The 144,179-nt window shown below is 39.0% G+C and overlaps 2 protein-coding genes, 1 long non-coding RNA gene and 1 pseudogene across 3 annotated transcripts in view; 1 reads left to right on the top strand and 3 right to left on the bottom strand.

The window, feature by feature from the left end:
* LOC128928579 (uncharacterized) overlaps positions 1–8,114 on the bottom strand; it is an 18,869-nt gene extending 10,755 nt beyond the window's left edge. The window contains exon 1 of the long non-coding RNA XR_008473871.2: positions 7,987–8,114. This is a non-coding gene — a long non-coding RNA (uncharacterized LOC128928579). The remainder of the gene's footprint in view (positions 1–7,986) is intronic.
* Positions 8,115–29,660: 21,546 nt separating this feature from the next.
* On the top strand, positions 29,661–31,551 carry LOC100412387 (melanoma inhibitory activity protein 2-like; annotated as a pseudogene).
* Positions 31,552–43,601: 12,050 nt separating this feature from the next.
* Positions 43,602–91,423, bottom strand: YEATS4 (YEATS domain containing 4). The gene is made up of 7 exons (XM_002752747.6): positions 91,115–91,423; positions 87,779–87,898; positions 82,990–83,056; positions 82,806–82,900; positions 77,490–77,582; positions 77,314–77,401; positions 43,602–44,210 (listed from the first exon to the last, which is right to left on the bottom strand). The coding sequence occupies exons 1-7, from the start codon at positions 91,163–91,165 to the stop codon at positions 44,041–44,043; spliced, it is 684 nt and encodes a 227-aa protein (XP_002752793.1). The 5' UTR covers positions 91,166–91,423; the 3' UTR covers positions 43,602–44,040.
* A 5,119-nt stretch (positions 91,424–96,542) lies between these two features.
* Positions 96,543–102,361, bottom strand: LYZ (lysozyme). Its single transcript, XM_002752746.5, has 4 exons — positions 102,198–102,361; positions 100,490–100,654; positions 98,475–98,553; positions 96,543–97,314 (listed from the first exon to the last, which is right to left on the bottom strand). The coding sequence occupies exons 1-4, from the start codon at positions 102,331–102,333 to the stop codon at positions 97,248–97,250; spliced, it is 447 nt and encodes a 148-aa protein (XP_002752792.1). The 5' UTR covers positions 102,334–102,361; the 3' UTR covers positions 96,543–97,247.
* Positions 102,362–144,179: the final 41,818 nt, after the last annotated feature.

Genomic DNA, 144,179 nt, shown 5'->3' with positions numbered 1-144,179 from the left:
CAATTGTTACACACTGATCTGAGGGAAGTAGCCTGTCATACATGGCTTGTCATCGCGAACCCCAACCCTGGTGAAGCAAGTCCAGGTTACCTACTGGCGTGGGAGGGCTGCAGGGAGATGGGCAGGAATGTGACCCACATGCTTCTTGGACTGCCCTTTGAACCGCATCCAGGGAACGCTGTTCCTACTGGTGATAAATGCCTCTGCACACTGATAAGCACCATTTGGAAACACCATTCTGATAACCATCACCAGGCCACTCTGAGTGCTGAGTTGTTGAGTTCTGGATTTTTCCCTGGGATCAGTTGCTTTGCCTATTGGGCAAATCCCAGTTCCATAGCTGGAGGACTGTAAATTGCATAGAATTTGGGAGAATATCTTTTTCTTTTTTTTTTTTAATTTTTTTTAATTTTTTTATTATTATTTTTTTATATATATTTTTTATTTTTTTATTTTTAATATCTTTTTCTTTTTCTTGCTTGCTAGATAACAAACTAAACACATCAGAGGACTGGAAAGGCTCTAAGTTGTTTGTTGTTTTATGGGGAGGAGAACAATGGATTCACCAGGCTGAATTCTTAGAGCCTGTTTGCTCTTTGAAGCACTCTGCAGGTGAGCGATGGTGGCAGTGGCACATACAGAGAACTGAAGCTGGGACGCACAGCGTTTCCCACTCATCCCCCACTGAGGTGGGACCACGGGCCTGGGAGATGCCAGGCCTGAAAGCTCCAGCTGCCTCTGGTTTCCAAGGCTGGTGTAATGGCTCAGTTCTCACAGAAGTGCTGACAGAACATGACAAATAGAAAACAGATGTGAACTGACCTTCCAAAAATGTATTGCAAGGCTTCTTAATTTTCACAGGAATTCTTCAGAGTGAGAGATGCCACCTTCAGGCAGCAATGCTCATGGCATCTTAAAAGGTTGATGTTTCTGCCTGTGATTCCCTGGCCAGTTGGCCACAACTGTTCTCACCCACCGCCCTCTCAGACATCTTTCTCTCAGCATCCATGTGTGAAATGGATGGATCCCTGACAGGCAGGGATCCCTTTCCCTCACCTGTCCCTACACACAGTCTTGGCTTTCGTAGTTACAGCCATGTTTTCCTATGCATTGAGGCTGTTCCTCTCCCATCTTTGCCTTTGGATCTCTACTTGCTTTGAAATTGTTACTGTCACTGGGTCCACTGCTTGCTCCAAATACCTTTTTGTTTGTTTGTTTGTTTTTGAGACAGGATCTTGCTCTGTTGCCCAGGCTGCAGTGCAGGGGAACGATCTCAGCTCACTGCAGCCTCTACCTCCCAGGTTCAAGAGATTCTCTCACCTTAGCCTCCCAAGTAGCTGGGACTACAGGCATGTGCCACCACACCCAGCAAATTTTTGTATTTTTAGTAGAGATGGGGTTTTACCATGTTGCCCAGGCTGGTCTTGAACTCCTGACCTCAGGTGATCCGCCCACCTCAGCCTCCTAAAGTACTGGGATTACATGCTTGAGCCACCGCACCTGGCTTCAAACACCTTTTTGACACTAAATGTTGATTTGAAGCTACTGAGTACACTGGACTTTTGCCCACTGAACAACGTAAGTTAGAGTTACTGAGTAGATAGGTGGAAAGGGCAACAGGGGAATCAACATCCCCTGTTTCTTTCTATCTTACTGCCTTCCCGGTCCCTGGCTTCTAGGTCAAAGTGCTGCTCCTTATGTAGCTGAGTGTGCCACACTCAGCATGCATGATTCTGTGGCTTTTTGAATTGCTCAGTTTATGTTCTTTGCGAACACCTGCAAGCATCCTGCAGGAATTTAGGTGGCATTTCTCAGATTTTTTGCCCCTCAATCACTATAATACATTGATGGAAACCTTCTTTCTTGCCAAGTTGTTGATATCCCCAAAAGAACTGACGGCAACATTTCCTCTGAGAAAGAAAGCCACATAAGTACAAGGCAGGGCGAATTCATTCCCAGTGCCACTGATGAGCAATCAACTACATCACCCCAGTTAATCTCAAATCCATCTGGCTTCAAAGTCTGGGCATATCTCAGTGGGCCAAGCCAGGTCTCACTTTGGAAGTCAGGGGATTCTGTGCTTAAGAAGTCAGTGCATTGTCCTACCTTCAGGCATTCATTATATGCCCAGGAAGTCCCATCTTATTCTGAAGCAAAGTCAACAAAATGTTCTGGACAGAAGTGGATAGAGTTTGTGGAATCTGAATTTTTTCCTATTCCTGTATCACTTAAGACTAAATAATTTTTCCAATTTTGGGGGCAATAAGAAATGTACTCTTGGGTCCCGGCATGGTGGCTCACGTCTGTAATCCCAGGAGGGTGGATCACAGGGTCAAGAGATTGAGACCATCCTTGGTCAACATGGTGAAACCCTGTCACTACAAAAAATACAAAAATTAGCTGGGCATGGTAGGGCACCCCTGTAGTCCCAGCTGTTTGGGAGGCTGAGGCAGGGGAATTGCTTGAACTGGGAGGTGGAGTTTGCAGTGAGCCAAGATTGCATCACTGCACTCCAGCCTGGCGACAGAGTGAGATGGTTTAAAAAAAAGAAAAAGAAAGAAATGTACTCTTTGGGTATGGTGACTCATACCTGCTATTCCAGGGCTTTGGGAGGCTAAGATGGGAGATTCACTTGAGGCCAGGAGTTTCAGACTAGCCTGGGCAACAAAGTGAGACCCCATATCTACAAAAACATTTTAACATTAGCCAGTCACAGTAGCATGTTCCTATAGTCCCAGCTACTGGGGAGGCTGAGGAAGTAGGATCACTTGAGCCCAGGAACTTGAGGCTACAATGAACTGTGATCATGCCACTGCACTATAGCCTGGGTGACCCTATCTCTTTAAAAAAAGTTTAAAATTAAAATGTTCTCTCTTTCAGAACAAGCAATCATTGTTTGGATACTTGAGTTCTGCAAATGAATAAAAAGTATCCAATATGCAATTTGTATGCATTAGCTCAGTAGATTTTTGGTCAATAGATTTAATTAACCCAAACTTCTACTCTTTGCCAGTGTTTCTGGTTCATTCTGTGTCACCACCCCTAGCACACTTAGGATCCAACAACATCTGTTTCTTTTTCTCTGTCTTTCTGATGTCCTGCTTTCTTACTTCTAGGTCTTTCTTTGCACATGCTGTTCCTTCCCCCTTCCACCGCTGCACTCTCTCCTCCCTATATCCACTCTTCTTCTGGCTAACTCCTATAAAGCCTCAGCTTCAACATCACCTCCTCCAGGTGGCCCTCCTGCTCTCCCTCCCATCATCCTGTTATAACCCTCATCACACCCGCCATCTTCAGGGAGGGCACTCTGTAGCCCAAGCCTGTGCACTTGAATCTTGACGTGCCCGATTGCATGACTTTGGGCTGCCAACTCTCTCAGTGTTTGACTTTCCCCACCATTAAATGAGGACAATAGTGGCACCTGAGCCCTTGAGATAGAGTTCAGGTTCACTGAGAGAATACTTTTCAAGTGCTTAGAGCCAGCCTGACCTGCAGGGAACCTTCCATCCATGTCAACTCCTCCGTTGTGAGAGACTGTGACCAGGTTGATGGCCACAGCACCACAGCACATGGCATAGTGGCTATGCGTATTTGCTAGATAAATGAATCTAGTTGCACAAACATATTAAGTGTACTGCTCCCAACCCTCATCACCTCGTGTCTGGACTCCGAAATGGGCTCCTGTCCCTCAGCCCTGATTCTACCCTTGCTCCTTTCTGAACCAGCCAGAGGGATCTTTTCCTAACTGAAGTCAGATCATGTTGCTCTTTGACTTTCTTGTCTCACTTGGAATAAAAACCAAAGTCCTTGCAATGAATCCCGAACCCCTCCATGGCTTGGTTCCCCAGTATCCACCATTACCTCATCTGCTACCTTCCCTTTGCTCACTCGGCTTTGGCCACATTGGCCTCTGCGGTGCTCCCCAAACACACCAGGAATGCTTTTGCTTCAGAGACTTTGCCCTGGAAGTTCCTTCTGCCTGGATCATTATTTCCAGAGAAAATTGCCTAAGCCCTCCTTTACCTCCTTCATGTCTTGTTCGGATGCCACCTTCTCAATAAGGCCTGCATAGGGCACTCCATTTAAAGTTGCAGCCCTGTCCACACTCCCCTTCAGCACTTCTCACTCTCTTCCCCTGTTCAAATTTTCTTTTTCCCATATCCTGTAACACCTTCTAACTTAACACTGTAATTAACTAACTTGTTATTATACTTTTGCTTATTTTTTGACTTTCCCTTCTAAAATGTTAGCACTACAATGTAGGGACATTTGCTTATTCACAGCACTTATAACAGTACCTGGGACTGGCATGGTGGCTCACGCCTGTAATCCCAGCACTTAGGGAGGTTGAGGTGGGAGGATTGCTTGAGCCCATGAGTTCGAGACTAGCCTGGGCAACACGGTGAAACCCCACCTCTACAAAAACTACAAAAATTAGCCAGACATGGTGGCATTGGCCTGCAGTCCCAGCTACTCAGGAGGTTGAGGTGGGAGGATCACCTGAGACAGAGAGATCAAGCCTGCAGTGAGATGTGACTGCACTATTGCACTTCAGATTGGGTGACACAGTGAGACTCTGTCACGAAAACAAACAACAAAAAACAGTACTTGGCACACACAGGTGCTTAATACATATTGTTAAATGGTTTCTTATAGATATACACATACATGCATATGCACAGCTACACATAAGTTCTTTCTTTTTTTTGAGATAGAGTCTCACTCTTGTTGCATGGGCTGGAGTGCAATGGCATGAGCTCAGCTCACTGCAACCTTCGCCTCCCGGGTTCAAGATATTCTGTTGCCTCAGCCTCTCAAGTAGCTGGGATTACAGGCGCGCACCACCACGCCCGGCTAATTTTTTGTACTTTTAGTAGAGACAGGGCTTCTCTATGTTGATCAGGCTGGTCTCGAACTCCCAACCTCAGGTGATCCACCCGCCTCAGGCTCCCAAAGTGCTGGGATTACAGGCGTGAGCCACCACGCCTGGCCAATAGCTATACATAATTTTTGTTTGTAGTTACTTTGGTTTAATAGGGGCAGTTCTTCCACGTGAGAAAAGCAGATTTTTCCAGTTGCAGTTTTGACATAATGTCCTAGATAGATTTCATTTAAATAGATTTTTTTCAATGAAAGGGGCATTGCACAAAGTCCCTTTTTTGTGCAGCCTCAACGTTTTCTTTGGCGGTTTGGATGCTCTGCCATTTACACTGTGACCCTGTGCATGTGGTCTTGATGGAATGTCCCAATTAGTTATGAGATGTGCTCAAGCAGCCCGGGGGAATAGCTTGTCAGTTCAAGTCTCACGAAGGAAGGTTTCTCATTAGCAGTTCTCTTGAAATTCTTCTTGGGCTGTTTCTATCCTCTGGCAACTCAAAATAGCATGCTCGCTTATAGTTTCTTTTGTCAATCTTTTTCCTTATCAATTGCTAAAAATAAATGGTTATTTCTTAAAATTATAATGACAATGGTCATTTTGACTGAATATTTCGATCCTTACTCCAACAATTATGTGGCACATATAATAATTTTTGCCTGACTTCTGCTACAAATAAACTATGATAAGAATATGTTAACTGTGTAGAATAAGTTACAGGGCAGTAGATTTGGGCTCATTATTATAAGTTTTAATAAGAAGCTGAGAAGGATATAGAATGAGCTGACTCTCAACATGTAGAATTTCCTAATCATTGGAGATTATTTATATGAAAAGCCCAGAAAAGGCAAATCTATGGAGGCACAAAGAAGGTGAGTGGTTGCCTGGTGCTGAAAGTGGGAGTAGGGAGTGACTGCAAATGGCAAAAAGGCTTCTTTAGAGGTGATGAAAATACTCTAAAATCAGATTGTGGTAGTGGTTGCAGAACTCTGCAAATTTACTAAAAATCACTGACTTACATGCTAACATGGGTGAATTTTATGGCATGTGTGTTAGTTTGCTAGGTGTTAGTTTCCACCATAACAAAGTTTCACAGACTGGGTGGCTTCAACAGGAGAAATGTATTTTCTTGCAGTTCTGGAGGCTGAAAGTCAAGGTGTTAGTCTGCAGAGTTGGTTTTGTCTGAAGGCTGGGAGAGAAGGATCTGTTCCAGGCCTGTGTCCTTGGCTTATAGATGGCTGTCTTCTCCCTTTGTCTTCACATCATATTCCTCCTGTACGTGGCTGTGCTCAAATTTCTTCTTTTTGTAAGGATGCCAGTCATACTGGATTAGAGCCCAACTTAATGACCTCATTTCAGTTTAATTACATATAGATATACACATGCATGCTAAAGATGTTTAGATATTATCTCCAAACACTTAACATTCTGAGACACTAGGGTTTAGGACTTCAACATATATGTTTTGGAGGGAACACAATTCAATCCATAACAGCATATAAATTATACCTCAGTAAGGCTGTTAAAAATAGCATATATATGTTTTTGTTTTGTTTTCTAAGACAGAGTCTTACTTCGTTGCCCAGGCTGGAGTGCAGTGGCACAATTTTGGTACACTGCACCCCCTCCTCCCAGGTTCAAGAGATTCTCCTGCCTCAGCCTCCCAAGTAGCTGGGACTACAGGTGTGCACCATCATGCCTGGCTGATATTTGTATTTTTGGTAGAGATGGGGTTTCATGATGTTGGCCAGGCTGGTCTCGAACTCCTGGCCTCAAGAGGTCCATCCACCTCAGCTTCCCAAAGTGCTGGGATTATAGGCATGAGCCACCATGTCTGGACAAATAGAACTTATATTAATTGAACACTTACTAGGTTCTAAGTCCTGCCAACATGTATCAAAAACTTTAAACACATACATGCACACACACACATGCACACACATACAGACACACACCTCCTTTATTTCTCAATAATTTCTCATCTACGAATTTATAAGTGTTAACCCCTCCCATTTAGCAAGGGACACTCAACTTACAGGAAGCAAAGCATTTATACCATTACAACCTCTCTCCTGTCATGTCACCCACCCTGAATTCACTCATCTACAAAATGAGAAATTAGTATCAAATCTGAAGAAATATGTTACTAGGACTAGATCAACACTCTCCTTAGTCTCAACTTTCCAAGGGTCACTAGTAAGTTTGAAGGATCTACGAAAACTCCGATGACCTTGTAATGCCCAACAGCATCTCCCAGGTGTAGTCTTCCCAGAAGACTGTGACACCCAAGATCCTCTCCACATTAAGACACCCTTGATAGTTATCTTCTGATTCACTATGCCACCCCAGTGGTTATCATAACAATCTGTAACTCATAATAATCAGTGAGAGCCACTGTTAAGACAAAAAGTAGCCAGGTGCTGTGTGGCTCATGCCTATAATCCCAGCACTTTGGGAGGCCAAGGTGAGCAGGTCACCTGAGGTCGGGAGTTCGAGACGAGCCTGACCAACATGGGGAACCCCTGTCTCTACTAAAAATACAAAACTAGCTGGGTATGGTGGTTCATGCCTGGAATCCCAGCTACTCGGGAGGCTGAGGCAGGAGAATTGCTTGAACCCAGGAGGCGAGGGTTGCGGTGAGCCAAGATCATGCCATTGCACTCCAGCCTGGGCAACAAGAGCCAAACTCCATCTCAAAGAAAAAAAAAAAAAAAACACAAAAATTATTTTACTTAGAATACAGCACTGGGCCACTGGTATTGGAAGCCTCCATCTGCATCATGACATTCCCGGTCAATGGTTCCCAATATCCCAATGGTCAAGAGTTTTCTGGGCCCTTCACAAGTCCAGTTAGAAAATGACAACAATGCAGGACTCCACAGTGGCTATCCAGAAAATAGGATATGACAAACACTTCCCAGCCTCAGTATATGCTAATCCTGAAAAACCAACAAAAGAATTCCAGATCAAAAGTATCTTTCAAAATGTTTTTCATAAAATACATGCCCATTTTTCATTTATCATGTACCAGGGACTGTGCAAACTACTTTACATGCAGTTTCTCATTTAGTCCTCAGAGAAGGAAATGGAAACTTAGAGAAGTTACTCACCCTGCAGGTAGGTCTCTCTGATGATAAAACCTTTGCTCTTAAAGGGAATTCCTAGCTATTCATGACTTGCTTGTGAACATCCTGAGCCGTTCCTGTTCTCAATCATCCTTGCTGCCAGAGGAAAAAAAAGAATGTATAAATGTTAAGAGAAATTGGGCCAGGTATGTTGGCTCATACCTGTAATCCCTGGACTTTGAGAGGGCAAGGTGGGAGGATCACCTGAGGCCAGAAGTTCAAGACCAGCCTTGATAATACGGCAAGACCCTGTCTCTACAAAAAATACAAAGATTAGCCAGGTGTGGTGGTGCGTGCCTGTAGTCCCAGCTACTTGGGAGGCTAAGGTGACAGGATCATTTGAGCTGGGGAGTTCGAGGCTGCAGTGAGCTGTGATCATGTCACTGCACACCAGCCTGGGTGACAGAGCAAGACCCTGTCTCAATAAAAGAAGAAAAGAGAAAAGAAAAATTGGAAACAATTTAAGTGTCCAATAATAAAATAATAATTACGGTATAATCATAGAATGAAATAATATGCAGTTTTTATTGATGATGTTTTTAATTATTCTAGATAAAGTTCATGACATATAATATTAAGCGAAGAAAAGCAAAAAATAAAACCAGTTACATGGCAGTTCACAGAAAAAAAATGCAGATGGACAATAAGTCTATAAAAAAATAATCTAACTCAGAATTTTTTAAAATGCAAAGCAAAACAATAAAATGCCCAGCCTAAGCAATATGGTGAATCTTATCTCTACAAAAAATTTAAAAATTAGCCAGGCATAGTGGCACACATCTGTGGTTCCAGCTACTCAGGAGGCTGACATAGGAGAATCACTTGAAACCAGTGGGTGGAGGCTGCAGTGAAATACTTTTATGCCACTGCACTCCAGCCTGAGCCACACAGTGAGACTTTGTTTCAAAACAAATACTCAAACAAACAAAACTGACAGATTCGCAAAAAGTTGAGCAGGGTGTAGAGAAGCAGGTACTCTAATGCACAGTTGTTAAAGTATTATTTGGTACAAACTTTTGAGATAAATTTGACAATATTATCATAAATTTAAAATGCAGACTCTCTTTGACCTAGCAATTTTACTTCTAGAAATTTATCCTGTAGAAATACATACATATGCAAAGATGGTCATCATACCACTTATTGTAGTAGCAAAATAATTAGAAACAAATGTTTATCAATAGCCAAATGATTAAATAAATCATAGAACATTCATACAGTGGAACATACGCAGGTCTTAAGTGATGTAGAGTTGTATGTGCTTATTTGCAAAGACAGCTACATCAGTCAAGATCCAGCCAGGAACACAAAACTCATGTCAGCTAATTCAATAGGTAGAATTTAATACAGTGGTTCTCCCGTATTCACAGTTTTCCTTTCCATTTCAGTTTCAGTTACCTGTGGTCAACTGCAGTCCAAAAATATTCCATGGAAAATTCCAGAAAGTTTCATAAAGTTTTAAAGTGTACACTGTTCTGAGTAGCAGGATGGAATCTCTTGCAGTCCCACTCCATCCTGCCCAGGGCATGAATCATCCCTGCAACCGGCAGATCTAGGCTGTCTGCATTACCCGCCAGTTAGTCACTTAGTAGTCAGCCGTTATCAAATTCACTGTCATAGTATCATAGTGCTTGTGTTCAGGTAACCCTTATTTTATTTAATAATGGCCCCAAAGCGCAAGAGTAGTGATGCTGGCAATTTGGAAATGCCAAAGAGAAGCCGTAAAGTGCTTCCTTTAAGTGAAAAGGTAAAAGGTTTTAACTTAATAAGGAAAGAATATAAATTGTATGCTGAGGTTGTTAAAGGTCTTCCTCAGTAAGAATGAATCATCTATCCATGAAATTGTAGCAGTATATTGTTATAATGGGTCTACTTTATTATTGTTGTCATTAATGTCTTACTGTGCCTAATTTATAAATTAAACTTTATCATAGACATGTATGTTTGGGAAAAACCATAGTGCTTACAGAGTTTAGTTCTATCTGAAGTTTCAGGCATCCACTGGGGGTCTAGGAATGCAGCCCCTACAGATAAGGGTGGGGACTACTGCATAGGAATCAGTTACAAAGGTTTAGGGGCAAACCTTTTTGTATCCAGCAGGTGGTAACCAGGGACAAGGGCTGCCCTGCAGGCTTTGACACAGGCAGGTGGTGAGTGAAGCAAGCAGGGCCAAGATTACTCTATCCAAGGCCACATCTTCCTCTCTCTGCTTCTTTCTGTGTATCAACTTCATTCTCTCTCTGTACACCTGCTTTCTGCTCTTCTCCATGCACACAACTGTACCAGCTCTAGTTCAAGAATTAGCAATGGCTGAAGATAATCCCAGGAGACAGTCTGATTAATCTAGGTTGGGTTAAGCACCCACCCAAGTCCAATCAAAGCAAGGGGAAGGGTCACATAATATAAACATGGCCTTTGTAAGTAGGGGGTTGCAGTTCTTACCAGAGGATCCTAGAATGGAGAGAGCCTATCTACTACTGATAATGTGGGTGTCTTAGTTCATTTTCAACTGCTAAAACAGAATAACACAGACTGGGCAATTTACAAAGAAAAGGCATGTATTTGGCTTATGGTTCTGGAGGTTGGGAAGTCCAAGTGTATGGTACTGGCAACTGCTTGGCCATTTGATGAGGGTCTTTTTGTTCCATCATCTCATGGATGAAAGCAGAAAGGCAAGTGAGGGCATGAGACAGAGAGAAAATGAGGGCCAAACTCATCTTTCATCAGTCCACTCCCACAATAACTAACACATCCCTGAGGTAACAACTTTAATCCATTCATGAGGCTCTGCTCCCAAACATCTCACCCAACACTGTCACAATGCAACCAAATTTCAACATGAGTTCTGGAGGGGACATTTAAACCATAACAATGAGCAACTGCATTGGTACTAATGCCACCTAACAGAGTAAAAAACTCATGATAAGGAGAAGATTGAACTAGAAGATGATAACTTAAGCTTGGAGCATTCTCGATTGAGGTACCAGCCTGCAAAACATACAAATATATCATTTAGAAAGTAACAGAATGGAGAGTCTAGGGTGCAGCATGGGAATTTGGGCTAGAAATCTAGACTTGTGACAATTAGCATAAAACAGTGTTTGAAACCATGGGTAAGTAAGAAGAAAAGAAGATGGTTCAGAATAGAACCTTAGAGAATGAAACACATTTATAGAAAAAGCAGAGGAAGAGGAAATGCTGAAAGAGACTGAGAAGAATTGGCCAAAAGGACTGGAGGAAAAAAAAGAAACAAAAAAGTCATGGTGAATGGAAGAGAGAGAAGAAAGAGAAAGGAAGTTTCAAGTAAAAGAAAGTGGTCAATTTTGTAAAACGCTTCTGAGAGGTCATATAAAATAAGCCCTGAAAACTGCTTGTTTGGATGTGGCCCCAAGATGTCTGATGATTTGGGAATCAAAGTGAAGGAAGAAGCCAAATTGCAATGCACTTAGGAAATGAATTCCTCATGATTTAATTCCTTTGCCACATTCATGAAACAGGTAGATGACAAGCTTTGTATAACATTAAATAGAAGAAATAAGCCAGTGTGCTTGTACATCATGGTTCTTCCTCAAATTCCGCCCCGTTTTTTTTTCTTTTTTGAGACAGAGTCTTGCTCTGTCACCTAGGCTGGAGTGCAGTGGCACAGTTTTGGCTCACTGCAACCTCCACCTCCTGGGTTCAAGGGATTCTGCTCCTTATCCTCCAAAGTAGCTGGGATTACAGGCATGCATTACCATGCCTGGCTAATTTTGGTATTTTCAGTAGGGATGGGGTTTCGCCATGTTGGCCAGACTGGTCTTAAATTCCTGACCTCAGGTGATCTGCCTGCCTACGCCTCCCAAAGTGCTGAGATTACAGGTGTGAGCAACTGCGCCTGGATGCAAATCCCTTTTTATAGGGTAACTTGGACTAATCTCATCAGTTCAGAACATTTACAAAGGCCAAATCTCAGGTTTTTACTCTGAATTCACAGAACAAATCACAGAGGTTCCCTTGGGGTTGGTGATTCTTGTATACTCCCAGTCTAGAGAAATATCAGATAAGGGACCAGGCCAGCTACAGTCTTTAGGCTGTATCTGGCCTGCCACGGGTTTTGTATGGTTTGTGAATAAAGAATATTTTTTACATTTTTTCAATGTTTGATAAAATATCAAATGAAGGGAAATACTTTGTGACACATGAAATTCTATGGGATTCCAATTTCAGTGTTTTGGGAACACAGCACTCCAGTTTTCCTGGAACTCAGCTCTCAGCTATGTCTGACTGCTTTCATGCTCTAATAGCTGAGTTCAGTATCTACAACAGAGACCATAAAACGCTTACTCTCTGGCCCTTTTCAGAAAAAGCCTGTGGATCCCAACTCTATAAGATAGGACAGGGCAGTTCTGGGCCTTTAGGTTGTCCTCTGAAGATATAAAAATAGCTTAGTTATGGTCACCAAATTTCAACAAAAAGCATACTATATATTTGTCTAATCTCCTAACATTTTAGGTATAGGAACAACGCTAGCATAACTAGGCCACATGAATGGCCCCATTTTAGGCCAAATCTAGGGGTTTTCACTGATAACATGTAGTGAGCTATGTACTTATTTGTGATGTCTTGGAACACAGCCAGACAAGACCCTGTGCCTGGCATTGGGACAGGCTAGAATACAGAGAGGAAGAACCAGGATCTGTAACTAGACTCATGCCTTGGTATGGAACAGTCCCAGGACAGGCCCTGGAAGTTAAGTGGCAGGGAATAACAAAATGCTGTGGAGCACTTTCTAGATGTGAGGCTTCCCAAGGGCTTTACACGTCCTTATCAGGATAAACAAGATGAATCCTTCTCTTTCACCAAGAAGCTTACCATCTGAAGAATGGGAATATAAATCTAGGGTTAAAATCCTAGGTTCACAGCTGGACCTGGGAGATCACCCATTTTCACCGTAGAACAGAGGCAAGCAAGATGATAAGGTAGTTTAGAGGAGGGTGAGCTTACTGGCAGGCAGGCAGGCAATTTCAGCCTGGAAGGATGGAAATATTTTAACAAGAGAATGGGGAGTGTGAGAGACAAGAAAGTTCAGCGTACATTTAAGGAACAGCATGAAGATCCTACTGGCTGAGATGGAGGGTGCCTATGAACTAATTTTTAACTTACAAATTTAGTTTCAATTTCCAGCTATGCCCAACAGGAGGTCTTTTAAGGTTCAACTGAACGTGGACTCACAATCTAGACCACACTTGGATGCTGCAACGGATACTCCAAAGGAAGCACAGATTGGCACTGGGGCATGGGAACGTCCTCCTGGGACTCTGCAGCAGTCCACCATCCATGCAGCTTAGGAACCCGCAGCAAGATCCTTGTCAACCACCAAAGGTCGAGTTCTCATGCAGAAAGGGAAACCGTTTTACTAGCCCTTTACTCATGCTCCCCAACACCAGCTCCAGTTTCACTACTTTCCCCAGAATAACTCCTGGTAATATTTTTCTGAGAATTTAATGAAATTATGTAGCTATAGGTAGACATCTGGTTTATTTCTATTTTTTCACTATTAAAACAAGCAATGAATATCCTTAGGTACACATCAAAGTATTTCCTATCAGCGAAATTACTTGATCAAATGGTAAATTTTCAATTTTTTTTTTTGAGATACAGAGTCTCACTATGTTGCCCAGGCTGGAGTGCAGTGTCTGTCTATTCACAGGTATGATCCCACTATTCATCAGCATGATAGTTTTGACCTGCTTAATTTCTGACCTGGGCTGGCTCACCCCTCTTTAGGTAACCTGGTGTTCCCCTGCTCCCAGGAGGTCACCATATTAATGCTAAACTTAGTGTGGACACCAGAGCAGCATAGTGCACTACAGCCCAGAATTCCTACACTCAATCGATCCTCCTGCCTCAACCTCCTGAATAGTAGGGACTACAGGCACGCACCACCGCACTCAGCAAATTTTAAATTCTGATAGGTAATATTAAGTGGCTATTAATTTTACTGCACACCAACAATGTATGAGTACCAATTTTCCTTCACTCTCTGTGGTTGAATATTAGACATCTTTAAATTTTGTCTTTAGAATGAACCAACAATTGTCTTGTGTTAATTTGCATTTCCCTGATTACTATTAAGTTCATACACCCTTTTTTTTCATGTTCTAAATTAGAGACAGGGGTCTTGCTATGTTGCCTAGGCTGTTCTCAAACTCCTGGACTCATGTGCTCTTCACGCCTTGGCCTCCCAAAGTGCTGGATTACAGGCGTGAGCCACCATGCCTGGCCATATACCTTTTCAAATGATTATTAAATCACCATTTGGATTTTTTTGTGTGTGTGAATTACTTGATCATACTTTTTCCCATTTTTCTATTATTTACTTTTTTCATTAATTTGTAGGATATATATATATATTTATATATATGGCATACATATTAATGTATTGTTTATATACACACAATCAATATTTTTATTTTATTGAGCATTATTAGGTATGTAATGGAAACTATTAAAAACTTTCCATCAGTACAGCTTGGTGGCTTCGTGAATATTAGGGCTTTGGAGTTAGACTTGTATCTCAGCTCTATGGCTTCCTAGTATGTGACCTTGGGCAAAGCACTTAATCTTCCTGAACCTGTTTTGCTAAGTGGGGATAATAAGATGTACTCACTGGCTTGTCTTTAGTTGAGTATGGGACACATAAAATAATCAGTAAATGGTAACACTCAGCATTGTTTTTTAAACTGAGATGTAATTCACATACCATAAAGTGTACAAGTCAGTAGTTTTTTAGTATATTCACAAGGTTGTGCAGCCATAACTATCTAATTCAAGAACTTTCCCATCAACCCCACCTAAAAAAAACCTGTCCCCAGTCACTTACCATCCTCCCTACCCCACCCATCTCCTGGCAACCACTAATCACTTTCTGTCTCTACTGATTTACCTATTCTGGAAGCTTCATATAAGTGGGGTCATACAATAGGTGGCCTTTGTGTCTGGCATCTTTCATTTGGCATGTTTATAAGTTTCATTCTGCATGTTTAGCACATCATTCATTTTTACTACTGAGTAATATAATAATCCATTGTATTGATACACCACATTTGATTTATTAATTCATCAGTTGATGGACATTGGGATTGTTTCTGATTTTGGCTATGCTACCATAAATATTCATGTACAGGTTTTTGTGTGGACATGTTTTCCATTCTCCTGGGTATATATCTAAAAGAATTTTGAGGTTATATGGTAACTCTATGTTTAACATTTTAAGGATCTCTGAAACTTTTTCTACAGCAGCTGCATCTTTTTACATTTTTACCAGAAATATATGAGAGTTTCAATTTCTCCACATCCTCATCAACACTTGTTATTGTCTGTCTCTTTTATTACAACCATTCCAGTGGGTATGAAGTGTTATCATCAGTTTGATTTGCATTTCCAAATGATATTATGCATCTTTTTATATGCTTGTTGGCCATTTGTATATCTTCTTTGGAGAAATATGTATTCGAATTTTTTGTCGAATTTTTAATTGTCTTTATATTGTTGAGTTGTAAGAGTTTTTTATGTATTCTGGATATGCTACTTTTGTCAGATACATGAATTGCAAATATTTTCTCCCATTCTTTGGGGGTTTTTTTCCACTTTTTTGAGAACATCCTTTGAAGCACAAAAGTTTTCAGTGATGAAAATCAATTTGTCTTTTTTCTTTTTTTTTTAGACACAGTCTCGTTCTGTTGCTCAGGCTGGAGTGCAGTGGTATAATACTGACTCACTGCAACCCCCATCTCCTGAGCTCAAGCAATCCTCCCAGTTCAGCCTCCCAAGTAGCTGGGACTGAAGGTGCACACCACCATGCCCAGTTAATTTTTGTATTTTTTTTTTTAGTAGAGACATGATTTTGCCATGTTGCCCAGGCTGGTTTCGAACTCCTGGGCTGAAGCAATCCACCCACTCTGTCTGACAAAGTGCTGGGATTACAGTTGTGAGCCACTGTGTCCAGTTTATTTATCTATTTTTTATTTGGTTGAGTGAAATTTAGGTGTTATATTCCTAAATATTTTATTGTTTTAGATGTTATTATAAATGAAATTGTTTTCTTAATTTTTATTTTCAGATTGTTCATTGCTGGAGTATGGGAATAATTAATTTTTGCAGATAACTGTTCATCCTGCAACCTTGCTGCATCTATTTATTACCTCTAATAGTTGTGTGTGTGTGTTTGTGTGTGTGTGTGTGTGTGTATTCCTTACGGTTTTCTTTGTACAAGATTATGTTATCTCAAAATAGAGATCATTTTACTTCTTCCTTTCTAATCTAGATGACTTTTATTCCTTTTGCTTGCCCTTGCTAGAACCTCCCACACAATGTTAAATAGATGTGGAAAGAGTCAACATCCTTATCTTTTTCCTAATCTTATGGGGAAAGGATCCAGTCTTTTACCAGTATGTATGATGCTTCCCACTGAGGAAGTTCTCTTATATTACTAATTTGTTGAGGTTTTTTTTAATCATAAAGGGGTCTTGGATTCTGTCAAATGCTTTTTCTGCATTTATTGAGATGATTATGTGTATTTTTTGTCCTTTGTTCTATTAGTATGTTGTACGTTAGTCTGTTAGGGCTACCATAACAAACTACCACATACGGGGTAAACAACAGAAATTTATTTTATCACAATTCTGGATGTTATAAGTCTGAGATCAAGTTGTGGGCAGGATTAGTTTCTCTTGAGGCCTCTCTCCTTGACTTGTAGATGGCTGTCTCCTTCCTGTGTCTTCACATGGTCTTCCTTCTGTGAGTGTCTGTGCTTTAGTCTCCTTTTATAAGAACATCAGTTGTATTATTTTATTTTCATTCTGCTAATAATGACATAACAAGACTGGGTAATTTATAAAGAAAAAAAGGTTTAATGGACTCACAGTTCCAAATGGCTGGGGAGGCTTCACCATCATGGTGGAAGGTGAAGAATAAGCAAAGGCATGTCTTACATGTCCTCAGGCAAGAGTGAACATGTGCAGGGGAACTGCCCTTTATAAAACCATCAGATCTCATGAGACTTATTCACTATCACAAGAACACCACAGGAAAAACCCGCACCATGATTCAATTACCTCCACTGGGTCCTTCCCACAGCAAGTGGAGATTATGAGAGCTACAATTCAAGATGAGATTTGGGTGGAGACACAGCCAAACCATATCACCAATCATATTGGATTAAGGTCCAACCTAATGATTAAAATTACCTCTTTGACACTGTATTCAAAAACAGTCACAGTCTGAGGTACTGGGGGTTAGGGCTCACTATGTGAATTGGAAGAGGGACACAATTCAGCTCATAATAGTGTATTATACTTATTGATTTGTATATGCTGAACCAACCTTGCATTCCTGAGATAAATCCTGCTTGATAATGGGACTTATTATACTTTTTATGTTGCTGGATTTGGTTTGAAAGTATTTTGTCAAGGATTTCAGCAGATGGCTAGCATTATCATCTTCTTTTTATTATTTTTATTTTTATTTATTTTTTTTTTTGAGACAGAGTTTCACTCTTGTTACCCAGGCTGGAGTGCAATGGCGCGATCTCGGCTCACCGCAACCTCCGCCTCCTGGGTTCAGGCAATTCTCCTGCCTCAGCCTCCTGAGTAGCTGCTCACCATTCAACATGCTTTTACATGTGCTATGTCATTTACTCTTAAACAGAATTCTGTGAAGCAGGCAGTATGTTCACCACAGCAAACTGAGGCTCAGAAAAGTTTATTTTCTCTTAATTATAAACTTGCCATAGTGCATAGTATAATTTGGAATTAAAATTACAGATGGGGAGAACATTTAGGGAGATGAAAGAAAGCAGGATTTGGTGAGAACAAAGAGAAACTTTGTATGGATGGAAGTTTACAGAATCAATTTGAATAGTATCAGTGATCTCAATGATGTAAGAACTGAGGTCATCTGCTGATGTGCAGAATAGGAGTAAATAGATTTGTGGTTTCAATTCATGCATGTAATTAAACCAAGCAGGAGTGACAATTCTCATTAATTTTGAGAACATGATTTAACCAGATTAACTGGTGGGAGAATAAGCCAAAATTTTAATAATAGGGATTTGACTATATCAGTAACAGTAAACCTCAGCTTACAGATTCCTTCTTTCTTGGAAACTTTGTTTCTCAGTTGATTTCCAGTTTGCACACTCTTCTCTAAACTTTAGGGGAGCTGCACCATGACTGTTCAGTCAGGAAATGCTGAATTAAAATTCTACCTCTGGCCCCAACAGATTGAGTGACTTCGAAAGACATTTAATTTCTTCATGACTTTACTTCCTTATCAAAGGAGGGAACTTAAGTGAGATGATTAGCCCTCAGCTTTATGACTCTATTCATTTAGTGAATTAATAAGCAGACTATTCAGTATATTGGAAATTATCAGACAGCCACCATGAGGAATTTACTAAGGGTAGAGTAAGGAATTACTAAAGAGCAATGAAGCCTCGTTGAGGGTAGAACAGTTAACACAGGATAGCCAGTGAAAGTGAGAGAGTAAACAGACTAGGCTGGAGATCAGGGATTGCCACCTGGAGGTGGGGACTGACAAGGGGCATATTACATAAGCCTAGTGAAACCTGGGTTGTCAATTGGTTCAAATTTATCTTAAGTAAAAACAACTAAAAATAATTAAAAAGTCAGATCAGAGAGTCCAGGCTGGGGCAGGAGATAGATGAAACCCATATGTTTAACTGCCTATTTTTACATTAGGATCATGATGTTGTTTATCCCAGTTCAGTGGACAATGCACTGAAGAGCAAGGACCTTACCCATGAGTGCCTCCAGCAGAGTTCCTGAAAGAGTCCTGCCCCTGGTCCCTTACATCATTTACAGGTCATCTTTAATTTCTTTGAACTGTCACATGACACTATCAAAGAGGCTGTGTACCGATAATCAATACTTTTTTGTCTTTTCATTTAATTTTAAAACTTTTTTTTTTTTTTTTTTTGAGACAGAGTTTCGCTCTTGTTACCCAGGCTGGAGTGCAATGGCACGATCTCGGCTTAGTGCAACCTCCACCTCCTGGGTTCAGGCAATTCTCCTGCCTCAGCCTCCTGAGTAGCTGGGATTACAGGCACGCGCCACCATGCCCAGCTAATTTGTTTGTATTTTTAGTAGAGACGGGGTTTCACCATGTTGACCAGGATGGTCTTGATCTCTTGACCTCGTGATCCACCCGCCTCGGCCTTCCAAAGTTCTGGGATTACAGGCTTGAGCCACCGTGCCCGGCCTTTAAAACTATTTTTATTCTTTCACTCAAATGAAATACATTCTTATTTTTTTTAAAAGCTAAATACTTAGACACATAATGAAGATAGTGAGTCTCTATAATTCTTCCTAAATTTGGTGATGATTCTGCCCAGTTACTTTTCTTTGCTTACTATTACTTACACAAATTGAATCATAAACACTGTTTTTCAAACTGCCTTCCCTTCACCCCAACAAACCAGCATAGATCTGCTTTATTCATTTTGACAACCACAGAGGATTCCATTGTATCATATTATAATATAATTTACACAGCTTCTATTGATAGACATTTGCCTTGCTTCCAATTTTTTTCCTATTTTTTGTAAACAATGCTGTAGTGAAAATTCTTGTGCATATCTTGAATATTTGGATAAACATTTGTAAGTAATACATTTTTTTTTCTTATTTTGTCCTTTTCCTTCTTCCTTCTGTGAAAATAAATAATACATTCCTAAAACTCTAGTTGCTTTCAATAAAAAAGTAAACAAAAGTAAATTTTTTTTTTTTTTTTTTGAGATGCAGTCTCTCACCATTGGCCGGGCTGGAGTGCAGTGGCTTGATCTCAGCTCCCTGCAACCACTGCCTCCCAGGTTCAATCGATTATCCTTGCCTCAGTCTCTCAAGTAGCTGGGATTACAGGCGCCTGCCACCATGCCCAGCTAATTTTTTTGTATTTTTAGTAAAGACAGGCTGGCCTCGAACTCCTGACCTCAAGATCCACCTGCCTCGGCCTCCCAAAGTGCTGGGATTACAGGCGTGAGCCACATGCTGAGCCACAAATGTGAATTTTAAAAGTGAAACTGTTGAGTCAAAGAGTCTTTTAGTAGATATTCCTAAATTACCCTCCAAAAACATTGAACTAATTTACAATTTACAATTGTAGGAGGGTAGCTCTTTCCTCACTCTCTTGCTATGACTATTTTTTTTGTTTTGTTTGGCTTTTTTTAATCTAAAATTTTAAAAATAGAGTTAGCAAATAAAAATACAGTATGTTTTGTTAAATTTGAATTTCAGATTAAAAAAAAATAATACTCTATCTCTGGCTAGATATGGTGGCTCACACCTATAATTCCAGCACTTTGGGAGGTCAAGATGGGTCGATTGCTTGAGCCCAGGAGTTCAAGACTAGCCTGGGCAATAATATGGTGAAATTCTATAAAATATTCAAAAATTAGCTGGGCATGGTGGTGCCTGCCTATAGACTGAGGAGTTTGAGTTGGGAGAATCACCTAAGCCAGAAAGGTCGAGGCTGCAGTGAGCTGGGATCGCACCACTGCACTCCAGCCTGGGCAACAGAGTAAGACTCTGTCTCAGACAAACAAAATTATCTCCATCTTCCAGATGGCCTGTTTCTGGTTTCTCTGTTGGTATCATCAGTGATGTCTTCTCTGTTACCAATTTATCTGTACATTTATCTCATCCTACATAGATGAGAAATATTCGCTATTTAAATTTGCGTATTTTTAAGATTTAGTGGGAGGAAGCATAAAATTGGTTATGTTTATGTCCTCTGCAGGGAACTACCTGTTTAAGTCTTTTGCTCCTTTTGCCAGTGGTTCATTTGTTTTCCTTAATGATTTATAATAATTCTTTTAATTTAAGGAATTAGGTACATATATGTCCCAGTTTTCCTTTAGACTATTTTTATTTTTTTGTCTTCTTCTAGAAGTGGTTGCATTTTTATGTAGTACAACTTGTGCAATTGTGTCACTATGACCATTTCTCAAATTACCTAGAGGCCTTGTGCAAATGCAAATTCCTGGGCTCCATTCTAGACCTAGCTAATCAAATTTCTTTATTATTGTACTCTGTACTATTAAGAAGCTCCGTAAGGGATTTTCTTTCTTCTTCCCATCTCCCTCCTTTATTTTTTTCCTCCCTCCCATCCATTCTTCAAAACTTCTATTATATTTAATGATCAGTACTAAAGAATTTGCTAGAATTGTTTTAAAAAAACATAGAAGTAAACATGCTAACCATGCAATTGGAAGCTACTGTCATCTTGTGAGACAGTGTGCTGATCCAGTAAGATCAAGATAAGATTGACTTATTCTTCATCAGTTGACTTCAGGGAGAAAAAATGATTTTCTCTGACACTATTAAAAAGCCTTATTATGAAAAATCTCAAGTGTACACAAAAGTACAGAAAATAATATAATAAATTCCCATGTACCCATTACCAAGCTTCAACAATTAGCAACAAACAGCCAATCTTGCTTCATCTGTATTTCCTATTCCTCCTACCATCCCCTCTCCCCAGATTTAGCAACTCTCAAGAAATTCCTAAACTCATTCAAATTTGAAATCTAAAGCTTTATGATTTCTGGGTTTTGCATTGTACTTTCTAACTCCAAGAAAATAATATATTTACTCTTCTTTTTTGTTTTGTTTTGTTTTTCTTTATCAATTATTGGCAGGGGCTGGATTGGGGGGAAGCAATTTAATCACGTTTTTTTCCCCCTAGTTGGTAACTGTATGATTTCATTTTCTTTCTTTCTTTTTTCCAAGAGACAAGCTCTTGATCTGTCACCAGTCTACCATACAGTGGCCCACTCATAGCTCACTGCAGCCTCAAACTCTTGGACTCAAGCAATCCTCTTGCCTCAGCCTCCTGAGCAGCCAGGACAATAGGTACATGCCACCACACCTGGCCAATTTTTCTGTTTTTTGTTTGTTTGTTTGTTTTGGTAGAAACCAGGTCTCACTATGTAACCTAGGCTGGTTTCAAACTCCTGGCCTCAAGAGATCCTCAGCCCCACAAAATGTTGGGACTACAGGTGTCAGCCACCATGCCCAGCCATTTTCTTTGGTTTCAATCTGAAGAACTTGAAATCCATTATTATTAAAAACAAAACAAAGCAAAACAAAACTGAAGACATTAGGGGTAGTGCTAAGGAACAGGTACCTGAAATGTTTTCTAAAAGAGATTTCAAATATCTATGTTTTAGTATCCTGTCCAACAGAATTAACACTAGAATTTTCTTACATGTTATTAACGGCTAGCAAGATTTTTATCTATAGTGTTTTGCATTTATGCTACCTGATGTTCATATTTCATATAGTATTAAATTACTACAATTAGTTAAAGGAAGAAGGTTTGAGAAGTATTTAGGCATGAGCAACAGACAATTAAAAATGCTAATACTCTGAACATAAGAATTAAGTATTATTGAGACAGAAAAAGCCCATAGCACATTACTCGTCTGAGTCACTGCTGGTTGACTCAACACCAAGCTATAGTTTCTAAATCTCCTATCTGTAAAATATGAGTAACAGCACCAACCACCTACATTGGTTAGAAAAAATGAGACTAATACTTTGATCTTCTTTAAAGAAGTGAGCTGCCTAATTAGCTGAGTTTCTTTAATTCTTCTTAGTTATTGTCTAGATGAAGAAATCCCTTGGGTAATAAGTATTCTCCTTCCACTTACAGAAGAATGGGAAAATCTATCATACAGATATACTGCATTTTAAGAATTCATTCATTAGTTGATGAAGATTTTGAGTTATTTCCTTTTTGGCAGTCATGCATGATGGTATGAACACTGATGTACAAGGTTTTGTGTGAACATGTTTTCATTTCTCTTTTCTTTTTTTTCTTCTTCTTTTTTTTTTTTTTTTTAAAGTGGGGTTTCACCATGATTGGCCAGCCTGGTCTTGAACTCCTGACCTCAGGTGATCCACCCACCTCGGTCTCCCAAAGTGCTAGGATTACAGGCGTGAGCCACCACGCCTGGCCATGTTTTTATTTCTCTTGGGTACATATCTAGGAGTTAAACTGCTGGGTCATTAGATAACTATGCTTAACTTTTTGAAGAATTGCCAAGCTGTTTTCCAAAGTGGCTGAACCATTTTACATTCCCACCAGCAATATATGAAGGTTCCAATTTTTCCATATCCTCACCAACTTTTTTGTGTGTTTTGTTTAAAATTATGGCCACAGTGGTGGATGTGAAGTGGTATCTCATTGCGGTTATGATTCACATTTTCCTAATGATGAATGATGCTGAGCATCTCCTCATATGTTTATTGGCCATTTCAATACCTTCCTTGGAGAAATCTCTGTCCAAATGCTTTGGCCATTAAAAAAAATTTATTGACGACGTGAGGCAAAATGTCTGATTAGGAACAGCTCTGGTGTGCAGTTCCCAGTGAGACTGACACAGAAGGCGGCGATTTTCAAATTTCCACCTGAGGTACCTGGTTCATCTCATAGGGACTGGTTGGATAGTGGGTGTAGCCCAAGGAGGGTGAGCCGAAGCAGGTTGGGGCGCCGCCCTACCCAGGAAGAGCAAGGGGCCAGGGAACTACCTCTCCTAGCCAAGGGAAGACATTAGGCAGTTTCCTGCCCTCCAGCCCAGACACTGTGCTTTTCCCATGGTCTTCGCAACCCACAGATCAGGAGATTCCCTTTGGTACCTACACAACCACCAGGGCCCTGAGTTTCCAGCACAAAACTGGGTGGCCATTTGGGCAGAAACTGAGTTAGCTGCAGCAGTTTTTTTTTTTTCATACCCCTGTGGTGCCTGGAACACCAGCAAGACAGAACTGTTCACTTGAAGCCAGGATGCCAAGTGGTCTGACTTGGTGGGTCCCACCTCCATGAAAACCAGCAAGCTAAGATCCACAAGCTTGAAATTCTTGCAGCCAGCCCAGCAGTCTGAGCTTGAACTGGGAAACTGGAGTTCAGTGCAGGGAGGGGCATCCACCATTGCTGAGACTCAAGTAGGTGGTTTCAATCTCACAGTGCAAGCAAAAAAGGCAGGAAGTTCTAACTGGGCAGAGCCCAACACAGTTCAGCAGCTGCAGGCAGACTGTCTCACTAGATGTCCTTGCTGGGCAGGGCATCTCTGAAAAAAGGCAGCAGCCCATCAGGGACTTATAAATAAAGCCCCCACCTTCCTGGGACACAGCACCTGGGAAAAGGAGCGGCTGTGGGTACAGCTTCAGCAGACCTAAACGTCCCTGCCTAGCAGCTCCTAAGAGAGCAGCAGAGCTCCCAACACAGCATTCAAGCTCTGATAAGCTCTTATAAATAAAATCACTATTGTAGAACCTAAGGTTGGTAATTTGAGATGTTTTTTCAGATTTTTGCATTCTGGTCATCAGTTGATCCTATCTGGACTCATGACTCATGACTCAACTGGTCCTGGGGCCCCCACCCAGAGGCAGACTCAGCTCAGGAGGACAGTTTTCCACACCCCTATGATTTCATTCCCAACTAATCAGCAGTACCCATTACCTAGCCCCCTGTCCACCAAACTATCTTTAAAAACCCTAGTCTCTGAGTTCTCAGAAAGATTGATTTGAGTGGTAACTCCAGTCTTTCTGCTTGGCTGCCTTGTGCTTTCGTTATTGCAATTAAAAAAAAAAAGATGAGGGCACCAGGCATGGTGTCTCATGCCTATCATTTTGGGAGGCTGAGCTGGGAGGATGACTTGAAGCCAAGAGTTTGAGACTATCCTGTGCAACAAAGTGAGGCCCCATATCTACAAAAAATAAATTAGCTGGGTGTGGTGGCATGTGTCTGTAGTCCCAGCTACTCAGAAGGCTGAGATGGGAGGATCATTTGAGCCCAGAAGTTCAAGGCTTCAGTGAGCTACGATTATACCACTGCACTCCAGCCTGGACAGCAGAGCAAGAACCTTTCTCTAAAAAAAAAAAAAAAAAAAAGTAAGCATGTTCTGATAGTATAATTAAAAATCAGAGAGTGGGCAAAAGTAGAAATAGATTTACTCTCACAGTGACATAGTGCTGATGAGGAACAATAGGACAATGGTGCATGATTTTAGAGTCACTGCTGTGTATTTTTATATTCTTCTATGGTGTGCTTTTTGACTATTCAAATAGCAGATTTTAGTGCTTTCTTCATGCCATAAAGAATTCTAGGATTCAGAAATTTATCATACATATATCACACAAATATGTATACAAATCCTTTCTAAATCTCTCAAAGCAATGCTAATCTATTTACAGTTGCACATTCAAAATAAAAGAACTACTCTGGTTTTTGATAGACGACTTGCATAACAGACAGAAAACACAGCCATAATTTCTAGAAGCTTATTAAAAAGACATACAGTTCTAAAAAACCAAAGTCTATTAATACAAAAATAAAGGAACTATTTTTAAAAGCTGCATAGTCCAAACTACAGAGTCCTTGTTTTAAACAGAGAGTGGTTGAACTGAGATACAGTCTTTAAATCTCTGAGTCTTACTGTTTAAACATCACCCTTTGGTAGTTTAGGGAAAGGATAGAATCTTGGACCTTAACAAAAATCATCTAGCTTTTCACCAACAATTTTCATGTCTCTAGCTGTATATACCAATCTTTCCATTCTACAGCATTGCAAAGTCACTTTCTTTTTTATTTTTATCAAAAATGAACAAATCCAGTTTTGCTTGGGGTACAGATCTGAGTTGGGGGAGCTAGTTTGAAGGAGGTAGATTGAGTACTGGGGGAGGTACCAGGAACGCCTGGCTTAAGATAAATATCCAGACCCCCTCAGATACATGGGAAACAGCGGACAATAGAAAGAATCATTGAGCAGAATTACTACAAGGCATTATATTCTACACGTGAAATTTCAAGAAAATGTGTCTTTAAAAATATAACAAAGTAACATAAAATAAATTTTACCTTATTGAGTAAGTTATTTCTGAGCAACAGGCTTTAAAGTTTGACAAGACTAGGTTTCAATCTTAACTGTCCATGTGTGACCGTGGACATGTTATTTAAGCTCTCTGGTGCTCACTTTCCTTATCTGTAAAAAAGATATTTAATCCTTACCTTCTAGGATTGTTATAAGGATTGCATTAGATTCATACGTAAATCACTTAATGCATCATCTGTCATGTTTATTCAATAAGTTTTCATTAAATGCCTGCTGTATATCTGGGACTCTGCCCTATTCTCAACATACAAGACTGAAGAAGACGGGTAGGTTCTTCCTCTTGCAGATCTTGGAATTCAGTAGGAACACTGTCAACTAAACAGGCTACTTCTTTGTCAGGGTTTGTGATTTTACCCTCCTTGTAAGTTAATAAGCTAGCCAGTTAAGGCTTCATAGATGCTGGCAGAAGACATGAGACTCCTGGATCAGAGACATAACTTTATTAACCATTGCACAAGTAAGTCACATGGATGTCATGTTTACTGGTTGCTCCTGCTCTCCAAGTCCTGCAGGGGCAACGTGGAGGGGCCAAGCGGATGCTGCAAATGAAGCGATTTTGCCCCACAGCTGAGAGACACTGAGCTTGGAAATTCACTGCTTTTAAAGTAAGCAGAAACAGCCTATTCTTTGTCTTAGAGGAAGATGTTGCCTCACTGCAAGGCTGCTCATGGCAAATGTAACTGTGAAAAATAGCTGTCAGAGTCTTGCATTCTTGGCATACCCAGGAAAAAACACAGGGACACTCAGGGCTCATGATGGATTGCCTCTCCCAACATTCCTCATCTGAAAACAGGGATAATAACAGCATCTAACTTATTAAAATGTTGTGAGAGTTAAATGAGAAAATCTATGCCAAAATTGGAGGAACTGAAGCTTTTAAAGAAGTCATTAGGCCGGGCATGGTTGCTCAAGCCTATAATCCCAATAATTTGGGAGGCCTAAGCAGGCAGATCACTTGAGGCCAGGAGTTCAAGACGAGCCTGGGCAACATGGTCAGACCCCGTATCTACAAAAATTTAGCCACGTGTTGTGGTACACACCTGTAGTCCCAGCTACCTGGGAGGTTGAGATGGGAGGATCACTTAAGCCTGATAGGTTAAGGCTGAAGTGAGCTGTGATCACACTACTGCACTCCAGCCTGGGCAACCCTGTCTAAAAAAAAAAAGTCAGCAATACTTGTTACAAAAAGTAATAAGTGTAAGCTATTGTTATTGACAGTTGTAACAGTAGAACTAGCAGAAGGATTAGGTGCTGTTTAAATGTTTGCTGAATTGATGAGTTGGTGTGGGGTTAAAATAAATATAAATAATAGGTGACATTCAGATTTTACCATATGAGGTGCTGTTTTAAACACTATACAAATTACCATTAATTTGCATATATTATTTCATTTACTAACGCTATAAGGTAGGTACTTTTATTTTCCAAATTTTATAGACAAGATTTTACAGATGAGAAAACTGAGGCTGAGGGGAGTAAGTGATTTGCTCATGTTTAGATAGTCATGGAATTGGGATTTGAACCAAGTATTCATTATATTGACACTTGCTAGAAGATGAATCAATCTTTGGTAGGAAAATAAAGAATCTTTTTTTTTTTTTTTTTTGCAAATGCCCTTTCCCCTCACTTTTTCTTAATGCTTCTTGAGGTTCAGATTTTCTTGACATTAGAGTGGTAATATCTATTAAGGTTTATACTTGGGTAAGAAGAGTTAGATGACCACGTGACTGCTTTCAATAAGCGTTACTTTCTTCTAAAGTCTAGGCCAATGTGTTTTTGACATTGAAATACAGTAGTCAAGTAAAGTTATCACCTCACCCACTAAGTCCCCAAAATGGAAAACACAGCATTTGGCAACATTTTTCTAAAGGTGAACTTAAAAAAAGAAAACTACCTTAATAATTATTAAAGCTCTCTCTCATACATATACACACACTCATGCAAACATATGTTAGCAAAAAGCTATAGGGAAGCACAAATAAACAGAAAGGCATCCCATGGTCATGGACTGAAAGATTTAATGTTGTTAAAAATGTCCATACTAGCCAAAGTAAACTACATATTTAATGCAATCCCTCTCAAAATCCCAATGGTATTTCTTTGCAGAAATAGAAAAAGAAATTCTAAACTTCAAATGGAATCTCAAATGACCCAAAATAATCTTGAGAAAGAACAACAAAGCTGGAGGCTTCAAGACTTTCTGACTTCAAAACATATTACAAAGCTACAAAAATAAAAACAGCCTCCCTGTCCCCTGTATCAGTACTAGATGCCAGTAGCACTCATCCTTTGTCATGGCAATAAAAAAGTGTCTCAAGATATTGCCAAATGTCTTCTGAGGGCAATACTGCCCCAGTTAAGAGCCACTGATCTAACTAATCTGCTATTGTTTGACATTTAGGTTGTATCTACTTTGTCCCAATTTAACCAGCAGCACTTATGAAGCTCCCAAAATATATATACTCAGCACATCTTCAAATTACTTCTGTAGGACAAAAACAGACAAATCAACCAGAAATTAGCCAGTCATGAAAAAACAAATATTGCATCATTCATGATTCCACTTATATTAGGAATCTAAACTAGTCAGACTCTTAGAAAGAATGGTGGTAGTCAGGATCAGTGGGGACAGGGAAAAGGTGAGTTGTTGTTCAGCAGGTAGAGTTTCAGTTTTGCAAGATTTGAAAAAGTTCTAGAGCTCTATTACACAACAGCGTGCATAGAGTTAACACAACTGCACTGTACACTTAAGTAAGTAAATTTTGTCTGTTTTATGCCACAATAATTTTAAAAATATAGGAAGGACATGATCTCAGAATAAGGGCTATCTTTTATAATGAAGAACAATTTGCAACCCAATTCCAACATGTTAAGATGTTCTCTTCTTGTTTCAATGAGAACTGCTAAAAGTCTGTGTCTCATCTAAGCAAGAGGAAGCTCACAGTACCAAGTCCCCACCCCTGATCATTTGGATGCTGGTTCTACTCATACGTATGGAGACCAAAGCCCCAGTTGGTGTTGCCTGGCCTGGTGCTCTGGACACACACATTTCAGGAGAACCTTTGATGGGTAGAGGTCAAGGATTGGAATCATAGGTCCTGACAGAACAACGACTTCACACAATCAGCACATAGTTCACATACTAGAATAAATTCCAAGTGGACTAAAAATATAAATCTGGGGGAGGGAGAGAGGGATGAATGGTGGAGCACAGAAGATCTTTGGGGCCATGAAATTATTCTGTGTGATACTGTAATGTTGGATGCATGTTATTATACATTAGTTAAAACTCATATGAAAACAGAGGGTGGGGTGGCCAGGACAGGGTGCATCGCAGGCTTGTGCAGGTTGGAGCACCTGCACTGCTCAGGATATAATGTGTAACATGGGGTCGGGGTGAGCAGAATAGGCCTGTGAGGCCTGTGAGTGCCCACGTCCCCCAGCGTCCCCAGCAGCAGTTTCCGCAGTGGTCCACTCTGGTTGCCACTTGTGGATTCCGGTTCCAGACTGAAGGCTGCATGTTCTCTGCCCTTTGTTGTGGCCCCCACAGGCCAGGGTTACTGTGGTAACTCTGAGAGCAGGCTTGGTGCTATGGAGGAGCCACAGGCTACCTCTCAGCCTTACTTGAGGCTGGTTCTCGAGGTGCTACGCAGGGTTGTGGCAGCACTGCATCAAAGTATGGGAGCACATTCTAATTCTTAGGTTTTCCATGGGAATGTGTGACATGGGCAGCTATTTTTAGATTTTTTGCTGTTCTCTTTTTTGTTTTGAGAGGTTTTATATTGGTTAGGAGTAGACTTTATGTGGGAAGAGAGAAAGGGCTTGCTAAATGCTTTCCAGACTAATTGAGGAAAAATGTAAACAACTTGAAAAATTTAGCGTTACTCAAAAACAGCATGAAGGCTATGAAGTTGAGTCATTCTTACAGGATCCCAGCTTTGAGAAGGAGGCAACAGAAGCACAAGGTTTGGAGGCAACCTGTGAAAAGCTGAGCAGGTCCAATGTGGAACTTGAGGATGAAATACTCTGTCTAGTAAAAGAGTTAAAAGAAGAGAAATCGACAGTCTGAACAAAATGAATGGATGGTGGATATTTCAAAAAGGATACAGTCTCTAGAAGATGAGTCAAAATCCCTCGAATCACAAGTAGCTGAAGCCAAAATGACCTTCAAGGCTTTATTTCAAATGAATGAAGAACCACTGAAGACAGCAATAAAAGATGCTTTGGATGAAAATTCTCAATTTCAGAAAAGCCAGAAACAACTTTTGTAAGAAGCTGAAGTATGGAAAGAACAAGGGAGTGAACTTAATAAACAGAAAATAACATTGGAAGACTCCAAAGTACACACAGAACAAGTTCTCAGTGATAAAGACAATCACATCAAGACTCTGACTGAATGCCTGCTGAAGACGGTGAAAGACTGGGCTGCTATGCTTGGAAGACAGAAGGGATGGTGATAACTTGGAGTTAGAAATGAACAGTGAATCGGAAAATGGTTCGCCAAAAGGAGCTATGAAGAAACTGATTCATGCTGCTAAGTTCAATGCTTCTTTCAAAACCTTAGAAGGAGAAAGAAACCAAATTTATATTCAGTTATCGGAAGTTGATAAAATGAAGGAAGAGCTTACAGAGCATATTAAAAATCTTGAGACTGAACAAACATTTTTGTAGTCAGAAAACGCACATGTTGAAGTTAGAATCAGAAGTTTCAACAGAAACTTAAAGTAATGACTGAACTATATCAAGAAAATGAAATGAAATGAAATGAAACAGGAAACTAACAACAGAGGAAAATTACCACGTAGAGACAGAAGAGAAACTTTCTAAAGTAGACAAAAGGATCGGCCATGCCACTTCAAAGCTGGAGACCTACAGAAAGCGAGCCAAAGATCTTGAAGAAGAATTGGAGAAAAAGATGCATTTTTATTAAGGGCGCACTATTTCCTATGAGAACAAAGCACAGGATAATTGGTTCACAGATAGAACTGCTGAAAGACGTCTCAATGATTTAAGGAAAGAAAATGCTCGCAACAGACTAAAATTAACTGAAATAGAGTTTAAATTTGAACTTTTCGAAAAAGATCCGTATGTACTGCATGTTCCAAATACACCACTTGGCAGAGAGCATTCCCCATATGGTCCCTCACCATTGGGTCGGCTTCATCTGAAATGAGAGCTCTTCTGTCTCCTCCAGCTTCACTGGAGAGTCCACTCAGACTGTCACCTTTGCTTCCAAGGAGAGGAGGAAGAGGCTCAAGAGGCCAGGGAATCTTCTGGACCACCAAATTACCAATGAAAGAGGAAAATCAAGCTCTGATATGTTAGCTGATTCTCACAGGGGTCCTTTAGACACTGGGCCCCTGTCACCTCTGTGGGAAAAGGGAGCTTCTGGAGGTGATTTTCCACTAAGGGATTTCCCAGGTCCAGTATATGCTCCTTTGCAAGTATGCTCATTTAAAAAAAAAAATTTAAAGCTGAATATATGTTTTATTATTCAGAGATACTAATTTTACTATCTGTTCATGTAGTAACACAGTGGCGGAAAAAAATCTTCTATCATCCGTGAGTGTACCAATTACTATTCCGAATTGGGAAGGCAGCCAGCCATAAGTGAACTGTAATAGGTTTCAAATGGATTCATCTTAATACTATAGAATTATTTCTGTATTTTGGTAGTCAAAAAACAGTTGACTTTCTGCAGGTCTTATAAAACCAAAATTATCTGTATCTTATTGGTAGCAACTGGTTATTTGGTGAAAATTATATTACATGAAAATGTTTTTTGAGAAGGACTTTGATAATGAAAGAAAAATACTATTGTTATAGTAAGTTTTAGATATTCTGAAATAATTCCTCTTTTTTAAAAAACAGGTGTTAAGATAGGACAAAAATTACATTAAAAGTTAATGAGAGTTCCTTTAATCATCTGTATTTGAAGAGGTACATTTTTCTCAGTGTTGTAAAAATTAATTTGTTAGATCGAGTAATTATTCTGGTGTCAATTCTCAAATAAAAGAATAGGTAATGGAAGTTATAAAATAAATGATTTATTAGGGCACAGAACAGGTTCTCTTTGTTATAAAATGTCTTTTACCAATCTCTTAAACAGTGAGCAATGTCTATCCACCGAGACCTGGATTTTTCCTCCCACCTCCACACTGTGAAGGCAGAAGTGAGTTCCTTCAGGGTTGATTCCGCCTTCAAATGAGCCTGCTTCTGAACATCCAGAACCACAGCAAGAAAACTGACAAGATTTTTTCTCTCTTTAAAAGTGATTTTGACTGATCTCATTTTCAATTTAAAGTAACTGCTGTTACTGTATAACTGCTATTTATACTTAATTTACTTATACTTTTGCTAGAATATAGATGTAAATAAAGATGATTTAAATATGAATCTTATGAGTAAATTTCTATTTTATTTTATTCTAGATAGTATAACTATTTTAATTTGATTAACTAATCCACTATTACATAAACAATAGTGGGAGTTTTATATATGTAATCTTGCAGGTGGGGAGGCTTTAAATTCTAAAGGCTGTGTCTTTATGTCAAGAACTGTTATTTCCTGTGGTGGTAGACAAAGGTGAAAGGAACTTTATGCTTAATTAAACACATTTTAGTTGATTTAAAGACTTGTTTGACATAGATAATAATAAAATCAGCTAGTTTTTCTATTTAAAAACCTCAGAGCATATGTAATGCGAACTATGAGTTTAGTTGATAATAATGTATCAGCATTGGCTCCTCAATTGTAACAGATATGCCACACTAATGCCAGATGTTACTAATAGGGGAAACTGTGTATGTGGGTGGGGCCAGAAAAGGGTATATGGGAATTCTATACTTTCTGTTCAATTTTTCTGCAAACCTCAAACTGCTCTAAAAATTCATTGAAAAAATGAGAGGTAAGAAGAAAAAGTAAATGAAAAAATAAAAATACCTATAAAAGAACCTATAAATTAATATATAATTTAAGAACAAACTTGGTAGGAATATATCAAAAAACATGAATCAAGAAGGAAAAGACTAATACACCACTGGAACAATGAGAAAAAAATATTAATAGACTTTTTTTAAAAATAAGAACAATAAATGTTCAATAAGACCGTGAGAGAAATGTTCAGTCACACTAATACAAAAACTTAAAGTTATGAGATTTCATTTTTATCTATAAAATTGGCAAACATTTTAAAAAGAGATAATAGTAATCACGAGGGGCCAAACAGGCCCTTTCACATGTGACCAGCGAGAACTGTAAATTGGGATGACCTTGGTCAGAAAAAAATTTCCAAAACTTGGAAGGCAAAATATGATTGCATAATTTGTTTTCATGTGAGGGCATTGCCTAACTAGCCCATCTCAGTTGACTTGAATCCTGATTTGTTATTGATTTGCACATTTTAGAACTGTAAATTCAGATGTTAGCTAGTAGAAAATTGGTAAGATGTTAATATTTTTTTTTTTTGAGACAGAGTTTCGCTCTTTTTACCCAGGCTGGAGTGCAATGGCGTGATCTCGGCTCACTGCAACCTCTGCCTCCTGGGTTCAAGCAATCCTCCCACAGGCCTCCTGAGTAGCTGGGACTACAGGCGTGTGCCACCATGCCCCCTCCCTATAAGAATGGTTGTTTCCAGGTACATAAAATTTGTAAGTTTAAAGTTTTTTTTTTTATCTTGTTCATATTTTCTTGTGACACTTTCAAAAGAATAAAGTTCGTAAGTCACGAAGTCTAATTCTACTGTTCTCATTCTTGTTGACATCTATTGAGGTGCTTAGTCCCTGACGACAGTTTTTCCCTCTGTCCCAATTCCTGCTACTATCTTAGGAAATTCAGAGCCCTTAAACAGAACTGATCCAACACTCTGGCTTTTTCATTCCTGAATTTCCCGTTTCCAGTGATCTTTACCTCCTCTACACTTTTGTAATTCACTCTAGGACATGTTGATCCTGTTTTCATTCAGAATTAATCATTGGTCCTCTCTAACACTTTTGTGCTTTTTTCTCTGCTTAGCTTTTAGATGAAAATGCTTTTGTTGTTTTTCCACTTTAAAAAAGAATGCATGTTTACTGGGAAAACTTTTCAGAAAATACAGAAAGATTTAAAAAATTAAAACATTGCAGCTTGTGGATTAGCACTCAGCATGTTGGTCACCTTAGAAACATATTGCTAGGAATAGTTTTTTGTCTGTTTCATCTAAATGAGCTCTTACTATTCATTTTACTTTCATTATCTGCTTTTTGCCACTAAACAATTTATCTTTCCAAGTCAGTAAATACAGATCTATATTGAAATTATTATGGCTGAAGAATAATTAATTGTACAGCTATCATATTCTTTATATTCTAGGGTGTCTCCACTTCAGCACTATTGACATTTTGGCCTGGATAATTCCTTGTTGTGGGAGGCTGTGTTGTGCACTGAAGGATATTTAATAGCCTCCCTGTCCTCTGTATCAGTACTAGATGCCGGTAGCTCCCATCCCTAGTTATGACCATCAAAAATGTCTCCAGATATTGCCAAATGTTTGCTGCGGGCAATACAGCCTCAAGTTGAGAACCACTGATCTAACCAATCTGCTATTGTTTGACATTTAGGTTTTATCTACTTTGTCACAATTTAAAGCAGCAGCACTTGTGAAGCTCCTAACATAAACGAATTCAGAACATCTTTAAATTACTTCTACAGCACAAATTTCTAGCAAGGAATGGCACACTTAAAATGTTGATGTCTATTCCCAGATTTCCCTCCAGAAAAATTGTATTAATTTAGAATACCATTAAAACAGCATAAATGTCATTTCCTGAGATCCTATCTACTTCCAGGTATTGTCAACCTTTTTCATCTTGCTTTGTGAAAGAGAAAACAAAATATTACTTTACCCTTTTAACTTGTAATTCTTTGATTGCTTACCCGGTTGGTAACCTTTACTATGTTTATTAGCTATTTGTGTTACTGCTTTTATGAACAGCTTATTAATGTCCTTTGCTCATCCTTGATTTTGTAAGAGCTATTAATTCCTTCTTCCAATTTGTAATTTTTCTTATAACCTGATTTAAACCTTTTTTCTGAAAACTGTATAAGGTTTCCTGTACAGAAGTCATATATTTTTATGTTTTTAAATTATCAGCCTTTTAATTATGGTATTATGTTTAATTGTGTCATACTTAGAAAGATCACCTCTAGAGCCAGGCCCAGTGGCTCACACCTGTAGCACTTTGGGAGGCCGAGGTGGGCAGATAACTTGCGGTCAGAAGTTTGAGACCAGCCTGGCCAACATGGTGAAACCCTGTCTCTACTAAAAATACAAAAATTAGCGAAGCATAGTGACAGGCCTGTAATCCCACGTACTCAGGAGGCTGAGGCAGGAGAACTGCTTGAAACTGGGAGGCAGAGGCTGCAGTGAGCTAAAATCACACCCACTGCACTCCAGCCTGGACAACAGAGCAAGGCTCCATTTCAACAAAGAAAGAAAGAAAATAAAGAAGGAAGGAAGGAAGGAATGAAAAAACAAGATCACCTCTAAAATATTAAACTTCAGTATTTTGCTCTATTAGGCTAATATTTTATTTTGCTGATATCTTTCATACTCTAAATCTTTTTCTCTCTAGACCAGTGCACCTTAAACTTGAAAGTACATATACATCTGGAAATCTTATTAAAATGTGTGTTCTGATTTGTTAGATTTGGTGTGGGATGAGAGATTCTGTATTTCAAACAAGCTCCAGGTAATGCCAGTGCTGCCCGTGGCCACACTTGGAGTTACTAAACCTTCAGAGCTCAGTCCTCTGTACCCTCCATTTTCTGACTCCTTCCTGAAGTTGCTTCCTTTCCCACCCAGTGTGAACCCCAGTGGCAGCAATTTCAACAACAGCTCGTCTCTTTGTTCTTCTGGAACAACAGTCCTGGCAATCTCCATTCCAGTATTGATGAAGCCACCATTTCTTCTAGTCTCCAGCCACAGCACCCCTGCAGGATATCACTTTTATTAAAAACATGTGATTTCTCAAATACATCAGCAAGGCTTCACTTTGTTCCCTTTCCCATTCCTAGAGTAACTTTCCCCAAATGTAATCGCCTCAAGCTCCAGTCCCCCTCCTCTCACACCTCTTAGTCAATGAACAGCAATGAAAGGAGAATTTCTTTAAGCCATTCAGTGGAAATAATATTTAGCATAGTGACTACCACACAATTTAAAAAAACAAACCTACTCAAAGACTCAACAATGTCATATTAAGATTTTCCAACACTTGAGCCAGGCGAGGTGGCTCACACATGTAATCCTAGGACTTTGGGAGGCTGAGGCAGAATGATCACTCAAGGCCAGCCTGGCCAATATTGCAAAACCTGGTCTCTATTAAAACTACAAAAGTTAGCCCGATTTGGTGATGCATACCTGTAATCCCAGCTACTCTGGAAGGCTGAAACACAAGAATTGCTTGAACCTGGGAGTGGGAAGCAGCAGTGAGCTGAGATTGCACCACTGCACTCAAGCCAGGGCGACAGAGTGACTGTGTCACAAAACAAACAAATAAATAAACAAACAAACAGCTTCTCATTAAAAAAAAAAATTCTGGCCCACTGGCAAGATGGCTGAATAGGAACAGCTCTAGTCTACAGTTCTCAGCAAGATCGACATAGACAGCAGGTGACTTCTGCATTTACAACTGAGGTATCCAGTTCATCTCACTGGGACTGGTTGAACAGTGGGTGCAGCCCATGGAGAATGAACTGAAGGAGGGTAGGGCATCGCCTCACCTAGGAAGCACAAGAGGTCAAGGCATGCCTCTTCCCTCGTCAAGGAAAACCATGAGAGACTGTACTGGGAGGAACAGTCTACTCCAGCCCAGGACTGCACTTTTCCCATGGCCTTCATAACCATCAGACCAGGAGATTCCCTCTAGTTCCTATTCTACCAGGGCCCTGGGTTTCAAGCACAAATCTGGGCAGCCATTTGGGCAGACACAAAGCTAGTGGCAGGAGTTTTTTTTTTCATACCCCAGTGGGACATGGAATGCCAGCAAGACACTGTTCACTCCCCTGGAAAGGGGGCTGAAGCCAGGGAGCCAAGTGGTCTGTGGCCAGGTGACTTGGTGGGTCCCATCCCCACAGAACCCAGCAAGCTAAGACTCACTGGCTTGAAATTCTTGCTGCCAGCATAGCAGTCTGAGGTCGACCTGGGATGCTCAAGCTTGGTGGGGGGTGGGGCAGCTGCCATTGCTGAGGCTTGAGTATGCAGTTTTACCCTCACAGTGTAAACAAAGCCCCCAGGAAGTTCAAACTGGGCAGAGCCCAGCAGACCAGCTCAGCAAGGCTATTGCTCCCAGACTGCCTCTCTGGATTCCTCCTCTCTGGGCAGGGCATCCCTCAAAAAAAGGGCAGCAGTCCCAGTCAGGGACTTATAGATAAAAACCCCATCTCCTTGGGACAGAGCACCTCAGGGAAGGGGTGGCTGTGGGTGCAGTTTCAGCAGACTGAAACATCCCTGAAGAGAACAACGGATCTCCCAGAACAGCGTTTGAGCTCTGATATGGGACAGACTGCCCCATCAAGTGTCTCCCTGACCCCCATGTATCCTGACTGGGAGATGCCTCCCAGTAGGGGCAGATAGACACTTCATACAGGAGAGTGCTGGCTGGCATCTGGTGGGTGCCCCTCTGGGATGAAGCTTCCAGAGGAAGGAACAGTCAGCAATCTTTGCTGTTCTGCAGCCTCTGCTGGTGATACCCAGGCAAAGAGGGTCTGGAGTGAACCTCCAGCAAACTCCAGCAGACCTGCAGCAGTGGGGCCTGTTAGAAGGAAAACTAACAAACAGAAAGGAACAGTATCAATGTCCACTCCTAGATCCCATCTAAACATCACCAGCATCAAAGACCACAGGTAGATAAATCCACAAAGATGGGAAGAAACCAGTACAAAAAGGCTAAAAACTCCAAAAACCAGAATGCCTCTTCTCCAAGGGATCACAAGTCCTTGTCAGCAAGGGAACAAAACTGGACAGAGAATAAGTTTGATGAACTGACAGAAGCAGGCTTCAGAAGGTGGGTAATAACAAACTTCTTCAATCTAAAGAAGCATGTTCTAACCCAATGCAAGGAAGAAAAGAACTTTGAAAAAAATTAGACAAAATGCTAACTAACTAAAACAGTTTAGAGAAGAACATAAACGACCTAATGGAACTGAAAAACACAGCACGAGAACTTCATGAAGCGTACACAAGTTTCAATAGCCACATTGATGAAACAGAAGAAAGGATATCAGAAATTGAACATCAACTCAATGAAATAAAGCAAGAAGACAAGATTAGAGAAAAAAGTGAAAAGAAATAAACAAAGCCTCTAAGAAATATGGGATTATGTCAAAAGATCAAATCTATGTTTGATCAGTGTACCCGAAAGTGAAGGGGAAAATGAAACCAAGTTGGAAAACTCTTCAGGATATTATCCTGAACTTCCCCAACCTAGCAAGGCAGGCCAACATTCAAATTCAGGAAATACAGAGAATATCACAAAGATACTCCTCGACCAGAGCAACCACAAGATACGTAATTGTCAGATTCACCAAGGTTGAAATGAAGGCAAAAAATGCTAAGGGTAGCCAGAGAGAGAGGTCGGATTACCCACAAAGGGAAGCCCAGCTGACTAACAGCGAATCTCTCAGCAGAAACCCTACATGCCAGAAGAAAGTAGGGGGCAATATTCAACATTCTTAAAGAAAATAATTTTCAACCCAGAATTTCATATGAAGCCAAACTAAGCTTCATAAGCAAAGGAGAAATAAAATCCTTTACAGACAAGCAAATGCTCACAGATTTTGTCACCACCATACCTGCCTTACAAGAGCTCCTGAAGGAAGCACTAAACATGGAAAGGAACAACTGGTACCAGCCACTGCAAAAACATACCAAATTGTAAAGACCATCAATGCTAGGAAAAAACTGAATCAATTAACAGGTAAAATAACCAGCTAGCATCATAATGGCAGGATCAAATTCACACATAACACTATTAACCTTAAATGTAAATGGGATAAATGCCCCAATTAAGACAGAGACTGGCAAATTGGATAGAGTCAAGACCCATTGGTGAGCTGTATTCAGGAGACCCATCGCACATGCAAAGAATCACACAGGCTCAAAATAAAGGGATGGAGGAATATTTACCAAGCAAACGAAAAGCAAAAAAATCCAGGGATTGCAATCCTAGTCTCTGATAAAACAGACATTAAACCAACAAAGATCAAAAGAGACAAAGAAGGGCATTGCATAATGGTAAAGGGATCAATGCAACAAGAAGAGCTAACTATCCTAAATATATATGCACCCAATGCAGGAGCACCCAGATTTATAAAGCAAGTTCTTAGAGGCCTACAATGAGACTTAGACTCCCACACAATAATAGTGGGATACTTTAACACCCCACTGTCCTATTAGGCAGATCAATGAAAAAGAAAATTACTAAGGATCTCCAGGACTTCAACTCAGCTCTGAACTATGCAGACCTAACAGACATCTACAAAACTCTCCACCCCAAATCAACAGAATATACATTCTTCTCAGTACTACATCGCATCTATTCTAAAATTGACCACATAATTGGAAGTAAAACACTCCTCAGCAAATGCAAAAGAATGGAAATCATAACAACAATAGCTCAGACCACAGTGCAAGCAAATTAGAACTCAGGATTAAGAAACTAACTCAGAACCGCACAACTTCATGGAAACTGAACAACCTGCTCCTGAATGACTACTGGATAAATAACAAAATGAAGGCAGAAATAAAGAGGTTCTTTGACCAATGAACAAAGACACAATGTATCAGAATCTCTGGGACACATTTAAAGCAGTGTCTAGAGGGATATTTATAGCATTAAATGTCCAAAAGAGAAAGCAGAAAAGATCTAAAATTGACACCCTAATGTCACAATGAAAAGAACTAGAGAAGAAAGAACAAACAAATTCAAAAGCCAGCAGAAGACAAGAAATAACTAAGATCAGAGGAGAACTGAAGGAGACAGAGACATGAAATACCCTTCAAAAAAATCAATGAATCCAGGAGTTGCTGTTTTGAAAAGATCAACAAAATAGACTGCTAGCCAGAATAATAGAGAAGAAAAGAGAAGAATCAAACAGATGCAAAAAGAAATGATAAAAGCAGTATTATCACTGATCCCACAGAAATACAAACTGCCATCAGAGAATACAATAAACACCTCTATGCAAATAAACCAGAAAATCTGGAAGAAATGGATAAATTCCTAGACACTTACATCCTCCTAAGACTAAACCAGGAAGAAGTCGAATACCTGAATAGACCAATTCAGGAATTAATACCCTACCAACAAAAAGAAGTCCAGGACCAGACGGTTTCATAGCTAAATTCTACCAGAAGTACAAAGAGAAGCTGGTACCATTCCTTCTGAAACGATTCCAAACCATAGAAAAAGAAGGAAACCTCCCTAACTCATTTTATGAGGCCAACATTATCCTGATACCAACACCCAGCAGAGACACAACCAAAAAAAAAAAAAAATTCAGGCCAATATCCCTGATGAACATCAGTGTGAAAATCCTCAATAAAATACTGGCAAACTGAATCCAACACTACATCAAGAAGCTTATCTATCACAATCAAGTTGGTTTCATCCCTGGGATGCAAGGCTGGTTCAACATATGCAAATTAATAAATGTAATCCATCACATAAACAGAACCAAAGACAAAAATCACTTAATTATCTCAATAGATGCAGAGAAGGCCTTCAACAAAATTCAACAACTTCATGCTAAAAACTCTCAATAACCTAGGTATTAATGGAATGTATCTCAAAATAATAAGAGCTGTTTATGACAAACCCACAACCAATTTCATACTGAATGAGCAAAAGCTGAAAGCATTGCCTTTGAAAACCAGCACAAGACAAGGATGCCCTCTCTCATCACTCCTATTCAACATAGTACTGGAAGTTCTGGCCAGGGCAATCAGGAAACAAAATGAAATAAAGTATTCAATTAGGAAAAGAGGAGTCAAATTATCTCTGTTTGCACATGACATAATTGTATATTTAGAAGGCCCCATCATCCCAGCCCAAAATCTCCTTAAGCTGATAAGCAACTTCAGTAAAGTCTCAGGATACAAAAGCAATGTGCAAAAATCACAACCATTCCTATACTCCAGTAACAGAGAGCCAAATCATGAGCGAACTCCCATTCACAATTGCTACAAAGAGAATAAAATACCTAGGAATACACCTTACAACGAAGGTGAAGGACCTTTTCAGGGAGAACTACAAATCACTGCTCAAGGAAATAAAAGAGGACAAAAACAAATGGAAAAAGATTCCATGCTTATGGTTAGGAAGAAACAATATTGTGAAAATGACCACACTGCCCAAAGTAATCTATAGATTCAATACTATCCTTATCAAGCTACCATTGACATTCTTCACAGAATTGAAAAAAAAAAACACCTTAAATTTCATATGGAACCAAAAAGGAGCTCAGATAGCCAAGACAATTCTAAGCAAAAGAAACAAAGCTAGAGGCATCACACTACCTGACTTCAAACTATACTACAAGGCTACAGTAATCAAAACAGCATGGTACTGGTACCAAAACAGAGATATAGACCTTCGGAACAGAACAGAGGACTCAGAAATAATGCCAAATCTTTGACAAACCTAACAAAACAAGCAATGGGAAAAGGATTCCCTATTTAATACATGGTATTTGGAAAACTGGTTAGCCATATGCAGAAAGCCGAAACTGGATCTCTTCCTTACACCTTATACAAAAATTAACTCAAGATGGATTAAAGATTTAAATGTAAAACCTAAAACCATAAAAACTCTAGAAGAAAACCTAGGCAATACTATTCAGGACATAGGCATAGGCAAAGACTTTCTGACTAAAACACCAAAGGCGATGGCAACAAAAGTCAAAATTGACAAATGGGATATAATTAAACTAAAGAGCTTCTGCACAGTAAAAGAAAATATCAGAGTGAACAGGCAACCTACAGAATGGGAGAAAATTTCTGCATTCTACCCATCTGACAAAGGGCTAATATCCAGAATCTACAAAGAACTTAAACAAAATTACAGGAAAAAACCAACCCCATCAAAAAGTGGGGATATAAACAGACACTTCTCAAAAGGAGACATTTATGTAGCCAACAAACATGAAAAAAAGCTCATCATCACTGGTCATTAGAGAAATGCAAATTGAGATACTATCTCACACGAGTTCGAATGTGAGATCATTAAAAAGTCAAGAAATAACAGATGCTGGAGAGGATGTGGAACAGTTTTACACTGCTGGTGGGAGTGTAAGTTAGTTCAAGCATTGTGGAAGACAATGTGGCAATTCCCTGAGGATCTAGAACCAGAAATACCATTTGACCCAGCAATCCCATTACTGGGTATATACCCAAAGGATTACAAATCATTCTATCATAAAGACACATGCATACATACCCATTACTCGGTATATACCCAAAGGATTACAAATCATTCTATCATAAAGACACATGCATACATATATTTATTGCAGCACTGTTCATAATAGCAAAGACTTGGAACCAACCCAAATGCCCATCAATGATAGACTGAATAAAGAAAATGTAGCACATACACACCATGGAATATTATGAAGCCACCAAAAGGATAAATTCATGTCCTTTGCAGGGTCATGGATGAAGCTGGAAACCATCATTCTCAGCAAACTAACACAAGAACAGAAAACCAAACACTGAATGTTCTCACTCATAAGTGGGAGATGAACAATGAAAACACATGAACACAGGGAAGGGAACGTCAAACACGGGGCTTTGTCAGGGATTGCGGGGCTAGGAGAGGGATAGCATTAGGAGAAATATCTAATGTAGATTACAGGGTGATGGATGCAGCGAACCACCATGGCATATGTATACCTATGTAGCAAACCTGCATGTTCTGCACAGGTACCCCGTACTTAAAGTACTTAAAGTACAATAAAAAAAATGAAAATTGTTGAGCTAGGAGTTCTTTGCAATGTCACAGTGAAGTCCTACCAAGATTAAAGCTAACAAAAAAATAAGAGCCAATAGAGAGCACGACTGAGCCATGACCATTATATGCATGCAACACCTATTTACGCATACATAAAGTGAGACCTACCTACATGTACGAAGTCTCACTCTGTTGCCCAGGCTGGAGTGCAGTGGTGCAATCTTGGCTCACTGCAACCTCCGCCTCCTTGGTTCAAGCAATTCTCCTGCCTCAGCCTCCTGAGTAGCTGGGATTACAGATATGTACCACCATGCCCAGCTAATTTTTGTATTTTTAGTAGAGATGAGTTTTCACCATGTTGGCCAGGGTGGTTCTGACTTCCTCACCTCAGGTGATCCGCCTGCCTTGGCCTCCCAAAGTATGGTATTACAGGTGTGAGCCACTGCACCTGGCTCTTAAAATTTAATACATTTGTATGTGAAGAATAATGACACTGTGATAGGCAGAATGAAAGATATAATCTTTACCATTGAAGAGCTTCTATATGCCACAATGAGTGCCAATAAGAGATGTGAGGTCACAATACTATGGAGATACTTTATTTGTATTGAAGGATTTCCAGAAAGTCTTCAAAGAGTAAGAAACACACCTGGAGGCAGAAATAGGATCTGTAAACTACTTTTATTGAATACTTCTTATACAAAAAAGATAGGATGGGGTAGGTAAAAACTGGAAGAAATTAAATATACAAATTAATTTTATCACTAATTCGAACGACTAGAGAAGTACAAAACTTGTACAAGTAATACTTTATAATGAAATAAGCTATACATATATCTCAATAAAAAATTTTTAAATTGTGCTTACCATCATAGAACTTTCCTAAAATGGGTTAAAATGCCTACATAACATCCATTCTTACACACATATTTTCCATTGAAGATTGCTTAAACAGTACATATTCCCATTGCTGAGCAATCCATGGTCAACAGCTATCTATGAAGTTCCTCAAAAAAACATAGCATTTGCAGTAATACATTTCTCCAGTGAAGCCAACCTTATTTTTAGTTTAGCTTACTACCAAGTTCTCTTGAGAACTGTTTATATGTCTTTTGCTTGGTCATCTTCTTCAAGTTTTCTGATTTCATTTTTTAAACAATTTATAGTTTCACGACTTGCTTTTAATCGTTCCTTAAGCTCTGCAATCTCAAAGCTTGTTTTTTTCTTAGCAGCTTCTAATTTTTCTCTGGTTTTCACTTCAAGTTCTGCAACTAAAGAAAACAAGTATTTTTACTCAAGTATTTTTCTCACATGTTTAAGATATATGACAGGATAGTAAGTATGGCATTTCCTGACAATAATGTTTCCATGACGAAATGTGGATAACTTAAGAATTACAACATTAAACATGGGTGTGGGTTGGGAGAGGGGAAGAATAACTGAATTCCCAAGGGAGGATCTAAGATGTTTCCTACAACTAAAAATGAAATTCTGGTCACCAACTCAAATTTAAAATTTTAAGACATAATGTCCTTTTTTCCATACACGTATTAAGATTGAAATAAGGGGGCACACAAACCCAAGATACACCAACTAGTAAGAGCTGACTGGGTGCAGTGGCTCATGCCCGTAATCTCAGTACTTTGGGAGGCTAAGGCAGGTGAATCACTTAAAGCCAGGAGTTCGAGACCAACCCGGCCAACATGGCAAAACCTCATCTCTACCAAAAATACAAAAGTAGTCAGTGTGGTGACACACACCTATAATCCCAGCTACTCTGGTGGCTGAGGCACAAGAATCACTTGAACTTCGGAGGCAGAGGTTGAGTGAGCTGAGATTGTGCCACTGCACGCCAGCCTGGGTGACAGAGTGAGACTCTGTCTTAAAGGGGAAAGAAAAAAAAAGTGCTAACTACAAGTATTCTTAAATTTATATACAGGTGAAACTTTTATAAACAAAATCACATTATCAAAACAAGCCAATATTGTTTTTTTTTAACTGCTAAAGTCTGAATCCCAGCTCTGCCACTTACTAGCTGTGACACTGTAAGCTATTTCACCTGTGTTTCTTACTTACAAAACAGAAATGATAATGGCAAATCCCTCATAATATTATTTGTCAAGAAGACTTTTTTTTTTTTTGAGACAGGATCTCACTCTGTTACCCAGGCTGGAGTGCAGAGGTATGATCTTGAGTCACTGCAAACTCTGCCTCCTGATTTCAAGTGATCTTCCCACCTCATCCTCCCAAGGAGCTGGGATTACACGTGTGAGCCACCCCGCCCAGCCTGTTGAGAATTAATTTATGTAAAGTACCCAGCCCTATCAACTATTGTTATGAGAACAGAGAAGCATTAAATGATAATCAAAACTATCTATATAACAAAGTACTAAAGAAATGTTACTGTAAAACAGGACACATCTATTTAAATATACCACTTGGATATGTAGCATTATGTTTTACAAAGAAAAATGCTTGCTTGTATCTAACATTTCCATCTTGTAGACATTTTTGGTAACTACTGCTCACTATTAAAGTACACCTATACTTTCACTAAAGAGGGTCACTAATTGGAAGCCAGATGGTTTGGTGGGAAAAAAACCCAACTATGGAATTAGAAAAGAGTTCAAAAAAACTCTTGGTTCATTAGCTGAATGCTGGCATTTATATGCCTCCATCAATCTCTTTGTCTATGTGATACAGTTAAAACTAGGTATTTCTCAGAGGATTTATGAGAATTACATGAATTAATTATAGGTAAAGCATGTAGCACATAAAAAACATGCAATAAATACTAATGAGTTATTTCTTTATTTTGCTCATTGCTGGTGACTTGCTTTTTGTGATTGCCAAAACAATTCATATTTTACCTCGTAATTATTTTCATTCTTTTAAAAATTATTTTTAAGCACAGGTAGTACACACAGGATTACAAATTAAAAGGTTAAAAAGAGTAGACAGTGCAAAAATATGCTCTTCTACTACATCTGTTCCCTAGCCTGCCATGACCCATCAGTGCTTCTTCCCAGAGATAATCACTGTTAGGGTTTTCTGATATAGTCTGTTGACATAAAAGGCATACACTCAAGTGCAGTTTCTGCTTCTTCCCAACACAAGTGGTATCATTCTATACACTTGTTTTGCACTTTGCTGTTTCACTTAATATTATATCTGGAAGCTCATCCTATAACACAGAGCTGTCTCACTCTTTTTAATGACTACAGGGGACCTAATTGAATGGATATACAAAATTCATTTAGTCTGCCCCCTATTGATATACATTCAGAGTATCTCCATTTTTTTCTTTTACAAACAACAGAATGATGTATATTCTGTGCATAATCACTTTAGTATAGTTGTAGAATAAATTCCTGGAGATGCAATTGTTAAAGAAAATATGTACTTGTAATTTTGGAAGAATGTCAAGCAACTCAAGAGGATCTAACAATTTATAATCCCATTAGCATTGTGTCTGTTTATTTCATCAACTTTTTGGTCTTAGTTAACCTGAAAAGTTAAAAACAGTATTTCAGTGTAGTCTTAATTTGCATTCATCTTATTACTATTGGGGCTGACTAATCTTTTTCTATAATGTTTGAGACATTTCTCCCTTTCTACAAATGATCTGTTTTCCCTTTGCTCATTTTTCTATGGGGTTTTTTGGCCTTGCTTATTGATTTGTAGGAGCTATATACAGCTTTATAGAGTAGTCCCCCCTTATCCACAGTTTCATTTTCCATGGTTATAGTTACCCATTGTCAATAGTTTTCTGAAAATAGATGAGTACTTTTATTAAATAATAATAACTTTTATTAGAGTACACAGTTATAATTGTTCTATTTTATTAATTACTGTTGGGAATATTTTATTGTGTCTAATTCATAAACTAAACTTTATCATAGGTATACATGTATAGGAAAAAACAGTATCTAGGGATTGGTACTATCTGCAGTTTCAGGCATCCACTGGAGTTCTTGGAATGTGTCCTCTTCATATAAGGGAGGACTACTGTATGTTAAGAAAGTAGTTATTTGTGACATCAGTACAATATTTTTCCATGGCTTGTCAGTCTTTAGACTTTGTTCCTGGTGCTTTTTACTATGCAGAAATTTGTATTCCTCTGCACCCTCTCTCCCCACATCAATTTAGAAAACACACTGAATGATAAACGCTTTGTTAGATGCTGGTGTACAGAGGTAGGAAACAGGCAAGAAAAAAAATGCACCAACATCATGAGGTAATCTTAGGAAACAGGAATAGACTGGATTCAAATCAAATAGAAAGGGTAAGTTTTATGAAGGAGGGCTTCTTGGTAGTAGTAACATCTAAACTCAATTTTAAACTATGATAACGGAGTTAGGTAAATGAAGTGGACATGCAGGCGCAGGAAGCAGCATAAAAACAAGGAGTCCTGTATTACTGTAAGCGGTAGTTTTAAAACTAGCCAGGGAGACCTGGTTTAACTCAGTTGTCAGAAGGACAGCATCCACTGTAGATGTAACATAGATTCATGTTGCTTGATTCATGATACTTTTATTTTTGACAACTTGTAAGACTGCAAAGGATACAAGATGTGTGGAAGAAGACAGGAGTTAATTAGCCATGAGATCCTGGGGGAAAACATTTTAAAACTTTTAGCTTGTTCCAGTGTTCTTCTTCCTATGTGTTAAATGCTTATACAAAACAAGAAAAGCTTCTGTTTTTAATTCCCAAAGAAGTCTCAATCTCGAGGAAATAAATCCAAAGAATTACTACTTTTATAAAGTCAGTTCAACTTACTGGTTAGGAGACAGACTGTAAGTCTTTTTACAATTTGTTAGAGTGGACAGATTTGGGGTTTAAAATGCAGGTTCTACTGGGTAATTTTAGGCAAGTTATCAAATCTCTCTAGAGTCTTTACCTACAAAATGGTCCTAATCATAGTATCTCCCTCCTAGGGTTGTTTATTCAATAAGTTAAGAAATGAAAAGTACTTGTCAAGTACATAGTAAGCTTTCAGTAAGTGTTCACTACCATTTTTTTTTATATCTTGAAGAAACAACTAAAAGGCTAGATCATTAGTGCTTAAATAAACTACCAATACACTCCATAATAAATATTCTCTACCTAAAAATACTATTAAATTTTTGGAACCTAAGTTCTGAGGACTGCTGGAGATCGAGTTCTGATTCTACTATTAACCCTGGGCAAGTTTCTTAATCTCCTTATACCTCCATTTCCTTTTCCAAATATTACCTAATAAGGTTGTTATAGAACTAAGTGAGTTTATACATGTACAGACCTAGACGAGTACAAACAGTAAGCATTCAATAAATCTGGTATTTTATTATTACTAAATATTGACTATCATATGCCTTTGAATTGGTAAAACTATACATTCCTTTTTTAGACCTTTGATTAATATTCCCAGATAGCTTTCCTAAAATGCTGAATTTATACTCACAAAACAATTCATGAGAATCCAAAGTTTACCACATTCTTAATCAGTACAACTATTAAACATTTCTGGCTGCCATGGTGATTCATGTACTCAGTACTTTGGGAGTCTGAGGTGGGAGAAACCTGCCTCTACAAAAAAAAAAAAAAAAAAAAAAAATTAGCCAGACATAGTGGCACATGCCTGTGGTCCTAGCTATTACTTGGGAGTGAAGGCAGGAGGATCACTTGAGACCACGAGTTTGAGGCTGTAGTGAGCTATGATCATGCCACTGCAACCCAGTCTGAGTGACAGAGCGACACCCTCTCTCTGGGGGGAAAAATATTTTTGCTAATTTGATAGGACAAATATAGTCATTCATTACTATTTGGTTTGCATTTTAAAAATTATTAGCAGGGCCAAATATTCTACCATTTTATTTACTGGTGATCTCTTATTCTGTCTGTCTGTCCATATCTTCTGTCCATTTATCTACTGAGGTTTAACATGTTATTCCATTTATCAATTTTAGCATTAAAAAGATGATGTTAATTCTTTGTCATATTTTCTGTGAACTTTTCTTCTTTGCCCTTTTGAAATGCAGAAATTAAATATATTTAATAAAGTCTGTCCTTCTTTTAATGTGATTTTTCCTAATACTTTAAATTTAGAAAGTCCTCACTAGCTGGAGAGCCAGCAATCTAATTTTTCAAAAAAACAGGCTGATTGATTTTCAAAAAAAAATGTAAATATCTTTAACTAAACTAAAATTTGTTTTGAAGTGATGTTCTAAATTAAGTTTTCCTCCCAAAAGCTTACCAATTATGCCAACCCCATTTACGGAATTAGACTTCTCCTCCTTACTGATTTGGTACTGTTAAGAAAATGAACTAAAGATTACACAAAAAATGTAATTTATTGATAAAAATTTCCCAAGGTTATACAGCTCCATACATAAGCTTTAACACATAAAAACAGATTTACAGGCTTTTAATAAAACACATTACTTACACCTATTTGTTATACATAAATAAATAATAGATTTGTCAAAAACAAAAAAATGTGAGCACTTGAATTTTAGAAGAGAATTTTCACCATGAATGGGCACATTTCATGGTATGAGAGAGAAAGGAGATAAGAGAGAGTGATCAATAATGAAGCACAGTAGTGCTTTTTACCTTTTCAAAGTGATCATACACTTAACTGTCAATGTTCATAACATTTTTGCAGATGTAGAAATTAAAGCATACACATTTTCAGTGATGACCAAGTGGCAAAATTTTAATTAGTACCCAGATCTTTTAGGTTGTAATCAAGTGTTTACCATCCCTCCACCTCTTCTTTATTGGATCACTCCCTTTCAGCCTACAAATATACTAGTTTATTTCCCCCTGAAAACAATACCCTTTTGACCCAGTATGTTGCTTCTGCTACTGCTTCAAAGACTACTGCTCCCCTTTATAGCCAAGCTTCAAGACAGAGTTGTCTACAGTGCCTGTCTCCAATTTATCTCATCTGATGGTCTCTTATCTACTTCAACTCATCTTCCGACCTTACTATTCTCCTTACACTGCTCCTGAAGCTCCATCTTCCTCTATCCAATTACTGGGCCCTCATCTTACTAGACCTAACAGCAGTATTGGACACTCTCTAGTCCCTGACACACCTCTTTCACTTGGCTTTGAAGACATTACATAAACCTAGTTTTTCTCCCTCCTTACTTGCTATTAGTTCTTCATTCCCTTTGTTGAGTGCCCAGGTCTCTTGGTCTTTGAACCTCTATTTCTCCTTCACTTACTCCTTTGATGATACCATTTGGTCTCATAATTTATAATTCTATTAACTTTCAGATTTACGTCTCCAACCTAGACCTCTCGTTGAATGCCAGGGTGCAACACCCCTCTCAACATCTCAACTTATATGTCTTTTTTTTTTTGAGACAGGGTTTCACCATGTTGGTCAGGCTGGTCTCAAACTCCTGACCTTAGGTGGTCCACCCGCCTTGGCCTCCTAAAGTGCTGGGATTACAGGCATGAGCCACCACGCTTGGTAACATATGTCTTACAGGCATTCCACACCCATCATGTCCAAACTTGCATTAAAAAAATTTTTAGAAAGAATCTTGCTTGGCATGCAGTGGCATAACAGCTCACTGCAGCCTTGCCCTCCTGGGCTCTAGTGATCCTCCCACCTCAGCCTCCTGAGTAGGTGGTACCACAGGCATGTGCCACCACCCCAAGATATTAAAAATTTTTTTTTTTGTAGACATGAGGTTTTGTTATGTTGCTCAGGCTAGTCTTGAAGTCTTAGGCTCAGGCAATCCTCCCACATTGGTCCCCCATTAATGTGCTGGGATTATAGGCATGAGCCATCACACCCGGCCAGCCAAAGCTGTAACTCTGAATTGCAGAAACCTGTGCCTCTGAGACTTCAAGTCCATCTATGTAAAAAGCACGGACTCTTTCGGAGTTCTTCAGGCCCAAAACCATGTAAGTCATCCTTTATCCGATACCTCATTATTCAAAGCATCAGCAAATCCTGTACCTATCTTCAAAATAGGCCCAACAGCTGATGCCTTCTCCCAATGCTATCATTCTGGTCCAAGCCACCATTCTACCATATCTGAATTACTGGGATAGCCTCCACACTATTACTTCTCCTTCTATTATATCTGCTTTCCAGAACTAGGGTGATGTTAGTTTGGGGAGGAGGTGGAGCAAGATGGCAGAATAGAAGCCTCCACCAATAGTCCTCCCAACAGGAACACCAAATTTGACAAGTATTTACACAAAAGCACCTTCTTAAGAAGAAAAAATCACGTGAACGATCACAGTACTTGGTTTTATCTTCCTATCATTGAAAGACGTGCTGAAGAGGGCAAAGACAGTAATCAATTGCCAACACCACCCCTCCTTCACCCCAGCAGTGGCTGCACAGTGCAAAGAGAGAATCTGTGCACTTAGGGGAGGGAGAGAATCTGTACACTTAGGGGAGGTAGAGTAACTGAGGGACTCTGCATTAGAACGCAGAGCTCCCAACACTAGGTAGAACTCAGTCAGCGCCCACGTATAGAGTATTTAGACAGCCCTATCCAGAGGGGAATTGCCCATTTCACTGGTCAAAACTTAAGTTTTGGCAAGCCTCAAGCCTCACCCGCTTGGGCTAAGTGCTCTGGGGTCCTAAATAAACTTGAAAGGCTGTCTGAAGAGAAAGTCCCAGGCCTGGCGGCATTCACCACAAGCTGACTGAAGAGCCCTTGGGCCTTAAGAAAACACTGGTGGTACCCTGACAATACTCCTCGTGGACCTGTGGTGGTGGTGGACACAGGGAAAGCATCCTTTGCCTGGAAAAAGGGGAAGGAAGTATGGGAAGGACGTTGTCTTATAGCTTGGGTGCCAGCTCAGCCACAGTAAAACAGAGCACCAGGATTATTCCTAAGGTTCCCAACTCCAGGTCCTGGCTCTTGGACAGCAACTCTGGACCTACCTGCAGCCCGGGGAAACTCAATGCCCTTAAAGGATGGACACAGCCTGGCTGACTTCATCACCTGCTGATTATAGAGCCTTAAGGCCTCACAAAAACATAGGTGGCAGTCAGGTAGTGGTTACAGTGGGCCTTGGCAAGATCCAGTCCTGTGCTGGCTTCAGGTCTGACCCAAGGCAGTCCCGGTGGTGGTGGTCATAGGGGTGCTTGTGTCATCCCTCCTCATGTCCAGGAAGTTCAGCACAAAGAAAAACTCTGTTTGGGAGAAAGTTAGGGACGAGAACAAGAGTCTCTGCCTGCTAGTCCAGAGGATTCTTCTGGATCTTATCCAAGACCACCAAGGTGGTACTCTACAAATCTGCAAGAACCACAGTATTACTGGGTTTATGGTATCCCCTAATGCAGATACAGCTGCAGTGACCAAAAATTTAGATTGCAACACCCAAGTTCCTTCAAATACCTGGAAAGCCTGCCCAAGGACAGGTACAAAAAAGCCTAGACTGCAAAGACTACAACAAATACCTAACTCTGCAATGCCCAGGCACTGATGAATATCAACAAGTATCAAGGCCATCCAGGAAAACATGACCTCACCAAATGAGCTACATAAGGCACCAGTGACCAATCTCTAACAAACAGAGATATGTGACCTTTCAGAAAGAGAACTCAAAATAGCTGTTTTGAGGAAATTCAAAGACATTCAAGATAACACAGAGAAAGGATTTGGGATCCTATCACATAAATTTAATAAATAAATGGAAATAATAAGAATCAAGCAGAAATTCTGGAGTTTAAAACACAACTGACATATGGAAGAATGCATCAGTCACTTAATAGCAGAACTGATCAAGCAGAACAAAGAATTAGTGAGCTTGAAGACCGGCTATTTGCAAATACAGTGAGGAGACAAGAGAAAAAAGAATAAAAAAGAATGAAGCACATATACAAGATCTAGAAAATAACCTAGAAAAGAGCAAATCTAGCCCAGGTGCAATAGCTCACACCTTGGGAGGCCAAGGAGGGAGGATTGCTTGAGCTCAGGAGTTTGAGACCAGCCTGGACAACATGGAAAAACCCCACCTTCACCCCCCTCCCCCCAAAAAAATTAACTGGGTGTGGGGGCATGTGCCTATGGTCTCAGCTACTCAAGAGGCTGAGCTGAGAGGAGTGCTTGAGCCCGGGAGGTGAAGGTTGCAGTGAGCCAAGATCATGCCACTGAACTCCAGCCTGGGCGACAGTCAGACCCTGCCTCAAAATAAAAAGGTGGAGTGGGGGTAGAATCTAAGACTTACTGACATTAAAGAGGAGATAGAGATAGGGGTAGAAAGTTTATTCAAAGTGATAATAATAGAGAACTTCCCAAAGCCAGGGAAAAATATCAATATTCAACTACAAGATTATAGAACACCAAGGAGATTTAACAAGGAGAACAACAAGGAGAAGACTACCTCAAGGCAGTTTATAATCAAACTCGTAAATCTCGAGGATCAACAAAGGATTCTAAAAGCAGCAAGAGAAAAAAGCAAAAACAAATACAAATAACATACAATGGAGCTCTAATAGTTCTGGCAGTGGACTTTTCAGTGGAAACCTTATAGGCCTGTAGAGAGTGGCAAGACATATTTAAAGTGCTGAAGGAAAAAAGACTTTTGTCCTAGAGTAGCATATCTGGCAAAAACAGCCTTCAAACATAGAGAAATATTTCCCCAGACAAAAGCTGAGAGATTTAATTAACACCAGAGCTGTCCAACAAGAAATGCCAAGAGAATTCTTCATTCTGAAAGACAAGCATGTTAATAATATGAAATCATCTGAAGGTACAAAACTCACTGGCAAGCAAACAGAAAAACACAGAATATTATTACATCGCAATTGCAGTTTGTAAACTATGCATGTCTTACGTAGAAATATGAAAAGATGAACTGATCAAAAATAATAACTACAATTTTTCAAGACATAGATAGCAATGAGATATAAATAGAAACAAGAAAAACTTAAAAGTGGGGAGATGAAGTTAAAATTTAAAGTGTTTATTAGTTTTCTTTTTTGCTTCCTTGTTTATGCAATCAGTGCTAAGCTGTCATCAGTTTAAAACAATGGGTTATAAGATACTATTTACGAGCTTCATGGTAAGCTCAAACCTAAAAACATAAAAGAGATACACAAAAAACAAAAAGAAAGGGAGCGGATCTAAGATGGTCAAACAGGAACAGCTCTGGAATGCAGTTCCCAGCGAAAACAACACAGAGGGTGAGTGAGTGATCACCACATTTCCAAACAAGTTATTACTGCCCATAGATCAGGAGATTCCCGGGTTGAAAAGTGCCATGAGTTTCCAGCACAGCTATTTCAGCAGGCGCAGCGGGTCTCTGCACAAAAACTCACACAAATCTGGGCAGCTGTTTCAGCTGGCGCCTGGAACACCTGGGAGACAAAGCTGCCCATTCAACTGAAGAAAAAGGGGGCTAAAACAAGGAGCCAGGTAATCTGGCTCGGGAAGTCCCACCCTCACAAACACCAGCAATCTGAAACGCTCTGGACTGACAGTTTGACAGCAAGTGCAGCTGGACCTGAGATGGTCCAGCTCTGTGGGGGGAAGGTCGTCTGCCATTACCAGGCAGTCCACCACTACAGAGGCAGTCCACCACTACAGAGGCAGTCCACCACTACAGAGGCAGTCTGCCACTAAAGAGGCAGTCTGCCACTACCAAGGCAGTCCGCCATTACTGAGGCAGTCTGCCATTATCGATGCAATGCACCATTACTGAGGCAGTCTGCTATTACCGAGGCAATGCGCCATTACTGAGGCAGTCCGCCATTACAGGGGCAGACTGCCATTACCAAGGGAGTTCTAACTATGTCTCTATAAACAAAACCACAAGGAAGTTCACGCAGCAGCTGGGCAGAGCCCACAGCAACTCAGCAATGCATCTGGTGGCAGACTCTGACTAGGCTACCTCCTAGCTGGACAGGGCATCTCTGAAAAAAGGCAGCAGCACATCAGGAACTTATAAATAAAGTCCACCTTCCCAGGACAGAGCACCTGGGAAAAAAGGCAGTTATGAGTTCCACTGCAGCAGACTTAAAGGCACCTGCCCAGGAGCTCAGAATGGAACAATGGAGCTCACAGCTCAACACTTGAGCAATATAAGGGTCAGACTGTCTTCTCAAGCAGCTCCCTGACCCCTGTATATCCAAAGAGACACCTCATAAAGGAGAGCTCAAGCTGACATCTGGGGGGTATCCTTGGGAAAAAGATAACAGAAGAAACTGGTAGAAACCCTTACTGTTCTGTAGCTGCCACAGGTAATCCCCAGGCAAGCAGCATCTGGAGTGGACCTCCAGCAAGTCCTACAGCAGAGGGGCCTGACTGTTAGAAGGAAAACTAAAAAACAGAAATAACTTCCTCATCAACAAAAGGGATACCCACTCAGAGACCCCATCTGAAAGTCACCAACTACAAAGACCACAGGTAGATAAATCCACAAAGATGGGAAGAAACCAGTGCAAAAAAAAAAAAAGAAAACACCCAAAACCAAAACACCTCTCCTCCTCCAAGGGATCACAACTCCTCACCAGCAACGGAACAAAACTGGATCCAGAATGGGTCTGATGAACTGACAGAAACAGACTTCAGAAGATGGGTAATAACAAACTGCTCTGAGCTAAAAGAACATGTGCTAACCCAATACAAAGAAACTGAAAACCTTGAAAAAAGGTTTGACAAAATGCTAATGAGAATAAACAGCTTAGAGAAGAATATAAATGACTTGATGGAGCTGAAAAACAACACAAGAACTTCACGAAGCATACACAAGTTTCAAAAGCTGAAGCAAACAAGCAGAAGAAAGGATACAGAGATTGAAGAAGAACTCAATGAAATAAAACAAGAAGGCAAGATTAGATATAAAAGAGTGAAAAGAAATGAACAAAACCTCCAAGAAATATGGGATTATGTGAAAAGACCTACTCTACATTTGATAGATGTATCTGAATGTGACGAAGAGAATGAGTCGAAGCTAGAAAACAATCTTCAGGATTTTATCCAGGAGAACTCCCCCAGCCTAGCAAGGCAGGCCAATATTCAAGTCCAGGAAATACAGAGAACACCAAAAAGATATTCATCAAGAAGAGCAACACCAAGGCACATAATCATCAGATTCACCAGAGGAGAAAAGAAGGAGAAAATGCTAAGGGAAGCCAGACAGAAAGGTCAGGTTACCCACAAAGGGAAGCTCATCAGACTCACAGCGGATCTCTCAGCAGACCCTACAAGCAAGAAGAAAGCGGGGGCCAATATTCAACATCCTTAAAGAAAAGAACTTTCAACCTAGAATTTCATATCTAGCCAAACTAAGCTTCATAAGCAAAGGAGAAATAGAATCCTTTATGAACAAGCAATTGCTCAGAGATTTCATTGCCACCAGGCCTGCCTTACAAGAGTTCCTGAAACAGTATTAAACATAGAGAGGAACAACCAGTACCAGCCACTCCAAAAACATACCAAATGGTAAAGAGCATCGACACAATGAAGAAACTGCATCAACTAATGAGCAAAACAACCAGCTAGCATCAAAATGGCAGAATCAAATTGACACATAACAATATTAACCTTAAATGTAAATGGGATAAATGCCCCAAACAAAAGACACAGACTGGGAAATTGGATAAAAAGTCAAAATCCATTGGTGTGCTGTATCAAGGAAACCCATCTCATGTGCAAGGACACACATAGGCTCAAAAGAAAGGGATGGAGGAAGATTTACCAAGCAAATGGAGAGCAAAAAAAAAAAAGCAGAAGCTGCAATCCTAGTCTCTGATAAAATAGACTTTAAACAACAAAGATTAAAAGAGACAAAGAAGTACATTACATAATGGTAAAAGGATCCATGCAACAAGAATAGCTAATAATCCCAAATATATATGCACCCAATACATGACCACCCAGATACATAAAGTAAGTTTTTAAAGACCTACAAAGAGACTTAAGATTCCCACACAGTAATAGTGGGAGACTTTAACACTCCACTGTCAATATTAGACATGTCAATGAGACAGAAAATTAACAAGGATATCCAGGACTTGAACTCAGATCTGGACCAAGCAAACCTAATAGACATTTAAAGAACTCTCCACCTTAAATCCAGAGAATATACATTCTTCTGAGCACCATATCACATCTACTCTGAAATTGACCATGTAATTGGAAGTAAATCACTCCTCAGCAAATGTAAAATAACAGAAATCATAACAAACAGTCTCTCAGACCACAATGCAATCAAATTAGAACTCAGGATTAAGAAATTAACTCAGAACTGCAAAACTTCATGGAAACTAAACAACTGCCTCATGAATGCTGACTGGATAAACAATGAAATGAAGGCAGAAACAAAGCTGTTCTTTGAAACCAATGAGAACAAAGGCATAATGTACCAGAAATATGGAACACATTTAAAGCAGTGTCTAGAGGAAAATTTACAGCAATAAGTGCCCACATGAGAAGCAAGAAAACATCTAAAATCGACACTCTATCATCAAAATTGAAAGAGGTAGATGAGCAAGATAAAAAAATTCAAAAGCTAGAAGACAAGAAATAACTAAGATCAGAGCAGAACTGAAGGAGATAAGACACAAAAGAGCCTTCAAAAAAATCAACAAATCCAGGAGTTGGTTTTTTGAAAAGATTAACAAAATAGACCACTAGCCAGATTAATAAAAATGAAAAGAGAGAATAATCAAATCACTGCAATGAAAAAAGAGAAAGGGGATATCACTGCTTATTCCACAGAAATATAAACTACCATCAGAGATTACTATAAACAACTCTATGCATATAAAACAGTAAACTTGGAAGAAATGGATAAATTCCTGGACACTTGCACCCTCCCAAGCCTAAACCAGGAAGAAGTTGAAACCCTAAATAGAACAATAACAAGGGCTGAAGTTGAGGCAGCAATTAATAGCCTACCAACCAAAAAAAGCACAAGTCCAGATGGGTTCACAGCCAAATTCTACCAGACATACAAAGAGGAGCTGGTACCACTCCTTCTGAAACTATTCCAAACAATACAAAAAGAGGGAATCCTTCCCAAATAATTCTATGAGACCAACATCATCCTGATACCAAAACCCAGCAGAGACTCAACAAAAAAACAAAACTTCAGGCCAATATCCATGATGAACACAGATGCAAAAATCTTCAATAAAATACTGGCAAACCGATTGCAACAGCACATCAAAAAGCTTATTCATCACAATTAAGTAGGCTGCATCCCAGGGATGCATGGCCTGTTCAACATATGCAGGTCCATAAACGTAATTCAGCACATAAACAGAACCAAAGACAAAAACTACATGATTATCTCAACAGATGCAGAGAAGGCCTTCAACAAAATTCAGCAGCCCTTTATGCTAAAAACTCTCCATAAACTAGGTTATCAACAAAACGTATCTCGAAATAATAAGAGCTATGTATGACAAACCCACAGCCAATATCATACTGAATGGGCAATAACTGGAAGCATTCCTTTTGAAATCTGGCACTAGACAAGGATGCCCTCTCTCACCACTCCTATTCAATATAGCATTGGAAGTTCTATCCAAAGCAATCAGGCAAGAAAAAGAAATAAAGGGTATTCGAATAGGAAAGGAGGAAGTCAAATTGTCTCTATTTGCAGATGACATAATTATATATTTAGAAGACCCCACTGTCTTAGCCCAAAGTCTCCTGAAACTGATAAGCAACTTCAGCAAAGTCTTGGGATAAAAAATCAATGTGCAAAAATCACAAGCATTCCTATACACCAATAACAAACTTAAAGAGAGCCAAGTCAAGAATGAACTGCCATTTACAATTGCTACAAAGAGAATAAAATAGCTAGGAATACAACTAAAAAGGGATGCGAAGGACCTCTTCAAGGAAACTACAAACCACTGCTCAAGGAAATAAGGGAGGACACAAACAGATGTAAAAACATTCCATGCTCATGGTTACGAAGAATCAATATCGTGAAAATGGCCATACTGCCCAAAGTAATTTATAGATTCAGTGCTATTCCCATCAAGCTAACTATGACCCTCTTCACAGAACTGGAAAAAACCACCTTAAACTTCATATGGAACCAAAAGAGAGCCTGCATAACCAACACAATTCTAAGCAAAAAGAACAAAGCTGGAGGCATCATGCTATCTGACTTCAAGTATACTACAAGGCTACAGTAATCAATACAGCATGGTACTGTTACCAAAACAGATATATAGACCAATGGAACATAACAGAGGCCTCGGAGGCAATGCCACAAATCTACAACCATCTGATCTTTGACAAACCTGACAAAAACAAGCAATGGGGAAAGAAGTCCCTGTTTAATAAATGGTGTTGGGAAAACTGGCTAGCCATGTACAGAAAGCAGAAACTGGACCCCTTCCTGACACCTTACACTAAAATTAACTCCTGATGGATTAAAGACTTAAACATAAGACCTAACACAATAAAAACCCTAGAAGAAAACCTAGGCAAAACCATTCAGTACATAGGCATAGGCAAGGACTTCATGACTAAAACACCGAAAGCATTGGCAACAAAAGCCAAAATAGACAAATGGGATCTAATTAAACTCCAGATATTCTGCATAGCAAAAGAAACAATCATTAGAGGGCGGGCGCAATGGCTCATGCCCCATAATCCCAGCACTTTGGGAGGCCGAGGTGGGTGGATCATGAGGTCAAGAGATCGAGACCATCCTGGTCAACATAGTGAAACCCCGTCTCTACTAAAAATACAAAAATTAGCTGGGCATGGTGGCACACGCCTGTAGTCCCAGCTACTCGAGAGGCTGAGGCAGGAGAATTGCTTGAACCCAGGAGGTGAAGGTTGCGGTGAGCCAAGATCGTGCCATTGCACTCCAGCCTGGGTAACAAGAGAGAAACTCTGTCTCAAAAAAAACAAAGACAAACAAAAACAAACAAACAAAATAAACAACAAAAAAAGGAAACAATCATTAGACTGAACAGGCAACCAACAGAATAGAAAAAAATTTTTGGGCTGGGCGCAGTGGCTCACGCCTGTAATCCCAGCACTTTGGGAGGGCAAGGCGGGTGGATCATGAGGTCAAGAGATTGAGACCATCCTGGTCAACATGGTGAAACCCCATCTCTACTAAAAATACAAAAAAAATTAGCTGGGCACGGTGGCGCATGCCTGTAATCCCAGCTACTCAGGAGGCTGAGGCAGGAGAATTGCCTGAACCCAGGAGGCGGAGGTTGCGGTGAGCCGAGATCACGCCATTGCACTCTAGCCTGGGTAACAAGAGCGAAACTCCATCTCAAAAAAAAAAATTTTGCAATCTATCCATCTGACAAAGGGCTAATATCTAGAATCTACAAAGAACTAAACAGATTTACAAGGAAAAACAAACATATCCATTCAAAAGTGGGCAAAGGACATGAACAGAGACACTTCGAAAGAAGACGTATATGAGGCCAACAAACATGAAAAAATGCTCATCATCACTGGTCATTAGAGAAATGCAAATCAAAACCACATTGAGATACCATCTCACGCCAGTTAGAATGGCAATCATTAAAAAGTCTGGAGACAACAGATGCTGGAGAGGATGTGGAGAAATAGGAACACTTTTACAGTGTTGGTGGGAGTGTAAATTAGTTCAACCATTGTGGAAGAAAGTGTGACAGTTCCCCAAGGACCAGAAATAGAAATTCCATTTGACACAGCAATCCTATTACTGAGTATATATCCAAAGTATTATAAATCATTCTATTATAAGGACACATGCATATGTATGTTCATTACAGCACTCTTTACAATAGCAAAGACCTGCAACCAACCCAAATGCCCATCAATGATAGACTGGACTAGGAAAATGTGGCACATATACACTATGGAATAGTATGCAGCCATAAAAAATGATTAGTTCGTGTCCTTTGTAGGGACATGGACGAGTCTGGAAACCATCATTTTCAGCAAACTGACACAAGAACAGAAAATCAAACACTGCATGTTCTCACTCATAGGTGGGTGTTGAACAATGTGAACACATGAACACAGAGAAGGGAGCATCACATGCTGTGGTCTGTTGGGGGGGAACAGGGGAGGGACAGTGGTGGGTAGGGATGCTGGGGAGGGATAACATGGGGACAAATGCCAGATATAGGTGATGGGGGGATGGAGGCAGCAAACCACATTGCCATGTAGGTACCTATGCAACAATCCTGTGTATACTGCACATGTACCCCAGAACCTAAAGTGCAATTATAAATATATATATATAATATATGTTATATACATACATAAACTGAGAGTGTGAATTTAAGTCTATGGCCCAGTTTTATTCTAATAGAAAGTGGCAGAACCTAGGTCTGTCAGATTCTGGAAACTGCACACTCCAAGGCTATACAGTACAACACTGCCTATCATGAGTTCAACAGCAAATTCTTCAATTCCTCATTTATAGGAAATGAATGGACCTGATAGTATCCACAATAATTTGCATCTGTTTAAAGTTCCCCTTTACTCTATTTTGCGGTTGATTTTAAGTGGGCTCATCTGTTTACCAAAATAAGCAAAGTGCATCTTGGCTAACTGCCTTCAATTATACACTAAGTTTAATGTGTAAAGAGAAATTTTTTTTTAAACCAGGGAAGAAGTCTATAAATTCAATTAATTTCTAAAAGGAATCTGTCCCATGGGTTACTTAGTTCCTTAGATTCCAACAATTTGAATATTTTACTGTTATCTTTCTGTTACTGATTTGAGTTTGATTCCATTCTTGTTGGACAACACAATCTGCGTGATTTCAATTATTTTAAATTTGTTGAGGCTTACTTTATGTCCCAGGATATGATCTAGCTAGACATTTTTTCCATCGATCTTTGAAAAGAAGGTATGTTCTGCTGTTGTTAAGTAGGGTGTTCTACAAATGTTGATTAGATACTGTTGGTTGATAGTGTTACTTTTTAAAAAATATTCTTTTTGCCTTTTTTTGTCTAGTTCTATCAGTTGGTGTGGGGATATCATCTTCTCTAATTATAATTCTATACTGGTCTATTTATCTCTTTAGTTCTATCAGTTTTGGCCTGTGTATTTTGCAGCTCTGTTGTTCTAGGTACACATTTAGAATTGCTATGTCTTCTTTGTGGATTGATAGTTTTTTTGTTATATAATACCCTTTTGGTCCCTGGTAATTTCCTTTTCTGTAAAGTCTACTTCATCTGATATTAATAAAGCCACTTCTACTCTCAAAAAAAAAAAATCATGTTACCCCCTTTTTTTTCCCTTGAGATGGAATTTCACTCTTGTAAAAAAAAAAAAGAAAAACAATAACAAAAAGAAATTAAAACATACCACCACAGAAAATCACCTTCACTAAAAGAAAACAGGAAGAAAGGAAAGAAGAAAGAGAAGACCATCAAACAATCAGAAAAATAAAATGGCAGAAGTCCTTACTTATCAATACTAACGAATGCAAACATCAATATCAATGAATGCAAATGGACTAAAGTCTCTAATCAGAAGACATAAGAGTGGCTAAATGGATGGAAAAACAACACCCAGTGATGTGCTGCCTCCAAGAAACACAGTTCACCTAAAAAGACACACATAGACTGAAAATAAAGGGATGGAAAAGATATTGCCTGCAATTGAAAATAAAAAGAGTAGCAATACTGACATCAGACAAAACAGATTTCAAAATAAAAACTATAAAAAGAGACAAGGTCATTATATAATGATACAGGAGTTAATTCAGCAAGAGGATATAACAATTGTAAACCATATATACACCTAACAGTGAAGCAGTCAGATACATAAAGCAAATATTGTTAAAGCTTAAGAGAGACCCCAATACAATAATACCTGGAGTCTTCAACATCAACTTTCAGCACTGAGCAGATCAGACAGAAAATCAACAAAAAGTAACCTTGGACTTAATCTGCAGAACAGGCCAAATGGACTTAATAGATATTTACAGAACATTTAATTAAATGGCTGCAGAATACACTTTCTTCTCCTGAGCACATGGATCATCCTCAAGGATAAAGCCCATATGATATTAGGCCACAAAACAAGTCTTAAAACATTAAAGGAAAAAAAAAGTAATGTGAAGTATCTTCTCTGACTGCAATGGAAAAAATTAGAAATCAATCACAAGAGGAATTCTGGAAACTACAAACACATGGAATTTACACAACATGCTTCTGAATGACCAGTAGGTCAATGAAGAGATTAAGAATCGAAAAATTGGGCCAGGTGTGGTGGCTCACGCCAGTAATCCCAGCACTTTCGGAGGCTGAGATGGGAGGATCGCTTGAGGCCAGGAGTTCAAGACCAGCCTCGTAAACATAGCAAGACCCCCCAATTTCTGTTTAAAAAAAAAGAAAGAAAGACAGAAACTCAAAAATTTACTGAAACAGATAACGGAAACACAACATAACAAAACCTATGGGATTCAGGGAAAGCAGTAGTCAGGGGGAAATGTGTAGCTTCAAACATCTATATCAAAGTAGAGGAAAAACTTCAAATAAACAATCTAACAATGCATCATAAAAAAATGAGAAAAGCACCAGAAAACCAAACCCGAAGTTAGTAGAAAAAATAAAGAGCAAAAATAAATTGAAATGAAAAAATATAAGATGAATGAAACAAGAAGTGGTTTTCTGAAAAGATAAACAAAACCAACAAATCTTTAGCCAGATTAAGAAAAAAGAGAGAATACTTAAAAATAAGAGATGAAAAAGGTAACATTAAAATGGATAGTGCAGAAATTCAAAGGATCATTTGTGGCTACTATGAGCAACTATATACCAATAAATTGGAAAATCTAGAATAAATGGCTAAATTCCTAGACACATACAACCTACCAAGATTGAATCATGAAGAAATCGAAAACCCAAACAGACCAACAACAAACAACAATGAAGCTGTAGTAAAAAGTCTCCCAGCAAAGAAAAGCCCAGGACCCAATGGCTTCACTGGTGAATTTTACCAAACATTTAAAGAACTAATACTAACCCTACTCAAACTATTACAAAAAATTGAGAAAAAATACTTCCAAATTCATTCTATGAGGCCAGTATTACCGATACCAAAACCAAAGGCACATCAAAAGAAGAAAACCATAGGCCAATATCCCTGATGAACACTGATGCAAAAATCCACAACAAAACACTAGTAAAAAGAATTTAACAACACCTTAAAAAGATCATCCATCATGACCAAGTGGGATTTATCCCAGGGATACAAGGATTGTACAACACAAGCAAATCAATCAGTATGATACATCATATCAACAGCATGATGGACAAAAACTGTATGATCATTTCAATTGATGCAGAAAAAGTCTCTGATAAAATTCAGCAGAAGTCAAATTCACCTTGTTTGTAGATGATATTATTGTTATTATTTATTTATTTAGAGACAGTCTCTCTGTTGTCAAGGCTGGAGTGCAGTAGCGTAGTCTCAGATCACTGCAAACTACGCCCACCTCCCAGGTTCAAGCAATTCTCCTGCCTCAGCCAAGTAGCTGGAATTATAGGCACATGCCACTATGCTCAGCTAATTTTTGTATTTTTAGTAGAGATGGGGTTTCGCCATGTTGGCCAGACTGGTCTTCAACTCCTAACCTCAGGTGATCTGCCTGCCTTGGCCTCCCAAAGTGCTGGGATTACAGGCGTGAGCCACCACGCCCAGACTGTAGATGATACTGTATTTTGAAAAACCTAAAGATTCCATCAAAAAAACTATTAGACTTGATAAACAAATTCAGTAAGGCTGCAGAATACAAAATCAACATACAAAAAACAGTACCAACTCTATATGCCAACAGTGAACAATCTGAAAAAGAAATCAAGAAAGTAATCCCATTTACCACAGCTACAAATTAAATACCTAGGAATCAACTAAATAAATGAATGAGACGTACAATGAGAACTAGAAAACAATGGCTGGGTGTAGTGGCTCATGCCTGTAATCCCAGCACTTTGGGAGGCTGAGGCAGGTGGATCCTGTGAGGTCAGGAGTTCAAGATCAGCCTGACCAACGTGGTGAAACCCTGTCTCTACTAAAAAATACAAAAATGAGTTGAGCATGGTGGTGGGCACCTATAATCCCAGCTACACAGGAGGTTGAGGCGAAAGAATCGCTTGAACCCAGGAACAGAGGTTGCAGTGAGCCAAGGTCATGCCATTGTACTTCAGCCTGGGTGACAGAACAAGACTCCATCTCAAAAAAAAAAAGAAAAATGAAGAGAACACACAAAAAAGAAAAGATATTCCATGTTTGTGCATTGGAAAATCTATATTGTTAAAATGCCCATACTTCCCAAAGCAATCTACAGATTCAATGCAATCCCTATCAAAATACAAATACATTCTTCACAGAAATAGAAAAAAACAACCTCTAAAATTTATGTGGAGCCACAAAAAACCTAGAATAGCCAAAGTTATCCTCAGCAAAAAGAATAAAACTGGAGGAATCACATTACCTGACTTCAAATTATACTACAGAGCTATAGTAACCACAACAGCCATGGTACTTGCAGAAAGAGACACACAGGCCAATGGAAAAGAATACAAAACCCAGAAACAAATCCACACACCTACAGGGAACGCATTTTTGACAAAGGTGCCAAAATCATACACTTGATTAAAAGATGATCTCTTTAATAAATGTTGTCAGGAAATCTGGATATTAACACGCAAAAGAATGAAAATAGACTCCTTTCTCCCACCATATACAAAAATCAAATTAAAATGCATTAAAGACTTAAATCTAAGATCTCAAATTATGAAACCAATAAAAGAAAACATTGGAGAAATTCTCTAGGACACTGGACCGGACAAAGATTTCCTGTGTAATACCCAGGCAACCAAGGCAAAAATGGACTAATGGGATCATATCAAGTTAAAAAAACTTCTGTACCACAAAGGAAACAATCAGATGAGACAATAAACAGAATGGGAGAAAATATCTGCAAACTACCCATCTGCCAAAGAATTAACAATCAGAGTATATAAAGAGCTTAAACAACTCCTTAAGAATAATCTAATTTAAAAATAAGCAGAAGATCTGAATAGTCATTTATCAAAAGACAAAATACAAATGGCAAACAGGTATATGAAAAAGCACTCAATATCACTGATCATCAGAAAAAATGCAAATTAAAACTACAATGAGACATCATTTCATTCCTGTTAAAATGGTTTTTATTGAAAAGATGGGCATAACAAATGCAGGCAAGAATGTAGAGAAAAGGGAACCCTTATACATTGTTGGTGGGAATGTAAATTAATAAAACCATTATGGTCAGCAGTTTGGAGCTTCCTCAAAAAACTAAAAATAGATTTAAGATATGATCCAGCAATCCCACTGCTAGGTATATATCCAAAAGAAAATAAGTCAGCATATCAAAAACATATCTGCACTTCCAATGTTTATGTTTACTGCAACACTATTCACAATAGCTAAGATTTGAAAGCAACCCAAGTTTCCATCAACAGATGAATGGATAAAGAAAATGTGGTACAAAGATGGCCAATTAGGAGCAGCTCAGGATGGCAGCTCCCAGTGAAAGCATGGAGGGTGAGTGGACGCCACATTTCCAGACGGATTTTTATTGCCCACAGACCAGGAGATTCCCAGACAGAGGAGCCCCACAGGTCGCCAGTGTGAGTAGTTTTGGCCAGCGCGGCTGTTTTCTCCGGTATGGCTGTTTTGCCAGCACCCCAGCACGGCAGTTCTCCGTACAAAATACATGGGTCTGGGCACCATTTTAGCTGGCGACTGGTGCTCCAGGAAGGCAGAGTTGCTCATTCCCCTGATAAAAAGGGACTGAACAGGGAGCCAGGTCAGGAGATTCCTGGGCAAGAAAGCACCATGAATCTCAGTGCCGCTGTTTCAGCTGGCGCAGTGGGTCGCCGCATGGGAAACTGCACAGACCCTGGGGCTTTTTCAACAGGTGACTACAACACCTGGGAGACAGTTTACCGTTCAACTAAAAAAAAAAAAAAGGCTCTGAGTCAGGGAGCCAGGTGATCAGGCTCGGCTGGTCCCACCCCCACAAAAAAACACCAATTGGAAATGCTCTGGATTGAGTTTCACAGCAAACACAGCTGAACCTGGGACAGTCCAGCTCTGTCGGGGAGGGACATCTGCCATTACCGAGGCAGTCCACCACTACAGAGGCAGCCCACCATTGCCGAGGCAGCCTGCCATTACAGAGAGTGTCCGTCAACACAGAGGTAGGCTGCCATTATTGAGGCAGTTAACTACACCTGTATAAACAGGACTGCAGGGAAGTTCACATGGCAGCTGGGTGGAGCCCACAGCAGCTCCACAAAGCCTCTGCAGGCAGACAGTGACTAGGCTGCCTCCTCGCTGGGCAGGGCAGCTCTGAAAAAAAGCAGCAGCACAACAGAAACTCACAAATAAAGCCCTAACTCTCCGGGGCAGAGCACCTGGGGAAAAAAAGGGGGGGTTTATGAGTTCTGCTGCAGCAGACTTAAATGGACCTGCCCAGCAGCTCTGAATGAGCAACGGAGCTCAGAGCTCAGCACTTGAGTTCCTATAAAGGACAGACTGTCTCCTCAAGCAGCTCCCTGACCCCTGTATATCCAAAGAGTCACCACATAAAGAAGAGCTCAGACTAACATCTGGCAGATATCCTTCTGGGACAAAGATAGCAGAAGAAGAAACTAGCAGCAACCCTTACTGTTCTGCAGCCGCTGCAGGTGATCCTCAGGCAAGCAGGGACTGGAGAGGACCTCAGCAGTCCTACAGCAGAGGGGCCAGACTGTTAGAAGGAAAACTAAGAAACAGAAAGAAATAACTTCATCATCAACAAACTGGACATCCACTCAGAGACCCCATCTGAAAGTCACCAACTACAAAGACCACAAGTAGATAAATCCAAAAAGATGGGAAGAAACCAGCGCAAAAAGGATGAAAACCCTGAAGCCAGAACGCCTCTCCTCCTACAAGGGATCACAACTCCTCACCAGTAAGGGAACAAGGCTGGATGGAGAATGACTGTGATGAATTCACAGAATCAGGCTTCAGAAGGTGGGTAATAAGAAACTTCTCAGATATAAAAGAACACGTTCTAACCCAATGCAAAGAAACTAAGAACCTTGAAAAATGATTTGACGAAATACTAATGAGAAGAAACAACTTAGAGAGGAATATAAGTGAATTGATGGAGCTGAAAAACATAACACAAAACTTCACAAAGCATACACAAGTTTCAAAAGCTGAACTGACCAAGCAGAAGAAAGGATATCAGAGGTCAAAGATCATCTCAGTGAAATAAAATGAGAAGGCAAGATTAGAGAAGAAAGGGTAAAAAGGAATGAACAATGTCTCTGAGAAATATGGGACTATGTGAAAAGACCTAATCTACGTTTGATAGGTGTGCCTGAATGTGACGAAGAGAATGAATCCAAGCTGAAAAATACTCTTCAGGATGTTATCCAGGAAAACTTCCCCAACCTAGCAAAGCAGGTCAATATTCAAGTCCAGGAAATACAAAGACCACCACAAAGATATTCCTCAAGAAGAACACCAAGGCACATAATTGTCAGATTCACCAGAGCAGAAATGAAGGAGAAAATACTAAGGGAAGCCAGATAGAAAGGTCAGGTTACCCACAAAGGGAAGCCCATCAGACTCACAGCGGATCTCTCAGCAGACCCTACAAGCAAGAAGAAAGTGGTGGCCAATATTCAACATCCTTAAAGAAAAGAACTTTCAACCTAGAATTTCATATCCAGCCAAACTAAGCTTCATAAGTGAAGGAAAAATAAAATCCTTTGTGAACAAGCAAGTACTCAGAGATTTCAGCACCACCAGGCCTACTTTACAAGAGCTCCTGAAAGAGGCACTACACATAGAAAGGAACAATCAGTACCAGCCACTCCAAAAACATACCAAATGGTAAAGAGCATCAACACAATGAAGAAACTGCATCAACTAATGAGCAAAACAACCAGCTAGCATCAAAATGGCAGGATCAAATTGACACATAACAATATTAACCCTAAAGGTAAATGGGCTAAATGCCCTTATCAAAAGAGACAGACTGGGAAATTGGATAAAAAGCCAAAACCCATCGGTGTACTGTATCCAGGAAACCCATCTCACATGCGAGGATACAAAAAGCCTCAAAATAAAGGGATGGAGGAAGATCTATCAAGCAAATGGAGAGAAAAAAAAAGCAGGAGTTGCAATTCTCGTCTCTGATAAAATAGACTTGAAACCAAGAAAGATCAAAAGCAACAAAGAAGGACATTACATAATGGTAAAAGGATCAATGCAACAAGAAGAGCTAATGATCTTAAATATATACACACCCAATACAGGAGCACCCAGATACATAAGGCAAGTTCTTAATGACTTACAAAGAGAATTACACTCCCACACAATAATAGTGGGAGACTTTAACACCCAATTGTCAATATTAGACAGATAAACGAGACAGAAAATTAACAAGGATATCCAGGACTTGAACTCAGACCTGGACCAAGCAAACCTGATAGACATTTACAGAACTCTCCACCCCAAAGCCACGGAATATACATTCCTCTCAGCACTACATCGCACCCACTCTAAAATTGACCACATAATTGGAAGTAAATCACTCCTCAGCAAATGCAAAAGAACAGAAATCACAACAAACGGTCTCTCAGACCACAGTGTAATCAAGTTAGAACTCAGAATTCAGAAACTAACTCAGAATCGCACAGCTTTGTGGAAACTGAACAACTGGCTCTTGAATGTTGACTAAATAAACAATGAAATGAAGGCAGAAATAAAGATGTTCTTCGAAACTAACGAGAATGGAGATACAACATGCCAGAATCTCTGGGACACATTTAAAGCAGTGTTTAGAGGAAAATATATAGCAATAAATGCCCACATGAAAAGCTAGGAGAGATCTAAAATCGACACCCTATTGTCAAAATTGAAAGAGCTAGAGGAGCAAGATCAAAAAAACTCAAAACCTAGCAGAAGACAAGAAATAACTAAGATCAGAGCAGAACTGAAGGAGATAGAGACACAAAAAATGCTTCAAAAAATCAATAAATCCAGGAGTTGGTTTTTCGAAAAGATCAACAAAATAGACAGACCACTGGCCAGATTAATAAAAAATAAAAGAGAGAATAACCAAATAGATGCAATAAAAAACAATAAAGGGGATATCACAACAGATTCCACAAAAATTCAAACCATCATCAGAGAATATTACAAACAACTCTATGCACATAAACTAGTAAACCTGGAAGAAATGGATAAATTCCTGGACACCTGTGTCCTCCCAAGCCTAAACCAGGAAGAAGTCGAAACCCTAAATAGACCAGTAACAAGGGCTGAAGTTGAGGCAGCAATTAAGAGCCTACCACCAAAAAAAGCCCAGGTACAGATGGGTTCACAGCCAAATTCTACCAGACATGCAAAGAAGAGCTGGTACCACTCCTTCTGAAACTATTCCAAACAATACAAAAAGAGGGAATCCTTCCCAAATCATTTTATAAGACCAGTATCATCCTGATACCAAAACCTGGCAGAGACTCAACAAAAAAAGAAAACTTCAGACCAAAATCCATGATGTACATAGATGCAAAAATCTTCAATAAAATATTGGCAAACCGATTGCAACAGCACATCAAAAAGCTTATCCACCATGATCAAGTAGGATTCATCCCGGGGATGCAAGGCTGGTTCAACATATGCAAGTCTAGAAACGTAATTCACCACATAAACAGAACCAAAGACAAAAACCACATGATTATCTCAATTGATGCAGAGAAGGCCTTTGACAAAATTCAACAGCCCTTTATGCTAAAAACCCTCAATAAACTTGGTACTGACAGAACGTATCTCAAAGTAATAAAAGCTATTTACGACAAACCAACAGCCAATATCATACTGAATGGGCAAAAACTGGAAGCATTCCCTCTGAAATCTGGCACTAGACAAGGATGCCCTCTTTCACCACTCCTATTCAATATAGTACTGGAAGTTCTAGCCAGAGCAATCAGGTAAGAAAAAGAAAGTGTATTCAAATAGGAAAGGAGGAAGTCAAACTGTCTCTATTTGCAGACGACATAATTGTATATCTAGAAGACCCCATCGTCTCAGCCCAAAATCCCCTGAAACTGATAAGCAACTTCAGCAAATCTTGGGATACAAAATCAATGTGCAAAAATCACAAGCATTCCTATACACCAATAACAGACTTAAAGAGAGCCAAGTCAAGAACGAACTGCCATTCACAATTGCTACAAAGAGAATAAAATACCTAGGAATACAACTAACAAAGAATGTAAAGGACCTCTTCAAGGAGAACTACAAACCACTGCTCAACAAAATTAAGAGAGGACACAAACAGATGGAGAAAAATTCCATGTTCATGGTTAGAAGAATCAATATCGTGAAAATGACCATAGTGTCCAAAGTAATTTACAGATTCAGTGCTATCCCCATCAAGCTACCAATGACCTTCTCCACAGAACTGGAAATAAACACCTTATACTTCATATGGAACCAAAAGAGAGCCCGCATAGCCAAGTCAATTCTAAGCAAAAAGAACAAAGTGGGAGGTATCACACTACCGAACTTCAAACTATACTACAAGTCTACAGTAATCAAAACAGCATGGTACTGGTACCAAAACATAGATATAGACCACTGAAATGAACAGAGGCCTCGGAGGCAACACAACACATCTACAACCATCTGGTCTTTGACAAACCTGACAAAAACAAGCAATAGAAAAAAGGATTCCCTTTTAATAAATGGTGTTGGGAAAACTGGCTAGTCATGTGCAGAAAGCAGAAACTGGACCCCTTCCTGACACCTTACACTAAAATTAACTCCAGATGGATTAAAGACTTAAACATAAGACCTAACACCATAAAAACCATAGAAGAAAACCTAGGCAAAACCATTCAGGACATAGGAATAGGCAAGGACTTCATGACCAAAACACCAAAAGCATTGGCAACAAAAGCCAAAATAGACAAATGGGACCTAATCAAACTCCACAGCTTCTGCACAGCAAAAGAAAGAGTCATTAGAGTGAATCGGCAAACAACAGAATGGGAAAAATTTTTGGCCGTGCAGTCTACCCATCTGACAAAGGGCTGATATCCAGAATCTACACAGAACTAAACAGATTTACAAGAAAAAAACAAACAAGCACATTCAAAAGTGGGCGAAGGATATGAACAGACACTTTACAGAAGAAGACATACATGAGGCCAACAAACATGAAAAAATGCTCATCATCACTGGTCATTAGAGAAATGCAAATCAAAACTACATTGAGACACCATCTCACACCAGTTAGAATGTCGATCATTAAAACATCTGGAGACAGATGCTAGAGAGGATGTGGAGAAATAGGAACACTTTTACACTGCTGGTGGTTGTGTAAATTAGTTCAACTATTGTGGAAGACTGTGTGGCGATTCCTCAAGGACCTAGAAATAGAAATTCCATTTGACCCAGCAATCCCATTACTGGGTATATATCCAAAAGATTATAAATCGTTCTACTATAAGGACACAAGCACACAAGTGTTCATTGCAGCATAGTTTACAATAGCAAAGACCTGGAACCAACCCAAATGCCCATCTGTGATAGACTGGACAGGGAAAATGTGGCACATATATACCATGGATTATTATGCAGCAATCAAAAACAATGAGTTTGTGTCCTTTGTAGGGACATGGATGAACCTGGAAACCATTATTCTCAGCAAGCTGACACAAGAACAGAAAATCAAACACTGCATGTTCTCACTCATCGGCGGGTGTTTAACAATGAGAACACACGGGCACAGGGAGGGGAGCATCACACTCTGGGGTCTGTCAGGGGAAATGGGGAGGGACAGCAGGGGGTGGGGAGTTGGGGAGAGATAGCATGGGGAGAAATGCCAGATATAGGTAATGGGGAGGAAGGCAGCAAATCACACTGCCATGTGTGTACCTATGTAATGATCTTGCATGTTCTTCACTTGTACCCCAAAACCTAAAATGCAATTTAAAAAAAAAAAGAAAAAAAATGTGATACATATATACAACAGAGTACTATTCAGCCATAAAAAAAAAGAATGAAACCCTGTCATTAGCAACAACATGGATGGGACTGAGGGTCATTATGTTATGTGAAGTAAGCCAGGCACAGAAAGAAAAACATAATATATTCTCACTTATTTGTGGGAGCTAAAAATTAAAACAACTCATCTGCGCATGGAGCTCATGCCTGTAACCCCAGCACTTTGGGAGGCCAAGGCGGGTGGATTACCTGTGGTTAGTTCAAGACCAGCTTGGCCAACATGGCGAAACCCTGTCTCTAATATAAGTACAAAAAAAAAAAAAATTAGCCAGGTGTGGTGGTACAAGCCTGTAATCCCAGCTACATAGGAGGCTGAGGCAGGAGAATTGCTTGAGCCTGGGAGACGGAGGTTGCAGTGAGCTGATATTGTGCCACTGTACTCCAGCCAGGCCAACAGAGTGAGACTCTGTCTCAACAACAAAAAAAAAAACAAACCAAACCAAACCAAAACAAAACAAAAAACTCATGAGACAGAGATAAAATGACGGTTACCAGAGATAGTGGGTGGGTAGGTGAGGGATGGTTACAGGTACAGAAAATAGAAAGAATAAATAAGATTAAGTATTTGATAGTGCAACAGGGTGACTATAGTTAATAATTATGAAACTGTACATTTAAAAATAACCGAAAGAGTACATTTGGATTGTAACAAAAAGGGTAAACGCTTGAGGTGATGAATATCTCATTTCCGGGATGTAATTTTTAGACACTGTATGCCTGCATCAAAATATCCCATGTACCCAATAAATATATACACCTACTACATACCCAAAAATTAAACATTTTAAAGAAGTTAAATCTAATAATGTCATTCCTTTGTTCAAAAGTCAACAAATGACTTCACATTTCAGTTTAAAAATCTAAAGTCCTTACAGTTTACCCACAAGTCCCTATATAACCTCATCCCCTATTAACCTCTCTGATCTGATCTCCTTGTCCTCTTGTTCACTATACTCTAGTCATATTGGACTACTTGCTGTTCTTCAGCCATGTTCTTACGCCAGGGCCTTTGTCTTCATTGCTCCTTCTACACATAACATTCTTCTCTTAGATCATTCCCTTACTCCTTTAGGTCTCCAAATGTTCAGAAAGCATTTCCTCATTGATATTTTTGATATCAGTATATAAAACTCCAGCCATCTCCCACCAAAGATGCTCTCTGCTCCACTGTTTTTCTTCAAAGCACCTAATCATTACCTTATACTTGCTTATTCTATTTATTTAATACCTATCTTCCTCCTACTAGAATGTAGGGCCCATGAGAATAGAGCTTTTTGTCTGATTCAGACTCTGCTCTAACTTCAGCACCTAGCACCCAGAACAATGCTTGGCATGCAACTGGTATTCACTATATATTCACCCAGAACAATGCTTGGCATGCAACTGGTATCCACTACATATTATAATAAATAAATGAGCAAATAAATGATTAAACAGTGACATAAATGTTAACACAGGGATGACAAATAGATTTTATATTAAATGCCAATTGAAATAACTGAGAATAGATGCATGCATCAATGTGTACAGGATTCTGAGACCATGTTAGCTTGGTGAAAAAATGTAACATGACCAATTATCAATGTGGCAGTCAGATAGTCAACACTTGAGCATTTATCTGAAACTATGTAAAATGACATTGGTAAAAATACAAGATAAACTAGTTCACAGTACACAAAAGCATAATTATGTCCTGCAAGGTTCTTCATACAGACTTTATTAGCAAAGACTAGTAAACAGAAAATGACAGGCTAAGCAAGACTAGTGAAAAACTATACTTAAATGTAATTAGGGAATAAAATAGACAAACAGTACTTCAGGGAATGTGAGAGGCTGTATTTCACCCTTCTTGACAGTAGGCTACTTGGCCTTTATGCTAAAAACTCTCCATAAACTAGGTATCAATGGAACATATCTCAAAATAATAAGAGCTATTTATGACAAACTGATATCATACTAAATGGGCAAAAACTGAAAGCATTGCCTTTGAAAACTGGTATAAGACAAGGATGCCCTCTCTCACTACTCCTATTCAACATAGTATTGAAAGCTCTGGCCAGGGCAATGAGCCACGGAAATGAAATAAAGTGTATTCAATTAGGTAATGAAGAAGTCGAATTGTCTCTATTTGCAGATGACATAATTGTATATTTAGAAGACCCCATCATCTCAGCCCAAAATCTCCTTAAGCTGATAAGCAACTTCAGCAAAGTCTCGGGATACAAAATCAATGTGCAGAAATCAGAAGCATTCCTATACATCAATAACAGACTTAAAGAGAGCCAAATCAAGAATGAATTGCCATTCACAATTGCTACAAAAAGAATAAAATAACTAGGAATACAACTAAAAAGGGATGTGAAGGACCTCTTCAAGGAGAACTACGAACCACTGCTCAAGGAAATAAGAGGGAACACAAACAAATGGAAAAAGCAATCCATACTCACGGTTAGGAAGAATCAATGTTGTGAAAATGGCCATACTGCCCAAAGTAATGTATAGATTCAATGCTATCCCCATCAAACTACCATTGACTTTCTTCACAGAATTGGAGAAAACCACCTTAAAATCCATATGGAACCAAAAAAGAGCTCACATAGCCAAGACAATCCTAAGATAAAAAAAGAAAAAACAAAGCTAGAGGTATCATGCTACCTGACTTTAAACTATATTATAAGGCTACTGCAATCAAAACAGCATGGTGCTGGTACCAAAACAGAGATATAGACCAATGAACAGAACAGAGGCCTCAGAAACAAAGCCATACATCTATAACCATCTGATCTTTGATAAACCTGACAAAAAACAAGCAGTGGAGAAAGGATTCCCTATTTAATAAATGGTGTTAGGAAAACTGGCTAGTCATATGCAGAAAGCTGAAACTGTACCCCTTCCTTACACCTTATACAAAAATTAACTCAAGATGGATTAAAGATTTAAACATAAGACCTAACACCATAAAAACCCTAGAATAAAACTTAGGCAATACCATTCAGGACATAGGCATGGGCAAAGATTTAATGATTAAAACACCAAAATCAATGGCAACAAAAGCCAAAATAGACAAATGGGATCTAATTGAACTCCAGAGCTTTTGCATAGCAAAAGAAACTATCATTAGCATGAACTGGCAACCAAGAGAATGGGAAAAAATTTTTGCAATCTACCCATCTGATAAAAGGCTAATATCCAGAATCTACAAAGAACTTAAACAAATTTACAAGAGAAAAACAAACAACCCCATCAAAAAGTGGGCGAAGGACATGAATAGACACTTTTCAAAAGAAGACATTTATGCAGCCAACAAACATATGAAAGAAAGTTCATCATCATTGGTCATTAGAGAAATGCAAATCAAAACCACTTTGAGATACCATCTCATACCAGCTAGAATGGTGATCATTAAAAAGTCAGGAAACAACAGATGCTGGAGAGCGTGTGGAACAGTTTTACACTGTTGGTGGAAGTGTAAGTTAGTTCAAGCATTGTGGAAGACAGTGTGGCAATTCCCCAAGGATCTAGAACCAGAAATACCATTTGACCCAGCAATCTCATTACTGGGTATATACCCAAAGGATTATAAATCATTCTATTATAAAGACACATGCATACATATATTTATTGTAGCACTGTTCATGATAGCAAAGACTTGGAACCAATCCAAATGCCCATCAAAGATAGACTGGATAAAGAAAATGTGGCACATATACACCATAAAATACTATGCAGCCATAAAAAAGGATGAGTTCATGTCCTTTGCAGGGACATGGATAAAGATGGAAACCATTATTCTTAGAAAACTAATACAAGAACAGAAAACCAAACACCACATGGTCTCACTCGTAAGTAGGAGTTGAACAATGAGAACATATGGATATGGTGGGGAGGGGGAACATCACACACCAAGGCCTGCCAGGGGGTGGGAGATAGGGGAACGAGCAGGGGGTGGGAAGACTGGGGAGGGTTAGCATTAGAAGAAATACCTAACATAGATGACAGGATGATAGACACAGCAAACCACCAGGGCATGTGTATACCTACGTAACAAAACTGCACATTCTGCACATGCACCCCAGAACTTGAAGTATAATAAATTAATTTAAAAAGAAAAAAAAAGAAAGTAGCGTACTTGGGAACAATTTAAAACATCCTTATTACATGTTCTACTGTAATACATACCTTGTTTTTAACACCTAAAAAACTTACCTGTATCATCATTTTTAAAGTTTAAAAGGTACTAATTGTATGATTATAAATCATTCTATTATAAAGACACATGCACATACAATCCTTTCACCATTATAGAATACGATATTTTTCAGAATTATGACTATATGGCACTTACATTCCGTTTCATGCTTATAGGCTCCTAATGTTAGCTGACGAGATGTTGTCAATAATTGTTGCATCATTGCTGTTGGGTCTTGGAATATCTAATGGGACAGAATGAACAAAAACCCAATAACTTCAAAGTTCTCCACTTCAAATAGTTTTAAAACTATCATTATAAAATCTTCTTACCATTTCATCATAGAACTCTGAAACCACTGTCTTTTTCCCCAGCATTGCATTGGTGTCCGATTGAAACAGCTTTAACAAATGATAAAGGGTTACCTGTGAAATAAAAAGAGATGTCACATCTATGCAATGGTTTTTATCATCACAAGACACTGTCTTTTAACTGAATTAGAGACTGGAATAAATGTATACATATCAAATTCATGATCTTGTTTCAATTGCAACTTATTACAGCAAATCACCCAAAGTTTCTGTACCTTTATTTTCCTATTAGATACATTCATATCTACTTAACATGAATATTCTGAAGAGGGTAATTAAAGATCTGTTCAAGAATCACTAGAGAAGAAACTATAAAAGTAGCACAAGATAAAACTATGGAAATTAAACTGAGAAATCACTGAAACATGAATTCTTTTACTTACATAAGTGGGTTAATTGTGACAACTGCTTTTGAAGATTAGAATTTACAAATTTACCATAAGATTTGATACTTTTAAAAGGAATGAAAAAGTTCGGTGAGGGCAAGATAATTTCTTTGGTAATCTATAAGATTATTACATAAATGACATAATAAATAAATTAAAACTTGGTCAGTGATAATTCACTTTGGGAAGAGCAACATGTCTTCAAATACTTAAAAACAGGTACAGTAAGACATCAAGGGAAAAGCTTCAAAGCACAATGTGTGATTATTTTAGCAAAATAAAATCTAGTTGGGAAAACAACAGAGTTCTTGTTGAAGTTGTGAAAACCTCAATTTTCCAAAAAGTTAGCTAAAATCATTGTAAGAGAATGCTGTTCTTCAAAAGTCACAAAACAGAGAGCAAGGAAGGGTACACTGAAAAAGTTAGAAAATATAAAATTCCTTGCAACTGAATTTAAACAAGCACCATCCATTCCCCATAAAGAAGAGGTCAAGAGATCGGGACCATCCTGGTCAACATGGTGAAACTCCGTCTCTACTAAAAATACAAAAAAAAAAATTAGCTGGGCATGGTGGCGCGTGCCTGTAATCCCAGCTACTCAGGAGGCTGATGCAGGAGAATTGCCTGAACCCAGGAGGTGGAGGTTGTGGTGAGTGGAGATCGCGCCATTGCACTCCAGCCTGAGCAACAAGGGCGAAACTCCATCTCAAAAAAAAAAAAGACAATCTACCTCAATTAACAGAATGTCAGATTTCCCTGGACATGGCTCAGCCAGCAGAAGTATCCTACTTAAAGGACATCTTCCAGGCTAAGATGATGCACTAAGAATATAGAAAAACAAGGAGGGAAATACACAGAATTCTACTAAAATAACAGTAAAGACAGACTGTCTACAAAATGAGAGCATGAATTATATATCAAATTATTTAAAGCAAATAATTTGACAAATTTCTGGAACAGACAGAAAGCAGATGAGTCTACCAAACAGGATAATAAACAGTAACAGAGAAAAACCACAACCTGAAAACTTAAGAAAACTGCCTCAGAGGTGGGAGCCAGAGCTCCCAGGAGCCTACAGTGCTCCAAGCTCAGAGTTGGCAAGTATCAAAGTCAAGAATGCTATAAGGTAGCTGGGCTTTTGGACCTTCCCTTCTCTCTCCACTCCAGACAAGAAAGCCTATCTACATTTAGTGCCTAGTATTTTTCACCCCCAGTACGAAGAAAAAATAAGAACATTTCAGATGGCCAATGGCTCTGAAAGTTTATTTCTCAGGTATCCTTTCTGAAGAAATTCCTTCAGCAAAATGAAAAAAAGAAACTTGGAAAGAGGAAGAAAAAGGAAGAAAATGATCTGTAATCATTAGGCCCTGAAAGATACTATCTACAGTCGAGAAATCCAGTATTAGGGATTTAAATATATAAGATGTATGGGAGTAAGTAATTTCTAGAGGAACTCAAAACAGGTAACTGTTAAAAAGTGGTTTTCTTGGAAAAGGGGTCAAAGACGGGAGAAGGAAGATGGTATGGGCTGAATCGTGACCTCCCTGCAAAAGGTGTGTTTTGTTTTGAGATGGGAGTCTCATTATGTTGCCCAGGCTGGTCTTGAACTCCTAAGCTCAAATGATCCTCCTGCCTCAGCCTCCCAAGTAACTGGGACTACAAATGCACACAAAAGATATGAAGTCCTAATTCTCAGTTCCTGTGGATGTGACATTATTTGGAAACAGGGTCTTTGCAGGTATAATTAAGATAAAGTCATTTAGGGCGGAGTATAATCCAATATGACTGGAGGCCTTATAAAAGAAGAAGACACAGAGACCAGGGAGAAAGATAAGGCCATGTGACAATGAAGGACGATATCAGAATTATGTTTCCAACAGCCAAGGAACACCTGGGGCTGAAAGAGGCAAGGAAAGATGCTCCCCTAAAGGCCAACACCTTGATTTCAGACTTCCAGCCTCCAGATCTGTGGGAATAAATTTGTTGTTTTAATCCCCCCAGTTTGTGGTACCACAAAACTAATACAGAAGACTTGTACTTATTTCAAAAATCTTCTCTTAAAACCATGTGCACATCTGACTTTTATAATTAAAAATTCTTACATCATAAAACTATCCTTCCCTAAATTTTTTTTAATTTTTTTTTTTAATTGCACTTTAGGTTTTGGGGTACATGTGTGGAACATGCAAGACATTTGCATAGGTACACACATGGCAGTGTGTTTTGCTGCCTTCCTCCCCGTCACCCACATTTGGCATTTCTCCCCAGGCTATCCCTCCCCAGCTCCCCCCCCTAAATTTATTATTTGGACTTTCAGAGGCATTCATGCAGATATAGGCAATAAAAACATTTCAAGACAGATGACCCTGATTTTGAGTGGTATTTGAAAATTCTTAGAACAATGAAACTGCCTATACTTGCCTAGAAATCCCTATTTCTAGTAATGAAAACTCAATTTGGCATTTTGCTTTTAGAAATAACAATTCTTTTTATAGTGGCTTGATCTGTATAATATGTTACTGGGCAACAGAAGTAAATCACAAGTTACTTTCCAACCAAGTTGTCTTTCTTATATATTTTAAATAAACCTTCATTTGACATTTTCTATAAGAGCCAACTATTGAAAAAATACAATAGTCTAATTATACTAAAAAACACTATAATACTTTTTAAGAAATAAAATTCAGGCCTATATAGATCTATATGGGAACCTATTCTACAGATTAATCACTACATCAGTGCCACAGGTTATATTATTTTACCTTTCTAAGAGTGACGTTGAGAGCTGTCTCATAATGAGGTTACAGGATACAATGATTTCTTTCATAGATTTATTTTCCAACTGGGGATAGGGGTAACAGATGAGGAGACAGAGAGGTAAGGCAGCATATTCTCAAAATAAAAATGAAAACAGAGCAATCTTACAAAGTTAAAAAGAGTTTCTGCTCTAGTAACATCATGGGCTGCTTCTCTCTCCGTCAACATCTGCTAAATTCTATGCTCTCTTTTCCCTAATAAACTATTCTCATTAAGGTCAGTGTCTCATCTTAGTATCCTTCTCAATCCCTTAAACAGTATCTTGCAAATAGCAGACACTATATTTAATAATTTCTTGGCCGGTCATGGTGGCTCACACTGTAATCCTAGCATGTTTGGAGGGCAAGGTGAGAGGACTGCTTGAGCCCAGAAATTTGAGATCAGCCTGAGCAACATGGCGAGCCCCCATCTCTACAGAAAATAAAAAAAATTAGCTGAGCATGGTGGCATGCACCTGTGATCCCATCTACTAAGGAGTCTGAGGCAGGATTGTTTGAGCCCCGGAGATGGAGACTGCAGTGAGTCATGTTTATGCTACTGCACTCCAGCCTGGGCAACAGAATGTAACTCTGTCTTAAAAGAAAAAAAAATTGCCAAACAAAATATAACATTAGTGTGTTTTCCTGAAGGGCAACATGGATGGTAGGAAATCTAAAAACTTCATCACATGAAAACATGAACAACTTTTAAAGGAGATATGAATGTTTACTCATGAGAAAAGAAAACTAATGTATGAATAGTAATCAGTAAAAAGTTCAGGAAGCATAAAATAAAGTACATCTTTCTTAAAACTAAAATTACCCCAACCTTGAATAGGGTGTTTTACTTAGTGACATAAGTTAATTCTCCGTATTAGAGATATGTAAGCCCCAATGAGATTCTCATTTGAGAGACTGCCTAAATAAATTCCTACATAGGAAGGGAAGAGTAAGGCTAAGTCAATGGGTCCCAAATCTCACTGTGCATCAAAATCACCTTGGGTACTGGCCACATTCAAACCTGCTGAATCAGACTCTCCAAAAGGTGAGGCCTAGGAGTTTGAATTTTTAAAAAGCACCTCACCAAAAATAAACAAATAAATAAGCACCTCAGGTGTTTCTGATGCAGCTAGTTAGGAACTAGTTTGCTGAAATACTGGCCCAGGCATTATTTAACTCCTTTAAAAATACATACACAGTTTAAAAAACATAATCTGATAATTAAAATGTAAATGGTGATAAAAGAATGATGTGATTCTAATGAGATAAAATTAATGGTGTTGACTGTTAAAGCCTTGAAATTGGAGTTAAACCCCAGCCACATATGTGGAATGTGAGAGCCATTACTGAGTTTCGACCCCATAGTTTAAAAAAAAAAAAAAAAAGGCTTAGTGGTTTAACCCAAAAGAAAAAACACTAGAAAAAGGTATGAATGCAAATATCTGGGTTCAAAAACTAGCTCTACCAGAATTAACTGAATGTTTCTGAGCAGTGATTTGACCTGTAAGCCTTGGTATCCTGATCTCTAAAATGAGCATATTACAACCTAACAAAGTTGCTAAGGATGAAAGCAAAAGCCTGAAAAGCCTGGAGGGACTTTTTACATTATCAAGCAACAATCTGATAAGAAGAGATCAAAAGATGAAAAAGCCAGTGGTTATAAAAAATAAAGACTCATAAATAAGTTCTAAAATGAAGCACTAATACTGATAACAGCTTAAAAAAGCAAAAAACTATTTCTTGGTGTTTAGCAAAAACTATAAAAACCATTTTACATGGCATATGGGCTCAACTTGTTTATTACTAACAACCAAATGAAAATAACGGTTTTAATTTTTTTATTGCTGCAGTGATCATCTGATTTCCATGGTTTCTTTCCAATATATGTTCATATTATTTCTTCCCATACTTGAAAAAAAAAAAACGGATTTGAAAAGTACTTCACTTAAAAATGAAAAACTTAACTCATGTCAAGATACACTGTGCCGTAAGTTTACATAAAACACATGTGAATGAACACTATTCATTAAGTATTATTATATTTTCACATTTACTAAGAAATCTATTTTATATTTACAAAGATTAATGCTACTTACGGGTCTTTCATTGGGATCAATGAAAAATATTTTGATGATTATTTCGAATTCACCCCATCCTGTTTCAGTAATTTCATATGGAGGCTTAGTAACAACTAAAGAGGGAAAAAAATAGTAAATTATTGGTTTAGTTTCCTAGCTGTTTTTAACTTTGGATATTGTGTATCAAAAGACTATACTGTACCTCTTAAAGGATTGCCATAGCTTTCATGTAATTTAAACTGGATTTTTTTCACATATGCTGACATATCCTGAAATATAAGGAATTAATTAGTTTTATGATCTACGTATGAAAACTAGGAAAAGAATACACTAAACATATGTACCTAATTTTAAAAAAACATACTTCCCCTCAAATTTTATGGAACCTAATTTTCTAAAAAACATGAATTATACCTAGGAAGTTATTTTGCTTTTTTTGAAAAACAAAAACAAAGGAAGACTGTGTTGAATTCTTTTATAATTTGTAATACATAAAAATACATGTCCTTAATTCACTTTTTTTTTTTTTTTTGGCAAATCTTGGTTTCATATACCTCTATAGAGATAAAACTCTAAATCGATTTTTATTTTTTTTCCATTAAAACAACATTACATATCTGGTACTGTTACAGAAATAACCATATAAACCAAGGCAAATCTATAGTCAATTTTAAAGAACAAAATTACATTACATAGGCCAGGCATGGTGGCTCATGCTTGTAATTCTAGCAGTTTGGGAGGCCAAAGCAGATGAGGTCAGGAGTTCGAGACCAGCCTGGCCAACATGGTGAAACCCCATCTCTACTAAAAATACAAAAAATTAGCCGGGCAGGGTGGCAGGCACCTGTAATCCCAGCTACTCGGGAGGCTGAGGCAGGAGAATTGCTTGAACCTAGGAGGCAGAAGTTGCAGTGAGCCGAGATCACGCTATTGCACTCCAGCCTGGGCAACAAGAGAGAAAGTCCATCTCAAAAAAAAAAAAATATATATATATATATATATATATATATATATATATATATATATATATTACATAAAGCTAAGGACAACTAATTAAAAGGAATATAAGACTGTTGAATACAAAAACTCCTCTTTTTCTTGATTTTATTTTGAATTACAGAGAATATTCATTAGTTATGGCACTTAAAAGGGCTTCTGTTGGCAAAGGTGGCTTTTAAAAAATATAACTCATAGACCAATATCATCCTGATACCAAAACCTGGCAGAGACCCAACAAGAAAAGAAAACTTCCGGCCAATATCCATGATGAACATAGATGCAAAAATCTTCAATAAAATATTGGCAAGCCGATTGCAACAGCAAATCAAAAAACTTATCCATCATGATCAAGCAGGATTCATCCCAGGGATGCAAGGCTGGTTCAACATACACAAGTCTATAAACATAATTCACTGCATAAACAGAACCAAAAACAAAAACCAGATGATTATCTCAATTGACGCAGAGAAGGCATTTGACAAAATTCAACAGCCCTTTATGCTAAAAACCCTCAATAAACTCGGTATCGACGGAAAGTATCTCAAAGTAATAAAAGCTATTTACGACAAACCAACAGCCAATATCATATCGAATGGGCAAAAACTGGAAGCATTCCCTTTGAAATCCGACACTAGACAAGGATGCCCTCTTTCACCACTCCTATTCAATATAGTACTGGAAGTTCTAGCCAGAGCAATCAGGCAAGTGAAAGAAATAAAGGGTATTCAAATAGGAAAGGTGGAAGCCAAATTGTCTCTATTTGCAGACGACATGATAGTATACCTAGAAGACCCCATCGCCTCAGCCCAAAAACTACTGAAACTGATAAGCAACTTCAGCAAAGACTCAGGATGTTTATATATGCAAATATATAAATGTGCAAAAATCACAAGCATTCCTATACACCAGTAACAGACTTAAAGAAAGCCAAATCAAGAACGAACTGCCATTCACAATTGCTACAAAAAGAATACAATACCTAGGAATACAACTCACAAGGAACGTAAGGGACCTCTTCAAAGAAAACTACAAACCACTGCTCAACGAAATAAGAGAGGACACAAACAGATGGAGAAACATTCCATGTTCATGGTTAGGAAGAATTAATATCATGAAAATGGCTATACTGCCCAAAGTAATTTACAGAATCAACACTATCCCCATCAAGCTACCAATGACAGCCCGCATAGCCAAGTCAATTCTAAGCAAAAAGAACACAGCGGGGGGCATCACACTACCGGATTTCAAACTATACTACAAGGCTACAATAATCAAAACAGCATGGTACTGGTACCAAAACAGAGATATAGACCAATGGAACAAAACAGAGGCATCGGAGGCAACACAGCATATCTACAACCATACAATCTTTTATAAACCTGACAAAAACAAGCAATGGGGAAAGGATTCCCTGTTTAATAAATGGTGTTGGGAAAACTGGCTAGCCATGTGCAGAAAGCAGAAACTGGACCCCTTCCTGACACCTTACACTAAAATTAACTCCAGATGGATTAAAGACTTAAACATAAGACCTGACACCATAAAAACCCTAGAAGGAAATCTAGGCAAAACCATCCAGGACATAGGAGTAGGCAAGGACTTCATGACCAAAACACCAAAAGCATTGGCAACAAAAGCCAAAATAGACAAATGGAACCTAATGAAACTCCACAGCTTCTGCACGGCAAAAGAAACAGTCACTAGAGTGAATCGGCAACCAACAGAATGGGAAAAAATTTTTGCAGTTTACCCATCTGACAAAGGGCTGATATCCAGAATTTACAAAGAACTCAAACAGATTTACAGGAAAAAAACAAACAAGCCCATTCAAAAATGGGCAAAGGATATGAACAGACGCTTTACAAAAGAAGACATATATGAGGCCAACAATCATATGAAAAAATGCTCATCGTCACTGGTCATCAGAGAGATGCAAATCAAAACCACATTGAGATACCATCTCACACCAGTTAGAATGGTGATCATTAAAAAATCTGGAGACAACAGATGCTGGAGAGGATGTGGAGAAAAAGGAACACTTTTACACTGTTGGTGGGAGTGTAAGTTAGTTCAACCATTGTGGAAGACAGTGTGGCGATTCCTCAAGGCCTTAGAAATAGAAATTCCATTTGACCCAGCAATCCCATTACTGGGTATATATCCAAAGGATTATAAATCATTCTACTATAAGGACACATGCACACGAATGTTCATTGCAGCACTGTTTACAATAGCAAAGACCTGGAATCAACCCAAATGCCCATTGATGACAGACTGGATTGGGAAAATGTGGCACATATACACCATGGAATATTATGCAGCAATCAGAAATGATGAGTTCGTGTCGTTTGTAGGGACATGGATGAATCTGGAGAACATCATTCTCAGCAAACTGACACAAGAACAGAGAATGAAATACCACATATTCTCACTCATAGGCGGGTGATGAAAAATGAGAACACATGGACACAGGGAGGGGAATACTAAACATTGGGGTCTATTGGGGGAAAAGGGGAGGGCCAGAGGGGGAGGGGGGAAGCTGGGGAGGTATAGCCTGGGGAGAAATGCCAAATGTGGGTGAAGGGGAGAAAGGAAGCAAAATACACTGCCATGTGTGTACCTATGCAACTGTCTTGCATGTTCTGCACATGTACCCCAAAACCTAAAATGCAATAAAAAATTTAAAAAAAAATGCATTCCCAAATTAAAAAAAAAAAAAAAAATATATATATATATATATATATATATAAATAACTCATTATAGAAGAATAAAAAATGCTAAACAGTAACTCATGTACAATAGTAATTAATGTTTATTAACTTTTTAATTTACTTTTAGGAATTTTTAAATGTCCTTATATCTACATTCATATCTAACTTTATTATTTAAAAAATAAACTGGAATCTTACTGTAATGATATCTTCTTTTATTCTTTCTTTAGCAATGGAGTCTTACTATGTTGCCTGTCTGGTCTCACTCTCCTGGGCTCAAGCAATCCTTCCACTTGGGCCTCCCAAAGTGCTGGGATCACAGGAATGAGCCACTTTGCCTAGCCAATGGTTTTTAGTTATATTTACAGAGTCTCATAACTACAATTTTAGAACATTTTAATCACATAAAAGAAAGCCGGATCCATTAGCATTTACTCCAATACCCTTCCCTGCCACCTACTGGCAACCACTTATCTATTTTCTTTGTCTACGGATTTGCCCCTTCTAGACATTTCGTATAAATAAAAGTATATAATATGTGGCTTTTTAAATATCTGGCTTCTTTTACTTAGCATAATGCTTTCAAGTTTCATCATGCAGTAGCATGTAACAGTACTTTACTTTTTATTGCCTGATTATATTCAATTGTATGGATATACCACATTTTATTAACCATTCATCAGCTGATAGACAAGTGGGTTGTTTCCTCCTTTTGGCTATTATGAATAATGCTGGTATCAATGTTCATATGCAAGTTTTTGGGTGGACTTTGAAGGGTTTTAAATAGAGGAATAATTTACTCACTCAATAAATACCTGTTAAATACCTACTATGTACTGGCTATGTTCCAGGCAGGGAAGATTCAGCAATGAAACAAAATTACCAGCAATCAGATGACACAGCAGAGCTATCTTTCACATTCTTTGATGGTCTTATTACCACATTATCACTTCAAGGATTAGCTGCTGATTCCTGAAACTCCTGATTAAATACTATATTAACTTGAGATATGATGTTAGGAAGGTGTACTTGTACTGTATTTATACCATAATAGTTCTTGTTACCTTAATTTTAATTAGAAAACATTTTTGGAAAATTGGTTTCTACTATTTTATGAAGATGACAGTTCTCTATTTTTTCAAAAACTTTTTGACAACATTCCTGCAATGGGCCAACTTTATAATCAGGAAGTGACTATAAAAAGTTACAGGTTATCTTTAAGCAAAACAAATTACAGACAACTTTAAGCAAAACAGTTACAGAAAAAAATGAGTGCCTACCTCATTTCTATATGGTTTTACATACACTGTCCACTGATGAGTGTGCCCATCTTCTTCTCTTTTCTTTCCAAAATACCGAGCAACATTACCATAAACTATTGGTTTAACAATAGTAACCCCCTAAAAGAAAAATAATTTTAAAATCAATGAATATTGTACCATTACCTAAATAAGCAGAATAAGAGCTCTGAAAACTTGTTTTAAAGAGTAACAATCTATAGTTTGCTCACAGGATTTCTCTCAAATCAGACACTTAACCCTCATTTCATATTAATACAAAAAAAACCAACAGAATTACAATGTTCCCTCTGCGAAAATGTTTTTATTTAAATTACCACGTAAAGCACTTTGAGAGTTTTGTTTAAAGAAATGCAAAAGGCCTTTTACTTAAACACTGAAAGCTAGACATTAAAATAAAATTTGCCAATTCTGACTGGCATCACCTGTGGTAATGCCTTTATCACCCAGCCTGTGGCAGTGTTTCCCAAAGTATAGCATAAATATTAACAGCAATTTGTGAGAGGTAGAATAAAGGTCAAATATTTTCCACTTTTTTACTTATGTTTTTAATCAGAATTTAAAAAAAAGAAAACTGTAACTAGAAATTAAAACCTACAATTTCACTGAGGTGGGTGGATCACCTGAGGTCAGGTGGTTTGAGACCAGCCTGGCCAACGTGGCAAAACCCCATCTTTTCTAAAAATATAAAAATTAGCCAGGTGTGGCGGCAGGCATCTGTAATCTCAGCTCCTTGGGAGGGTGAGGCAGGAGAATTGCTTGAACCTGGGAGGTGGAGATTGCAGTGAGCCAAGATCATGCCACTGCACTCCAGCCTTGGGCAACAGAGTGAGACTGTCTCAACAATTACAACAACAACCCTATCACTTCAAAAACATTAACACTTAGAGGCTTTTAAAAATTAAATCGGTCTAAATGTAAATGTTAAAATAAATATTACAGTTGGATTTAGACATAGCAAAAATGGCCAAGTGGCACTTGGATAACTGAAGCTTGGTAAACACTGGCTGATGACATGTTTGCTACATTTGTCCTTTGTTTAACATACATATTTCTTATATCTGATAAGTGCAAAGGCAGTGAGTATTGACAGATTAAGATGGAAAAGACAAAAAGTTTCAATTGAAGTGAAAATACTGAATGTTGCACATGAATCTGAAACCAATGGCTCCATTGCAGAAATGTATCTGAAGGAAAAAGAGCAAGATTTACCACATGTGAAAAGTGCGGACCAAATGTAATTAACAAGAAGAAATGAAGAAAAGCAGCCAGGGGCAGTGGCTCACGCCTGTAATCCCAGCACTTTGGGAGGTTGAGGCGGATGGATCACCTGAGGTCAGGCATTCGAGACCCGCCTGGCCAACATGAGGAAACCCCGTCCCTACCAAAAAATACCAAGACATTAGCTAGGCATGGTGGTACACACCTGCAGTCCCACCTATTTGGGGGGCTGAGGCAGAAGAATCGCTTGAACCCGGGAAGCAGAGGCTGCAGTAGGCCAAGATCGCACCACTGCACTCCAGCTTGGGCGACAGAGTGAGACTCTGTCTCAAAAAAAAGAGAAAAAGAAAAAGAAATGAAGAAAACCAGTGAACAAAAATGGAAAAACGTTGTGGCTGAATAATTAACTACTCCAACATCCAACACCTATAAACCTAAAGTTAGTTCAGAAGAAGGCAATCAGTTTGTATGAGAACTTAAAATCACAGTGCTACTGATGACACTTTTGTGGGAACCACAGATTGGGCTTCAAGTTGAAGGCCTGATTGAATGAGTACAAGGGCGCTGACACCGGGAGGGTATAATAGATCCTATAGCTGCTAAGGTGCTGCTACGAACTTGCAGAGGTCATCAACGATGAAAGGGGAAATCACTTGTCAAGATTTCTACCTAGATGAAATTTAGCTAAATTGGAAAAAGATGGCTGAAAGAACGAATTAACAATCAGCAAAGAGAAATAAATCCCCAATTTCTCGCTGGCAGTGTGCCTCCCATCTGAAGCCCTAGCTACTCGGGAGGCCGAGGCGAGAGGATCGCTTGAGCCCAGGAGTTTGTGGCTGCAGTGAAGTATGAAGAGGCCAAGGACTCCAGCCTGGGTAACAGAGACCCTGTCTGTAGTCAAATATAATAATACTTATGTAAAAATATAACACAGATAAGGATTTTAAAAACCTACAGGTTAACTATTTTGGTACAAAAGTAGGTGATTCTTCCAGCAGCATGTTAGAAGGGAATTAAAAAAATAAAAAAACAAAACAAAAGTGGGTGATTCTTTTTAAAGAAAATATCCTTTCCTCTATAAATAAAAATGGGGGTACAATAGTTGTTTTATCAGGAGCCAGTGGGTCCTGCCTTAAAAATTAACATGCCAGAGGATGTGGGAAATGTGAGAAAAATAAATGTCACAATGTCAAAACATTACGAAAAGCTCTATGAAAATTTCATCAAAAACAGAAGTTGACATTTACTGAATGTTCCCCATGTGCCAGGCACACTGTTAGGCCCTTGCTTTGGGGCTTTGTGAACACTGTGAATTCCGGCAAATTTTCTTAGCTTTCCTCCGCCTCGGTGCCTCCGTTACTGCTTGGAAATACTGCGGGTAGGCGCTCAGCGACTATTTGCTACAGTTAGTTGAGACAGAGCCTACTGATTGATTGATTGATTGGAGACAGAGTCTCGCTCTGTCGCCCAGGACGGAGTGCAGTGGCGCTATATCAGCTCACTGCAACCTCTGCCTCCCAGGTTCAAGCGATTCTTCTGCTTCAGTCTCCTGAGTAGCTGGGAATACACACGCGCGCCACCAAGCCTGGCTAATTTTTGTATTTTTAGGAGAGATAGGGGTGTCACCATATTGGCCAGGCTGGTCTTGAACTCCTGACCTCGTGATCAGCCCGCCTCGGCCTCCCAAGATGTTAGGATTACAGGCGTGAGCCACCGCGCCCGGCCTGCTACAGATACTGTTATCTTCACACCAAGTGGGTGGCGTCACCGCTTTACCAATAACCTAGGTTGGCAGCGAATGTGCACCAAGCCGAGCTTTCCCAGCCCTCGGAGTGGCCCGTTTCCTCAGCAGCCAGGTCTAGGTTTCCCCAAGCCACCACGGATCTGTTCGTGTTTTGGCGGGGATGGGAGTTGGCAGTGACGCCAGGAAGTTGGGGCCCAATGAACGCCGGCTTTGACTCGTTCTCCGCCTTGAAACCACGGTTCAAATCGGAGGAGAGAAGGCGCGAAAAGAAACCCAGAGGCCCCTCCCGCGCCGCGCAGGGAGGAGCCGGGGCGGAAGAACCACCCCGGAAGAGGCGCGGGTCGGACACTGACCTTTACTCTCCCGCCGGAGTCAGGCCCAAATTCGGCCATTCTCTTGAACATATTGTCCCACGGAAGAAGCCGCCGCCGCCGCCGCCGCCGCCGCCGCCGCCGCCAGGGAAAGAGACCGGGGCTGGCGGAGTCGCCGCTCCCCTAAGAGGCTGCGCTCCTCTCACACGGGCCCAGGCGGAGAGCTTCTCGCCGAGGGAGGGCGAGTTACTAGGGCTAGTGGCGCTAAGTAACCGTTAACTTATCTGGCTGACAGCTTTCCTGAAGGCCATTCAACCCCGCGCAGGTGGAGAGCGCAACGGAAGGAGGGGCGACGGCGGTGCCGTGCGCAGGCGCAACGGGCTCGCGTGTGTGCACGCAGTACACACTGCGCACGCGCTTGGCCGCTGCAGTCACATTACAAAACCAGTCCACAAGTTTCAAATCAGAAAAATTGGAAGGAAGGAAATAATAAATGATTTGAGAAAGTTGTCCAGATGTTAAGGATATGAATTCGCCCTGGAAGATCCTACCAAGCACCCAGCACAAATGTTAAATCATTCACCTCAAGACATATCTGAATTTTCCGCCGGTCGAGGATAAAGAGATCCCACACCCTTCCATGTTATAGAGACTGTGGAATCAGAGTGGCTGCAGATTGCTCGATAGAATCATTAGAATCTAGGAAGCCAAACGGTACTGTCTTCAAAACTCTGAGGGAAAATTACTTCCAGTTTAGTCTTCAGTATTCATACAGCTACCAATCGAGTGTGTGACTAGAATAGTTTCAGACTTGTTAAATCACTACACACACAAAATAGTACCTATCTTACTTTTCTCAGTATCTCCAGGAAGATCCTGTAGACCTGATCCACCAAAATGAGAGAATAAGCAAAGAAGGAGGAAATTATGAAATACAGGAAATATAATAATTATCAAACAAAATAATAAAATCCCAGGATGATACTCAAAGAGCCCCAGGACAAAAGCTGTGTACAGGCACAGACAGCAACGCAACCAGATTAGAGTCGGTCAGAAATCTTTGGGAGACACTGCTTGAGAAGGATGGAATTGATAAAATTCCAGCTGGCATTGAAGCCTCGAGAAGAGATTTGACCTAGAGTTTGGGAGTGTAACTCATGACAGGCACACAGAAAACTAAGCAGCTGTAAGAATTATGCAGCTATTAATTCTAGGGAAAACAAAATCTTATGCAAGAAAAGAAAGTACTTGTATTTATGGTTACATAAATACTGAGTATTGATCAACACCCCCCCGCCGGCCCCCAAAAATAGAATTTACATTTGGAATTCCAAGGATGGGCTTTGGAGAAGGGTACTGTGATGGGGATGGAGGAGGAGGAAATAGAGTTTAATCTTCCATAGTGGAAAGTCAGTATTTTAAAATGGAAAAATCAAGAAGAAGCAATATAAGTCTAATATTTTTAAGCATGGAGGTAAATATAAAAAATAATATTAAGCTAGAAGAGTAGAAAATACTGCTGATTGTAATTTTTAGTAATTCCATTTAGCAACTTGAAGAAAATATTTTTTAAATGACTTCACTAAATAGAAGTGCAAGGAATGTGCTCAGGGCTTAGTTATAATTAGTGCCACATGAAGAGCTCGGTTGTCATATAGATGTCACTCTGCATTTCAACCAACATAGGAACTGAGTTTCTTTGGAAAATGACCATATATTGATACTGATTTTTATTCTGTTCCCAGAATAAGAGTAGAAATTTGGTTTGGGGGCATAATTATATTAAAAACAGTTGTTATGATTAAGAAATATTTATCAAAAACTAAAACAAAATCTCCAACAAACATTGCTTTCCCTCTTCAGTCTACTTTGTCTAATCTGGCAGTTTCCTCAATCAGCCTGTGTTGTTGGGTTATCCTGGCACTTCTTGGACATCTCTGCTTCTCAGCTGTCACTCTTCAAGTCTCTCTCTCTTACTTTGACTCATCCTTTGTACAACTCAGGGTATCCCGATATGCATAAACTAAGATTCTTGCTGAGTTTATTCATATCAGAGTGGTCCAAAGAATTTTGAAGCCTAAGGTTGCACCCATGTAATGGCCCTCTGCTGCCCTCCCATGGCTGGTCTACGTGCTGCATTTACATAGCCAAGAAGTGGCTTGGAATCCCGCAAGCTGTGGTACGGGAATCGTGTGGCCTTGAAGAGGGAGGGAAAGAAAACAATCTTAGAATGTTCAGCTTGGAAGGAACATACTAAATAATCAGCAAGAGATTAATTTGATCAACTGATATTTATTGAGCATGTACCATATTCCAGTCACTCTTCTAGGTGTTTAGAGTACAGAAGTGGAATGAGTGAAAAATTTCTGTTCTTCCTATGAGGACAGTGGTTCAGCATATTATGCCAGCGATGTAACATGGTAAAGAGGATGTCCAGGTGTGGGGGACAACACACTGAGGGATGTCAGAGCCTGAGTGGAGGGCACTCAATGTTGGGCAGAGTTGGGAAATTGGTTACATACAGGCAAACCCATCAAATTCATAAATGCACTAAGGATACATTTTAAGGATATTGAATATAATGAATGCTAAGTTTCTTACTGTCAGAGAAGAGAGTTAAAACAAGGAAAAGAAGAAAACCAGAGTGAATCCTGTGGTGTGAGGTTAGAGTTGGAGGTATTGGTGTGAATTCATGATTTTCAATATAAACAGATAGATATAGAGATAAATATAGTGTAAATATATATATCTTCCAGTTCTATTCAGTGATAGGGCCTGGGAACAGTGATACCCTAGTGCCCAGGTCTTGTTTTTTAATACTGTTATGCACTTTGAAGAATCAGGGCTCCTTAGAGAAATGCCTATTCCATTTCTGGAAGCAAGGAAGGAACAAGGTGAGCCTTAGAATATCTCACGCCAGAAAACAAGAAAGTGCTTGAAGAATGATGGAAATATGTGGAAATGACACAGAAACCAACTTGTAGGGACTCGCTGGCCAAATTGAGGACAGCTGTGAACATCAAAATAAATAATAGTAATGGATTATAACTCATTATGATCTGAATAAAATAGAAGCCATGGATCCATACTGATATAATAAAAAAATGCATGACCAGGCACGGTGGTTCATGCCTGTAATCCCAGCACTTGGGAGACCAAGGTGGGCAGATTGCTTCAGGTCAGGAGTTCAAGACCAGCCTGGGCAACATGGCAAAACCCCATCTCTACTAAAAATACAAAAATTAGCCAGTCTGTAGTCCCAAATACTCAGGAGGCTGAGGTGGGAGGACTGCTCGAGCCCGGGAAGCAGAGGTTGCAGTGAGCTGAGATCGCACCACTGCACTCTAGCCTGGGTGACAGAGTGAGATCCTGTTTCTAAATAAATAAACAAACTGAAAATTTGATGAGCAGTAGTCTCAAAGCACCTCCTCCTCGAATACTTTACAGTGAAGATGGCTTGCAGACATCCCCTTAATCAAGTGATCCAAGTGAATATCACCAACAATGGGGCAAATCAAAACTGCATGTCACCTGAAAGGATGCAGTGAGAAGAACATCACTTCCGTGGTATTCCCAACAAAGTTGCATAACCTAATGGAATTGAGAGAACGCCAGAGAAACCTGAGGAACATTCTATAACATAACTGGTCTGTGGTCTTCAAAAGTGTCAATGTCATAAAAATCCAGAAAAAACAACTGAGGAAACAATTCAGATTGAAAGAGACTGAAGAAACATGACAACCGGCCGGGCGCAGTGGCTCACTCCTGTAATCCCAGCACTTTGGGAGGCCGAGGCGGGTGGATCACGAGGTCAAGAGATCGAGACCATACTGGTCAACATGGTGAAACTCCGTCTCTACTAAAAATACAAAAAATTAGCTGGGCATGGTGGCGCGTGCCTGTAATCCCAGCTACTCTGGAGGCTGAGGCAGGAGAATTGCCTGAACCCAGGAGGTGGAGGTTGCGGCATTACACTCCAGCCTGGGTAACAAGAGCGAAACTCCATCTCAAAACAACAACAACAAACCATGACAACCAAATACAACATGATTCTGAATTAGATGCTTTTGTTACAAAAGACTTATTGGGACAATTGATGAAATTGAGTAGAATCTGATGATTAGGTGACAGTAATGTATCAGCATTAATTTACTAATTTGGATAATTGTTTTGAGGTTATGTAGAAGAATGTCTTTGTAGCAATTACACACTGATATAGTCAGGGCCATTAGGTATCATGTTGGCAATTTACTCTCAAACAGTTCAGAAAAATAAAAGACCTTCGTGTGGTACTTTTAAATTTTTAGAAAGGTTGAGATTATTTCGATTTTTTTAAAAAAGTGGAAAAACCTCTGTCATTTTGGAAGTTATGTTTTGATGAGAAGAGACAAACAAGTAAAATATGTAGTATATAAAATCATTATAGGCTTGAGCCCTGAGGCACTCCCACATTTAAAAATTAAATAGCAGAGAAAGAGCGAGCAGAAAGGATGGAGAAAGAAGAGTCAGTGAGGCAGGACATAAATGAGGAAAAGCCAAGGGAGAAAAAATTGCTGAAAGTATGAAGTGGCTCACTTTGTCAAATGTTGCTGAGATGAACAAGATGATCACTGGAATTAGCACTGAGGAGTCATGGGAGAAATCCTGGAGGAGCAGTTTCAGCTGGGTGAGGATGGAAGCCAGATTAGAGAGAAAAGACAATGGGAGGTCAGATCATGGAGGTGGTGAGTACAGACATCCTTCCCCAGAAGTCTTGCTGTAAAGGGAACAGAGAATGGGGTTGCAGTTGGAGGATTATGTAGGGTCAGTGGAATATTGGTTGTAAGATGGGTTACTAGGACAGACTGTAGAATGCTGGAGGTGATCCAGCAAAGAGGAACAAATGAGGCATCCAGAAAACAGCCTAACTCGGAGTAGTGACAGGGATGGGAGGGAAACTGCATGTGGAGGCAGGAAGAGAGGCTCTTCATCCTGGTAATAGGAGCGAAGGAAGGAAAGATGGGCTATGGGAAGGTATGACTGCTGTTTTAGTGATGTGGAGGGGAAAAATTTGTATGAAGTTGCTTTTGTTTTATAAGTGTAATATGACGCCAGGTTATCTGCTGAGAGCAGAGAGGTGTGGAGGAGAAGAGGGCAGAGGAGGAGGCTGAATGTGTATGTTTGGGCTTTGAAGAGAGAAGAGAAAAAGTAAAATAGTAACAGTCATTTTGGAGACTGGGGACACAAAAATGGAAGGATTGCAGAGAAATAACTAAAATGGCCAGGCAGACTTGAGGGCTCATTTGAGATTTATGGTTATGAATTTAAAGTGACACCTGTCAGCATGCTTGTGGATTTTTCTCCAGCAATATCCAATTATTTAAGTGAGGATATAAGAGAGATATTAAGCGCACCAAATCATATTTTTTCAAATATATGTCTTTTTGTCTTTAGAGACACTATAGGAATCTAAATAAAAACAGACATGGTATGTGTTGCAAAGCCTTTAATGAGAATGTTTGTATTTTTTACATCATGCATAATTTCACATTTGTGATTAATTAGTAATTATTTCAATGCTCGTAAGCTCATCTGCCTCAGATTTAATCATAATACATGAATGAAATTAATCAAATTAAGGGACAGAAATTTAGAAAGGAACACACTTTATAAAAACAAAATTCTCAATTCAGGCAGTCTGTTTCTAGCATTTGCTATTCCACCTACCCCATTAAAAATTTCATATTGCCCAACAAAACAGTTATTTTTACTATTTTTGGAGATGACTGAACAGATGACTATACAGCTGGTATTTTGCCTAAGATTAGTTTAAGATAACCTTTTGTTATATTTTACTTAACACTGAGTATACTTGTGTCACTTGAGATTAAGTCTGGGTTATTTCTTTGATAAAAACTGAATATACTGGAGATGTATTTGACAACCAAGGTTTTAGATGCATTTTCACCAGTATTAGCTCTGTTTGCAAACTGAAAAATTCTGTAGGCTTAATATAAAATAATAACCACATTAGTGAACACTACATCTCTTAGAAGAAAGGTCATATTTTGCTCCTGCTTCTGTAAAAATATTATTTGTTTGAAGTGAAATAATGGTAGTGTGACCTTTCACTTAATAACTACTCCCTTAATGTGAGAAAGAGACAAAAATGAGCTGAAGAAGGAAAATTCTGCAGTTATACTCCACAACCTTGAACATACTGACTGACATCTCTGTTTTGACAATGAGCTTTCCATGCCACCCTGTAGAAAAAGATGAAGCAAATGGTGAAAGGTTAACACACATCTTCACTGTAATATATATACTTCATACACCTTGGGGAAACAAAATATTTTGCCAATAGATAAAATGCTAAGATAGACCCAGCTATTGCTATTTATTAAATGAAGCTATGTGCACAAAGTATTTCACTCCTCCCTAAATCTCCCAGTAGAGTATAGAATGCTGAACATAAAGAGTGAGTAATGTGCATTGTACAGCAGCAACTGCAAAGTAAATTCCACATTTACTTATTCTCTTTTTTTTTTTTTTTTTGGAGGCAGAGTCTCACTCTGTTGCCCAGGCTGGAGTGCAATGGCACAATCTCTGCAACCTTCCCCTCTCAGGTTCAAGCAATTCTCCCTCTCAGCCTCCCGAGTAGCTGGAATTACAGACACCTACCACCATACCCAGCTAATTTTTTTTTTTTTTTTTTTTTGAGACAGAGTTTTGCTCTTGTTACCCAGGCTGGAGTGCAATGGTGCGATCGTGGCTCACCGCAACCTCCGCCTCCTGGGTTCAGGCAATTCTCCTGCCTCAGCCTCCTGAGTGGCTGGGATTACAGGCACGCGCCACCGTGCCCAGCTAATTTTTTGTACTTTTAGTAGAGACAGGGTTTCAACATGTTGACCAAGATAGTCTCGATCTCGTGACCTCGTGATCCACCCGCCTCGGCCTCTCAAAGTGCTGGGATTACAGGCGTGAGCCACCGCGCCCGGCCACTAATTTTTTGTATTTTTAGTAGAGATGGGGTTTTGCCATATTTGCCAGGTTGGTCTCAAACTCAGGTGATTCACTTGCCTTGGCCTCCCAAAGTACTGTGATTACAGGTGTGAACTATGCTCTGCCCACATTTACTTATTCTAAAAAGAATTTCAAGATAATGACAAGGAACTGGTAGAGTGAGAAGAAACTTAAAACTCTAGAAATCTCCTAAAATAAATTGAAGAGTAAAAAAAGTAAAATTCTGGATCAGTTAAAGTAGATTGTTTCTTCAAGGATGTAAGTAATATGTTATTTAGCATAAGCCAAAAGCTGCAATTTTCAGGTGTCATTAGCATACTTCGGTCTTTGAAAATCTGCTCCCATTGTATATATCAACAGTAGAGTAAAATAGTTTTCCCTTTTAACACTTGAAACATACCATGCCCTAATGCCTTGTGGATCGCGGACAACCCTCTTTGCACAGGCCACAGCTTCAGTGATGTCATCTTGCAGCAAAGCTGAAAGACAGGTGGTAAGGAATGAAAACAACTCCAATAGGGATATTTCATTTTAATTTTATGTTTAGCCAGCTTTATTCTGTTAGGCTGTGGAAAGAATGCTAAGATATTATTTTCTGTTAGTCCATGTATGTGTGATTGTTGGGGAAAACTTTCCCTTCATTCTCTCTCATTTAGCATGAAATGAAGCATTGTTTTCCTCATTTACCCAAGTCATTGGAAGCTCTGGAAGTATTAACAAAATGATTAAAGGTCCTCTTTGTACTAGACACTGTAAAAAAAAAAAACTAGTGATATTTTACTCGGCAGTTCTATTATTGAAAATTTATCCAAAATAAATAAAAAATGCACCCAAAGATGTATGCACAAAGCTCTTCATAGCAATTTATAAGAGGGAAAAATAGAAACAAAGTACTCAATAGAAAGAGTTGGATCAATAAATTATAAATATTCATATATTAGAATTCTAGTCATTCTTTTAAAATAATAATACAGATTTGTATTTTTTTCTCATCTGGAAAATGGAGCAAAAGATAGTTAAAAATTGATTCATATTTGCTGACATGCAAATAATTTTGTGTGATAAGCAAATTGTAAACCAGTATGTGTAATACAATTTAATTTTTGCAAAAGCACACATTACTTGCATGTTTATATGTGGGTAAATATGTGTATGATATAACGTAACATTCATATACATGATTGATATACATTCTGGAAGAATATATACCAGAATTTACACATGGTTATAAACCTCTTGGTAGTAAGATATGGGTTTTATTTTTCTTCTTTGTATTTTCTAATTTTTATTTAATGACCAAAGATTATTATATAATACAAAATGTTTTTTAAATTAACTGGATTTTTAAAATAACATAAGATTAATGTTCTCTATTGGGAATTTTAATGTTTAAAAATTTAATAATATCAACTTTGCAAGATTTCTGCAATATTTTTTGCATGAAGATTCCACATATTATTTCTATTTTTATTAGTTTAATAAAATATTTGTTTCACCCCAAATAAATAACTCCTTAAGTTAATTTGTCATCTACAAAAATGATTCTACAGGAACTGTATTTTTTGAAGATGCAAACTAAAGAATTTAGAAATGGAATATCATAATGTTCCTAATTCACTTAAAAGTCTCTCAGCAGTAGCCAGATACAATGGCTCATGCCTGTAATCCCAGCACTTAAGGAGGCTGAGATGGGAAGATGGCTTGAGCTCAGGAGTTTAAGACCAGCCTGGGCCACACAGAATTTGCCTCTACAAAATATTTTAAGAATTAGCCAGGCATCGTGGTGTGTGCCTGTAGTCCCAGCTACTTGGGAGGCTGAGATGGGAGGATCACTTGAGGCTGCACTGAGCTGTGATGGTGCCACTGCACTGCAGCCTGGGGGACAGTGAGACCCTGTCTCAAAATAAAACAAAACACTCTCAGCAAAAAAAAAAAAAAAAAAGAAAGAAAAGACAGAAGACAGAAGAAACAACTATGGGAAAATGTCAACAACTGTTAAAGTGCATAATGGGCATATGGCTGTTTATTATACTAATGTCCCTAATTTTCTGTATATTTAGAACATTTCAAAATAAAAAAGCAAAACAATTAAAAAAGGACCACACAACTAAATTATCCCTAAACCTCCCCAAAGAAAGCAGGAGGAATGGCATCATTCTGGACAAAGCATGAGTAAGGCCATTGACAGTAAATTAATAGGTCATTCCAGAAACTTCTGTATATTAAAAAACTCCAACCTTTTATAATACTAGTTCTTTAATTTCTTAGGGAATTATGAGGAAAATCATAATGACTTTCTGGAAGTTAGGTGTAGTTTTTCTATATCCCTCATGAACCCTTCAAGGCTTTTTCATTTGCATTGAATCTCAATTCTCGTAAGTATAATCAGATTGGTCAAATATTAGCTTGTCTTACCATTGCAGGATATATGACAGGCATTAACTGCTCCTGGGGTTCTGCCATTGTTACACCAATAGTGGCTATTGATCTGAAATATCCCATAATCAGTGCTTTGGTCTCCAGGATTGTAGTTTGTAGCACGTGTGTTATAATCACTCTCCCATTTGGCCAAACACATCCCTGAAAAGAACTTGTTTTTAGTAATACACAGCAACACTAAGTGACTTATACTCTATAACGAAATCAGTTCTATCTAGCTACTTCTATTTTACTGACTTGCTTTATAAGTATAAAGATTTACTTAACTTATAAAATATCTCAACACGTTAGTGTTAAGGGACTTGTAAGAGAATCCTTTTGTAATGCAAATCATCTTGTAACACTAATGAACAATATGACATACTTTCAAAAATATTAAAATACATGTTCCTTCCATTGCTTTTACCCTTCCCCTGCTTCCATCCCTCAGGCAACATTCAGCCAAGAACAGAAAAATTAACAGAGCTGTTGAGTGGTTTTGTAAATTCATAACAGATAGGTAGGCGGATGGAAACATGCTTTTTTAAAATCAGAAAAACATAAGGATTTTCTGACAGAGAGAAATTTCCTTATAATATCTAAAGGTGAATTTGGATATCAAGTTAGAATCTTGAAAACAAGACTATTCTGTGATTTCATCCCTTTACTCACTCATTCAGAAATAGCTATTGAGGGGAAATGTCTGAATTAAATCTGAAAAGTACAGAGATCACATTGACAACTATGGACTAAATTGTAAAATAACTTTGCCTCGTGGCACATCTTGAATTGTGTTGAAGAAAATAAAAGATAGGTAATCAAGTAGAATAGATAAAAATAATAAAATATTTCCTGCTGAGTTTCAGGGATCCTATATAAAAAGTGACTGAAGGGAAATAGGTTCCTACTGCCCTTGTGAGGAATTCAATATATTCTTTAAAAACTTCACTGTTAAAAATCCTGTGTCGGCCAGGCACAGTGGTTCATACCTGTAATCCCAGCACTTGGGGAGGCTGAGGTGGGCTGATCATTTAAAGCCAGGATTCAAGACCATCCTGGCCAACATGGTGAAACCCCATCTCTACCGAAAATACAAAAGAATTAGTTGGGTGTGGTGGTGCATGTCTTAGCCTCAGCTATTCGAGAGGCTGAAGCACCAGAATCACTTGAACCCAGAAGGCAGAGGTTGCAGTGAGCTGAGATTGTGCCACTGCACTCCAGCCTGGACCACAGGAGACTGTCTTTAAAAAAAAAAAAAAAAAAAAATCCCACGTCATGGCAAGGGAATTGAAGAAAAGAAAAATACTGCTTCAATCTAGGCTCTCAGAGCCCAAGTTCGAAATGGGAAATAACTGCGGTCACGTACCAAGGACTTGAGAGAGTTTGGCCAGGTCCTCAAATGTATCTTTCAATCAGCTTACATGTGCCATTAAATCTCAGGCACCCAGCAAACTTCCCAGCACTTGTACAGTACAACAGGTCCTGTTTTGCTTAGAAAGGAGTGTTCCCCTGCCATGCCCTCATTCCTTTATCTGGTATCTCTGATTATAAAGAAACAAACTGATGTTTTTAGCCATTATAAGTATACAAACCCATGAAGAAATAAAAATGTCTATTCACTCAAAGCCCCTTCTTCTTATTCCTTCTCTCCTAGTGTCTGTTCCATACATGGCTAATGCACTGGAAGTATGGAGAATAGACTTACAGTTTGCTAGGCTGATTCCCCTGTAGCCATCCAGTCCAAACCTTTTCAGAGTTCTGGCCAACTCACACCTTTCAAAGACCTTGCCCTGGACCATGACAGAAAGGAGGACCAGCCCCAGAATAATGAGAACCTTCATGTTGACTGGTAAGTCAGACAGCTAGGCTGACCAGGGTGAGCAGGCTCCAGTATTTAACGTCTTTTAATTTCCTTCTTCCCCTCGTGGTTTGAGGGCTCCACCCTTTCAGCTATGGGAAAAACAGGAACTGTGTATTGATTCACTAATTCTAATGAGATTTTTTTAATGCTTGAAGAGAGATAAGCTGATTTCCTAAGAATTAATCTACAGGAAAATAATGAAATGACATTGTTTAAAGTACTGGCTCTGGAAGAATTGGGTATAGCACTGTTTCCAAGACAGGAACTTCCTTCTGTTTTATTATGAATTTGAGCAACTGTAAAGAAAAAAAACAATGACTCTTTTGTACAGCTTAAAACGAGCTGTGATTTCTGACTAACACTCAGTTTCGTGAAATCGTTTTGTATGCATTCACTATTTTATATTTATCATTTTTACCTAAATTATTTTATATATAATTTTCCTCAAAGCAAACATGACACATGTGCCTGTTGTCTTAATGGGTGTATAGCGTGACACCATGTTGCTCAGCTAGATTCTTACTTCAGACTCCTTTTGTTACTATAGTACATTTTTTATTATTATAAATCGGTGTTTTACTATTATAAATAAGGCTCATGTGAATAACTTTACCAACTTCACAATACTTTGCCTCCCATTTCGTATTAGAACATAAGGGGTCATTAGAAAGCAACAGCATTTTAAAAATCAAACCTACCCAAACACATATATCCAACTAAATGCCACCTTTAAAAATAGCAATCTCAGGAGGCTGTGCACAGTTTTTTCTTATTTATAGTAGAAACACAGTCCTGCTATGTTGTCCAGGCTGGTCTTAAACTGGATTCAAGCAATCCTCCTACCTCAGCCTCCCAAAGTGCTTGGATTACAGGCATGAGCCACTGTACCTGGCTCTGTTAGGCCATTCTTGTATTGCTATAAAGAAATACCTGAGACTGCGTAATTTATTAAAAAAAGAGTTTTAATTGGCTCATTGTTCTGCAGGCTGTTCGGGAAGCATGGCATTGGCATCTGCTTCTGGAGAGGCCTCAGGAAGCTCAAAATTATGGAGGAATGTGAAGGAGGAACAGGTATTTCAGGGGATGGGGTTACCATACTTTACAACAATCAGACCTTGTGAGAACTCACTAAAACTAGGACAGCACCAAGCCATGAAGGATCTGCCCCCATGACCCAAACACTTCCCACCAGGCCCCACCTCTGACAATGGGGATTACAATTCAACATGCAATATGGGGTCAGATGATCCAAGATGGCCAAATAGGAACAGCTTTGGAATGCAGTTCCCAGTGAGAACGCAGAGGGTGAGTAATCACCACATTTCCAAAAGAGTTTTTACTGCCCACAGACCTGGAGATTCCTGGGTGGAGAAGCACCACGAGTCTCCAGCATGGCTGTTTCAGCTGGCATAGCAGGGCTCTGCACAAAAGCTCACACAAATCTGGGCAGCCATTTCAACTGGCACCTGGAACACCTGGGAGACAGAGTTGCCCATTCAACTGAAAAAAAGGGGGCTGAAACAGGGAGCCAGGTGATCTGGTTTGGTGGGTCCCACCCCCACAAAGACCAGCAATCTGAAATGCTCTGGATTGAGAGTTTCACAGCAAGCACAGCTGGACCTGGGATGGTCCAGCTCTGTGGGCAGAAGGGCGTCCAACATTATCAAGGCAATACACCACTACTGAGGCAGTCCACCATTACTGAGGCAGTCCCCCATTATTGAGGCAATCTGCCATTACCAAGACAGTTGACCATTACAGAGACAGTCCACCATTATTGAGATAGACTGCCATTACCGAGGCAGTTATAACTATACCTCTATAAACAAAACCGCAAGGAAGTTCACACAGCATCTGGGCAGAGCCCATGGCAGCTCAGCAACACCTCTGCTGGCAGATTGTGACTAGACAACCTTATTGCTGAGCAGGGCATCTCTGAAAAAAGGCAGCAGCATGTCAGGAGCTTATAAATAAAGCCCTACCTTCCCAGGACAGAGCACCTGGGGGAAAAAAAGGCAGTTATGAGTTCCACTGCAGCAGACTTAAATGTACCTGCTCAGCAGCTCTGAATGGAACAACGGAGCTCACAGCTCAGCACTTGAGCTCCTATAAGGGATAGACTGTCTCCTCAAGCAGCTCCCTGACTCCATATATCCAAAGAGACACCTCATAAAGGAGAGCTCAGGCTGACATCTGGTGGGTATCCTTCTGGGACAAAGATAACAGAAGAAGAATCTGGCAGCAACCCTTAGTGTTCTGCAGCCACCGCAGGTGATCCCCAGGCAAGCAGCATCTGGAGTGGACCTCCAGGAGTCCTACAGCAGAGGGTCCTGAATTCTAGAAGGAAAACTAAAAAACAGAAAGAAATAAATTCATCATTAACAAAAAGGACATCCACTCAGAGACCCCATCTGAAAGTCACCAACTACAAAGACCACAGGTAGCTAAATCCACACAGATGGGAAGAAATCAGTGCAAAAAGGATGAAAACACCCAAAACCAGAATGCCTGTCCTCCTCCAAGGGATCACAATTCCTCTCCAGCAAGGGAACAGGGCTGGATGGAGAATAAGTCTGATGAATTGACTGAAATAGGCTTCAGAAAGTGGGTAGTAATAAACTTCTCTGAGCTAAAAGAACATGTTCTAACCCAATGCAAAGAAACTAAGAACCTTGAAAAAAGGTTTGATGAAATGCTAATGAGAATAAACAGCTTAGAGAATATAAATGAATTGATGGAGCTGAAAAACACAACATGAGAACTTCAGGAAGCATACACAAGTTTCAACAGCCAAATCAACCAAACAGAAGAAAGGCTATCAGAGATTGAAGATCAACTCAATGAAATAAAACAAGAAGGCAAGATTAGAGAAAAAAGTAAAAAGAAATGAACAAAGCCTCAAAGAAATATGGGATTATGTGAAAAGACCTAATCTACATTTGATAGAATGTGATGGAGAGAATGAATCCAAAAGGAAAGCACTCTTCAGATTTTTTTCCGGGAGAACTTCCCCAACGTAGCAAGGCAGGCCAATATTCAAGTCCAGGAAATACAGAGAATACCACAAAGATATTCCTCAAGAAGAGCAACACCAACACACATAACCATCAGATTCACCAGTGTTGAAATGAAGGAAAAAATGCTAAGGGGAGCCAGACAGAAAGGTTGGGTTACCCACAAAGGGAAGCCCATCACACTCACAGGAGATCTCTTAGCAGAATCCTACAAGCAAGAAAAGAGTGGGGGCCAATATTCAACATCCTTAAAGAAAAGAAGTTTCAACCTAGAATTTCATATCCAGCTAAACTAAGCTTCGTAAGTGAAGGAGAAATAAAATCCTTTACAAACAAGCAATTGCTGACAGATTACATAACCACCAGGCCTGCCTTACAAGAGTTCCTGAAAGAAGCACTAAACATAGAAAGGAACAACCAGTACCAGTCACTCCAAAAACATACCAAATGGTAAAGAGCATCAACACAGTGAAGAAACTGTGCAACTAATGGGCAAAACAACCAGTGAGGATCAAAATGGCAGGATCAAATTGACGTATAACAATATTAACCTTAAATGTAAATGGGCTAAATGCCCCAATAAAAAGAAATAGACTGGCAAATTGGATAAAAAGTCAAAACCCATTGGTGTGCTGTACCCAGGAAACCCATCTCATGTGCAAGGACACACATAGGCTCAAAATAAAGGGATGGAGGAAGATTTACCAAGCAAATGGAGACCAAAACAAACAAACAAACAAAAAAAAAAGCAGGAGCTACAATCCTAGTCTCTAATGAAATAGACTTTAAACAACAAAGATTAAAAGAGACAAAGGAGTACATTACATAATGGTAAAAGGATCCATGCAACAAGAATAGCTAAAGATCCTAAATATATATGCACCCAATACATGACCACCCAGATACATAAAGCAAGTTCTTAACGACCTACAAAGAGACTTAGATCTAAGTTAACACTCCACTGTCAATATTAGACAGACATTGAGAAAGAAAATTAACAAGGATGTCCAAGACTTGAACTCAGATCTGGACCAAGCAAACCTAATAGACATTTACAGAACTCTCCACCCCAAATCCACAGAATATACATTCTTCTCAGCACCACATCATACCTACACTAAAATTGATCACATAATTGGAAGTAAATCACTCCTAAGCAAATGCAAAAGAATGGAAATCATAACAAACAGTCTCTCAGACCACAGTGCAATCAAATTAGAACTGAGGATTAAGAAACTAAGTCAGAACCGCACAACTTCATGGAAACTGAACAACTGGCTCTAGAATGCTGACTGGATAAACAATGAAATGAAGGCAGAAATAAAGATGTTCTTCAAAACCAACTAGAACAAAGTCACAACATACCAGAATCTCTGGGACACATTTAAAGTAGTGTCTAGAGGAAAATTTATAGCACTAAATGCCCACATGAGAAGCAAGGAAAGATCTACAATTGACACCCTATCATTGAAATTGAAAGAGCTGGAGGAGCAAAATAAAAAAAAAACAAACCTCAAAAGCTAGCAGAAAACAAGAAATAACTAAGATCACAGCAGAACTGAAGGAGAGAAAGACACAAAAAACCCTTAAAAAATCAATAAATCCAGGAGCTGGTTTTTTGAAAAGATCAACAAAATAGACAGATGCTAGCCAGATTAATAGAAAAGAAGAGAGAAGAATTAAATAGATGCAATAAAAAGCATTAAAGGGGATATCACCACTGATTCCACAGAAATACAAACTACCATCAGAGATTACTATGAACAACTCTATGCACATAAAACAGTAACACTGGAAGAAATGGATAAATTCCTGGACACTTCACCCTCCCAAACCTAAACCAGGAAGAAGTCGAAACCCTGAATAGACCAATAACAAGGGCTGAAGTTGAGGCAGCAATTAATAGCTTACTAACCAAAAAAAGCCCAGGTCATGATGGGTTCACAGCCAAATTCTACCAGACATACAAAGAGGAGCTGGTACCACTCCTTCTGAAACTATTCCAAACAATCCAAAAAGAGGGAGTCCTTCCCAAATCATTTTATGAGACCAACATCATTCTGATACCAAAACCTGGCAGAGACTCAACAAAAAAAGAAAATTTCAGGCCAATATCCATGATGAACATAGATGCAAAAATCTTCAATAAAATACTGGCAAACCAATTGCAACAGCACAGCAAAAAGCTTATCCACCATGATCAAGTAGGTTTCATCCCGGGTATGCAAGCCTGGCTCAACATACCACGTCTATAAATGTAATTCACCACATAAACAGAACCAAAGACAAAAACCACATGATTATCTCAATAAATGCAGAGAAGGCCTGTGACAAAATTCAACAGCCTTTTCTGCTAAAAACTCTCAATAAACTAGGTATCAACAGAACATATCTCAAAATAATAAAAGCTATTTGTGACAAACCCACAGCCAATATCATACTGAATGGGAAACAACTGGAAGCATTGCCTCTGAAATCTGGCACTAGACAAGGATGCTGTCTCTCACCACTTCTATTCAATATAGCATTCAAAGTTCTATCCAGAGCAGTCAGACAAGGAAAAGAAATAAAGGGTATTTGAACAGGAAAGGAGGAAGTCAAATTGTCTCTATTTGCAGATGACATGATTGTATATTTAGAAGACCCCATCATCTCAGCCCCAAATCTCCTGAAACTGATAAGCAACTTCAGCAAAATCTCAGGATACAAAATCAATGTGTAAAAATCACAAGCATTTCTACACACCAATAATAAACTTAAAGAGAGCCAAATCAAGAGCAAACTCCCATTCACAATTGCCATAAAGAAAATAAAATACCTAGGAATACAACTAACAAAGGATGTAAAGGACCTCTTCAAGGAGAACTACAAGCCACTGCTCAAGGAAATAAGAGAGAACACAAACAGATGGAGAAACATTTCATGCTAGTGGTTAGGAAGAATCAATATTGTGAAAATGGCCATACTACCCAAACTAATTTATAGATTTAGCGCTATCCACATCAAGCTAACTATGACCCTCTTCACAGAACTGGAAAAAACCACCTTAAACTTCATATGGAACCAAAAGAGAGCCCGCATAGCCACGTCAATTCTAAGCAAAAAGAACAAAGCTGGAGGTATCACACTACCAGACTTCAAACTATACTATAAGGCTTCAGTAATCAAAACAGCATGGCACTGGTACCAAAACAGAGATATAGACCAATGGAACAGAACAGAGGCATCAGAGGCAACACCACACATCCACAACCATCTGATCTTTGACAGACCTGACAAAAACAAGTAATGGGGAAAGGATTCCCTGTTTAATAAAAATGGTGTTGGGAAAACTGGCTAGCCATGGGCAGAAAGCAGAAACTGGACCCCTTCCTGACACCTTACACTAAAATTAACTCCAGATGGATTAAAGACTTAAACATAAGATCTAACACCATAAAAACCCTAGAAGAAAACCTAGGCAAAACCATTCAGTACATAGGCATAGGCAAGGACCTCATGATCAAAACACCAAAAGGATTGGCAACAAAAGCCAAAATAGACAAATGGAACCTAATTAAACTCCAGAACTTCTGCACAGAAAAAGAAACAATCATTAGATTGAACTGGCAACCAACAGAATGAGCAAAAATTTTTGCAATTTAACCCTCTGACAAAGGGCTAATATCTAGAATCTACAAAGAACTAAAACAGATTTACAAGACAAAAACAAACACAAACAAACCCATTCAAAAGTGGGCAAAGGACATGAACAGACACTTTTCAAAAGAAGACATATATGAGACCAACAAACATATGAAAAAATGCTCATCATCACTGGTTATTAGAGAAATGCAAATCAAAACCACATTGAGATACTGTCTCACACCAGTTAGAATGGCAATCATTAAAAAGTCTGGAGACAGCAGATGCTAGAGAGGGTGTGGAGAAATAGAAACACTTTTACAGTGTTTGTGGGAGTGTAAATTAGTTCAATCATTGTGGAAGATAGTGTGGCGATTCCTCAAGATTCTAGAAAGAGAAATTTCATTTGACCCATTACCCAGCAATCCCATTACTGGGTATATATCCAAAGGATTATAAATCATTCTATTATAAAGACACATGCACATGTATTATCATTGTGGCACTGTTGACAATAGCAAAGACCTGGAACCAACCCAAATGCCCATCCATGATAGACTGGACAAGGAAAATGTGGCACATATACACCATGGAATACTATGTAGCCATAAAAAATGATGAGTTTGTGTCCTTTGTGGGGACATGGATGAATCTGGACATGATTATTCTCAGCAAACTGACACAAGAACAGAAAATCAAACATTGCATGTTCTCACTCATAGGCGGATGTTGAACAATGAGAACACATGGACACAGGGAGGGGAGCATCACACACTGGAGTCTGTTGGGGGGGACTAGTGGAGGGACAGCAGGGGGTAGGGAGTTGGGGAGGGATAACATGGGGAGAAATGCCAGATGTAGGTGATGGAGGGATGGAAGCAGCAAACTACATTGCCATGTATGTAGCTATGCAACAATCCTGCATGTTCTGCACATGTACCCCTGAATCTTAAGCACAATAAAATCTATTTAAAGGAAACCATGCAATTTGGGTGTGGAAAAATAACCAAACTATATCACAGGGTCTCACTCTATTGCCCAGACTGGAGTGAAGCAGTGCAATCACGTCTTACTGCAGCCTTGAATTCCCAGGCTCAGGTGATCCTCCCACCTCAGCCTCCTGAGTAGCTAGGATTACAGGCATGTACCACTACACAAAGCTAATTTTTCATTTTTTGTAGAGACAGGGTCTCACTATGTTGCCAAGACTGATGTTGAACTTCTGGGCTCAAGCAATCCTCCTGCCTTGGTCTCCCAAAGTGCTAGGATTACAAGCATAAGCCATTAAGGCCCTCTGTTGAAAGTGGTGGGTTGGGCACACAGGTTTATTCCTGTTCCCTTTCCAAATTCCATTAAAGTATCAATAAAAGGAGTTTTAAAAGATATAAACCAACAGGGCAAAGAAAATGCAGAAGATATGATAATAGATGAGAAATGTCAATAAAAGTTTATAATACAGAGTGGTTGAGTAGTAACTAAATTAGGATAATGGAGAAAACTAACACCTGAGTGCCTGCAAAAAAGGAAATCAATACAAAGCAAACTAGTCTATGCCCTAGAAAAAAACTAGGTAATTCTGAAGGCAGGATTGCACAGCAGTGCTATAAACAGAAAGACAAGTTGGAAATCTGCATATGGAACAGTTATGCCCCAGATTTTCTCCCCCAGGCCAGGAAACCAGGTTCCTGCCTCTTCCCAACTCTAGAAGAAGGATGAGGAGATTACTCATTGGAGAGGATGAACCAGAGACTCTGGAGTTGGGACTCAAGATATGACTAAAGACAGGGGACAATGTCATAATGAAAATAGGGGCATTAAATACAAATCTGCATTCTGAGCAGTAAGCCAGTCACTCAGCTCTCAACCTGCCTGAACTGAGCTCCTTGATGCCTGGCTGCCAAAACCACCTCCCAGGCAGGAGCCAGTAGGATCCTCTCTGGAGTAGATGTCTGAACCAGGAGAAAAGACCTATAGCTATTAATATCTGGGCCCACAGTGAAATGGCCAGTCTTGCTCAATTGCCTGTGGCAAGACATACCCAGGCTTACAGAGTTTCTGCTCAGCTCCTTAGTGCCTTGTATTACTCTTACACAATCAGTGGAACATACTTGATGAAAGACACTATTGTGAAAGAGTGACATTAGTATCAAAACATTTTGAGACGAGGAACTCAGAGGAAACAGGCAAAATAAAATAAGACATAAGCTATAATGAATATCTCAGGGAGATAAGAGAAAATAAGAGAAAGAAAGGGAGGGAGAAAAAGAGGAATGTGTTTTAAGCCTTGAAGGGAACTCTAAGAGAGAAGTTCCAAAAATATTTTAATTGATAGTAGAATTACTAAAGTAAGTGTAATTATTTTGAAGTCTTCTTGATTCATCTGCATATATGAAATCTGCCATATTTGTTGAGGCAGTCATGTTACTCTATAATCATCTTTCTTCTGCAGCTCATCTGTACCCAGATCTGTGTTCTCTTAAATTTCAGTGGAAATAAATGAAATATTTTCACTGAGCTTCATGAGCAGCATTCAACCAACATATAAAATATGTCAAAAGTAACCAGAAAGAATATCTCAGTACAGTGTTCTTTTGGTAGGGTCATTACTATTGCATAATTTGTTTTTGTTTTTTTACTATTTAGAACTCACTCAAGAGTAGCATTTATATTTCCTGGAAGAAACACAAGTTGCCATGCTTCCAGAATGCTACCTCCTAACCAGGCTGTTGTTTGGGAAACAAAGTCCACTGACAGAGGATCAGCTGGGGAGGGACTTTCTGAGGCCATGGGTATTGACGAGGCAAATTTGGTCAGATCTAGGGTGACAGTGGTTGCAGAGTCCAACAGTGGTAACGCTGTGCATCTCACTCCGATGTGGGGTCCAGGGCAATGGTAAGAGGTCTCTTGGATGGCATATAGCTGCTGGGGAAATTGAACCCAAATTGCCCTGCCTTGGGCATCAACAAAACTCAGAAAAGGAGCCTCCTGTGTTTGAATGACCACATCTGCCTGGGGAATAACCACTGTCTGAACATCTCAGGCATGACCATGACAGGCTGAAGCTCTAAGGTCTTCCTCAGGTTTTCTAAACTTTGTAGTTTTTTGAGACTCCCAGAAGCTCCTGGACAGGAGATCAGCTTAAAAAGTTTAACAAAAACTAACATTGCCTCACTACATGGGGGAAAGTGGGGCTTAGAGACATGTTTTGTTAGATTTGAAAAGAAAGCAAAGTGATGTTTCTTACGTTCATTTATGGTACCCCAAATCTATACTAACCACCCTATTTGGTCTAGACTTGCTTGCTCTGATTAGAATGCGATTGGAAAGTGCAAAATAAGGTAATTCCTGGGAACCCTAGGGATTAAACTACTTTCCTGAAACTAGCTTATTGGTGCCACTATTCAGGTCATCATTAGCTCCACAGGTAACCTTAGGTGGTTTTCTTTTCTCTTTTTTTAGAGACAGATTCTCACTCTGTCACCCAGGCTGGAGTGCAGTGGCACAACACAGCTCACTATGACCTTGAACTCCTGGGCTCAAGCCACCCTCCTGCCTCAGCCTCCGGAGTAGCTAGGACTACAGGCATGTAGCCACACACCTGGCTAATTATTCTGATTTTTGTATAAACGGGGCCTCACTTTGTTGCTCAGGCTGATCTCCAGCTCCTGGGTTCAAGTGATCCTCCCACCTTGGCCTCCCAAAGTGCTGAGATTGTAGATGTTAACCACTCACTATGCCCAGCTAATGTTTGGATTTTCAATGGCTCACACTAGTGAGACAGACCTCTCTGTCTTTGTACTCTTGTTTCACTATAATTTCTGCCACTACTATATATTTTTTATTCCTGCAATCTTGTTTTTTCTATTAGTATTAAGTAATTAAAATCTTACTTGTGTCAGTATATGAGAAAAAAGAAAAAAAAAAGAAAACTCAGATTGTCATTGACGCAAGTAAATCTAAATTGTTTGTACTAATGGAAAGAAGCATTGGCATGATCTTTGTCTGAGAGTGCAAATAACCAATTGGTAGTGAAGCAGTGCTGCCTCCTTGAAGTTACTGAGGACGTTGGGTGAGGACAGCTGCATTCCACTCATCACTCAGCTGAGGCTGCCCTGTGGGGTTTGCCTTAGGAGTGCAGAGGATCTAGTCTCATTTCTGTTGTGGCAGCATGGCTGCTAGAATATGCAAGGAGTGGGAGAGTTGGGGTGTAGGGAGCAATATCCTCTGACTCTCCAGGGGACACTAGAGGCTGAAAGGTTAAAGTGAAGTAATAGCTATCTCAATTAGTGGAGGTGTTGTGTACCAGTCTTATGAAACAGGATGAGCACCCCTACCAGCTATCCCCTGCAAGTCCAGGAGCCTGGCCACAGGTCAGATGGCTTCCTGTGGGAGTAGTCCCTATGAGGAGTAGGGCGTGAGCCCAATCCAAAGGTGGCATTTCGTTGACTCCTGAGGCACACAGGTTGCTAGGAAATGGTAAGTAATTTAGGCTTGCCCAATTCAGACTAGCGTATTTTTTTCCTGAGAATTAGTGATCACCGTGTGTTCTTTTTTTCTTTCTTCCCATTGTGATTGACATGCAATCTGTTCTTTTAGCACTCAATATCCCTGTAATTTGAGGTCCTGCTTATTGCAAAATAGATCAAACAAGCTAGAAAATTTCCTTCCCAGGTTTTCTGACACCATCCAAACTCCAGAAATCATCTAACTTTAATTTATGCTGTTGTCTTGCTGCTGTTGTATTTTTGAGTCAGGTAACTGGTTAATTCTGAAAGGAAGTAATACTATTCACCATACACCCAAGGACTGGGTAAAAAGGAATTATTTCTACTGTACTGTCAATACTATGCTATAGTAGTCTCTAGCAAAAGCCACATGTTACTGTATTTAAAATCTGTCACTTGATCACTTAGCTTAATAAGTAGCACTAGCCTAGTAAGGGTATTGCTAGGCTCTGCCATGCATTTTACCTCCAATCACAGAGGAGAATTTGCCATTTCTGATATTTACTGTGCATTTACTTTGTTCTTTGCCTTCTCTCTTGCTATTTCTTCAATCTGCTATGCCCTTCTCTGTCTACTCTGCCTACGGAAAGCCTCTTAATTCTATAAAGTCTTCAAGAAGTACAAGCCAGCCAGGGGACTGGGGGAGTTGAGGTTAGATGTAAGTGTTCTAAATAGAGAAAGTAATACAAGCAAAGGCAGACAGCAAAGACAGTAGGCCACATCTGGAAGAATCACTGAAAATAATTTTTAAAAAGTAATGTTTCTGTTAAAGGGATATTTAGAGTTACGACTCTTTCAGAGTTATGTTTAAAGTTCAAAAACATTTTTATAAAGGCATCCTGGCTTTTAAGCTCTTAAATTGCTTTTAATATCCTTCTTACAGTTGCTTTTGCCATGTGCCATACCCTTATGCAGTTATTGGGAAATAATTGGTTTGACAGTGTTTACCTAGCAGCTACTGTCTGCTAGGCAGCAGTGCGCAAGGAACTCGGGTTCTGGTAGGAACTAGGCAGATAACATCCTTGCCCTCATAGAGTTTACGGAACAGTAAGTCATGCTGATTGAAAACAATTTTAAGTGTAGTGAGTACTTGAGAAATAGAAGCACTGTATTTATGGAAGAAAGTAACAAAAGTGATAAACCTGTCTAGGAGGTTCTAGTTGAGACCTGAATGATGAGTTGTAGTTAGCCAAATGAGACAGGTAGGGACATTGTGGAGAGAGAGAGAGGGGCTCAAACAGCATGTTCTAAAACCCAGAGGCAGGTGGCAAGAACAGGCTGATGAAGACACTGAAAGAAGTGCTAGAATGTCTGGTAAAGACATTTAGACTTTAAATCTGTAAGTATTAGAATGTCTGGTAAAAGACATTTGCCACTGGATAAAGAGGCAAAGAAAAATGAGATTGAGGGCAGGGTGGGAGGAGCAGGGCAACATCTTGGCACTTAATCCCAAAGACCGTGGGATTTAGGACTTAATCCTGAAGGCAATGCCAAACTATTCATGAGTATTAAAGTGGAGAGTAACAGGCTCAAACATTTGTTTAAAATATCACTCCACATTGACTTCAGAGAGACTTGCTAGAGAACTGACAATCCAGATGGCAGGTGATGATTGCCCATGGAAAGAACTGAGAGAGCTCAGGAGATATTTAGGTGGTTGAATAGTCAGCCTCCTAAACTGGTGATCACTCAGACTACTTGGAGATTAAGAGAAAAGGGAAAGGAAACAATACTAGCTTTTGTTGATCACATACTTACAAACTGCTAGTCCATTAATAAACATGATCTATAATTGTTACAGGGATTTTATAAGTATTATTTTCCTTTTTCAGATAAATAAATAAATATAGCTAATAAACGTGAGAGCAGGGATTTGGATTCAGGTTCAGTTACATCCTTTTTTCAGCCTACCATACTACCTCATAAGAATTGAAATGAAAGGGGAATAAATTCTGTTGAGATCCAATTCTCATACTTTGACAAGCTATAACGTCTTCGCCTTGTCTGATTTCAGTTCCTGATATAGCTGTGCCAACAACCCATTATGTTCTTTTTAATTTTAATTTAATTTAATTTTGTTACATTTTGTAGTTGGGTTTTGCTGTGTGGCCCAGGCTGGGGTGCAGTGGTTATTCACAGGCATGGGTATGGGACACTACAGCCTTGAAGCCCCGGTCTCAAGTGATCCTTCTGTGTCAGTGACCGTTTCAACTCCAGAGCAGTTGGGACTACGGGCCACACACCACACCTGGTTTATATATTTATTTTAAAGGTGTGAGTTTTCTCTAAGAGGCTGGTCTAACACCAGGCAATGCCACTGAACGTTTACAGGCTATTTAAAAAATTAATATCCTTGATGTTGAACAACTGATAAAATCATTCTGGAGGGCTTTTGACTTCTTTCTCAATGCTCTATTATTTCTATTATCTTTAAGCTTCCAAGGCCAAAGTAATTAGAACTTTGGCTGGATCTCACTTCCTCCTTTTCCATTATAAATAAACACTTTTCTTCCCACTTTGGTCAAGTTACAAAGATCTTTCCTCAATTTTACACAATAACTGGGCATTCAACATTGAGAAATTATAAGGAAATCATCAACTGATTTTCCAAACATGTGATGAAATACAGTCTTGTTTGCAAAGAAACAGAAGTGTCCCGTTTTGACTTCTTCTTCTAGAAAGGCATCCGATTTTACTTCTGTATTAAACAAGGCCTTTGGATATAAGTTCTGTATAATCTTTTCATTTTTAATTTTGTTTTTATTTTTACCATTTTGTTTTTAAAATTTAGGTTCTGTATAATCTTTTCATTTGTGCCTACCTAATTGTATATTTATTAAATTTCCTCTCACTGAACTAGTGATTTCAACCTGTAAATGAGCTCTGGTAACATCACAAAATGTTGATAAAAGAGGGAAGAAATTGTAAATAGGATAATGGGGTCGTATATTTGGGTTGCATTTTATTCCCTCTTGACAAACATTTTACTGCAACCCTTAGAAAGCAAGTAAGTTAAAATGCTTAACTTCCTGTTAATGATAATTTGTATATACATATTTACTTGAAGATGATGCTGTTCTTTCTTTTGGCATCACTCTAAGTCATTTTGGGTGGAGCTACACTATCTACACTACCTTATTCTTTCCTCCCCTGCTCCCCCAACTCCAGTATACAATACCTCTGTGAGGTGGCTGGTTGACAGCATGGAAATACTCTATTCCCACCTCAGTCAAGTAGAAACTGAACCCACAAACATAGTGCCATTTACACCCAGGCCTTGCAATCAAGTCAGCCTGACCCAAAGAGGATAAGGGTGGTATCAGTGTCTCACACGTCTACTTTGTGTGTGTGTTTTTTAAGTTCCAGAAGCACCATGTTGAGATTACACATTTATCTTAGAATATAATTTCCTTGACTGCTGATTCAAACTGATGTGTAATTGAAGAGTAACTCAGTAAATTAGAAATGTTATTTAAAAAATAGGATGCTAAACCCTAAACTACTAAAAAAATGGATTTTTGTAACATCTAGGAAGGAAAGATATTTTAAGTTTCCACCATAAATGTGCTATTTCCTAAAACAGAAAAGTTCATACACACACATATGCATACTTGACTACTAATTTCTGTGGGGAAAAAATGGGAGTAAAATAAACCTAAACACACAAAAAAACACACTCAAATTATCTTCCTTATGTAAGGAATTCAATCACACTGTAAGTTAAATCTCCTCTGAGGAGCACAGAATCTGTTTTTGACCTGAATTTCATGTGTGGACTTCATGATAACTTCATGTTAGTACATTGCTTTCTTACTAATCCCCTTAACTGTAAGTTTTCTCTCTTCTTACCCACTCCACACCCAGAACGTGCCATTCTTGAACTCAGAGGACTTACTGTTTAAAACACACATATGTCATTACATGTCATCTATGACTTTATTTTCTATTATTGTTGTTTGCTGTTGTATTGTCTTTATAATTGCTTTCATGAACTTTTTGAAGGCTTATTGTGGTCCTTTAAGCCTTTACTTCTGCCTTCCCAGTAAGAAGCCCTGACTTGTACAATGTAGACACTCAACAAATTTGGTAAAGTTGCTATGTAAAAAAATACATCCCACCTACAATTAAATTGTTGCTCTTCTCTTCTGTCCCTGTGTTTTAAAATAGGATTGTGACATTACACATGATGCAATGAAGTAACACAAAGTTAGAAATAAAAGCCAACTACAAACTACAGAAGGATGTGTTTTTGATTGTTAGAAAATAATTACAGATTATAGCTTAGAGTTAAAAAAAGAGAGAGAATAATTTTTATTTATTTACTTAATTAATTAATTTATTTTTTGAGCTGGAGTCTTGCTCTATCATCCAGGCTGGAGCGCAGTGGCACAACCTCAGCTCACTGCAACCTCTGCCTCCTGGATTCAAGCGATTCTCCTGCCTCAGCCTCCCAAGTAGTATGGGACAGGCACGTGCCACCATACCCAGCTAATCTTTGTATTTTTAATAGAGACAGGGTTTCACCATGTTGGCCAAGCTGGTCTCGAACTCCTGACCTCAAGTGATTCGCCCACCTCAGCCTCCCAAAATGCTGAGATTATAGGCATGAGCCACCATGTGAGGCACTGCACGCAGCCTAGAGAATAGTTTTTAAAAATACACAGTTAACTTAGTCCTCTAGAAGACATTAGAAATAAGACTATATGTTTGAGACACAGGATTTCTCATACCAATGTAGGTAGAAACTATTTGAAGGTATGATTCAATATTTCATTTAAAGTTAATAAGGGATTGGGTGCCATGGCTCACACCTGTAATACCAGCACTTTGGGAGGCCAAGGTGGGCAAATCGTGTAAGCCCAGGAGTTCAAGACCAGCCTGGGCAACATGGTGAAACCCCATCTCTACTAAAAGTTAGCAGGGTATGATGGCATGAACCTTAGTCTCAGCTACTTGGGAGGCTGAGGCAGGAGTACTGCTTGAGCCCAGGAGGAACAGCAATTGCAGTGAGCTGAGATTGTACCACTGCATCCCAGCCAGGGAGACAGAGTGAGACCTTGTCTCAGATAAATAAATTAATTAATTAAGTTAATATGGGCCAAAAAATCCACTTTCATTGCCAAGAACACTATAATTTTATTATAGAATAAGTTCCTGTGTAAAGTTTGGTTACAAAGTTTAAGAATTTATCTATTCATTAATTCAATATAATAAAAGATTTTTAAAACTGAGACAGGGTCTTGCTTTATTGCCCAGACTGGAAATAAAGGGTGTGATCATAGTTCACTGCAGCCTCAACCTCCTGGGTTCAAGGAATCCTCTTGCCTTAACCTCTCGAGTAGCTGGGACTACAGGTGCACCACCACTATGCCCAGCTAATTTTTCATTTTTTTGTAGAGATAGGGTCTCAATGTATTGCCCAGACTGGTCTCACACTCCTGGGCTCAAGCAGCCCTCCCATCTCAGCATCCCAAAGTGCTGGGATTACAGGTGTGAGCCACTGCACCCAGCCAATAATAAAAACTGACTGAATATTTTTCTATGTAAGACCCACTGTAAGGTCAGGCACTGTGGCTCATTCCTGTAATCTCAGCATTTTGGGAGGTTGAGGTGGGTGGATCACCCGAGGTCAGGAGTTCGAGACCAGCCTGGCCAACATGATGAAACCCTGTCTCTGCTAAAAACACAAAAATTAGCTATGCATGGTGGCAGGTGCCTGTAATCTCAGCTAATCAGGAGGCCGAGGCAAGAGAACCACTTGAATCTGGGAGGCAGAGTTTGCAGTAAGCCAAGATCACGCCACTGCACTCCAGCCTGGGTGACAGGGCAAGACTTTTCTCAAAAAAAAAAAAAAAAAGGAACTGTATTGATGCTGAGGATACCAAGGTGAAGAAACACGGTTGTTTAGTCTTCTACAGAACATGCAAACCAGCAATTATAATCCAATACAATAGTTGTAATGGTGATAGCTACAAAGTCTACAAAGTTATGATGGAATATAGAGGGAACCTGAATCTGTCTGGAAGAGACAGTGAACACTTCACAGCATTTCTGCTGAATGAGAATTGGAGGAAGAATAGGATTTTGTTTCGTGGACAAGTAGGGTAGAAGACTTGTGGTACTAACTTCCAGTACTCATCTGTATCTAATTCCCTCTCCTTCCAGTCACAGGGGAGGATTATACTTCCCTGTCCCCTTGTAGAGTTAGGCAGAGCAGTGTAGCTAATTCTAACTAGTAAGCTATGGGTAGAAATATCATTTCTAAGTTGAAACATTTAATTGCTGGTGCAAAACACTCTGGTGCTCTTACTTCTCCTTGGTAACTGATGAAGTTGTGGGTTTCAGAAAGTGCCTGATGGTGGAACCTCTGGCAGCCTAAGCATCTGTGTGACTATGTGGAGCAGAGCTACTTGCTAAACTGTAATAGGCACTTTGGAATGAACAAGGAATATAATGTGTGTTAAGCCATTGAAATTTTGAAATTGTGTTATTTCATCATTCCAGGTCTAGGTAAACATATTTAAAAATAAAAGAAAGGAAGAAGAGACAAATCTTCCATGCAGAAAAATTTCAAGTCCTTTATGTAGATACTCTGCCCTCAAGGAAGTATTGAGGCTGTGCATAGTGACCTCCTTCCAAAGAATACAGTATGGAAACGAGGCAAAAGAATAATTTCACCTGAGAGAAACCTGACAAATTCTACTTCAGTCAGCACATCAACATTAGCATCAACAGTGATAAGGTACTTTGAGAAGTATGCATCCTTGATTATGATGTGATGAAAATGGTATTTGCCTCTGTGGTCTTTCTCTCCAAAACATATAACCCCAATCTCATCATAAGAAAAACATCAGACATACCTCAATCGAAGATTATTCTACAAACTTCCTGATGAGTACTCCTTGAAATTGCCAAGCTCATCAAAAACAACAAAGGTCTGAGAAACTGTTACAGCCAAGAAAAGCCAGAAGAGATATAACAACAAAATGTTACATGCCACCCTTGGTAGGATCATGAAACACAAAAGGGGCATTAGGCAAAAATGAAAAAAAATCTGAATAGAGTATGAACTATAGCTAATATTTACAAATCAATATTGGTTCATTAATTGTAACAAAGGTACCTTACTAAGATGTTAGTAATAGGGGAAGTTGGGTGTGGGGAATACGGAAATAAACTGTCTTATCTTCACAATTTTTCTGTAAATCTCAAACTATGCTAAAATTAAAAAATTATTTAAAAATAAACACTGCCTGGGCAACATGGTGTGATTCTGTCTCTTAAAAAAAAATTGGCCAGGCATGATGTTACATGCCTATAGTCCTAGCTACTCTGGAGGCTGAGGTGGGAGGATCATGTGAGCCCGGGAGGCAGAGGCTGCAGTGAGCCATCATTGTGCCACTGCACTCACTCCAGCCTGGGTTGCAGAAAGAAACCCAGTCAAAAAAAAAAAAAAAAAAAAAGGAAAAAAAAAGAAAAAAGGAAACAAAAGAAAGAAAAAAGAGGTATAAGAGAGAATATGGATCTGAAGATGCCCGACCACTAACAGCTCAGGATTGTAGCTCCCAGTGAAAGCCCAGAGAACGAGACAACGCCACACTTTTAGACGAATTTTCGTCACTCACCGATCAGCCGATTCCCAGTGGAGGAGCCCCACGGGTCGCCAGCACCACTCTTGTGGCCGCCGCAGCGGTTTTGCCGGCGTCTCGGCGCAGCAGCTCTTCATGCAGAGCCAACGGGACTGCTTCCCCTACTGAGCAAAGTTTGGAGCTCCGGGAAGTCAGAGCCGCTTGTTGCGGACTCAAGAGGGAAGCCAGACCAGAGATTCCCGGGCAGAAGAGTACCATCAGTCTTATCGCTGCTATTTAGGCTGCCACAGTGGGTTGCTCGGATTCCAGCACTGGGAATCAATAAGTCGGACGTCGACTCAGAAACCTAATTAGAAAGGCGGTTCATCTACAATGAAGGGAAAAAAACAGCCTAAGAAGGCCGAGTATACTCAAAATCAGAACCCATCAGCAACTGAACAAGCCCTGATGGAAAAGGACTCATCAGCAAACGAACAAGCCCTGATGGAAAAGGACTCATCAGTAACGGAACAAGCCCTGATGGAAAAGGACTGTGTTCCATTATCTGAAGTAGGCTTTAAAAGGTGGATGATAAGAAACTTCTGGGAGTTAAAGGAACTTGTTCTAACCCAATGTAAAGAAACTAAGAACTTGGAAAAAAGGTTAGATGAAATGTTGAAAAGAATAGACAATATAGAGAGGAATACAAATGAACTTATGGAGTTGAAAAATACAACACGAGAACTTAGTGAAATATGTACAAGCTTAAACAGCCGAATGGATCAAGCAGAAGAAAGGGTATCAGAGGTCGAAGATCAACTTAATGAAACAAAAAAACAAGACAAGAATAGAGAAAAAAGGATAAAAAGGAATGAGCAAAGTCTCCAAGCAATATGGGACTATGTGAAAAGACCTAATATACGCTTGATTGGTGTACCTGAATGTGACGGAGAGAATGAATTCAAGCTGGAAAATACTCTCCAGGACATTATCCAGGAAAATTTTCCTAATTTAGCAAAGCAGGACACTATTCAACCCCAGGCAATACAGAGAACACCACAAAGATATTCCTCAAGAAGACCAACCCCAAGGCACATAATCGTTAGATTCACCAAGATCGAAACGAAGGAGAAAATATTAAGGGCAGCCAGAGAGAAAGATCAAGTTACCCATAAAGGTAAGCCTATTAGGCTTACAGCAGATCTCTCAACGGAAACCCTACAAGCTAGAAGAGAGTGGGGGCCAATATTCAATATACTTAATCAACAGAACTTTCAGCCCAGAATTTCATATCCTGCCAATTTAAGCTTTACATTTGAAGGAAAAATAAAATCTTTTAGGAACAAGCAAGTACTCAGAGATTTTATTACCACCAGGCCTGCTTTACAAGAACTTCTAAAAGAAGCATTATACACAGAAAGGAACAACCAGTATGACCCTTTCTAAAAATACACCAAAAAGTAAAGAGCATTAACATAAAGAAGAATTTTTATCAACGAAAGGACAAAATAGCCAGTTAATATCAAACGGCAGCAACCCTAAATTTAAATCGACCAAATCTCCCAATCAAAAGATACAGACAAAATCTAATGGTATATCCAAAGATATACATAGACTCAAAATAAAGGGTTGGAAAAAAAAAAAAACGTACCAACCAAATGGAGAGCAAAAATAAATAAATAAAAAGCAGGAGTTGCAATTTTCACATTTGATAAAATAGATTTCAAAGCTACAAGGATGCAAGGGTAAAAGGATTAATGCAACAATAAGAGATCTTAACACCCAGATACATAAGACACATAATGAGATTTAGATTCAACGAGACAACAAATTGATAATGATATCCAGGACTTGAACTCAGAGCCAGAACAAATAAACACAATAGAGGTCTCCATTTTAAACACATGAAATATGCATTAACCACTTTAAACACTCAAAATATTGATCGGCCATTATTGAAACCCATTTTAGGAATGAAGTAATATTCCTTTTTCCCTCTTTTTCTTTTTTTCCCCTTCTTTTTCTCTTTTTCCCTCAAAAAAAAAAAAAAAAATACCACCCCACCCAGCACTCCCTACCCCCTAGCAAATAACAGTATATTTTACTTAATTCATTGTGTGAATTAAGTCTTCCCTAAAAAAAAAAAAAAAAATGATCACCTATCTTAAGGACTGGAAAAAGAATAATGATACAAATGCAAAGCAAGCAAAAAATTTAAAAAGGAAATAATAAAGACTACAGTGGAAGTTATTAAAAAAAAAAAAAGAGAGAATATGGTATGCTGTGGAAGTTCCTTTTGAAGCAGGAAGTAGAAGTGAAGAACTTGGCTAGGAAAATGAAGAATCTTTTATGCCATTCGAAAGAGATTCCATTTTTATTGTATAGGTTAGGTGAGGGATCCCTAGAAGATCTACGGATAGGCTTCAGAGGTGTGGCAAAACCTCCAAAATTACATAAAATTATATTGTACATTTTTCTCAGAAGAAAGTAAAAAACTTTATTTGTTATTTATTTATTCTCAAAAGGAAAACTACCTGAAATATGTTAATAATAATTGCTGAAAGCAATGTAAAAACCAAAATATTCTGAGTCAAAGAAATGACACAATTGTATTTTTTGTGTGTGTTGAAAAGGACCGTCGATCACAGTTTGTTAGTACAGACTAAAGTGATTTTGTGTATGTGCGTGTGTGACTGGAGAAGGAAGGCCAAAATTAAAGGCAAGAAGATAATAAAGACAGTGATCTTGAACTCCTGACCTCAGGTGATCCACCCACCTCGGCCTCCCAAAGTGCGAGGATTACAGGCGTGAGTCACCACACCCCGCCTTAAGACAGTGATCTTCAAACTTGATTGTGGTATATTTTGTAAGGGGAGAAAACAATCCCATAACTTACTTTACTCCACCTATTGCTACTTTTCCGAGGAAAAAGTTCTGAGTAATTATTATTAACTATCACTTAAAAAGTCAAGTTTGGTTGAACAATGTACATCTGCTTTAGCATTATCCTTATGAATATTAATATCTGAAGCAAAATGCATACATGTTGTTAATCATAATCATAAACATAAAGCAATGTGATATAAATCTACACTTAGTGGGAAATGATAATTACAAAGCAAGAAGGCAGGAACCAAAAACCATGGCACTGGTAAATGGTTTTTCTGAAAATTAGGGGAATTCTAACTACTTATCTATATTGCACACAGCCAGACTTCTTTGTAGGATACTAATTTAGAGTAATCAGTAAACCCTATAAATGTGCTAATTTTAGTTTATAAAAAACAAATTTTCAGTAATCCTTAATAACTCACAGACAACTAAATTTGGGAGACAACTAAGTTGGGAGGGGGAAGTGAGAACCAACTAAGAATTCTCAAAAAAAAAATAACAAGAGAAACTCTGTATTTATAATTTAAAATTCTTCATGAAGTGTCCACTGCCTGATTTCTTGAAATTATGTTTTACACATCTATGTTTCTCCTTACCAGTCTCTCTCACTCTTTGAATCATGGAATTTGAGTGTCTGTTCACTTATTTGTTTTTGTTTTACTTTTCATTAGTGTATTTAGTAAGTTAACACATTTTAAATGTACAGTTGAAGGAATTTTTACATACTCCTGTGTAACCAACACAGAGATCAACATTTAGAATTTATCCAGCAATTCAAAGGCTCCCTATGCCTCCTTCCAATCAACACTTCTTCAAAGGTAGGCAGCATTTTGATCTCTGTCACCATTAGTTAGTTTTTCCTGTTCTGGGTGGCATAACAATGAAAACAGACAGCACGTTTTCTTCATGTCTAGCTCATCTCACTCAACATTGTGAATTTGATATTCTTCTATGTGTTGCTAGTTTGTAGCAGTGGTTCATTTTTTTCTGTGTGGTATTTTTTTGCATGAATATGCCAAAATTTACAGATTCAACTACTGATAGATTTTTTCATTCTTTTGATCATATGAATAGTTACAATGGATATTCTTAGATGTGTTTTTGGTAGACATATGCCCTGTGTTTCTTGACTATAGTCAAAGCAATGGAATGGTTGGGTCACAGGATAGGTGTTTGTTTAGCTGCAGTAAATTCTGCTAGTTTTCCAAAATAATTGGGCATATTTGGACTCCTACAGCAATGATGAAAGTTCTTGTTTCTCCACACCATAGTATTGCCCATACTCTTAAGTGTAGACTATCTACTGTTTAGGAATTGTATTTTTAAAAATAGCTGTTTGAGATACAATATCTATAAAATAAACTGCACAAATTTAAAATATACAAATTGATGTTTTAAAATATGTATCCACCCATGAAATGATCACCTCCAAAACAATGAACATACCCATTATCTCCAAAAGTTTTCTGTGCCCCTTTGTAATTCCTCCCTTTCTTTAGCTCCACTGCCCCATTCCCCAGCAGCCACTGATTTGCTTTCTGTCATGATGGTTTGCATTTTCTAGTTTTATATAAATGGAATCACACAGTATCTACTCTTTTTTGTCTAGCTTCTTTAACTCTGCCTAATTATTTTAGATTCACCATGTCATCACATTTATCAAAAGTCAATTTTTTTGCTGAGTACAATTCCACTGTACAACTATACTACGATTTGTTATCCAGTCATCTGTTGATGAACATTTGGTTTGTTTCCATTTTGGGGCTATTGCAAATAAAGCTGTTACAAACATTCATGTCCCAAGTCTTTGTAGGGGCATCTATTTTCTTTCTCTTGGGTAAATATCTAGGAGTAGAATGCCTGGATCACACAGTAGCTGTACATTTAACTTTTTAAGAAACTGTCAAACTGTTTCCCAAAGTGGTTCTACCATTTTACAATCACACATTTTACATATGTGTCTCCTATGCACAACCAGCATGTGAGAGTTCTGGTTCCACCATATCCTTGCCAACACATGATATGGTCAGTCTTTTAATTTTAGCCATTCTAATAGGTATGCAATAGTATCTCATTTTACTTTTAATTTGCATTTCGCCAATGACTAATGATGTTGAACTTTTTTTTTTCATGGGTGCATTTGCCATCTATATATATTATATATGGTAAAGTCTTTGTTGAAATCTTTTTCCCATACAAAACATTGTTTTCTTATTACTGAGTTTTGAGAGTTCTTCATATGTTCTAGATAAAAATTCTCTATTGAATAATTGCTTTGTAAAGATTTTCTCAAAGTCTGTGGCTTCTGGCTTGTCTTTCAGTTTCTTAACATTTTCTTTTGAAGAATAGCAGTTTTCAATTTTGATGAAGTTCAATTTATTGATTTGTTTTTATGGGTTGTGCTTTTGGTGCCGTATCTAAGAAACTGTTGCCCAACTCAAGGTCCAAAGATTTCCTACTATATTTTCTTTAAGAAGTTTTATAGTTTAATGTTTCACACTTCAGTTTGTGATCCATTTTGAGTTTTTATGTATGGTGAAAGGGTGCAATGTATAGATCCAAATTCTTTTTTTGCATATGGATACACACACAGACAAACACATACATGCAAACACACACAATTTACATTTAGTAAACATCAAGAGATAAAACTGTAATCTCAGAAAAACCCACACATAGACCAGATTTCTTTCTTGGTGGTGATCTCCATTAAAGAGCATCTCCAGATGCATCTCCTCTTCTTTGTCAGGCTTTTGTAGTGGAACTAAGTCTCTCTGATGTATAGTTGAGCTGTGTTTGGCTGTGTTGTGGTTTTTGTTAGTTTCTATTCACCCCTGACTTCAAGTATTATGGAGTGGAATGAGGGCTTTCTCTTCAGCAGATCCTGGGATCTGAGAACTAACAACATCCTAGAGATCCACTTGTGCTTCACAGCCATGTCACCTGGGGGAATCTCCTCCTGCTTTACAGCCAAACTGCCAGGTTATGAGTTGCTGGGAGTTTTCTTTGTTCTTCAATCTAGTCTCCTGTTTCTGTGTGTGGAGGTCTCTGGAAGCCTTGCGCCCACCCTCTGGCCTTTGGAGGACAAATTCTCTACTCTCCATGAAGGTCCAGAATGTTTCAAAGGAGTATCTTAGCTCTCCTACTGATTCTCTAGGCTTTGTTAGTTGACAGTCAGGATAGCTTGTGAGGATTCCTGACCTATCTCGACTTTCACAGTTAGACATTAGAGTACCTCTGATGGATTTCTCTCCACTCGCCTTCCCTGTTACCTTGCCTCCAGAAAGAGCTTTGAACTTGCAGAAGAGTCCACATACTCCAGCAGGGGATCTTTTTTAGCTTTTCTTCTCTCCTCTCAACTTTTTTACCCACTACTGTTGTATAATGACCCATGGGAAAAAGTGAATGAGTGGATGCAGCCTTGCTATGTGGCTGTTTATCCTTGGGATTTAATCTGTTTCACTAGCCCTTATGTGGTTATTATACCTTGGTGAAAAACTAGCTAATTTCTCCTTATGCCTATCCATAATGTCCCCCTGACCCCGTTCTTGCTCCAGTGATGAGAACAGCTGTGGGCTTATTTTTCCTAGATAAGGGCTACTTTCTGGAGTTTGTGTTTCTTTTCTTTCTAGATTTCTTTTTGTCTTTAGTCCCTTCTTTATTTTCTCTTTCTTTCTTTCTTGTAGAGATAAGAGTCTTGCTATGTTGCTCAGGTTGGTCTGGAACTCCTGGCCTCAGTGGTCCTAGTAGCCACCATACCTGGCCCTTCAGTTTTCTGAAGCATTTGTTAAAATTATGTCTGGCTTGTTTTGATTTTTAGCATGAGACTGACAGACTTTTGTGATTTTCTATAACAGAATCAGAAGCAGAACTGAGATTTGGTCTTAATAAATTGTACCTCTACAGATAAAACTGTTCATGGTTATGCAAGTAGCTAACGTTAATAGAGAAGTGATTGGCCAAGGTATAAAAATGAGGTAGGGGCTGTCTTGGTCAACTCAGAGCTGCTGTATCAAAATGCCATAGACTAGGTAGCTTAAACAACAGAAATTAATTTTCTCACAGTTTTGGAGGCTGGAAGTCTGAGCTCAGGACCAGCATCATTAGGTTCTTCTGAGGGCTCTCTTTCTGGCTTTGCAGACTGCCACCTTCTCCCTATATCTTCCTATGGTGAAGAAAGAGTTCTGATGTCTCTTCTTCTTATAAGGGTACCAGTTATATTAAATCAGAGCTCCACCCTTATGATCTCATTTAACCTTAACTGCCTTCTTAAAGACTCCATCTCAAATACAGTCACACAGGGGGTTAAGACTTTAACATGTGAATTTGGGGGTGGGGTGAAGGGGGGCACAATTCAGTCCAGAGTAGAGTCCTGGCTGAATTATAATCCAACACTTTTGATTTCTAGTTCTTCCAGGGTGAGGATTTACAGGGTAAATGCAGGGTCAAGGGAATCAGTGTCGTGTTGAAACTTAAAAAGCATGGGCTGGAAAGTCAGAAAACCTGAGCTTAAATTTTGGGTCTGCACTAAAACTGTAGGAGCTTGTGAAGGGTCTTCACTGAGCCTCAGTTTCCTAGGCGATGTGAGAGTTCGATGGGATTACATGTGTAAAGTGCCTATATGTCTTTATTGTACTTGTAGGATTTTCACTTTTAGAGGTGACTGAGTGATGGCAGAGAAAGGCTAATGTCATTGAAAGAAGATTTCATTGTAATTCAGTTCTCAAGAGGAGGGGACATGCCATGCCACTCAGGACCACACGTGGAAGCACCTGGGTCAGTTAGAAGGCATAAGGAGCAGGAGGAAAGCATGGCTCAAAGCCTTTATTGTGATTTCCATGAGAATGAAGGAGCAAGGCAGGGTATATAGTTTAAAATTTGCTAGTTTGAATAATATCCACAAACTCTGGACTGTAGGGATGGGCTCTAGTTGTTAGGTACCTGGCCCAGGGGTGATTTAGGGGAGGACAAATATTGGCTTGGTGTGTGGTAGTTGGATAGATACAGCCACAGCCCCAAAGGTTTGGGGGTGTGGCTTTGGATTTACTGTGTAGCATAAGAAAGGTGTGCTCCCAGACAAGTTATTTACTGTGTCTAGGAATTAACTAGCCCTGGAAGGAACAGTCTCTCCCCTGCCAGTAGCACTCCTAAGATGTCAAACCATCATAAAATACAAAGTCATGATTAACACATTATCTCAGTTCCTGGCATATTAGTACATGCTTCATGGGTGGTGGTCTCTTCCATAATCCCTCAGTCTTTGTCAACCCCACTCTCAATTCAGCAGCTTCTGGAAGATTTTTTTCTCAGTATTTCTGTCTGGATAATCCAGGCCTTGGTTTCTCCCTCTCATAACTACATCTTGATGGACAATGCCTGGGTGAGGCTGAGAGCCCCATTAAGAGGGAGCCCTTTCAGATTCTGTTAGGGAAGGGGCAGGACTAGAAAATAAGAGTAATCTGGAAAGGGCCAGCTTTGTTGAAGGATTGATATCCCTATTTTCAGGCTAAAAGCGAGGGAACCTCAGTCTGAAACCCCATGGGTTGGGGCTCACCATGCATCAGCATTCTGGCAACGGAGAAGACAAGTAGAAAATCTATTTCCCCTGACAGGGCTGCCCAGATTTAGCTACTTGCTTCAGCAACAAATGTGTTAAGACTGGTGAAAGGGCAATATTGGCTTCTCCTCAAGAAAGACTGATGTTAGGCTGGGTGCAGTGGCTCATGCCTATAATTCTAGCACTTTGAAACACCAAGGAGGGCTGGACACAAGGTCAGGAGTTTGAGCCCAGTTTGGCCAATATGGTAAAACCCCATCTTTACTAAAAATAAAATAGTTAGCTGGGCATTGTGACGGGCACCTGGTGTCCCAGCTGCTCAGGAGGCTGAGGCAGGAGAATTGCTTGAACCTGGGAGGCAGAAGTTCCAGTGAGCCCAGATTGCACCATTGCAGTCCAGTTTGGGTGACAGAGCGAGACTCCATCTTAAAAAAAAAATAAAAAAGAGGCCAGGCGCAGTGCCTCAAACCTGTAATCCCAGCACTTTGGGAGGCCAAGGCAGGTGGATCACGAGGTCAGGAGATCGAGACCATCCTGGTCAACATGGTGAAACCCCGTCTCCACTAAAAATACAAAAAATTAGCTGGGCGTGGTGGTGCGTGCCTGTAATCCCAGCTACTCAGGAGGCTGAGGCAGGAGAATTGCCTGAACCCAGGAGGCGGAGGTTGCGGTGAGCCGAGATGGCGCCATTGCACTCCAGCCTCGGTAACAAGAGCGAAACTCTGTCTCAAAAAAAAAAGAAAGAAAGACTGATGTTAGCAACAATTGCAATAGCTATAATGAACAGTTCATTTTCCTGAGTTATGTGGGCTGTCCAAGAAAAAACAAGATTGATACATGGACACTCTGGACTGAGTACGCACCCTTGGAATCTTTGAACATCAAAGAAAAAGGTACTTGAAGTAAAAAACATAATTTTCTGTTAACGTGGCCAAATGGGCCCTTAATTGGTTAAGCACCTCTGAATGGCAAAGCAGGACACAAAGACAGGGCACCATTCAGAATACAGAATTATTAAACCCATGGAACCTGCATAAATATCTTTCTTTCCAAACTCATCCTACCATGAAGAGATTATCCATGGCTGAAATGGCACCATCAGAGTTCATAATTCATTCAAGTGACATGAACTTGGCTCCAGATGCCTTACAGATACTTGCTCAAGCAACCTCTCCAAAATAAAGGTTAAGAAGCTGCACTCATATCTATGATTCTGGTCAGTTATTTATACACTATGAAACTCAACTTCTTCTTACAGAAGATAAGAATATTAATATCTACTTTGTGGCTTTGTTGAAATCATACCATGATGACTATGGTACATTTAAATAATAAATAAATGATAGCTCCTTCTCTTCCCATCCCCAGTTTGCTCTCCGTTTTAAACAATAAACAAGTTATTATCTCAAAGCCATATGGTTAGATGGAAATTAAACAACCTGCTCCTCCATGATTTTTAGGTAAACAATTAAATTAAGGCAGAAATCAATATATTATTTGAAACTAATAGGAACGAAGATACAACATACTAGAATCTCTAGGACACAGCTAAAGCAGCGTTCAGAGGAAAGTTTATAGCACTAAACACCCATATAAAGAAGTTTAAAAGATCTCAAATTAACAACCTAACATCCCACCTAGAGGAACTAGATAAACAAGAGCAAACCAACTCCAAAGCTAGCAGAAGACAAGAAATAACCTAAATCAGAGCTGAACTGAAAGAAAAAAGAGACTCAAAATCCATTAAAAAGATCAGCAAAGTATATGGCTGTAACACTCCAGCTTATACCCTTGAAAAGGGAAATATAACCATTCTAATGTTTAGTGATTTGGATTACTCTTAATTGTATGCAAGTTGCCTTATTGTGTATTGTCCCTTAATTTTAGGACTCAGAATTCATGCTTGAAGAAATGCAAGCAGACCTGTTATCCCAAAAACTGGAATTTTTAATGACCACAGCAAGCAAGCATGCAGTTTCCCCTTGAAAGGGTCTTGCCTCATCCAGGCTGGAGTGCAATGGCTCTTTGAGTCTCACTACAACCTCAAACTCCTGGACTCAAGTGATCCTCCACCTCCCAGTGGACTTCGTAGACAGCCTGATGGAGTCTCATGGCACAAAAGGATTAAACAACATCTCCAATTTTATTTCTGCAATCCAAAAAAATATCAACAAATACATGCATTTGTTTTTAGAAAGAATCAACAAGATTGATAGACCATTAGCTAAACTAATGAAGAAAAAGAGAAAAGATCTAAATAAACAAAATCAGAATGACAAAGGGGACATTACCACTGACCCCACAGAAATACAAAAATCCCTCACAAACTACTATGAATACTTCTATGCACACAAACTAGAAAACCTAGAAGAAATGGTTAGCTGATAAATTCCTGGAAACACACAAATTAGAAAACCTAGAAGAAAGGGTGATAAATTCCAGGAAACATATAACCTCCCAAGATTTAACCAGGAAGAAGTTGAATCCCTGAACAGACTGATATTGAGTTCCAAAACTCAACCAGTAATAAAAAGCCTACGAACCAGAAAAGGCCCAGGACCAGATGGATTCACAGCTGAATTCTACCAGATGTGTAACAAGCTGGTACCATTCCTACTGAAACTATTCCAAAACATTAAGGAAGAGGACTCATTCCTAACTCATTCTGTGAGGCCAGCATCATCCTGATACCAAAACTTGGCAGAGACACAACAAAAGAAGAAAACTTCAGGCCAATATCCTTGACGAACATAGATGCCAAAATCCTCAACAAAACACTAGCAAACTGAATACAGCAGCACATCAAAAAGCTAATCCACCATGATCAAGTAGGGTTCATCCCTGGGATGCAAGTTTGGTTCAACATATGCAAATTAATAAATGTGATACACCACATAAACAGAACTAAAATCAAAACCACATGATCATTTCAATAGATGCATAAAAGGCTTTTGATAAAATTCAACATTCATTCATGTTAAAAACCCTCCACAAACTTGGCATTAAAGGAACGTACCTCCAAATAATAAAAGCCATCCATGACAAACCCATAGCCAACATCATACTGAATGGACAAAAGTTGGAAACATTCCCCTTTAGAACCAGAACAACCCAAGGATGCCCATTCTCATCACCTCTATTCAACATAGTACTGAAAGTCCCAGCCAGAGCAATCAGGCAAGAGAAAGAAATAAAAGGCATCCAAATAGGAAGAGACAGAGTCAAACTATCTCTGCAGACAGCAGGATGTATACCTAAAAATACCCATAGTCTCTTTCCAAAAGCTCCTAGATTTGATAAACAGCTTCAGCAAAGTTTCAGGATACAAAAATCAATGTACAAAAATCAGTAGCCTTTCCATATAGCAACAACATCCAAGCTACGAACCAAATCAAGAATGTAACACTGTTCACAATAGCCACAAAAAGAATAAAATACATAGGAATACAGCTAACTAGGGAAGTGAAAGAGCTCTACAATGAGAATTATAAAACACTGCTCAAAGAAATCAGAAATGACACAAATAAATGAAACATTCCATGCTCATGGACAGGAAGAATCAATATTGTTAAGACGATCATACTGCCCAAAGCAATTTACAGATTCAACGTTATTTGTGTCAAACTACCAATGACAGTCCTCACAGAGTGAGGAAAAGACATTTAAAAGCTCATAAGGAACCAAAAAAGAGCCTGAATTGCCAAGGCAATTATAATCAAAAAGAAGAAACCTGGCAACCAGGTGCAATGGTTCATACCTGTAATTCCAGCACTTTGGGAGGCCAAGGTAGGCAGACCATGTGAGCTCCGGAGTTTGAGACCAGCCTGGGAAACATGACAAAACTCCATCTCTACAAAAAATAGAAAAATTGGCTGGGCATGGTGGCACAAACCTGTAGTTTGAGCTACTCAAGAGGCCGAGGTGGATGGATCACTTAAGCCTGGGAGGTGAAGGTTGCAGTGAGCTGAGATTGTGCTATTGCACTTTACGCTGGGCAACAGCGAGATCCTGTCTCAAAAAGAAAAAAATGACATAGCTGGAGGCATCATGTTACCTGACTTCAAACTATACTACAAGACTACAGTAATTGAAACAGCATGATACTGGGTACAAAAAGAGACACAAAGACCAATGGAACAGAATAGAGATCCCAGAAATAATGTCACACACTTACAACCATCTAATCTTTGGCAAACTTGACAAAAACAAGCAACGGGGAGAGGACTCCCTATTCAATAAATGGTGCTGAGATAACTGGACAGTATATGCAGAATACTGAAATTGTACCCATTTCTTACACGATATACAAAAATAGACTCAAGATGGATTAATGACTTAAATATAAAACCAAAGACTATAAAAGCCCTGGAAGATAACATAGGAAATAGCATTCTGGACACAGGACCTGACAAAGATTTCATGATGAAGACATCAAAAGCAATTGCAACAAAAACAAAAATTAACAAATAGGACCTAATTAAACTAAACAGCTCCTACATAGCAAAATAAGCTATCAACATAGTAAACAGACAACTTACAGCATGGGAGAAAATATTTGCAAGCTATGCATCTGACAAAGTCTAATATCCAGAATCTATACAAAACAACCAAATCTATAAGCAAAAACAACCCCATTAAAAAGTAAGCAAAAGACATGAATAGACACCTTTCAAAAGAGGACATACATGCAGCCAACAAGAATATGAAAAAATATTCACTATCACCAATCATTAAAGAAATGCAAGTGAAAACCACAAGGAGACACTATCTCACACCAGTCAGGATGGCTGTTATTAAAAAAAAATAACAGATGCTGGTGAGGTTGCAGAGAGAAGGATATACTTAAACACAGCTGGTGGGAATGTAAATTAGTTTAGCTATTGTGGAAAGCTTTGCTGTAATTCCTCAAAGAACCTAAAACAAAATTAGCATTCAACCTAGCAACACCATTATTGGGTATATTTTTGATGAGGTTTGTCTGTGTCCCTACCCAAATCTCATCTTCAACTGTAGCTCCCATAGTCCCCACCTGTCATGGGAGAGACTTAGTAGGAGGTAACCGAATCATGGGGCAGGTTTTCCCCATGTTGTTCTCATGATAGTGAATAAGTCTCATGACATCTGATGGTTTTATAAAAGGCAGTTTCCCTGCAGATGCTCTCTTGCCTGCCACCATGTAAGACATCTCTTTGCTCCTCCTTCCCCTTCTGCCATGATTGTGAGGCCTCCCTAACCATGTGGAACTGTGAGTACATTAAACCTCTCTTTTTTTTTTAAATAAATAATCCAGTCTCAGGTATGTCTTTATTAGCAGTATGATAACAGACTAATATGTAAACTGATACTGGGAGTGGAGCGCTGCTTTAAAGATACTCAAAAATGTAGAAGCAACTTTGGAACTGGGTAGCAGGCAGAGGCTGGAACAGTTTGGAGGGCTCAGAAGAAGACAGAAAAATGTGGGAAGGTGTGGAACTCCCTAGACTGGGATGGCTTGGAAAATAAGAAAATGTGGGAAAGTTTGGAACTTCCTAAAGACTTGTTGAATGGCTTTAACAGAAATGCTGATAGTGATATGGACAGTAAAGTCCAGGCTGAGGTGGTCTCAGATGGAGATGATGAACTTGTTGGGAACTGGAGCAAAGGTGACACTTGTTATGCTTTAGCAAAGAGACTGGTGGTATTTTGCCTCTGCCCTAGAGATCTGTGGGACATTGAACTTGAGAGAGATGATTTAGAGTATTTCTCAGCAGCAAAAGGAAGCAGAGCATAACATTTGAATTTCTCATTCAAGAGGAAGCAGAACATAAAAGTTTGAAATTTTCCTGCCTTATGATGCAATAGAAAAAAAAAAACCACCTATTTTCTGGGAAGAAATTGAAGCCTGCTGCAGAAATTTGCAAAAGTAACAAGGAACTGAAAGTTAATCACCAAGACAATGGGAAAAATGTCTCCAAGCATGTCAGAACCTTTACAGTATAACCCTCCCCTCACAGGCCTGGAGGCCTAGAAGGAAAAAGTGGATTCATGGGCTTCCCCAGCCCCCTTGCTGTGTGCAGCCTAGGGACATGGTGCCCTGAGTCCCAGCTGCTTCAGCTACAGCCATGGCTAAAAGGGGCCAATATAAAACTCAGGCTACTGCTTCAGAGAGTGAAAGCCCCAAGTCTTGGTAGCTAACATGTGGTGTTGGGCCAGTGGGTGTACAGAAGGCAAGAATTGAGATTTGGGAACCTCCACCTAGATTTCAGAGGATGTATGGAAATGCCTGGATGTCCAGGCAGAAGTGTGCTGCAGGGGTGGAACCTTCATGGAGAACCTTTGCTAGGGCAGTGCAGAAGGGAAATGTGGGGCTGGAGCCACCACACAGCATCCTCACTGGAACATTACCTAGTGGAGCTGTGAGAAGAGGGCCATGGTCCTCCAGACCCCAGAATGGTAGATTCACTGGCAGCTTACACTATGTGCCTGGAAAAGCTGCAAGTACTCAATGCCAGCCCATGAAAGCAGCAGGGAAGGGAACTATTCCTTGCAAAGCCACATGGGTGAAGCTGCCCAAGGCTACAGCAGCCTACCTCTTCTATCAGTGTTACCTGGATGTGAGACATGGAGTTTTAAGATCTGACTGCCCCACTGGATTTCAGACTTGCATGGGGCCTAAAGCCCCTTCATTTTGGTCAATTTCTGCCCTTTGGAATGGGTGTATTTACTCGATGCCTGCACCCCCATTGTATCCACCAAGTAACTAACTTGTTTTTGATTTTACAGGCTCATAGTTGAGCCTTATCACAGATGGGACTTTGTACTGTGGACTTTTAAGTTAATGGTGAAATGAGTTAAGAATTTGGGGGACTGTTAAGAAGACATGATTAGTTTTGAAATATGAGGACATCAGATTTGAGATGGGCCAGAGGCAGAATGATATGGTTTGACTGTGTCCCCACCCAAATGTCATCTTGAATTGTAGGTCCCATAATTCCCACCTGTCATGGGAGGGACCTAGTGGGACATAATTGAATCTTGGGGGCAGGTTTTTCCCCATGCTGTTCTCATGACAGTTTGAATGAGTCTCATGAGATCTGATGGTTTTATAAAGTGCAGTTACCCTGCACATGCTTTCTTGCCTGCTGCCATGTAAGACATGCCTTTGCTCCTGCTTCAGCTTCTGCCATGATTGTGAGGCCTCTCCAGCCATGTGGAACTGTGAGTACATTAAGCCTATTTTTCTTTATGAATTACCCAGCCTTACTATGTCTTTATTGGCAGTGTGAGAACAGACTAATACCCAAAGGAATATAAATCATCCTGCCATAAAGACACATGTATGGATATGCTTATTGCAATGATATTCACAATAGCAAAGATATGGAATCAATTTATCAATGGTAGACTGGATAGAGAAAATGTGGTACATATACACCGTGGAATACTGTGTAGCCACTAAAAAGAATGAGATCCTATTCTTTGCACCAGCATGGATAGAGCTGAAGGCCATTATCCTAAGCAAACTAACCCAGGAATGGAAAACCAAATACTTCATATTCTCACTTGTAAATGGGAGCTAAACAGTAAGAACACATGGACACAAAGAGGGTAAAACAGATACCGGGGCCTACTTGAGGATGGAAAGTGGGAGGAGGGAGAAGATAAAAAAAACTACCTACCAGATAGTATGCTTATTACCTGAATGATAAACAATTTGGATACCAAATTCCCATGACATGCAGTTTACCTGTATAACAAACCTACACATGTATCCCTAAACCTAAAATAAAAGTTAAATATATATATGTATTTAATACAGTATATTTTGTACACCATATTTTGGCTGATATATATTTATATACTGATCACAGTAATCAAGGCAGTGTGATACTGAAAGAAGGAAAGACAGATCAATGGAACAGAATAGAGAACCCAGAAATAGGCCCACACAAATATACCCAGTTAATTTTTGACAAAGGAACAAATGCAATTCAACATAGGAGGGACAGCCTTTCTCAACAAATTATATAGGAGCAAATGGACATTCACTGGCAAAGAAAAAAAAAATTAACTTCAACCTTGACCTCATACCTTAGGCAAAATTAACTAAGTGGATCACGATCTGAAAAGTAAAATGCAAAACTATAAAATTCTAGGAAAGAACACAGGAGCAAATCCTTGAGGCCTAGGACTAAGTATAGAGTTCTTAGATTTGACACCAAAATTACAATTCACAAGAGGAAAAATAGATACATTTTACCTCATCAAAATAAAAAACTTTTGCTCTGCAAAAAAAAAATTTTTAATTCCTGTTGAAAGGATGAAAAGACAAATTACAGACTGACAGAAAATACTTGCAAATCACTTATCAGACAAAGGCCTTTTACCTAGAATGTATAAGGAGCCCTGAAAATGCAAAATAAAAAAGTAAACAATCCCACTAAAAAATTGGACACTGACACAGAAGGACATTCACAAACATTTTGCCAAAGATGATATGCAGGTGGCAAATAAACATGTGAAAAGATGCTCAACATCATTGGCCTTTAGAGAAATGCAAATTAAAACTACAAATGAAATATCATCACGCACATATGAGAATAGCTAAAATTAAAAACACAGTAACACCAAATGCTAGGAAAGATGCAGAGAAATTGGATCACTTACACATTTCTGGTGGGAATGTAAAATATTACAGCCACTCTGAATAATAGCCCAACATATTATTTTCAGGCTGCTATAACAAAACAGCATAGACTGGGTGGCTTGTAAACAATGGAAATTTATTTTTCACAGTTTTGTAGACTGGGAAGTCCAATATCAAGGCACCAGCAGATTTGGTGTCTGGTGAGAATTCATAGATCACTGTCTTTTCACTGTTCTCACATGGCAGAAGGGGCAAATAAGCTCTCTGGGGTTTCTTTTATAAGGTCATTAATCCCATTCATGAAGGCTCGGCCCTCATGATCTAATCATCTCCCAAAAGTCCTAGTTCCTAATACTATCTCCTTGAGAGTAAGGATTTCAACATATGAATTTGCAGGGGACACAGTCAGACCATACCACCTGGCAACTCGTGTCATGTCTCTGGGATATAAGTCATAGATAAATCATATCTTAAACATATGGAAAAAAATGGGTTTACCAAACAATCCAGCAGTACATTCTGGTTGTGTATCCCAGAGATTACAGGCATGAGCCACCACAGCTGACCTGCACCTTGCTTTTTAATGTTTAAATATACCCTATAGACATGCTATATCTGTATATAATTAACTTCCTTGATCTTATTTATGACTCCATATTATCTAATTGTATGTGTGTAATATAATTTATTTAATGTTTCCTCTTCAATGCATTTAAGTTGTTCCCAATGTTTTGCTATGATAAATAATGCCAAAGAGAATAACTTTATATATGTCTATACACATTTATGAGACATAATCCTAGAAACAGATTGGATGAGTAAATTTGTAGTTTTGACAGGTAACAAAATTGCCAAAATGATCTTGAATAGATTGTATCAGTTCATTTTCCCACCAGCAATGTATGAGAGTGTTTCTTCTTACCCTTACCAACATAAGATTTTGTCAAGCCTTTTTATTTTTGCCACCCAAATAGATAAAAAGTAGCATCCATTTGTAATTTTAATTCACATTTCTTATATTATGAGGGTCATTAAGTATTTTTTTATTTGTTTAAAACCGATGTGTATTTTCTTTTCTGTGTCAGTTGTTACTCATTTTTTCATGGGGTTTTTGGTCTTTTTGCTTATCAATTTATATTCACTCTTTTATAAATTAGGATGATCAGAACCTTATATGCAATACGAGCAGCAAAGATTTTCCCAGTGTATCATTTGTCTTTGTACACAATGTTTGAGCCATGGAGAATGTGTGTATGTGTAAGTAAATTTACTAATCTTTTAAGGCTTCTATATTTCCACTCAGAGGTTTTCTTTTTAAAATTCTCTCATAATTAAAAAAATTTATGTTTAATATTTAAACATTTGATCTATCCATAATTTATTTTCATATAATGTGTGAAGTATGAATTTTTAATTATTTTTTTCAGCTAACTCTTCATTTTCTACAATGCCATTTATTGAATAATCCACATTTTGCCCTAGTGATTTGAAATTTTGCTTTTATCATCTACTAAATCTTTTCTGTGGACATGTACCTATTTATCAACCTTCTATATTTTACTCCTTTGATATGTATGTTTATTCGTATGCCAGTACCTCATTGTTTTAATTATTGTAGCTTTAGAATATGTTTTACTGTATGATCAGGTTAATCCCCCTTTATTATCTGTGCTTTTAAGGTTTATTTCTATTATTGCTTACTCACTATATTAATTATTTATTGCTGTGTAACAAGTTTCCCTCCAAATATAGTGGCTTATAAACATTTATTCTCTCATCATTTTTGTATGTCAGGAGTTTAAAAGTCTCTTTCCAGGTATTTTCAGCTCAGGGTGTCTCATGAGATTGTAGAAAATATATCAGTTGGGGATGGAATCATCCAAAGACTTGACTGGTGCTGGAGGATCTACTTCCAAGTTAGTTTTAGCAAGAGGCCTCTGTTCTTCACTGGTTGTTGGCAAAAGCCTCTGTAACTCACCACATGGACCTCTCCATAGAGCTTTTTGAGTACTCTCACATTACAGCTGACTTCCCCCTGAACAAATGATCTAAGGGAGGGAAAGCAAAGAGGAGGACACAAAATTTTTATGAACTAGTGTCAGAAAATGGTACACTGTCACTTTATCATATTCATTAGAAGTAAGCTAGCCACACTTAGGGAGAAGGGAATTAAACTCTACCACCTAATGAATTTTCAGACATTTTTAAATCACCATATTCATTTTTCTGTATAAACTTTAGAATGTGTTATCTACTTTCAAAAAATAAAATCAGTCTTCTTGATATTTTCATTAGGATCTATTTGGTTAGATTGGTAGGTCAACTTTGAGAGAACTGACATTTTTTATATCAGTCTTCCTTAATCAAGAATGTAATAGACCTTTCCTTTTGTTCAAGTTTACATTCCTTAACACTTTTTTTCTTTCTCATATATATGTTAGTGTCTTTCATGAGATTTATTTCTAGATTTAAAAATATTTTATTGCTATTGTAAGTAAAATATTTTCTTTTATTTTCTCTTCTAGCTGGTTGTTGTTTGTATATATGATGGTTATTGATTTCTGATTTGGTATTCATCTAAAACTATGTGACTGTATCATCTCCTTGTGGTAGATTGAACACTGGGAAACAATTTCTTCCTAATCTGACATCTGTGCCCTTGTAATGTAATGTTGTAGAGCCTGTCATCAAGACGTAGGGTCTGTCTTCTTCACTCCTCTGTTCTGGATTGGCCACATCATTCACTTCGGTTAGAAAACATTAGCAAAGACGACACAACCAGAAGCTTGAAAAGTGCTTGTGAATTAGGGCTAGACCTCTGGCTGCTCTTGGAAATTTGCCACTATGTGAAGAAATTTAGGCCAGCCTTCTGGATGATGAGAGAGTAGCTGCCCCCTATGATTCTAGACAACAGGCTGCCTACTGTTAGACATATGAGTGAAGCTACCTGAAATCACCTAGCTGCCAACCAACCACTAATTACAGACATCCCAGCAATCAGCCAGGGTTGCCTAGACCAGGAGAGCTGCCTAGTCAGTCCACCAAATCATAAATGAAATAAGTGATTATTATTTTAAAACCACTGCTACTTTTTGGGGTAATACACAGCAAACATTGACAAACTATTCAAAATACTAAATAAATTCAGTTAAAATATTAGTAAGGATCCAAATGTCCATCAGTGGGAAATTGGTTAAATAAACTGTAGTACATACAAACAATGGCAAAACCAGGGAGCACTGGCAAATAAATTTGTGTATGAAATATTGTGCCATGAAAAAAGCAAATTATTCAATAGTGTGTATTGAATTATCTGACTTACCAAAAGATATATGTGGTTTCTTGGGATGAAATTCTGAGGGAATGAATACACCTTCTTTTTTAAATGATTTTACCTAGGCTTGGTGGCTTATGCCTGTAATTCCTGCACTTTGGAAGACTGAGGTGGGAGGATCACCTGTGACCAGGGCAACAGCCTGGGCAACATAGTGAGACCGTCTCTACAAAAAATGAAAAAAAGTAGCCAGATGTTATAGCACATACCTGTAGACCCAGCTTCTTGGAAGCTCTCTTGCCTGAGCTCAGGAGTTCAAAAACAGCCTGGGCAACACGGTGAAACCCCATTTCTACTAAAAATACTAAAAAATTAGCCAGGCATGGTGGTGTATGCCTATAGTCCAAGCTACTCGGGAAGCTGAGGCAGGAGAATTTCTTGAACCTGGAAGGCAGAGGTTGCAGTGAGCCAAGATCATGCCACTGTACTCCAGACTGGGTGACAGAGAAAGACTGTCGCCAAAAAAAAAAAGCAAGGTGCAGACACTTAACACATGGGAGGGATTTCAACGTGTTGCCCAGGCTGGTTTTGAACTCTTGAGCTCAGGCAATCTGCCTGCCTCGGCCTCCCAAGGTGCTAGGATTACAGGAGTGAACCACCACATCTGACCTGGACCTTGATTTTTAAGGTTTAAATATACCCTATAGACATGCTATATCTGTATATAATTAACTTCCTTGATCTTATTTAGTGAATTGCTGGAAGTCACTAAACAAATGAAAAATCAAATAGTAGTAACAAACCCTGGAGGAGGTAGGAGATTAATACCCAGAGTTTGTTCACTATCTGAAATGCCCAGTTTGTAATATTGGCAAGTATATGACACAGCACAAAGGAGGTGGATGGGAGCAAACTTGTATTGAGCTAAGAAAATAACTACAGACAGGAAAGTAACAATTATAATAATGTATTGTTAGGTTTGTAAGAATATATGTAATATGTATTTCAACAATAGAGTGAAAATGGGGGAAGAGAATGGGGCTATGTAGGATTAACATTTCTATATACCCTAAAATTAAGCCATTATGAATCAGAAGCTGATTCTGATAAGTCAAGATGTATAAGGTACAACCTAGATCAACTAAATCAACTACTAAAAAACTTTTAAAAATATACAAAAACCATTAAGAAAATTAAAATGTCTCATTAAAAATATTCACCAAAAGCAAAAGAAAGCAGTAAGGAAGAAATAACAAAATAAGAAAAGATATGAGACATAGAAAACAAAAGGCAAAATGGCATATATAAATCCAACTACATCAATAACAAGACTAAATGTGAATGAATAAAAAAATTAACAATTCTTCACAAACTCTTCCAAAGTACAGAAGACAAAGAAATAGTTCCCAACACAGCTTATAAGGCCAATATTACCCTGATATGAAAATGAAACAAAGACATCACAAGAAAAGAAAGTACAGACCAAGAAATCTTACAAAGATGGATGCAAAAGCCTTTAACAAAATACCAGCAAACAGAATGCAACAACATATAAAAAAAATTATGGACCATGATCTGGTGGGATTCATTCCACGAATGCAAGGTTGGTTTAACATCTGAACATCAAATGATATAATATGACACATCAAAAAAAAAAAATCACACAAGGCTGGGCACGGTGGCTCACGCCTGTAATCCCAGCACTTTGGGAGGCCGAGGCGGGCGGATCAGGAGGTCAAGAGACCGAGACCATCCCGGCCAACATGGTGAAACCCCGTCTCTACTAAAAATACAAAAAAAAAAAAAAAGATAGCTGGGTGTGGTGGCGCGCACCTGTAGTCCCAGCTACTTGGGAGGCTGAGGCAGGAGAATTGTTTGAACCCGGGAGGCAGAGGTTGCAGTGAGCCGAGGTCACGCCACTGCACTTTAGCCTGGCGCCTGGTGATGCAGTGAGACTCTGTCTCAAAAAAAAAAGAAAAAAAAAAAAAGAAAATCACATGATTATCTGAACAGATGCAGCAAAAATATCTGAAAAAACATCCAGCCTCCTTTCATGATGAAAATACTCAACAAACTAGAAATTGAAGAGAACATCTTCAACCTAATAAATGATATTCATAAAAACTCCCAGATAATATCATTCTTAATTGTAAAAAACTAGTTGCTTTCTTTCTAAGATTAGGAACAAAATGATGATGTCCACTCTTGCCATTTTTATCCAACACTGTACTGGAGGTCCTAACCAGGCCAATTAGGCAAGAGAAAGAAACAAAAGTCTTCCAGATTAGAAAGAAAGTTAAATTATCTCTATTCAAAGATGACATGATTTTGTATGTAGGGAATCCACCAAAAAAACTCTTATAAATGATTAAACAAGTACAGCACGTTGCAGAATGCAATATCAATATATAACTTTCAATTCTATTTCTAGATACTTGCAATAAATAACCCAGAAATGAATATAAGAAAACAATTCCTTTTACAGTAGCATAAGAAAGAATAAAATACTTAGGAATAAATGTATCAAAAACTGCAAAACTTATACTCTGAAAACTATAAACCATCACTGAAAGACGCTGAAGAAGATCTAAATAATTATAAAAACATAACACTTTCATGGATCAAAAGACTAACTATTGTTAAGATAGCAATCCTTTCCAAACTTATCTACAGATTCAATCAAATCTCCATCAGCATCCCAGCTAACTTCTTTGCAAAACCTGACAAGCTGATTCTGAAACTGATAAGGATTGCAAAAACAATCTT

This window comes from Callithrix jacchus, chromosome 9 (genome assembly GCF_049354715.1).
Source record: "Callithrix jacchus isolate 240 chromosome 9, calJac240_pri, whole genome shotgun sequence".
Classification (NCBI taxonomy): domain Eukaryota; kingdom Metazoa; phylum Chordata; class Mammalia; order Primates; family Cebidae; genus Callithrix; species Callithrix jacchus.
The sequence above is the reverse complement of the archived record's forward strand: the minus strand, read 5'-3'. Positions and strand labels throughout refer to the sequence as shown.

Excerpts from the sequence above, each read along its gene's own strand:
- YEATS4 (XM_002752747.6), bottom strand. The coding sequence starts at position 91,165 with ATGTTCAAGAGAATGGCCGAATTTGGGCCTGACTCCGGCGGGAGAGTA. Across the intron at positions 87,899-91,114 it reads ACTCCGGCGGGAGAGTAAAG|GGGGTTACTATTGTTAAACC; the intron begins GTCAGTGTCCGA and ends TTTTTCTTTTAG. Across the intron at positions 77,583-82,805 it reads TTGATCCCAATGAAAGACCC|GTAACCCTTTATCATTTGTT; the intron begins GTAAGTAGCATT and ends TTTATTTCACAG.
- LYZ (XM_002752746.5), bottom strand. The coding sequence starts at position 102,333 with ATGAAGGTTCTCATTATTCTGGGGCTGGTCCTCCTTTCTGTCATGGTC. Across the intron at positions 100,655-102,197 it reads GGGAATCAGCCTAGCAAACT|GGATGTGTTTGGCCAAATGG; the intron begins GTAAGTCTATTC and ends AGTTCTTTTCAG. Across the intron at positions 97,315-98,474 it reads CCACAAGGCATTAGGGCATG|GGTGGCATGGAAAGCTCATT; the intron begins GTATGTTTCAAG and ends CTTTTTCTACAG.